The sequence below is a fragment of the Rhipicephalus microplus genome, chromosome 1 (genome assembly GCF_043290135.1).
Source record: "Rhipicephalus microplus isolate Deutch F79 chromosome 1, USDA_Rmic, whole genome shotgun sequence".
In the NCBI taxonomy this organism is placed as follows: domain Eukaryota; kingdom Metazoa; phylum Arthropoda; class Arachnida; order Ixodida; family Ixodidae; genus Rhipicephalus; species Rhipicephalus microplus.
Window position 1 is genome coordinate 235,029,221 of NC_134700.1, and position 114,810 is coordinate 235,144,030.

The window sequence follows — 114,810 nt, forward strand, 5'->3', positions numbered from 1 at the left end:
CAAGGGCATGTTGTTATGGATGCCTGTTATGAATCATTAATCACTCATTACTCGTGGACGTTTGTCGTCAGGGTGGAGAGGTATCGTTAGGCGTAAACGTGGATGCATTTACGAAAAATGGTGCTGACACCTAGCTGCCCAACACCAACAGCCATTGTATAAGCTCACCTATGTCAATGTACATTGTCGTCCTTTATGCAACCCCGCCACGGTGGTCTAGTGGCTAAGGTACTTGGCTGCTGACCCGCAGGTCTCGGGATCAAATACCGGCTGTGGCGGCTGCATTTCCGATGGAGGCGGAAATGTTGTAGGCCCGTGTACTCAGATTTGGGTGCACGTTAAAGAACCACAGGGGGTCAAAATTTCCGGAGCCTTCCACTACGGCGTCTCTCATAATCAGAATGGTGGTTTTGGGACGTGAAACCCCACATATCAATCAATCGTCCTTTATGTAAGGGAACACGCGAACGTGTGGCCTGCGCTCTGCGGCGGCTGCCTACAGCACCATCAACCGACAAGTGAAGAAAGCACGTTCACTTTTTGCGTCATCTATGGCCAAGTGAGATAACGAGTTATGGCCGGTAGACAAGCGCTGCTAGATTACGTTCCCTGCGAGCGGTATCGGGCGATTACTGCAGCTTGCACCGTGGTCGCGAACAACGTTTGATATGTTGGCAGTGGACTACGCACTGCAGGCGTGAGCATAGAGAGTGCAATCTAGCAGCGCTTGTCTACCGGCCATAACTCATTATTTTGTTCGCCAACAGATGACGCTGAAAGCGAACGTGTTTCCTTTTGCTGTCGGTTGATGGTGCTGTAGGAAGCCGCTGCGCAGGCCAAGCGTCCGCGTATTCTCTTTCATGAAGGACGACAGTGTAGTACAGTAAGCACTATACTGTAAGAAGACGTTTTACTTTCCTGTTATACTGATTCCGAAGACGGAGGAATCAACCACGATTTTTTCATCGTCAGTGTTTCGTGTCTTAACGTTGCGCCGTGTCGTAATCTATTACTATACTACTACACACTATACGTGCACATTGATTTTTACGAACAGCATCGACTGCTGTCACTATAGGCCGTATATGGGCCGCCTAATGACTTCGATTTGTATCGAACTTCCCTTCTAATGATAACTTCTGTGAGATTGTGCAGCATGGCTATCGGCAGGGGGGGGGGTGCAAAATGGGCCCTTGCTCCCCTCAAGCTACACCAGTGCTTTTGCTACCCCCCCCCCCCCCGACGCGATGCAACACTAATTTTCACAGCCCAAAAGGAAAACTTGCCGACGACCATGATGTACAGTACATTCAGGTTTTGCGGAATATCTATTGTTCGTCAGCTGACGGTCTTCCTTGAGCTGAGATTTTATCGTTGCATTTGAGAGCGAATTTCTCTCTTTTTTGATCGAGGGTACAGCACGCGCGATGAAGGTTGAATGGAACGTATGCAGTTGCTTATTCCGAGTTCACCCAGCGGCAGTTTCTCCGAAAGCAATTATACAAGTGTATGAACGTGCGTACAGAGCGCGTGCGTGCAAGTCGGGCCCCGTACATCCCGAGCATCGGCCTCCGTCGTGTCGGCATAAGTTGATCGCTCAATGAACTCATCGAATACGTATGCGCGTCTGTAGTATACGCAGGACAGAAGGAGGGTGTCAAAACAGCTGTTTCCGCAGAAGCTGCCATCGTTATTCGACCTCTTTCTGTCGCTGTTTTTGGTTCTAACTTAGCATCCAGTTTAACATCAGTGAGAACCAAAACGCTTTTTCTTTCTTTCTTTGCCCCGCTGCGCTCGAGAACAAGTGCCCTTGGAATAATTAGGATGTCATTTACTGAACTGTATCCAGTGCTCCCCGAGAGATAAAAAATATACAAAATACGACGCATTTCCGCTTTTTTTGCTCTCCCCCCCCCCTGTATTTTTGCATGTTAAGAGTCTCGCGACCACTGCACTGCTAAAAATGATTACAAACTCTATCCGGCACGTTTCAGAAAAAAACAACAACAAAAAGTCGCTGTTCTCTTCGTCAAAGCAATCGGTGTGACAGAAAAGCGAGACGTGTCTTCACAGTATAGTCGTTGATTATTAAAGACGATAGTCTTTCTCGGGGACCTTCGACGCAAAAATTTTGGTCTGTCTGTCTGTCTGTCTGTCTGTCTGTCTCTCTGTCTCTCTGTCTCTCTCTGTCTGTCTGTCTGTCTGTCTGTCTGTCTGTCTGTCTGTCTGTCTGTCTTTCTGTCTGTCTGTCTGTCTGTCTGTCTGTCTGTCTGTCTGTCTGTCCATTTGTCTGTTTATTCACTCTTAACGGCATCGGGTACTTGAAACGGCCGACTCTATCCACAGCTCCCACGTATGTTGCTCAAGGTTGAGCGTTCATGCTTGAGCGATTGCCAATTAAAAAGCAATTATTGCGCATGTCTGGGGCACCATGACACGTATATATTCTGCATGTTCGTCTCTTACTAGAAAAGGCATGCATAAGTAATTTTAAGGACCATGGCGCTTATCACGCTGCGCTGACCATGCAACGCTTGCTCGGAAAGATGAGTGTTTCGAACGCTTTGCTAAAACGAAACGGTGGTGGCACCTACCCGTTGTCTTGCATTCTACACGTTATCACCTCTGAGATGGGCACGCACACCCGTCTCAGAGCCACGCGTTTTGTTTTCCAAGATATCTGCCAGATAGCTCTCATGTCTCACGTGTGATGTGGCTTGATGCGCTCGTTCGCCTCCGCTGCACGCTCGAGGTACTCTAACGCAGCGCCTCCAGAATACCATTCACCGATTTTCTTGCGCTTAACACCTAATAAATGTCTTGTTCACTCTCTCCACACGCAAGACTTTCATCTTTCGACGACATTTGCAGATTACATGCAGATACGGGGCCAATTTTTTTATTGCGTAATATAATATATGATAGCTTGTACAACGAGAGCTTGTACAACGTCTCTTGGTGTTTGGCATCTACGGCTCCGTTTGTCATTCACGGTGCATCTACATCCAGCGGACGTGGTAGTGCAGAGGTCAAATGCCCGCTTCCCGCTCGAAAAGCCCGAGTTCAAATCGAAGCTGTAGATGCTGAGTTCTTATGTTCTGGTTTATCTTCATATAGCCATATTCTTTTATTTGTTTCTTAAATCTAGCTTTAACTGTTACGTATTGTTGCAAAAATTAACTTAAAATGAAGTAAGAAAGAAGAATTAGACAGTGACTGTAAATTTAGAGTGTAATTATTTGTTTTTAAAACATAAAGTATATACGGCTCCCAGATCTTTGCGAACACAAGAAATCTCAGAGGCGATTTACTTCTTCCATTCAGTGTCCCTTTAATGTTAAAATAAAACATCAGCATTTGCAGAACTTCACACGTGCTCAGTATTATCTGTAAAAGATCTGCATGGCGTAGTAAAGTCAGCTTAAAAAGTTTATGACAGTAATGACAGTAACCCCTCAAGACCGTAACATTTCGGATGAAGTTCGAGACAGCCAAGCGCCTGGCCAGGCCTTCCTTCGTCTGAATATGTTCGCGCTTAGCTTTGGTGGCGAACCACAAGGCTGCTCCAATAAAATTTAAGCCAGAAATTTGCCCGGTCTTGAGAGAGCGATGGTATCGGTTGGCACGTGTCGTACGTTTTTCACAAGCGACGGCGAACGACGGATCGCCCGGATGCGGCGAGCGTTGGGCCACATTGTCGTATATCAATGAAGCGCTTGCCTCCCCGAATCTCCCTGCAGCCGTTCATCAAAGTCTCTGTATAGGTCTGTATGGCACCGCATACTAGACGTAAATGCGTGCACACATAAATAAGAGCAATCCAATTTCCCGTAGAGGCAGCTCATAAAAAGATTTATGACATCACTCACCGTCGTTATCCGATAGAGTTCAGTCTATATGAGGGCCGGTGCCAAACAGGTCGCCATTTGACGGAGCCAAGGATAATGGTCTCGTAACAAGTGATTGTCGCATGGCTATACAAACCCAGGAAACTCGTGAGCGAATTTAACATATAATGGGTGGCTGTGTTATAGTGGAACTTGGTAATTAGGCGATACGCAAGGATACAAAAAATGGCAGATCTCAATTATCTGAGAATCGACGTTATGCGAAGCATGTGGAGGGACGATGACCATGTTGTAATTTTTTATTGAGCGACACGTCATGAAATGACGCTGAATGTATGTACAAATGTTGCATACACAGAAGAGTTGAAAATGTTGAAGAGTTGCAAATGTTGATATAACGACCTATTTGAACTTGCGCAATGATGCCAACTGGAACATTCGTATTACCAACACCAGAGGCTGATACGAAGCGCTGATGCTCGCGAAGTTGCTGGTCCTGGACACTGCTACATAAGTGAACTTTAATGCTTGGTACTTATCCACAATTCGAGTTAATCCGACATGATGGCTGTATCATAGAAATACATATGTAATGCTTATAAAATTGGGTAGTCAGCACTGCAATCACTATTGACGTTTCACGAAGATTAGCGTCTATTTGAAAAGTATACAGTTTCGAGAAGTGGCGTATAGTTCTGTAATAGAATGTTTCATTGCCACGCAGAATTCTTTGCTTTGATTCCAGCTGGAACCCTGACATTTATTCTATGCCTTCTTTGGGCCGACGCTACCGATGTCGGGTATTGCTTAACGCTCACGTGTTAAAATTGCCCACATGTGTTCTCGTCGTTCCCGAGTAGATACCAAGTGTCAATCATCTGTGCCACATACCCGCTTATCAGCCCGTGGATATGTGCTAATGTCTTGAGGGAAGTGTTTGACGACGTAGAGGACGGGATTGTGACATTATTCATGTCTTGACCTGCGCGTCATATTCATCAAACCATCTTGTTCTCCCATGCTAATTTTAGTTCACGCCAAGTTAAGGGGGTGATCACGAGAGCTTCCAAACGCAAGCGGCTGTATAGATAGATAGATAGATAGATAGATAGATAGATAGATAGATAGATAGATAGATAGAATGATAGATAGATAGATAGATAGATAGATAAATAGATAGATAGATAGGTACTAATAGTGCCTGCAGTACACAAGGAAGTGCTTCGCATTTTTAAATAACCATCGCGCGTTCACGCAAGCGAGCAGTCGAACCGTTATAAGTGGGTCAAGACTCACAAGCTACCTAAAAAAACAAAAAGAAAACACGATCAAAACATTTCGTGCCAGTGCTCCTTTAAGTCAGCTATGGCGGTTAAGGTATTCTTTCAGAGCTCTATTATCATGGATTTCTTGTTAGTTGCACGATCATTGGTTATTTATAAGATGTGAGAACGAAGGTAAGCGGGCATTTTTTTTGTCGTGTCAAAACTTTGTCACGCGAGCTTCAGCGTGACGTCGCGCTATTCGAAGTCTTTGCGCGTATTTTGGTGACATTGATTGATTGAAAATTTCTGAAACCAGCTATACTTCAAACCTTTGGATCCGTCGGAACCCGATGAGAACAGTTTTATGCAATACTCAAGCCCTCGCAGACGCTGCGAAAATCCATAGCGTCAAAGCAAGCTGGCACGTGAGCAGCGTGAACTTCAAGTCGACGGCGTTATACTTGTCTCCGTATTTCGCAGTTTCTCGTTGACCAAGCGTCCTCATGCGGTAACAGCGGTGCTTGAAGTGTAAAACTATAGTTTAATATTACGAGAAAATTTTTTTTCTAAACCCAAGTATATACAGGGGCTACCAAGATGTTTGCCGCCATTGAAAATGCAGTCACTTTGTTCATGCAGGACCTTTGTTCATCTACAAGCGGGCTCCTGACTGTAGGACTATTCAAGTAATTTCATAAAAGCATACTAAAACTATGAATTGGTCTAGACAGATGAATTGTACTCTACAACTTTCATGTCGTCGATTTCATCATCATCATAGGTCTATCAATAAAGCATTGATTTGATTGATATGTGGGGTTTCACGTCCCACAACCACCATATGATTATGAGAGACGCCGTAGTGGAGGGCTCCGGAAATTTCGACCACCTGGGGCTATCAATAAAGAAGAAAATCAAGTTCCAAGTTTTCATTTTAACTTTTGCGATGAAACAGCCACGCGTGACGTCACAAGTTTCACAGTGTATTTATCGCATTTTGGCGCCATTAGCTCTACGATTTTTTTTCAAACTGACTCAATGGCCCCCTAAAAGGATAAAGGGCTTCATATTTACCGATTAGGAGCTACGTTGGCCTAATAGACGCTGTAAAAACATGTGACGTCACGGTGAATGGTGCGGATACTATAAAAGGTGGCACAGCCCTCCGGCAGTTATTTTGGGCGTTTTTTTTATTTATCATGAGTTTTATTTCCGGAAGTGTGATGTTTTCAGTATCGCGAAAGAGAACTTCATTAGTACGAGAAAAAAATGTCTTGCTCATTAGTATCCCTTAAAATCGTAGGGTTGTAGCTAGGCACGTTTTTTGATGATGATAGCAGTCAAGGGCACTTGATGTTGCATTCGAAGAACTGCTCATTTTCTTTAGCCCTGAAAGCCGGAGACTGATGGCAAGCAGTTGCGAGAAGAACGTTATCACTTCACTTTCATGTATTTTTTTGTTTTCCAGTCATTGAGGAGCTTGCTTTGTTCAACACTTGACGAAAGAGAGGACGGAGGTGAGGGATGAGTCGTTGCGATGAAATTTGGCCGCCACTGAGCCAAGTAAAAATGAAAAGATAATGACGGAAAAGGTCTTAATTTCATTTCAATTTATAGCAGAAATTGAGAGCTCACTAAGTTAGCGCCCACATTTTCGAATATATTTTCTTTTTGAGAGACAATTTTCATTCCGTTGCCCCGCCGCGGTGGTCTAGTGGCGAAGATACTCGTCTGCTGATCCGCAGGTCGCGGGATCAAATCCCGGCTGCGGCGGCTGCATTTCTGATGGAGGCGGAGATGTTGTAGGCCCGTGTGCTCAGATTTGGGCGCACGTTAAAGAACCCCAGGTGGTCTAAATTTCCGGAGCCCTCCACTACGGTGTCTCTCATAATCATATGGTGGTTTTGGGACGTTGAACCCCACATATCACTCAATAAAGTTTCATTTCGTTGCATACCATCGTACCTCTTGCGTCGGTCAACTAACAGATCATTTGAACAAGTTTACCGGCTGTTCAGGCTGTTCAGCTAGAAAAAGGAGTGATGGTTCGCACACTATGCGATAGGCGTCGGACAAGTGATTTCATTTTGAAGTTTTTGCGCAGACACAAGGGCACAAAGATGTGAAACACAAATGGGCGCCTGTTTGATTTTCTCATCATTCCTCCCCATGTTCCTACCCCAAAACGTCAACATGATTCAGTTATAAATAGACCGAATTGCAGTTTTGCCTCAACTTATTTCAGCCGCTTCTTTGGTTATTCAAATCTTATAGGTGTTGTATATTATATATTGTGTATCACGTGGTATGTAACTGTGCACCATTCAATTGAGCGACTGCGAAATAGTTTAGAGTTAGGCCTTTTGACATCATTAAATGAGTTCATTTATCCCGTCAAGTAGCTTTGAATACCTGCAATCCCACGATACCGAAGGAACATAACTTGAGAATCCTAAATATCAGCTCGTGAAGCATTGCAATATAAAAAAAAAATCTATTGAAGCCACACTACTCAAATACAACCCGCACATTACTGAACCAATCGAAACGTGGTTATGAACTAGAACACATGATAATTTATTTTTCCCCGCGAGATACAATGTATTATCGTAAGGACCACACAAAAAAGTGTGGAAGTGTTGCTACCCTTGTCAAGCCTCAAATACGAGCGATAGTTTTAGCGGAAGTCACTGATCGTGAGCGTTTGTGCATCAAGATAACCTATTACAGTCAAAACTTTGTATTAAGATCGTGCTCAGGATTACCATATGTTGTTCCTGAATATTTGCTCAAACCGCAAGAACATATGACACACTTCCAGAGTAAAAAAAAAATGATATCTTAGATTTTAACTCAGCGAATGTTCGTTGGGAACTACTTCAGGCAAGGCACGAGTTGAACAAAAATGTTAACGTGATCTTTGACAGCATGCTTATTCACGATTTAGTTCAAGTGTATATTCAGGATACTGAATACTAGGTGCCGATGCTGCAACCGCGCATTCTTGACCTCACCAAAGGTAGGGGCTGTGCGATCTCACGCGTAAAAGTTCTGTCGCGTAATCATTAAACGCAGATTCTCGAAACCACGCAGCTTTCGCCTGCGACAGGCTGATACAGATTTTAGTAGAGTCATCTCAACAACGTACTTTCTTGAAAACGCAGGTGAAGCGCCCTCCAGTGTCTCGCCGCTTGCCAAATTCCACGAAGGAATAGGCTCATTCGGAGAAGTAAAAGTGCGGCTTGAGAAAACCGACATCGACTTCGCATATACCTCCGAAGAAACCCCTGCAGTGGCTGGCTGCAGCATGTAAGCCGGATTACTTTGGTATTATTCTTCGCCTGTAACTTGGAAGACAAAGCGCTAGCGCTGCATGGACTCAATGTCATCCCAAGCGGCACTTATGCTGCGCGAGCAAAAGCGTCGCAGGAAATTGTAGGCCATAACTTGAACGAAAATGTTGTGATGATGATCATGACATTGGTGGTCTTTCCGTTTTAGATGCGGAGCTTTTTAATGAAGACCACTGTTATTTAAACTGTGGACTCGGCGCTGTTTTCTCCGACCATTAACCAACTAGTCCGGTCATCTGCTCATGCAGCACTTTGCCTATAATAGCCAACAGCTGGAAAGTAAGAAGTTTATGCAGATAAACACAGTACGCTTCACACAGCATGCTTCGGATGCACTCGTATGTATTTAGTTACGTAGTGCACCTTTTCATGTCACTTATTTTTTTCATAAGACACTTTTTATAATCTTCCTGTTGTAATACATTAGTGGCAGGAATACAGATGGTGAAAACAGGCGTTGTGTTGCGACTGGGATTCGCAGCAGGAAACAAGCAAAACAACACTGTTCTCGAATGTTATGACGGTCGTCGTTACGATCTTTATCCGTAGCATTGAACTTATGCGGGAAAAAGGGAAATGGAACGAGCTATTAGCATCGTGCGTTCAAAACAACGCCCTGGAAAAGCAGGCAAATGATGTCTGGAAGCAGGTGTACGCTGACAGTGAACAAATGCGGCGAGAACAGTTGCTGAAGTCCCGAACTACGAATTCGCCATCGGTAACCCATACTTTGGTGTCGCTGCCTAGTCATACAGGGGAAATATTGATGGAACGGTGCGTGCCTACGGAGCCAAACAGAGACACGTGTGTGCATTGCTTCGCAGTGATTTGTTGTTATCGAGTGCGTCATCTATTTCCGTTCCGCCAACTAGCCCGTCACAAATCAACGCCACGCTGCCGGCACTTTCCGTGACACCGTCACGGATGCTCCACCTATTACTCGATTAGCACGCTCTTGATTTTTCCTTCGAGTGATCCTGTAGTGGGGACCTGCTGCCTCGCTCACTGTGTGCATGAAGCTTGAAAGGTCTAGAGAAGGCAGGTGGGCCGTTTTTATATTAACCATCGTAAAGTTGTAGCATCCAGTACAGTCGGTCGTGTACTAAAGACCGAGTTAGATTTTTGTGGTCGTATTGTCAAGTTGAATTGAACTTTATTTTTATTTGCACTGAGTACGCAAACGCCGTGCGGACCTGTAAGTATAGGCTATTTTGTGTCCATTATGTAAGATTTTAATAATGACACTTGGAAAAGCATAACTAAAAAGTTATATATTGCCAAATCTCGAATATGGAACCGGTAAATAAACAATACAGCGTTTGAAATAACCACACAAAAGAAAAAAAAGGGTTATAACGAAGAGAAAAAACTTAAAAAAGTTACCCAAATAACCCCAGGTGGTCGAAATTTCCGGAGCCCTCCACTACGGTGTGCCCCGCCGTGGTGGTCTAGTGGCTAAGGTACTCGGCTGCTAAACCGCAGGTTGCGGGATCGAATCCCGGCTGCCGCGGCTGCATTTCCGATGGAGGCGGAAATGTTGTAGGCCCGTGTGCTCAGATTTGGGTGTGCGTTAAGGAGCCCCAGGTGATCGAAATTTCCGGAGCCCTCCACTACGGCGTCTCTCATAATCATATGGTGGTTTTGGGACGTTAAACCCCACAAATCAGTCAATCAATCCACTACGGTGTTTCTGATACACATTTGGTGGTTTTGGGGACGTTAAACCTACACGTCAATCAATAAATCAAGAAAAATTACCAATGTACTATCAGCGTCAAATGAAACATGAACAGCGACAAGCCTTCGTAATGGTATACTGTGTGCCGTCCACTTATCAAGATGGACAGGCAGGCATTTATGCGCAGAGCTACCGAACAGGATGCGCGTGCATGTCAATCGTGATGACTGGATGGTGCGCATGCCCTATATCATCACGAAAGGCTTGCCGCTGTTCGTGTTTCATTTGACGCTGATAGTACCTACTGAAAATGCCAATTAGTCTTTGGGCTAATCATGACATTACATTCAGAGACTCATTAATACATAATGGTGTTTTGGTAGTCCTTTAGTGAAATCGGAATACATTTTTATGTCTACATAAATAGCATTTCAGGGGTGGAAAACACTCTTCTCTTTCGTAAGTGCGTTTTCCCATTAGTCAATCGGCTTGGCCAATGATGTGTCCCGCATTGTGATTGACTGATATATTCTCTTGAATGAATAAACTTTTTTCGAAGTCTGGCAGTTTACTTCGGGCGAGGTAGGGGAAGAGGGGATTAACTCCTGTCACTTCCCATTCTACGTCTCTTAAAAAAAAATAGGTGTCAGATGTTCTTGTGAATACGAGCCACAAGGGGGGGGGGGGAGATCTTACTAGTGAAGTGTTCTAGTAATTATTTTAGTGATTATTACTAGTGAAATGTTCTAGAGATTAGGGTGTTCGACTGCTGACCCGAAGGTCGAAGGATCGAATCCCGGCCGTGGCCACCTCATTTTTGATTGTGGTGGAAATGATAGAGACCCATGTGCTTCGATTTAGGTGCACGTTAAAGAACCCCACGTGGTTGAAATTTCTGGAGCACTCCACTACGGCATCTCTCATCATCATATAATAACTTCGAGGCGTTAAACCCTAATAAAAATTATTGTTATTTAATTGCAACAGGCGTTTTCCATACTCGCCGTTAGTCTTTAAAATATTCGAATGACAAAAAGTTTGTTCTTAATGAATAAAGGTGCGCGAAACAATGACTCATTAAATGGGTAGTTGTAATTGACAATAATGTAAAAAAAATATTTGGCTATTTTCACTGCATGTCAACGGACTCAACAGTGTTAAGGAAAAAAAAAGGTTTCCCAGGATCATTGTACTTGGAGTGAGTAATGATTCTCACAGCACGTTTCTGAAGTCGTCTAACTTGGAACAGAATATCAATAAGATATTCGTTAGGTAGTAATACGGAAGTGTTTACGCATGCGTAAGCACGGGACTTCTCGAGAATAATTTGGAGCACGCATTTTGTATCTGCATTAGCACGTGTAACTTAATTATTATCTGTTATGAATCGAAGATATTTAGTTGTATTTACTTTGTTAACACTGTAGCGAAGTTATCCGAACTCGCGCGCGGCACTCCACTCACCACCCCTTGTTTAAGAGGCGAAGCACTTTAGTGTCTGGTATGTCTGTTGTCCATCGTCCGGCACAGCACATGCAAGTTATCCCCTGTACGCCATGAAGATGACGCTGACGATGATGACGCTGAAAAACAAGCGCGTTCCAGACCGCACATTTTCTTCTTGCCACGGATGAAAAACGACCGTGAAAACGCTCTCACACGCGAAAGGCAAAGCGGCAACGCCGACTTGAGGGCGCGGAAGTGGCGGCAAAACGGCAAAAACACATTGTATATACTGTACAAACGCGTCGCTACTTATTTACATGCACTAGCGGGCCTAGAGCTTTACCCTCTCGTCATGATTCAATTTGTAGAAATGCGTAGATTTCTTGGTGTTGAGTAAAGGGAGTAATAAAAAAGTCGAAGTAAATATTAGTTGGTCGACTGAAAAGCGATGGTTGTTACAGCAGTTGGCTTTCCCGCTCAAAGATCCTTACTGTGAATGAGCCCGCTTTGACGCAGCCTTAGCTTTTTAGCTATCTTTGTAATGCACGCATGACGGCTAACTAGGTCATTAAGATCAATAATGTAATTATGCGATGAAATAATATTGCTTTCTGACCTTCACTTGCTCGTATAAGAGGGAACTGGCCGGCAATTTATTTGCTAGACTGAAACAGAATTCAGGAAATGTCATAGCCGCCAACGGCCAACATTAGCCAATATTTTGCCAACTAGGCAGCACTGGCCGGATGTTGACCAACATTTTTCGAGCCGGATTTCCGATCACATTTTACAAAGAAGTTCACATAGTTTCTATCGGTTGGCATAATATGGCCGAGCGCCCTTTCTTACGCCAAAATACGTCAATTGCTTGCACATCAAATCACCGTGTGATTTCGAAGGGCCTCCATAAAAAAATAAACATTCATAATTTCGTCGCAAAGACGAAGCAATAAATGCAATAGGTACCAATCGAAATGTCACAGGAATAACGGCAGGCGGCTTGGAACTTAGAGAGCGCTGCTCAGGCACAAAGAACGCACAAAAGGAAAGCTCACAGGATGAACGCAAACTAATAGTCACCGCTCGACAGTTGCAGCACGCTGCTCATTACGAAGAAGGACCTACGAAAAGAACGCAGAGATATACGACGGGAGAGCGCGAATCAACAGCAGTCACAGTTCCTTTTATGTGTTGGAGCAGCGCACTGCAACTGTAGACTATGCAACCAACTATAGTCCCTATTTTGGCTCTTCTAGTTAGTAGCTCGCTCCTTTCCCAAACGCGGCTGCTACAGTGTAGCGATCGAAGTGGCAGTGCGGTATAGCTTCAACTCAAACTTTGGGGTGAAAACAGTAGACTTACAACCCTACTACCCTTCACCACGCCCTGTAGGTCTAAATACAGAGAGGCGTGACCCACTCTGGCGAGACACGGTCGGGGTGAAAGCGCTTCTGAACTCTGCGGAGGTACTTCAGCGTGTTCACTATCACCCGCGATCTATCTATCTATCTATCTATCTATCTATCTATCTATCTATCTATCTATCTATCTATCTATCTATCTATCTATCTATCTATCTATCTATCTATCCTTAATGACAACAAAGTTTTACGAAGTATGCCTTTGCCTCGTCTTCACTGCATAAGTGCGTTGAGTGATATGTGGGGTTTAACTTCCCCAAACCACCATATGATAATGAGAGACGCCGTAGTGGAGGGCTCCGGAAATTTGGATCACCTGGGGTTCCTTAACGCACACCTAAATCTGAGCACATGGGCCTACAGCTTTTTTGGCCCCATCGAAAATACAGCCGTTGCAGCCGGGATTTGATCCCACGACATGTGGGCCAACAGCGCAGTGCCTTAGCCACTAGACCACCACGGCGGGGCCTGCATAAGCACGTCAGCGTAGGATTCCTGCGGGTGATTTTTCGCAGCAAATATTGCATGTCATTCGATCGCTCGCCACTTATTTAGCATTACAACATCATACAATGTCAAAAAAGGCAATAGTGTTTAAAAAGTTACAGCTTTGCCGCAAAGGCGAGGCAATGAACACAATAGCAACAAAGGTAATGCACAGAATGGCAAGCTGATCGAAACGTGCTCAGCGTTTCTCACGCACAAATGACGCACAAAACGCGCTCGCAGGTACAGATGAACGCAAATAAGCGGCTCAGTTGTTACTACGGTGTGTCTGAAAAGCACGCCCTTTTCGCAAACGGAGACTGTGCTATGATTGCAGTGACCTTTGTGTGTCCGGTAACTACAACAGAATTGTTCCGGCGAAAACCCGAAGGCAGCCATGACGTATGATTTTCCCCACCGCGAAATAAGCGCACGTGTTAGCGTCCACCCTGCTTCTTCTCCGCGGGGCAAAGTACGCGTGGGAGATGGGAGCGCGCTCCGCCGCATCGTGACGATGTGGCAACGCGCGCAGAATGCGCCATATTGATGACAATGCTGAAAACACGATAGTTTTCCCCGAGATGCCCGTCACCCGCAGTAAGTGGTAAATATAAATGGCTTGCCGTTTGAACATTAGAGGAGGTGCTCCTTCGTGACACAGTGATTAACGCCTCGCACTCATGCTTCAGAGGTCTCACGTTCGACTGCGCGCCCCGGAGTCTTTTTCTGGATTATCTTTCTTTCTTGAGTTGTCATATATATATATATATATATATATATATATATATATATATATATATATATATATATATTGTTACGACGGGAGTTTGCTGGCACTGGAGGTCCGGAATAAAGTTGTCGAGGCAGGAGGAAGAGGGACTTGAAGAGGGTTTATTCACATTATATTGCCACGTTCTATTTCTCAAGTTTTGTTATCGCCCCAAAACACTACACAATTTTCAGCGCGAACCGTGCCTGCAGTTTTCGAGAAGCTTCCGGACTTTAGTTTAGTAGATAATTTCGATAAGATCACGCCCACTCTGCGAACTGTACAGATTATTCTGGAACCTACGCCACCGCCAGCGATAACGCTAGAACATTCGATGGCAAGAGTATAAATGCCGACGCCCTTCGCCGATTGTGAGCAGTTGATCGACGGTTGATGCTCCGTTCGCCGCTATCAGTCCAAGACTGCTACTGTAATCGGACTTTCCGTTTACCGGGCACAGGTTCGCCCAAATAAACAGTTAAATTTCAACGCAACGTCTCCTGTCTTCGGCCACCTCACGACCCTGTGACATCTGGTGGAGGTGCTGCTTCTTTGATGTTCCGGACGCCCCCTTCAAGCCGCGACCCCAGCCCAAGCGGCAACGAAGACACGGACGCTAACCCTGAACAGCGACCAAGCGCCGGCAGAGGGGACTACAACCAGAGTACGGGCCCCTTCCTGAAGCAGCCAGGCAGACCCAGATCCCGACATCAACTACTGCAACCATGACCGCCCCCGTGAAACCTGCACCACTCCTGCTCCGACAACCCAAAGAGCCGCCAACTTTCCGTGGTTCGCCACCGGAAGACCCGGAAAGCTGGATCGAAAGGTTCGACCGCGCCGCCACCTTCAATGACTGGCCAGACGATGACAAGCTCCGGCATGTGTATTTCGCCTTAGAAGATGCTGCTCGGACCTGGTTCGAGAATCGAGAGCGAAGCCTTACAACGTGGGACGTCTTTCGCGCCAGGTTCCTCACCACTTTCGCAAGTGTGGTGCGCAAGGAGAATGCCGCAGCTCTTCTCGAAACCCACATGCAGATGCCAAACGAAAACGTGGCGCTATTCATGGAAGACATGATAAAACTTTTCCGCCACGCTGACTCCGACATGCCCGAGGAGAAGAAGGTCCGCCTGCTCATGCGAGCAGTAAAGCAGGAACTCTTCACCGGGCTGATCAGAAACCCACCAAAGACGGTCACCGCATTCATTTCAGAAGCATCTACGATAGAGAAGACGCTCGAGATGCGCACGCGGCAATATAACCGTAGCTTCTCGTCTACAAGCTACGCCGGCATTCAAGGGCTTGGAACCACTGACTTGCGTGAGATGATCCGAGCGATCGTGCAAGAAGAGCTGCGAGAATTACTTCCGTCAGCACAGCCTCACGTGGAGTCCTCCACCGCGGACGTCGTACGCCAAGAGATACAGCAATCGCTGGGCGTTCCTCAGTCTCAAGAGCCTCAGCTGCAAGTCATGAGCTATGCTGCTGCAGCGCGCCACCACGCCCCTCCTCCACGCGCACGCCAAAACGCTGCCCCATCGCACTTCTGTCGCCAGATGTAAGTGCGATGTGCGACGAACTACCAAAGATCCTCCTCCGACAACGACGACGCGACGGAGCTTTCCGAACACAACGCCAACCTGGCAAAGCCCTCACGGCAAAAGCTCACTTACTGAAGGTGGCCTGACGACGCAACATGGAAGCAGCGGAACAGGCCGACGCAGCCGTGACCCGACGCCATGCCCTAACTGTAATGCGACACGGCGAACTAGCGACCCCGACGTTCTTATCGACGGCTACAGTGTGACCACTCTCGTCGATACTGGAGCCGACTATTCCGTCATCAGTGGGTCATTCGCCACGAAGTTAAAGAAAGTTAGGACAGCTTGGGAAGGCCCTGAAACCCACACAGTCGGAGGTCATCTCGTAACACCTACAGGAATCTGCACAGCGAGAGTCACCATTAACGGCCGTATTTATCCTACAGACTTCGTAGTCTTACAGCGTTGCTCGAGAGATGTCATCCTTGGTATGGACTTCTTATGCCTCCGTGGGGCTGTCATCAACCCAAGAAGAAAGTTGATAACGTTATCCACAGAAGAAACACTACCGCCGCGCACGACGTCAGGAAACCATGCCTTGAATGTTCTGGAAGAACAAGTCACCATTCCGCCTCGCTCCAGCGTCATTATTTCAGTCGGCGCTCCTAAATCACCTGACTTGGAAGGCGTCGTTGAAGGCAGTCAGCATCTGTTGGTCACCCGAAATATTTGCGTCGCAAGAGGAATCGCAGAGCTGCGGGGAAGCAAAGCAACGGTTATGCTCATGAATTTCAGCAATGAGTACAAACATGTGAACAAAGCAACAACGGTCGCATACATCGAAGAAATTGTGGACGCCACCAGTGCTTTCGCCTTCACCGATTCTGCGGAACCTGCTCAGAGGAACCAAGCCCCTCCCACAGCTTTCGACGTCAATCCCAGACTTCCGAACCATAAACAAGAACAGCTCAAGGACCTGCTCCTTCAATACGAAGATTGATTTTCATCGTCATCAAAAATTCGGCAGACCCCGATCACGAAACATCGCACCACAACCGAAGAAAATGCCAGACCACTCCGTCAGAGTCCGTACAGGGTTTCGACGCGAGAACGTGAGGCCATGAAGAGACAAGTTGATGAGATGCTGCGGGACGACATCATCCAGCCGTCCAACAATGGAATTCTTTACCCCAACATGTTATCAATAGTACCGATGTGCAAACTTTTGACAGAGAAATTGATGCTTATTTTGGTAATGGTTGAAGTACTGCCCATTCTGTTTTCCTGTGTTTATTGCTTAGTGGTGTTCTGTTTGTACTCATATTGTACTCCCTCCCTGTTATGACCCTCAAGCGAGGGTTGACAGTATTATTAAATAAATAATAAATAAAGAATCCATGGGCGTTCCCCATGGTGTTAGTGAAGTAAAAGGATGGGACCCTACGTTTCTGCGTCGATTATCACCGCCTGAACAAAATCACAAGAGAGGACGTGTCTCCTCTCCCACGAATAGACGACGCACTTGATCGGCTCCATAACGCCAAATACTTTTCATCAATAAACCTCAAGACTGGCTATTGGCAAATCGAAGTCGACGAAAGAGGCCGAAAGAAGACGCCGTTTATAACACCGGACGGCCTCTTCGAGTTTAAGGTGATGCCCTTCGGTCTTTGCTCAGCGCCTGCAACTTTTCAACGCGTTATGCATACAGTACTGGCATGATTGAAGTCGCAGACTTGCCTTGTGGGCTTGGACGACGTCGTCGTGTTTACCTCGAGTTTCGACGAGCATCTTCGGTGCCTTGAAGCTGTACTTAAAGCCATCAAGACGCCGGACTCACACTGAAGCCAGAAAAGTGCAGATTTGCGTACGAGGAAGTCTTGTTTCTGGGGCACGTTATTAGCAAGTCTGGAGTTCGTCCGGATCCACGGAAAACAGCCGCCATCGCCGACTTCGCGCCCCCCACTTACATGAAGGCGGTGCGCCGATTTCTGGGCCCGTGCGCCTATTATAGGTGGTTCGTGAAAAACTTCGCCCGCATCGCCGATCCTCTCATTGACCTTACCAAGGCCGACGTGGAGTTCAAGTGGGAAACGCCGCAGGAACATGCTTTCCAGGAGCTCAAACATCGTCTCCAGACGCCTCCGTTACTTGCCCATTTCGACGAATTCACCGAGACAGAAATACACACTGACGCAAGCAGCGTAGGTCATGGCGCCGTTCTTGTGCAGAGGGGTGACGGACTTGAAAGGGTTATTAGTTACGCCAGCCGATCGCTACCCAAAGTATAAGCCAATTATTCCACAACAGAAAATGAGTGCCTCGCCATCATCTGGGCTACGTCGAAATTTCGCCCCTACCTCTACGGCAGGCCGTTCAAAGTTGTGAGCGACCACCACGCCTTGTGTTGGCTAGCCACCTTGAAGGACCCTTCAGGACGCCTCGCACGATAGAGCCTGAGACTTCAAGAATATGACATTACCGTCGTTTACAACTCCGGCAAGAAACACTCCGACACCAACTGTCTCTCTCGTGCGCCTGTCGACCAACCACCACCAGCCGACCCGGATGACGACTAGTTCTTGGGAACAATAACTACCGACGACTTCGCTGAACGACAGCGGGCCGACCCGGAACCTAATGCCCTACTAGAGTACCTCGAAGGCAGTACCACCGAAGTCCCTAAGGTATTCAAGCGCGCACTTGCGTCGTTCTTCCTGCGAAATGGTCTTCTCCAAAAGAAAAACTGTTCACCGCTTCGAGCCAAGTACCTCCTTGTGGTGACTTCAGCTCTGTGACCAGAACTCCTGCAGGCCCTGCACGACGATCCGACAGCAGGGCACCTCGGTGTTTCTCGCACGCTCGCGAGGATACAAGAAAGGTACTATTGGCCACGTCTTCCCACCGACGTCACTCGTTATATGAGGACATGCTGGGACTTTCAGTGACGCAAGACACAACTGACGAGGCCAGCGGGACTTTTGCAGCCAATTGAACCACCTCGCCGACCTTTCCAGCAGATTGGTATGGACCTACTGAAGCCGTTCCCGACGTCAGGTTTCGGAAACAAATGAATCGTGGTAGCTACCGACTACCTCACCCGCTACGCCGAGACAAAAGCCCTGCCAAAAGGCAGTGCATCCAAGGTAGCTAAGTTCTTCGTCGAAAATATCTTCCTACGTAGGCGCCCCGGTGGTCCTTATCACCGACAGAGTAACGGCATTTACTGCCGACTTAACTCAAGCGATCTTGGCATACAGCCACACAAACCACCGCCGGAAGACAGCGTACCACCCACAGACCAACGGCCTCACCGAGTGGCTAAACAAGACGATCGCCGACATGCTGGCAATGTACGTCGATGTCGAACACAAGACGTGGGACGCCATTCTTCCGTACGTGACCTTCGCATACAACACGGCGGTGCAGGAGACGACGCAGATATCTCCGTACAGATTGGTCTACGGAAGGAGCCTGTCAACGACGCTGGATGCCATGTTACCCAACGTCACCAACGAACAAAAGCTCGATGTGAACGATTACTTTGAACGCGCCGAAGAAGCCCGACAACTCGCGCGGCTCCGTATCAAGAATCAACAGACGACCGACAGCCGCCGTTACAATCTTCAACGACGCTTCGTGGAATACCAGCCCGGTGAACGTGTTTGGGTGTGGACGGCGATACGCCGACGTAGGCTAAGTGAAAAGCTTCTGCGACGGTACTTCGAACCGTACAGGGTTGTTCGACGTCTCGGCCCACTTTATTACGAGGTTGTTCCCGACGGCATTGTAGCGAAACGTCGGGGTTGTTCAAGTTAGGCGCATCGGACGACCAGGGAGACGAATAAGTGTGGGTGAATCTCCGCGGAGGCAATCGATGAGAAGTCAACACGATGATTTCGGGGAGCACTCATTGGGGGTTTATTTAGCTAACACAACTTCAATTTACAAAATGCACTGGGTCACAAAGACAAAACATAGAAAATGGTGGCATACCCCTCGGCCTGCATAGCTGGTCTCCGGTGGTGAGATCCGCTGTTGACCCCGACTCCGCTCTCTTTTCGAATTCAAACATCCTCTTTTTAACCCTTGGTCTAACAAAGAGTCTTCACAAAAACCAATCACATGTTGGGACTCGCAGCATCACAACCAATCACAGAAACACTTTCATAAAAGGCACTACATTTGTAAAAACTTCGTCCCCAAAATGAAACACGCAAAGGGATAGGTCCTCCGCACGTGACACTCTCTCCCATGCCAGGCCGTGCTGCCCAACATTGCTCGTGCTGCCTCCTTCGGCCGACTACCGTCGGCGGCCGTTCCCACGCTCGGGCCCCGTCAGTTCTTTCATTAACTGTTGCTTCCTAGAAGCGTCCTTAAGAGCGATGGGTACACCATTGGGCTCCGTGCGCTTACCAGGTGTACATGCGACAGCGAGGCGCCCCGACATCCTAACAACAGCGCGGGAGAATATGGTCGTTTACCTGCCGCCACTATGTCTCGGTCAGGCTAAGTGGTCGCGTCCCCATGTCATTCTCAATGACACGCGTGCCTGTTAACAATGGCTTAAACTCAGACGGTGGCGCCGGACCTGCCTCTTGCTAGACGCTTTTCCGAGTAAGCTTTCCCCTTTTAATCCCGAACGGGGCGACCTTGACTGCTCCGCTTGTGAGCCGTAAAAGAACAGGGTTCTCCGCGAAACCTTGCTCTCACGACACCTCCCCCCTGCGGAAAAGAGTGTCCCACTCGTTTTATCTGCAAAACACGACAAGAAATAAACTAATTATACAAAAAGGTTTTGCATTCAACAAGGGTGTGAGATGCTTATTTAAAGACACTTATGCATGTGTATAAAAGGTGAGAGGCTTTAAAAAAATACATAAAAAACAACTGATGAAAAAACAAAACAAAATCATTGGGCACAGAAATATATAGGTTCACTCATCGGTACTGCAATACAACTCAGTGTCCGTTTCGTAAGCACTGACATTCTGTTGTGCGTTGTTATTACTTGAAAATGTCTTCCAGTCCGAGTAAAGTTCAGTGTCCGTGTCGTAGCTTTCGCACTGCTGTACTGGAACACTGGTCTGTGTCCCGCGCACGCAATGTTGCAAACGGGGTTCCTGACCCACTCGCGAACCGCACTCGCGCACATCACCATTGGAGCCGCACTCGCGCACAACACTTCGATGCAATCAGTGGTCATCTCTCCTTGCACTGCACTCGCGCACAACACTTTGATGCAATCCGTGGTCATCTCTCCTGGCACTGCCCTCGCGCACATCACCACCGAGATCGCGCACCTCATGATTATCATCAGACTCATCGTCCGCGTCGTCGGCATCGGAGCCCAATCGAACGTGGCAGGGCTTTAAACGCACCACATTCACAACGTCACGTTTTTTCCCAGTTTGGTCTACCTCCTCCCAGTTGTTCTTGGCTACCCGGCGCACAAGACGGAAAGGTCCGTGATATTTGTGAAGAAGCTTCGTCGTCTTCCCTTTCGCCCGGGAGGGATTCCACAAGTACACCAAGTCGCCCTGATGATAAACAACACTTCGTCGCCTAGCATCATAGCTGCGCTTGTTCTTCTCCTGCTGACGCTTCTCCCGTTCATTTACTATTTTTCGAGCCTGCCGTAGCCCTCGGGCCACTTTCATTGCATCCAGGGTGTAGTCGAATCCGCGTTGCGCGCCCGACCCTACATCCACCGGTAGTGACGGTTCATGTCCGTGAAAAAGAAAGAAGGGAGTCAATCCAGTCATCTCGTGGGTGGAAGAATTGTATGCAAAAAGAACGTACGGTAGGAATTCATCCCAGTCGCAGTGGTGTGAGGAAACGTACATGCTGAGCATGTCAGCCAACGTGCGGTTAAAACGCTCGCACAAGCCGTTGGCCTGTGGGTGGTATGCTGTTGTGGTGGCATGCTCGCTACCCACGAGCCGGAATATTTCTTCGGTCAAGTTGGCGATAAAGTGCTGCCCACGATCGCTTATTACTCTCTCCGGGGCACCATGACGTAGGACGATTTGTTCGACGAAAGCTCTTGCTGCTTCTGCAGCAGTGGCCGCTGGACACGCGACAGCCTCGACCCATTTCGTATGGTAGTCGGTAATCACGACGATGTAGCGGTTCCCTGCTTTGGATTTAGTGAAAGGCCCAATGAAGTCCATGCCCACCTGCTGAAAAGGTCGACCTGCAGGTGGGATCGGTTGGAGGAAACCGACCGGCCTCCCCGGTGGTTGCTTTCGTGTCTGGCAGTCGGGGCAGGAGAGAACGTACTTTGATTACGTATGAGAACATCTTCGGCCAGAAATATCGGCAACGAACTTTCTCGCATGTGCGCCTGACACTGTTGCGAACGACGGGCCGATCCCGCCGAAGCCACCACTGTTGCGAAGCCACCTCCGAAATCCCACCGCTGACCTCCACTGTTGCGAAAGACGGCGACGCCAACCCGGTCCCACAGGCGCCACTGCTTTCTACTCCGCCGGCAAGGTCACCAGCCGTTTGGTAGCGTATGTTTCTCAGCTCGCGACTGCTTCTGCGCAGAGCTGATAAGACGAGCGGACGAGACGACGGTGAGTTAAACAAGGTTTATGTACAGCATATGTACAGAAGCGTTACAATTACGAAGAGCCGAGCTCTCCTCTCTAACACATAGGTCAGCTTTTCGCCTAAAACCGCCGACTCACACACATGTCGGCTCTCCGACACGGGGACTCCTCTCCATAGGACCGCCGATCGCGACGCGCCGCAGGGCTTCTTTTATTTACACCCGGTCCAACCAAAATGTCCAATCAGAAGCGCCGCTGGTCGTCAGGGCAGATTCCTCCAATGGGGTCGCCGCGCAATGCGTCAGACCCCCAGACACGAGGACGCCGGCTCGCTGTCACGTGCTCTGCTGATTCACTGCACGTGGGCCAGAGAGGCGTCGCGCGTGTTTACGCCGTTGAGTTGTTCGCGTCCGGCGAACTGCGGGCTGGCCTTGACCCAGATTGCCTTTTTCAGAGGCACGGACGTTTGACGAGGACTCGCTGGCATAACAGCACCCCCGCCGCCAGACAATGCACCGGAAAGACGAGCTGCTTCCACGGGGCTCGGATGTCAGGTGCGCTCGTTCGCCAGGTCCCTCCAGGTTCGCCTCCAGGGCCATGGGGAGAATACAGCTCCAGACCGTTTCGGGAACACATCCCATTCTTGACGACGGATTCCAGCTCCACTGGTTTTTCACCACAACTTGTCGACCAGCTTCACTCGTCTCTTCTGACCATCTTCGGTTTCAGCACTTGTCGATGGTTCTGCAACTTGCTAAGAACGGTTCGACAACAAACAACACACGACACAAGCAAGTGCCCTCGGTCACCCGACAGAACACCAGACAAAGTATAGTACAACATATACCTATCTACGTGTCTATCGGAATTTTGTTCCCTCTACATCAAGAGGCACATGTGGGACAAAAGACCCTTAAAATGACAACTCAATTTTTTTCCCACGTACAACAACGTAACGAATTAGAATACCACATAAAGTTGGCCCCTTGAGATCACACTGAACGAGAGCGCTCAGCCCAGGTCGTGATGAGGTCAAAATTTTGCCCCGAATCGCCAGCCAGAAACCGAAAGGTTGAGAAGGTACTAGCTAGAACGCACTGCTCAATGCACCTGCATTAGCGTTTAGCTTTCCTTTTTTTTGATAGCGAACGTCAAAGTTGCGCTGTGGAGCAATATGCTCCACTTCAGTAACCGGCCACTTTTAGGCGACGATACCTATGCGGCACCAAGAGCGGCTCACACTTTCGACGTTGCACAGGGGAACAACGATACGGCTTGCTACGAATTGACTCCTCACCGCTTAGCTTGATATCGTGTTCGATCACCCTCGTGTTTCCGGGGCGGTCCGAAAACACGTCTTCAAACTCGGAACCAATCTTTCTCAGGTCCTCCTTCACATAAGCTAGGCTCTAGGTTCAACTGTTCCCAGATTACTTCCGATTTCCTTTCGATTATCTCACTAGAACTAAAAATTTCTGCTTCCTCTTCCTCTGAAGCACTTAAAAGTAAATTTACGACTGCTTTCAAGTTACTGTGATAAATTTTGTTCGGCCGCCTTTCTAGTTTAAATTCACAATTGGTATCAGAAAGCTTCGATACTACTTTTGAGGGCCCTTCCCAATCAACCTCAAGCTTGTTCCTTTTGGACGGCTGCAGCAGCATTACCTGATTATCAACTTCAAAAGCACGCTTCTTCACCGATTCCTCGTAGTGCTCCTTCGACAGCACTTGTGCCGCGTTTTTCTGGCTTTCCACTAGCGCTTCAATTTGGCTTTCCACTAGCGCTTCAATCGAGAGATCCTCACGCTGCTCTCGAATGAGCGTCTCTCGATCAACTCTCGGCAGCTCGCTCCAACTTTCCGCTACAGGCGAGAGCGTTGCAACCCTCTCGCTCTGACTCAATGGCGCCATGTCGTCTCCCCTTTCTACGGAAACCGCGCCGGCCGGTTCGGCAACGGGCCGCTCGCGTGACTGCTCACATGACTCATGCGGAAACTTTCCCTTCTGGGGTTCCGTCGACCCGCCGACAAGGTCAGTTGAGAGTTCACCGCATTGAACCAGATCAAGCTGCCGCGATAGCTTCCGCGCTTGCGATCGCGTGAGAGCCATGCACGCTAAGTTGGGGAAGAACGATTTGCCCTGCTCTTTGAGAAGCTGCTCCGAGTTGTTGGAGAAAAGATAAGGAAAACGATCGGGAAGCGCGGCAGACACAGCCGCTTCGGTGCTAAGCTTACCGAACGGGCCTTCAATGACAACGGTGGCGATTGGTAAGCGAACACTCTGCTCCTCGGCGACTTGCCTGATCCATGCGCATTCTCCTGTTAAGTCATCCGGAGACACCAATGAAGGATGGACAACGTCCATGGTTGCCGCTGAGTCTCTGAGTGCTCGGCACCTTTTCTCATTCACCCTAATTTCTTGGAGATACGGCTCCAACAACCGCATGTTTTTTTCTGATTCTCGGATTGTTGCGAAGGCAAACTTTTCCTGACAGTTTCTCGCGATGTGCCCTTCCTTTTTACAGTTGTAGCAGATTAGCGGCTTCCGTTTGTTTTCCGATTCAAATGCCTGTGTGGTAGAAACCTCACTCGATTTCTCCGCTTCTGTTTGCCCTTCCCCTACACTGTCCTTCGTAAGAGACGGGTCCTTCTTGAAATTACGGTACGGAACGGGTTTCCGTTGATCAGGTTTCTTTGAAAAGCCCTCTTTTTTCTCATCCTTTTCAACGCGCACTGCCCTGCTGTGCAACTTTCGGCGAGTATAATACTCCTCAGCTAACTCGGCTGCCTTGTTTAGCTGTACTTCACCAAGCCTGTCCTGCAGCCAAAGTCTGACATTATCCTCGATGCAGCGGTAGAATTGCTCCAATGCAACGCATTCCACCACTTTATCGCGGTCGTCATAAACACCTTCGCCCTTGAGCCATTCAATTAAATCGGCTTTAAGACGAAACGCGAAGTCAACGTGTGACTCATTCCCCTTTTCAGCATACCGGAACCTTTGCCTGAAAGCCTCGGGTGATAACTTATAACGTCTCAAGAGCACTTCCTTAACCTCGTCATAGCTCTCAAACGCTTCCCTCGACAAGCAAGTTATCGCGTCGGACACTTCGCCGGGAAGAAGAGCTAGCAGGTTCCGCGCCCAAAGAGGCCGCTCCAAAGCGTTTCGCTCACAGACGTGTTCAAACTTGACGAGATACTTCGCCATGTCCTCGCCTACTACGAACGGTGGCAGTTGGTCCCGAATTCTAAAACCGCTGACCTGAATCGTCGGAGAAGCTACGCTAGGCGCCTGCGAACACTGTAGGATGGCCAATTCTAGTCGTTTCAACTCTAGGCGCTCCTGTCTCTCGGCCTCCTCGCGGCGTTCTCGCCTTTCAGCCTCCTCACGAGCTTCTCGCCTTTCAGCCTCCTCACGAGCTTCTCGCCTTTCAGGCTCCTCACGGCGTGCTTTGATATCCGCCCAGGCCTCATCGACTTCCTCAGCCGACACTTCCTCATCCTTCATGATCTCAAGGATCGCTTGCTTTCGTTTCGCACGGCCCAAAGTAATGCCGAGTTCCTCACAAATTTCGACGAGTTCCTTCACTTTAAGGTTCTCCATCGTTCACACTAGCCTCTTGCTGTTTGCCCCTGTTAACAATTTACTTGCCGTACCCACTATAAGTCAACTAGCAAGACGCGCAAGCAATTTTTCACACTCCCGTGTTTACCCCCTCCGCATTAACTTTGGTTTCAAAGCACTTCGACTTTGCTTGAAACGATCAAAGCTCACTACAATGCTTCACACAGCCCTTCTCTAAACTACTACAACCTGAGCTAGAGTAGTCTGGTGAACTGAGGGGAAAACATCAGGCACTCACCGCATCGATGTCGCTGACGCCGGCCGATCCCGCAGCTGCCAACCACTGTTGCGAACGACGGGCCGATCCCGCCGAAGCCACCACTGTTGCGAAGCCACCTCCGAAATCCCACCGCTGACCTCCACTGTTGCGAAAGACGGCGACGCCAACCCGGTCCCACAGGCGCCACTGCTTTCTACTCCGCCGGGAAGGTCACCAGCCGTTTGGTAGCGTATGTTTCTCAGCTCGCGACTGCTTCTGCGCAGAGCTGATAAGACGAGCGGACGAGACGACTGTGAGTTAAACAAGGTTTATGTACAGCATATATACAGAAGCGTTACAATTTCGGCACTGGGGCCGACAGAGACTCGAAGAGCCGAGCTCTCCTCTCTAACACATAGGTCAGCTTTTCGCCTAAAACCGCCGACTCACACACATGTCGGCTCTCCGACACGGGGACTCCTCTCCATAGGACCGCCGATCGCGACGCGCCGCAGGGCTTCTTTTATTTACACCCGGTCCAACCAAAATGTCCAATCAGAAGCGCCGCTGGTCGTCAGGGCAGATTCCTCCAATGGGGTCGCCGCGCAATGCGTCAGACCCCCAGACACGAGGACGCCGGCTCGCTGTCACGTGCTCTGCTGATTCACTGCACGTGGGCCAGAGAGGCGTCGCGCGTGTTTACGCCGTTGAGTTGTTCGCGTCCGGCGAACTGCGGGCTGGCCTTGACCCAGATTGCCTTTTTCAGAGGCACGGACGTTTGACGAGGACTCGCTGGCATAACAGCACCCCCGCCGCCAGACAATGCACCGGAAAGACGAGCTGCTTCCACGGGGCTCGGATGTCAGGTGCGCTCGTTCGCCAGGTCCCTCCAGGTTCGCCTCCAGGGCCATGGGGAGAATACAGCTCCAGACCGTTTCGGGAACACATCCCATTCTTGACGACGGATTCCAGCTCCACTGGTTTTTCACCACAACTTGTCGACCAGCTTCACTCGTCTCTTCTGACCATCTTCGGTTTCAGCACTTGTCGATGGTTCTGCAACTTGCTAAGAACGGTTCGACAACAAACAACACACGACACAAGCAAGTGCCCTCGGTCACCCGACAGAACACCAGACAAAGTATAGTACAACATATACCTATCTACGTGTCTATCGGAATTTTGTTCCCTCTACATCAAGAGGCACATGTGGGACAAAAGACCCTTAAAATGACAACTCAATTTTTTTCCCACGTACAACAACGTAACGAATTAGAATACCACATAAAGTTGGCCCCTTGAGATCACACTGAACGAGAGCGCTCAGCCCAGGTCGTGATGAGGTCAAAATTTTGCCCCGAATCGCCAGCCAGAAACCGAAAGGTTGAGAAGGTACTAGCTAGAACGCACTGCTCAATGCACCTGCATTAGCGTTTAGCTTTCCTTTTTTTTTGATAGCGAACGTCAAAGTTGCGCTGTGGAGCAATATGCTCCACTTCAGTAACCGGCCACTTTTAGGCGACGATACCTATGCGGCACCAAGAGCGGCTCACACTTTCGACGTTGCACAGGGGAACAACGATACGGCTTGCTACGAATTGACTCCTCACCGCTTAGCTTGATATCGTGTTCGATCACCCTCGTGTTTCCGGGGCGGTCCGAAAACACGTCTTCAAACTCGGAACCAATCTTTCTCAGGTCCTCCTTCACATAAGCTAGGCTCTAGGTTCAACTGTTCCCAGATTACTTCCGATTTCCTTTCGATTATCTCACTAGAACTAAAAATTTCTGCTTCCTCTTCCTCTGAAGCACTTAAAAGTAAATTTACGACTGCTTTCAAGTTACTGTGATAAATTTTGTTCGGCCGCCTTTCTAGTTTAAATTCACAATTGGTATCAGAAAGCTTCGATACTACTTTTGAGGGCCCTTCCCAATCAACCTCAAGCTTGTTCCTTTTGGACGGCTGCAGCAGCATTACCTGATTATCAACTTCAAAAGCACGCTTCTTCACCGATTCCTCGTAGTGCTCCTTCGACAGCACTTGTGCCGCGTTTTTCTGGCTTTCCACTAGCGCTTCAATTTGGCTTTCCACTAGCGCTTCAATCGAGAGATCCTCACGCTGCTCTCGAATGAGCGTCTCTCGATCAACTCTCGGCAGCTCGCTCCAACTTTCCGCTACAGGCGAGAGCGTTGCAACCCTCTCGCTCTGACTCAATGGCGCCATGTCGTCTCCCCTTTCTACGGAAACCGCGCCGGCCGGTTCGGCAACGGGCCGCTCGCGTGACTGCTCACATGACTCATGCGGAAACTTTCCCTTCTGGGGTTCCGTCGACCCGCCGACAAGGTCAGTTGAGAGTTCACCGCATTGAACCAGATCAAGCTGCCGCGATAGCTTCCGCGCTTGCGATCGCGTGAGAGCCATGCACGCTAAGTTGGGGAAGAACGATTTGCCCTGCTCTTTGAGAAGCTGCTCCGAGTTGTTGGAGAAAAGATAAGGAAAACGATCGGGAAGCGCGGCAGACACAGCCGCTTCGGTGCTAAGCTTACCGAACGGGCCTTCAATGACAACGGTGGCGATTGGTAAGCGAACACTCTGCTCCTCGGCGACTTGCCTGATCCATGCGCATTCTCCTGTTAAGTCATCCGGAGACACCAATGAAGGATGGACAACGTCCATGGTTGCCGCTGAGTCTCTGAGTGCTCGGCACCTTTTCTCATTCACCCTAATTTCTTGGAGATACGGCTCCAACAACCGCATGTTTTTTTCTGATTCTCGGATTGTTGCGAAGGCAAACTTTTCCTGACAGTTTCTCGCGATGTGCCCTTCCTTTTTACAGTTGTAGCAGATTAGCGGCTTCCGTTTGTTTTCCGATTCAAATGCCTGTGTGGTAGAAACCTCACTCGATTTCTCCGCTTCTGTTTGCCCTTCCCCTACACTGTCCTTCGTAAGAGACGGGTCCTTCTTGAAATTACGGTACGGAACGGGTTTCCGTTGATCAGGTTTCTTTGAAAAGCCCTCTTTTTTCTCATCCTTTTCAACGCGCACTGCCCTGCTGTGCAACTTTCGGCGAGTATAATACTCCTCAGCTAACTCGGCTGCCTTGTTTAGCTGTACTTCACCAAGCCTGTCCTGCAGCCAAAGTCTGACATTATCCTCGATGCAGCGGTAGAATTGCTCCAATGCAACGCATTCCACCACTTTATCGCGGTCGTCATAAACACCTTCGCCCTTGAGCCATTCAATTAAATCGGCTTTAAGACGAAACGCGAAGTCAACGTGTGACTCATTCCCCTTTTCAGCATACCGGAACCTTTGCCTGAAAGCCTCGGGTGATAACTTATAACGTCTCAAGAGCACTTCCTTAACCTCGTCATAGCTCTCAAACGCTTCCCTCGACAAGCAAGTTATCGCGTCGGACACTTCGCCGGGAAGAAGAGCTAGCAGGTTCCGCGCCCAAAGAGGCCGCTCCAAAGCGTTTCGCTCACAGACGTGTTCAAACTTGACGAGATACTTCGCCATGTCCTCGCCTACTACGAACGGTGGCAGTTGGTCCCGAATTCTAAAACCGCTGACCTGAATCGTCGGAGAAGCTACGCTAGGCGCCTGCGAACACTGTAGGATGGCCAATTCTAGTCGTTTCAACTCTAGGCGCTCCTGTCTCTCGGCCTCCTCGCGGCGTTCTCGCCTTTCAGCCTCCTCACGAGCTTCTCGCCTTTCAGCCTCCTCACGAGCTTCTCGCCTTTCAGGCTCCTCACGGCGTGCTTTGATATCCGCCCAGGCCTCATCGACTTCCTCAGCCGACACTTCCTCATCCTTCATGATCTCAAGGATCGCTTGCTTTCGTTTCGCACGGCCCAAAGTAATGCCGAGTTCCTCACAAATTTCGACGAGTTCCTTCACTTTAAGGTTCTCCATCGTTCACACTAGCCTCTTGCTGTTTGCCCCTGTTAACAATTTACTTGCCGTACCCACTATAAGTCAACTAGCAAGACGCGCAAGCAATTTTTCACACTCCCGTGTTTACCCCCTCCGCATTAACTTTGGTTTCAAAGCACTTCGACTTTGCTTGAAACGATCAAAGCTCACTACAATGCTTCACACAGCCCTTCTCTAAACTACTACAACCTGAGCTAGAGTAGTCTGGTGAACTGAGGGGAAAACATCAGGCACTCACCGCATCGATGTCGCTGACGCCGGCCGATCCCGCAGCTGCCAACCACTGTTGCGAACGACGGGCCGATCCCGCCGAAGCCACCACTGTTGCGAAGCCACCTCCGAAATCCCACCGCTGACCTCCACTGTTGCGAAAGACGGCGACGCCAACCCGGTCCCACAGGCGCCACTGCTTTCTACTCCGCCGGGAAGGTCACCAGCCGTTTGGTAGCGTATGTTTCTCAGCTCGCGACTGCTTCTGCGCAGAGCTGATAAGACGAGCGGACGAGACGACTGTGAGTTAAACAAGGTTTATGTACAGCATATATACAGAAGCGTTACAATTTCGGCACTGGGGCCGACAGAGACTCGAAGAGCCGAGCTCTCCTCTCTAACACATAGGTCAGCTTTTCGCCTAAAACCGCCGACTCACACACATGTCGGCTCTCCGACACGGGGACTCCTCTCCATAGGACCGCCGATCGCGACGCGCCGCAGGGCTTCTTTTATTTACACCCGGTCCAACCAAAATGTCCAATCAGAAGCGCCGCTGGTCGTCAGGGCAGATTCCTCCAATGGGGTCGCCGCGCAATGCGTCAGACCCCCAGACACGAGGACGCCGGCTCGCTGTCACGTGCTCTGCTGATTCACTGCACGTGGGCCAGAGAGGCGTCGCGCGTGTTTACGCCGTTGAGTTGTTCGCGTCCGGCGAACTGCGGGCTGGCCTTGACCCAGATTGCCTTTTTCAGAGGCACGGACGTTTGACGAGGACTCGCTGGCATAACAACACCTAAGTGGCCTGCCGTGGTGGCGTCATGGCAGTACCTTAAAATCTCAGATCTCAAGCATTTGGGGACAACGAGCGCAGCACGATCCTCCTGAAACCCTTTCATCCTTTGATACAGTACACCGTCGATCAACCGAAAGCTCCGTGCCGTTCTTTTAGTTTTCCTGACAACGGGCGCATCCGGGTGCTCGAGGTGCTGCATAATTTCTTTCACCCATGGGTCTGCCCTCTGCTTTTTTCCAACATCCACCTGATCCAGAACCAGCAGCGGTAAGGGGTTTTCTTCGCTTACAGGCGCGGGATCATGAGGAAGGCGGGAAAGCGTGTCGGCATTTCCATTCTTGAGGCCAGGGCGGTGTCGCAACGTTATGTCGAATTCCTGAAGCAACAGAGACCATCGCATAAGACGACCGTTCGGATTCCTTACTTTCATTAGCCAAGCCAGGCTGGCTTGGTCGGTCACGACCGTGAACTTAGAACCAAAGACGTATGGCCGAAACTGTCCGCAGGCGTACACAACGGCGAGGCATTCTTTCTCAGTTGTACTGTAGTTCATCTCAGCCTTGTTAATGTGGCGGCTGGCATAGGTGACGACTCTCTCTTGAGTTCCAATTTTCTGTACAAGCACGGCGCCGATGCCGTAATAACAGGCATCAGTGTGCACCTCTATTGGCCTTCCCGGCTCAAAGTGACGCAGAATTGGGGCTGTGATTTGCTTCTCTTTGAGGGATTGCATGGCCACTTCGCATGCCGCATCCCAGACGAAAGGAACATCCTTTTTGGTTAAGTTGGTCAGAGGTCGAGAAATGCGAGAGAAATCTTTGATGAATCGCCAATAGTAGTTACAGATTCCGAGAAAGCTCTGCACACCTTTCTTGTTTCGCCGCTTTGGGAATTTTTCGATCGCTGCTACTTTGTCTGGGTCCGGCCAGATGCTTTCACCTGTGAGAATCTGTCCAAGATATTTGATCTCCTGGCGGGCGAAGCTGCATTTTTCGGACTTCAGTCGTAAGTTTGCCGCGCGTCCAAAGCCGAAAACACACTTTCCAAATCTTGCAAATGAGTTGCCATAGTCTTCGCAAAATAACGATGTCGTCCAAGTAGGCCAAACAAACTCTCCAGAGAAGACCACTGAGGACTTTGTTAATCATTCTCTGGAATGTGGCAGGGGCGTTGCACAGGCCGAAAGGGACAACATTGAATTCGTACAGGCCGGGTCCACAGGCAAATGCGGTCTTTTGCTTATCTTCCTCCTTGATGCCCACTTGCCAGTAGCCTGATGTTAGATCAAGTGTGGTGAAATATTTTGACCCCTGTAGCACGTCGAGAATGTCATCAATTCGTGGCAGTGGGTGCACATCTTTTTTAGTGACCTCATTGACTCTGCGGAAATCGACGCAGAAACGCCAAGTCCCATTTGGCTTCTTCACGAGGACGACAGGTGATGACCAAGGACTGTGAGACTCTCTAATTATCCCATCACGCAGCATGTCTTCTACTTGTTGCTCAATCTGTTGTCTTTCAAAAGGGGAATGACGATATGGGTGCTGATGAATTGGTCGAGAATCACCTGTGTCGATCACATGTTCAGCGACATGAGTCTGCCGGATGGGGTTGTCACTGCTCGTAAATAGATGGCGGTATTTCTCAATGAGCGACAGCAGTTCATCCCGTTCAGATGGCTCTAGGTGATCCCCAGTCTTTATGTCAAACTCTTGAGGCACTTGATCGTTATGGGGGCCGTGATTGCCAGCTGTGCGTCATAAATAGATGAAGCCCATCCAAGCTTTGTTCCGCTGACCAGGTTTACTGGCGACTTGGTAGGATTAGCTATGCGAATAAGGCCTCTCCCATGCACGATCCTCGTTATTGTGCGTGCAACCTGAAGTCCGTTTCTGAGCGTGCTGTTCGGTTCGATGAGGTGAATTCCGTCCCTTGCGGCCTTTACTTATATAGCGACTTCTGTGCGAGGTTCAATGCGAATTTGCTCGTGGCACCGCACTTAAGTACATCATTATGTTTGGGGGCACTTGAGTCTATACGTAGCCGGAAAATTTCACCGTTTAGCTGCAGCTCTTTTTTGGAGAAATCAATGAGAAGCCGGGTTGCTCGACAAAAAGGAAGACCACCGAGTAGCTCGTACGGGCAATCCTTGACCACTAAAAACGTCTCGTGAACTTTGGTGGTGCCAAATTTAAGTTTTATTTCAGCTTCACCATTGGGGGTGAGCAAGCCTCCGCCAATTCCTCGGATGAATATGTCTTTTCTCGATTTGAATGAAGCTCATATTTTGTTAGCTAATTCTTCTGAGACGACATTTACGGCCGAGCCGGTGTCAATTACAAGTTTTGTTTCTGTACCGTTGGCTCGTGTGGGGACTGTGAGAAGCTGACCTTCCGACAATGTGCCGATGGGGCGGCCGGGCTGGCCCCCTAGGCCCGGCCGTTCTCGTTTCCCGAAGGATTAGGCTGTACATTCTGATTACCTTGGAGCTCCGCCTGATCGTTCCTGCCATCTCGAAACCGCTGCCAGCACTGTTGTGCTATGTGACCTATGCGGCGGCAAATCTGGCATCGGGGACGCCCGTCGTTGGCACGGGAAGTTCTCTGAGGCCAAGGCATTGGGGGGCGACGCACCTCGTCTTCGATGCTTTTTAGCCGGTCAGACAGCAAGGCGATCGAGTCCGCAATCGCTTTTAGGTCTCTTTCGCTGTCAGCAGCCTCCCGTGGGCAACGCAATTCGGCCGCGGCGCAAGTGGCGACATACGTAGGAGGAGGGTGCCCTGTCGCTGCGGCGGGTGTGAACCCTACGGGATGCGCGATGTTTTGCGTCCACGACTGCGATCCGGTAGAATACTGGATGCCAATCGGTTGTAGCCCCGACACACGGCTCATCAAAGCTGCCAGATTTATGCGTTGTAAAATTTGAAGGAATGCAGTGCAGCTCTCCGGGTTTGCGATTATCATCTTCTCCAGAATATCCGGACGCAAACCGCGCATAAGGTGCCGCAGCCGATCATCTTCCGTCATGGACGGGTTCACTCTGGCACACAGCTGTACGACGTCATAGTAGTACTGCTCGGGGGTTTCGGACGGCAATTGGGTGCGGTTTTGTAGCCGCAAATGGGCGATCTCGACTGAGTGGCGACTCGTAAAGGACGTTTCTAGTAGCGTCGCCCATTCTTCCCATGTATTAGGGGCACCGGTTAGAATTTGAGTAGTGTGCCACTTTTTCGCATCTCCGTCTAAAGCCAGATATAGAAATTTCACCTTCGTGGCTTGGTCCCAATTCTTAAGCGACGCTACATGTTCGTAGCAAAGTAGCCACTCGGAAATAGATTCCTCCGGCGCGCCTCTAAAGACTGGTGGTCCGACGAATGGTTTAGCTTGGGGGGTAGACATAGCAGAGAAGAAGGTAGGGGGTTCCGTCATAGTAGAGCAGCCAGAGGTAGATTCCTGATATTTGTTGTTGACTCGGGGCATAATTTCAGAGCGGGACTATCGTTACCGAGCAACCTCCACCACTTTGTAGCGAAACGTCGGTGTTGTTCAAGTTAGGCGCATCGGACGACCAGGGAGACGAATAAGTGTGGGTGAATCTCCGCGGAGGCAATCGATGAGAACTCAGCACGATGATTTCGGGGATCACTCATTGGGGGATTATTTATATAATATAACTTAACTTTACAAAATGCACTGAGTCACAAATACAAGATATGGAAAAAGGTGGCATACCCATCAGCTTGCATAGCTGGTCTCCGGTGGTGAGATCCGCTGTTGACCCTGACTCCGCCCTCTTTTCGAATTCAAACATCCTCTTTTTAACCCTTGGTCGAACAAAGAGTCTTCACAAAAACCAATCACATGTTGGGACTCGCAGCATCACAACCAATCACAGAAACACTTTCATAAAAGGCACTACATTTGTAAAAACCTCGTCCCCAAAATGAAACACGCAAAGGGATAGGTCCTCCGCACGTGACACTCTCTCCCATGCCAGGCCGTGCTGCCCAACATTACTCGTGCTGCCTCCTTCGGCTGACTACCGTCGGCGGCCGTTCCCACGCTCGGGCCCCGTCAGTTCTTTCATTAACTGTTGCTTCCTAGAAGCGTCCTTAAGAGCGATGGGTACACCATTGGGCTCCGTGCGCTTACCAGGTGTACATGCGACAGCGAGGCGCCCCGACAACAGCGCGGGAGAATATGGTCGTTTACCTGCCACCACTATGTCTCGGTCAGGCTAAGTGGTCGCGTCCCCATGTCATTCTCAATGACACGCGTGCCTGTTAACAATGGCTTAAACTCAGACGGTGACGCCGGACCTGCCTCTTGCTAGACGCTTTTCCGAGTAAGCTTTCCCCTTCTAATCCCGAACGGGGCGACCTTGACTGCTCCGCTTGTGAGCCGTAAAAGAACAGGGTTCTCCGCGAAACCTTGCTCTCGCGGCAGCATCACGAACTCTCAACGACGCCGATCGTGACCTGAAGTCGTTCATGTCGCGCGCCTCAAGCCGTTTCATGCGCGTTAACAAACTGAAACAGTGTTTTTTGTACTATTATTGTATCGTAATTTATTCATTGTACTTTCTTGCATTATTGTTGTACCTTCTTCTTAGTTAAAGCATCGGGACGATGCCTTTTTCAGAGGGGGCAATGCCACGTTATATTTCTCAAGTTTTGTTATCGCCCCAAAACTTTACACAATTCTCAGCGCAAACCGCGCCTGCAGTTTTCGAGAAGCTTCCGGACTTTAGTAGATCATTTCGATAAGATCACGCCCACTCTGCGAACTGTACACATTATTCTGGAACCTACGCTCCCGCCAGCGATAACGCTAGAACATTCGATGGCAAGAGTATAAATGCCGACGCACTTCGCCGCTTGTGAGTAGTTGATCGACGGCCGACGCTCCGTTCGCCGCTATCTCTGCTACTGTAATCGGACTTTCCGTTTACCGGGCACAGGTTCGCTCAAATAAACAGTTAAATTCCAACACAAAGTCTCCTGTCTTCGGCCACGTCACGACCCAGTGACAATATACAAGGTGAGCTCTCGTACATGACGAGCTCTTTCTTACATAGCGAGCTTTCGAATCTGGCGTTCCTCTACATGGTGCTCCTTCGAATGAGCAGGGTGGCTAATTATAAAGGGTATGTTCTCCCCAGATCCCTAGATCAGAGAATACGTGCAGAGGTTTACTATCCAATCACAGATCACACACAACTGGCGTGGGAACGAGCATGCACGGCCCACGTGAACGTCCAATATTGAGGCGTGATCACTGTACTCCAAAGTGGCACCAGTGAGGCTCTTCCTCGTCGTGTGCGTGCCGCTGGTCGAGCGGTCGCAAGCTCACGACAGCATACATCAAAGGGTCCGCCGATCTGTTCGCTTAATCAGCGGGGCGATTTGCTCCTGCCGCCACAGCATGTTTCAATGAAGCTGCCGCACTTGTCGTCTCCCAAACCGCTTACGGCGTCGTGGCGACACGACGCCTCACCCTCTGTCTAGGAGGGACAATAACTGGCGGGCATAGGCTGCCGACCAGTCGGCTACTTGATTGAGGATCCAAAGAGCGCCGCTTCGTCATCATCTCTGGCGCCAGTCACAACAATATGCTGTGAGTGACGCTGACGCAGGCGGCAAAATCCAGTCAAGAGTTTTCATATAATTGCTGTCACAATAAAATATGGAACGGTATTTTTCCTCTTGGGCCATCAGAGGGCAGGTAATATTCAAACGTCGCATATTCCAGAGGGGCAAAATAATACTGTTGTCGCGAAGGCAATGTCTCGCGGAAAGCTTTTTCCTTCGCAGCTACAGCTGGAGTTCGTTCTTTGCCAGATGCTCTTGTTAGGGGCGCTATTTAATGACTTGTCTCGGGGAGGGCGCCTCGAGGAAGAATGAAAGTCTGAACGGAAATGGCTGCATCCGGTCGGTCACTGTGCGCTTCACGCCAAACCGCGCTGCAGAAATTAGGTGGCTTTATACTTCAGCTAACCACTACCACCACCGCCCCAAACGAGCGAGGCACCGCTTGGGTCCTCCGGGGCAAAAGGGGACCGAAGTTTGAGCACTTGTTAGCGCGGCCGTTTTAGAGAATGGGCCCGTTTCCAGAAGCTGCCACCATTTTGTTGGAAAGCAGGTTTCACGCGACCATGAAAACTCGTGTTGCATTGGTTATCCTCGGCTTGCTTCATTGGTCCGCGCACCCGTGGATGCTGGAAAACCCTACTTAAGTAGCGACTCGGGCCCATTTTGGGGTGAGCGGACTCGGGGTCAATAGCGCATCTGACCACTGGAGACCAGTCATGCAAGCCGATGGGTATGCCACCTTTCTCCATATCTTGTAGTTGTGACTCAGTGCATTTTGTAAAGTTAAGTTATATTATATAAATAAACCCCCGATGAGTGCTCCCCGAAATCAACGTGTCGACTTGTCATCGCTTGCCTGTGCGGAATCGCTCCCTCACTTATTCGTCCGGATGGTCATCAGATGTGTCTAGCTTAACCCCCCCCCCCCCCCCGAATTTCACTACAAAGTGGTGCAGGTTCTGGGTAGTGATATTAGCACTCTAAAATTATGCCCCGTGTCAATAACAAGTATATGCAAACAACCTCGGACTTTTCTACTATGACGGAACCCCCTACCTTCCTCTCCGCTATGTCTACCCCCCAAGCAAAAGCTTTCGTCGGACCCCCAGTGTTCAGAGGCGTGCCGGAGGAATATATTTCCGAGTGGCTACATCGCTACGAGCATGCAGCGTCATTGAACAATTGGGACCAATCCACAAAGGTTAATTTTTTTAATTTGGCACTAGATAAGAATGTAAACAAGTGGCACATGACGCAAATTTTAACGGGCGCCCCGAATTCATGGGAAGAGTGGGCGACGCTCTTGATGTTCTACCAGCCTGCAGTCATGGACGCAAGACATCGCGCGTCCGGTTGGTTTTGCACCCGCCGCAGCAACAATACTGCCCCTTCCGGGTGTCGCCAGCTGCGCCGCGGCTGAGTTGCGTTGCCCGCGGGAGGCTCCCCACTGCGAAAGAGACCTAAAGGCAATTGCCGACTCCATCGCGTCGCTTTCTGACCGGCTCAAAAGCATCGAGGACGACATGTACCGCCCCCAAATGCCTTGGCCACCTAGAACTTCTCACGCCAACGACGGGCGTCCCCGATGCCAGATTTGCTCCCGCATTGTCCACATAGCGCTGGAATGCTGGCTCCGGCTCGAAGGCTGCAGAATCAACCATAAAGAGCCCGTTGAGAACCAGATTGAACAGCATAACCCTTCGGCAAACGTGAATGGCCGGGCCTAGGGGGCCAGCCCGGTCGACCCATCGCCACACTGTCAAAAAGTCAGCTGATCACAGCCCCAGTTATGCGACAGATTGAGCGGGCTAATGTCGCCACGCTTTCCCGCCTTCCTCATGATCCCGCGCCGGTAAGCGAAGAAACCCCTTACCACTGCTGGTTCTGGATCAGGGGAGTATTGTAAAAAAGGAGAGAAAGGACTCGTGGATGAGAGACATCATGCAACGCCTGGAACAGCCAGGCGCTCCTGTTGTCAGAAAAACTAAAAGAACAGCACGGAGCTTTCGGCTGGTCGACGGTGTATTGCATCGAAGGGCGCAGGGATTTCGGGATCTCATGGCACTCGTTGTCCCGCACAGCTTGAAAACCAAGGTTACAAGACATTGTCATGAAGACGTGACGGGAGGTCACTTCAGATTCCGGCGAACATGGGAGAAAGTGAGGAGGCGCTACTTTTGGCCGGATATGTTTGCGCATGTACGCAATTACGTATTGTCCTGCCCGGAGTGCCAGGCGACAAAACCAGAACCAGGCGTCCCTCCGTTTTCTTCTTTGAACGGCAGCAAACCGTTTTTGTCCATTGACGCGAGTCGCCACTCTCAATGCGGGGACGAAAAAGTGCCGCACCGGCTCAACAAACCGCGAAAGGATAAACGAAAAAGAAAACAGCGAGCAAAAAAGAAATAAGAAGGCCTACGGGGCCAAACGATGCAGTGAGGTCCATCGCGAGGGAGACTTGTACGTGTGGACTTCCCCACGCACATGGAGAAAGACAACAAAGCTTTATGGCAGCGACAGCAGACCTTGCCGTCTTCTGCGCCACGTAGGCGAAAACATCTGGGAAATTTTACCCCAAGATGAACAAGAACGCCACGTTGTTAATGTTAAGCGTCCAAAGCCCTACCTCGTTAGATCCTCTTCTGATGCCGACGACGCCGACGATGAATCCGGTGATAATGAGAGGTGCGCGATCGAAGTGGTGATGTGCGCGAGTGCAGTGCGAGGAGTAATATCCGCGAACAACATCGAGGTGTTCACGTGCGCGAGTGCAGTGTGGACAGTGATGAACAGGAAATTCGTCCAAGTAATGTGCGAGTGGGGTTCACGAGTGGGTCAAGAACTCCACTTGCGACATAGTGTGCGCGGGACAGAGACCAGTGTTCCAGTACAGCAGTGCGAAGGCTCTGACACTGACACTGAACTTTACTCCGACTGGAAGACATTTCCAAGTGGTAACAATGCACAAAAAACGTCGGTGCTTACGACACGGACACTGAGTTGTATTACAGTGCTGACGAGTGAACTCCATTGATTTCTGTTTTGCGATGCTTCTTGTTTTTCACCTGTGGTGTTACATATGTAATTCTTTTAAACTTTTTACCTTTTAGACCCATGAATAAGCATCTTTAAATAACCACCTCAAACACTTGTTGAATGCAAAACTTTTTTGTGTTTTTACTCTGTTTGTTTTCGCGTTTTGCAGATAAAACAAGTGGGACACTCCTTTTTTTTAGGGGGGGGGGTGTCGCGAAGGCTCACGGAAAGCTTTTTCTTTTGCAGCTACAGGTGGGGTTCGTTCTTTGCCAGATGCTCTTGTTAGGGGGTGCTATTTAATGACTTGTCTCGGGGAGGGCGCCTCGAAGAAGAATGAGAGTCTGAACAGAAAGGGGTGTATCCGGTCGGTCACTGTGCGCTTCACGCCAAACCAGGCACCGTGCCGTGCTTTTGACCGGGCTGCAATTAGGTGCCTTTCTCCTTCTAACCACTACCACAACCGCTTCAAACGAGCGAGATGCCGCTTGGCGTGCTGGTGGTAGTGGTCCCCTTTTACCTCTGGGGCAAATTTCGGTCCCCTTTTGCCCCGGATGCAAAAGGGGACCGAAATTTGAGCACTTGTTAGCGCGTGAAGGCTGTTTTAGAGAATGTGGCCGTTTCCAGAAGCTGCCACCGTTTTGTTGCGAGGCAGGCTTCACACGACCATGAATACTCGCGTTGGATTGGTTATCATTGGCTTGCCTGATTGGTCCGCGCACCCGTGGATGCTGGAAAACCCTATTTAAGTAGCGACTTGGGCACTTTTTGGGGTGAGCGTACTCGGGGTCAACAGCGCATCTCACCACTGGAGACCAGTCATGCAAGCCGATGGGTATGTCACCTTTTTCCATGTCTTGTATTTGTGACTCAGTGCACTTTGTAAAGTTAAGTTATGTTATACAAATAAACCCCCAATGAGTGCTCCCCGAAATTAACGTGTCGACTTGTCATCGCTTGCCTGTGCGGAATCGCTCCCTCACTTATTCGTCCGGATGGTCATCAGATGTGTCTAGATTAACCCACCCCCCCCGTAGTTTCGCTACACCGTAGTCAATGGCCCGCAGGGGAACATTAGGGTGTCGTGCTTGGCTTCTGAAAATGAAGATACGTGGTTATATGGTCTTACGTAATCATGAACTATATATATATATATATATATATATATATATATATATATATATATATATATATATATATATATATATATATATATATATATATATATATATATATATATGAGAGATGGTATTTAAGAAAACTTCATTTTATTAAGCGTGGAAACTTGCGCAAGTTGACAGACAGGACATAACTGAATATACGAACAACGCAACTTCGAAGTAATCACACTGTAACTACTTCTAAGTGGCGTTGTTCGTATATTCAAAACTTCATTTATTTTTCGACGTGTTTCGGTCAGAGCCTAACCTTTATATATAAAGATATTTTACACATACGGAACATGGCGGCAACGGCAAATGCCCGCTCAGAGTGTACATACAGTTGGCAGTAGAAAAGAATATGACATGGCTCGTTTTAGTCCGTACTATATATGTCTATTACTTTCCCAAAGAAAGGTAGCCTGGTTGGAAAAGTGCCTTTCAGCGGGCGGTTACATTGGCCTCAATTGCACTTAGAAGAAACTTTGTCGCTTCTTGAGTAAAATGATCGTTAAACGCATTCGATTCTGTTTCAGGGCAGCAGTAGCCAGTGTTGCCTACCTGGCACTTTTGTTTTGCGCAACGCCGATGGCACGCTGCGAGAAATTGAGACCGCACATAATTTTCTTCCTTGCAGATGATGTGGTAAGCTCATGGTCACGAGGTACTTCTCGATGCACCATACAATTTTCTTTTCCTTTCTTTAGCCTGGTCGTAAATTCTTAACTGGTACGGCTCCTCAGTATAATATGACTTTTGTGGCATCTATAAAAAAAATGCCTGTTTTTAGCTAGAGCGTTTTGCACAGTTTTTTACCCTTGTTGCTTTGCACGTTTCGGTTGTTCTTGCGTCGCCCACGTGTACACCTTACAAATACGCATGAAATGGTTCAGTTTAATCGTCTTATATGTTTACAAATGTTAACGAATTAAGCACAAAACATTGTTGCGGAGAATGTTGGGTGATGTATCCCTCATATGTGTTTTTGGTGAATCTGCACAGATGTCTGTTCGTGCACTAAAGCGAGGCGATAATATTTAGCGATATTAATGGCGCAATTCAAGATATTTTACAAGACTTAGCACGATGAGGAATGCTGGAATGAATACATACAACTCCGTCGCACGCACATGCTTGAATTCCTAAAATATTTAATTGATTATAACTTAGCTATCTCCGATGAACACCTAAATATTTATCTACAATACCCTCTCTTTTTCACACGTTTGTCCTTCGAATCTGCGTCGATCGAACATTTTTAAAAAGTAAGAAGCACTCAAGAGGATGCATGGCGCCGACGATTTATATGATGAAGAGTTTTGTATCCCATGTGCTTATACCCTGTAAAGGAAGAATGATGTGCACATAAAATCAGGAGTCGAAAACACCCGTGCGCACTCAGGTACGCGCGCTGAGTGCGGGAGTAATTAGTGCGAGCATTGGCAATAATTCACTCTCACGAATAGTGCTGACGTAAGATCTTTTTGGTGAATACGGGCCTTCACTTCTTTCACGCGCTTTTACGCCATCCGCCATTGCAGGGATGGGACGACGTCAGCTTTCACGGCTCGTCCCAAATCCCGACGCCTAACTTGGACACCCTGGCCGCGGACGGAGTCATACTGAACAACTACTACGTCACGCCGTACTGCACTCCATCGAGGGCTGCCCTCATGACGGGACTCTACCCAATACGCACAGGTAAGCTCGAATTGAGGCGAACACAACGCCTGATTGCGAGAACAAGTCACTTCAACTATGTTCACTTATAAAGACATACTGCGCTAGTGTTCGTGCATGATGATTTGATAAGCTATACTTGAAGGACACACTCTTGTAATTTGTACGGATACCTGCCTAAACCGCATTAAAACATTGGTACAATGACGAAGAGAACGAAATAAACTAAAGAACTGAAAGATAATTGTAGAAGAGAGAAAAGAGACAATGCCTGTAAGCTAGGCCGGCTGGTCTTATTCATTCTAACTTTAATCTCCTTTGCACTAGCTCGCGGCAGTGCTGACCTTGTTTTCGTAATATATATATATATATATATATATATATATATATATATATATATATGTCTGTGTGTGTGTGGCTTTGTTTTAGTTCAAGTTCGTACACCTAGTTACCACACAGAAACGAAAGAGAAATATAACCCACATTTCGGTACATGTAATTTTTCACGAGAGTCTTGTAATGCCATTACTTTATACCAGGTATGCAGGGCATGCCGATAGATGTCGCTGAGCCGTGGGGGCTGCCGAGCGACGTGCGTATTTTGCCTCAGTACCTTAAAGAGTTCGGCTACGAGACACACCTGGTTGGTAAGGTATGCGCACCCACTTTCTGAATAAACCTTGTTTTTATTGAAGTTCATGCTCAAGCATCACTTGATGACAATTACGTGATGACGACAACTTTTTTTGTTTGTCCGCGCTCATACGAAGGAAGAGCCATGGCTCTGGATTAAGGAGGGCTCTTTTGCCAGTGGTATAAATTGCATGTGCTCTCCGAGTCATCGGTAATAACTGTTGACTGTTGAGAGCAAGCGCTTAACAACTCGCACGGCATGACAAGCTCTTGACTTGAGTCCAGGGGCGTAGGCAGACATTGTTTTCAGGAGGAGAGGGGAAAGGACTGAATCTGAAGTAGGGGCTCGCAGGCAGATGTGGTGTAGTGTCATTTTTCGCTTTGTATGCCATGGCGAAAATAATTTTCGTGGCGGGGGGACATGGAATCGGTGTGGTACCTCCTGCCTACGCCACTGCTTGAGTCCTGAGGAACTGAGATCCAGAGAAACGGAACCACTCCCCACCCTCTTGATTTAAATCCGTGGCTTTGCCCACGACTAGACCGGAAGACGAAGTCCCGCCGCGATGTCATGCATCCTCTGGACGGCCTGGACTTGAGTGTGAAAATTGCTGCTCTTAAGGAATTCCCCTCGTTATTCGTTCATGATAGTGGAAAGGCCCGAAGGGGCCGGACACAGCCAAAGCACTTGATGAAAAGAGCATGAGTCATGGTCATATTTAAAACACAAATGTGAGGGTTCTGGGCCTATCTTATGAAGAGACCGATGACTGCGATACGAGTGGATATGCATAAGGTTGAGTGTGCTAGCACCAAGTTTGTGGAATTTTGCGTGTGGATTGAAACTGTAATTTTGGTCACAAGTCCAAGCGCTTATTGTAAGTGGTGCGCACACCGCCGATACATTTCGAACTGCTCCTTCATGAGAACCTAATCGATCTGTTGCTCGCACTCACAAGCCACACTGATAAGATTTTTTCCCGTATTATTTTTTTGGATCAAATTGTCTTTTTTCAAGTTGCGTAGCGATATTTCGGCGCTTTTCATTCATGTTAGATTGTCTTGAAGCCATTTATGCTTCCTGGTGGTGCGAGCCACCGACTTTATATTTTAAGGTATTTTTTTCTTATATAGAGGGACAAAAAAGAACACACACACACACACACACACACACACACACACACGCACACACACACACACACACGCACGCACACGCACACACACGCACGCACACGCACACACACGCACGCACAAACACAAACACAAACACGCACATGCACGCGCGCGCGCGCGCGCGGACAGACGGATAGAGCAGATAAAGAGCTGAAACTCGGTTCACGGAAGTGATGAGGGTCGACGCTCAAAATATTTTCCTAGGTAGGCAACTTCGTAAAATTGATAAAAGGAATTTTTCAGTCTTTATAATCTAGTTGTATCATAGCGGCACTCGGAAGCTAGAGATATATTAGCAAAAAGAAATGTGAGCTGAACCTGCAGAAGTATCAGAAAAAAAAACACTCTCCCATCTACAAACTAAGCCATTCGTTAACTAACGCTGGGGCCAGTAGATTGGCTTTCATCAGAATGAATTCACATTCGTTCGGACGAAGGCTGTTCCAACGTCCCCAGCGTTAGTTAACGATGTTTCTGAGTGTATCTGAGCATCATGGGAGGGCTAACGTTGTGTTTCCTATAAATGTCTCGAAAGGAGTGCCTTGTTTTTCCACGCATGTGTGTTTCCCAACTTTCGACTTCTATATGCAGTGGCATCTGGGCTCTTACAAGGAGAGTCTTACGCCGACGTGCCGTGGCTTCGACAGCTTCTACGGCTTCTACTACGGAGAGGGGGACTATTACTCGCACACAATCAACGACGTACGTGAGCTGTCAAGGGCCTTCTTTTCAACATGAGGGTGTTTTATGCTGGTGTCCCGAAATACTTCACTGACGTATTTTAGTTACGGAAATACACGAGTGAAGTACAGAAGAAAAAAAACACAGTAGAAAGAGTTAGTTGACTAACCTGTTGGTTTAGGAGCTCTACACTCCACGCTATCGATGCTCATGCATGCGGCTTCACAAATGCACCTTTTGTGTCCCTGCCTCCCCTACACAGTGAGCTTGTTCGGTGTCGCCGTCTCGGACTAGTGAAGTGAAGTACTTCGTTATAACAATAACAAGAATAAACACTTTTATTATTTACATAAAATCAAGTTATTTTATCTCAGTATACAGAAAGTAGGCAAGCACTCTCAAATCGTGACTGGTAGATTGTCACTATCCCTCAAGAGGAAGGTATGTAACAGCTGCATCTTGCCGGTACTTAGCTACGGAGAAGAAACCCGGAGACTCACAAAGAGGGTTTAGCTTAAATTGAGAACCACGAAGTGAGCAGTGGAAAGTAAAATGGTGGGTGTAACCTTAAGAGGCAAGAAGAGAGCAGGGTGGATTAGGAAACAAACCAGGGTTAAATATATCCTAGTTGAAATCAAGAAGAGGAAATGGACATGGGCCAGGCATGTAGCACGTGGACAGGATAAACGCTGGCCATTAAGGGTAATTGACTGGTTTTCCAGAGAAGGCAAGTGGGTTAGACGGAGACAGAAAGTTAGGTGGGCAGATGAGATTAGGAAGTTTGCGGGTGTAAAGTGGTAGCAGCAAGCACAGGACTGTGTTGGCAGGCGGAACATGGGAGAGGCCTTGGTCCAGCAGTGGACGTAGTCAGGCTGATGATGATGATGATGATGATGATGATGATGATGCAGAAAGAGGTTTCGGATTCGGAGACTGAATTGGGAGCTCATGGCAGCGAAATGAAAAATGACTTCCCATATTTTCGACACAAACTACGAACTCTGCTTCTAGCGTTCTAGAAAGGCTATGTGGCATGCGCATGAGCACGGGCGTACGTACCCCAATTACTGGGGAGCACTCACCTTGGTGTTTCTCTGCTCATACGATGACGCTTTGAACGAGTGCACGTCGAGTACCAGTGTTATGTGCTTCCTGATGTAATTTTGCGTGAGACTCAGCGTATGCTGCATCCAAAATGAACTACTTCAGCAATCAGAAGAGTTAAATCGTGATCATATGTGTTAGTTGTCGAGATGATGGTGCGCCATCAGACATTAACGTCAAACGTTAACGTTAACGTCAAATGCTGCTATAGCTGTCAAACACCAACAAACATTGTGGAAGATCTGATGCATCAGCGTACAACAAATAACCAATTGTACTCCTGTGATGACATAGTTGACATTCGTGAGGGATCAACCAGGTTCTTTCTTTGTCATCTTCGGTGCAGTATATATTTTCCATACAGCAGCCGTATCGTAATCGAATCAAAGGTTACGTCATAAAAACGTTGCCAGCCACTCTTTTGGGAGCTGTTACTCTCGTAATATGTTCTGGGTCAGACGTTCAAGGAAGACACTTTTAAAGTTGTGCGACGCAACTCAGTGGCAGAAAAGTATATGAATGCGTTCTGAAGATGTGGCAGTGCACAAAAATTGAAAAGAAGAAAAAAAATGTGAGCAAACATTCACACCCACACCCGAAAACACTCATGGTGCTTTTCCTAGCACTTTCGTTAAGGGGAAACGATATTTACTTCCCAATGTACCAGCCATTGATTTTTGTTCTTTTTTCTGTTGTGTCATTAAAAATAAACGTCCCTGTTTTGTATGTTATGCGTACCATTTTATGTATACTAGTGGAGTAATTTTTTTTCTAAAAGGTGCATGAATCACTTCTTTAAGTTATCATCAAAAGACCTCGGTATTCGCATTTGCTGCCTCGCCAATCGATTACTGCAAGAATTTCTCGAATCCGCCAGGAAAGAGTAGATAAATTTCAAAAGTTTTAGAATACATCAAGAAATCTTGCCGAATGCTGTGAGCGACAAAATTTTTTCTCCCGTTTCTTCTCCCGTATGGCGACGAGCACGCTGGAATCATTTTGGCAAAACTCGCATGGGAACAATGATTTACGTTTCTTTTGTACTGTGATGATCTACCTTTCTAAATTTGAAATAAGTGTTAATTGAACTTATCCGGCTTTGGTCCTCAATTATACAGTCACGAAAGTCGATTTCTATCAAATCTGGGGCACCAATCTTGATTTGCTTTTTTTCCCCTCATCAGAAAAATCACGTAGGTCTCGACTTCTGGTTGAACAAGGAACCCGTGTGGTCTGCTAACGGGACCTACTCTACGTCGCTGTACACGAAGAGGGTACAGTACATCATTGAAAACAGGACCAAGTCTAAGGTACATAATACCTCTGAATTGCAGATTTTGCGACGCGCTGTCCTTGCACTGGTGACATATACGCATTTAGTATGCAACGAATATCTAGAATGAAGCCGCATGAAATAGATGACCTTACCGCATGTAACTTCCGGGACAGCCTTCAGTGATACCTCCTCAACAACGCGTCCATCTGCGCAAAAATACAAAGAAAAGTTGTGGCAGCCCCACCTACCTTTGTGACCCGCGCATGTTACTGAATAACAAGAATTGCGAGCTTTGAGGAAGTTATATTAGATAAGTCTCACTGGCGTTGGCGTGCACTCAGCGTAACTACGGCTGTCGTTAACAGAAACTTCGCGTTGCCCAACAAAAGCAATACAGCAGCAGGTTTGCAACAAAAAGTGCGGCCGGGAAAGCGGTGCTGTGACATATCGACACGATACGGCACAAACAGCACGAAATCATTGATCTTTATTTCGGTTTCGGTGGTTTCAGAAGTATGAAGATGAAATGCACAAACGGCCGCCTCCCTTAGCAGTACAATACTTGTGGACTCTTGGGGTAGTAATAGATCGTCACATACGTTACAACTCTGCTAATAAGTGCAGTTAGTAAAGGCAAGGGTGGCAACAGTTACTACCTTTGCAGTTATAACAGCATTCAGTAACTGTTACTACTCTAGACGTAACTAACCGTAGGTAGTGACTTATAAACTATTTTCCGTAAGACGTCTTGGCGCCGCCATCTTGGGTGGTAAACGCATATTCTGTTGTTTTTGGATATGGCGACGTTAGTTTACGCGTCCATGAAACATTGCATGCGCATGCGTCTACGATAACACTGTTCGTTAGAAATGCAAAAAAAAACAATGGTTAATAGCCCAGCATGGTGGCACTAGAACACGTTCCTATAGTAAGTCAATAAAGGTTTTATTAATAAAGTAGTAACCGATACTACCGTGTTAATTTCGCCACATAATTTCTTCACTGTTAATACTAGTAAAGTTATTGTCTGATTACTTCAAAGCTTCGGGTAATCTAGCGTGGTGTGTCAAGAATTCGAAGAATACATAAACGTAACAAGTTCACTACGCTACAGTACTAAATTAGTGATTCTCGGAGTATTTATAGCCCCTATAAACTTTAAAGACGCATGTCTGGTACATCTGAACACCCGTGTTCCAGAATAAATTATATAAAGAACCAAGAGCACTATACCCTACGACCTGATTACGTGTGTTAGGGGAGGTAGCAGAAATTCTAACCAGCTGTATTTAAAAAATCATACGTAATATCCATTTGTTATAAAAGTGCCACAAAAAAGCATTGTGTACAGCAGCTTAAACGTGGTACCGAACTCACCAACACAGTCTCAGCGATTCAAATGGCTCCCTGTGCTAATACATCGGCAATTTATTTATTTATTTTATTTATTTCAAAGTACCTTACAGGCCCCATGGGGGGCATTGAGTAAGGGGGGCTATACATATATACAAATAAACTGGGAAAAAATATACAAGACCGACAATTGAGTAAGGGGGGAATACATATAGACACCTCAAAATGAAAAAAAAAGTACAAAAGAAACAATTGGGTAAGGGGCGCAATACTTATATACATCTCTAACTAAAACAAATACAAAAGAAACAATTGGAAAATATTAAGTCAAACAAAAAAGCACCAACATGTACAAAAGTTCAACATGTACAAAAGATACACGCATAGTAACTGTGGGGGAAACACTGTATTTCCTGCGCATGCAGCGGCCACAAGGCAGAATCCTCGCGCACATGAATGTGACAATGACAAAAATGAACCAATACGGACCAATGAATTATGATACGGCATCTACTTGCTGAGGCTTGTGAAGTGGCTTGATAAGATATGACGGAATGTGTCAAAGTTTGTCTGGGATGCAATGTCGTCAGGCAAACTGTTCCACAGACGGATAGCACGTGGAAGTGCGGATTGATTGAACGCGTTTGTTGAGCCGTATACACGGGAATAGCTAAGATGATTGTGTAGTCTACGTGAAGTGAGATATGGTTTTTGCAGACCAGTAACGGTGATTCGGGAAGAATGGGTAATTTTATGAAAGAATGACAGCAGGTCAATGTCGCGACGAATGTTCAAGAGTGGGAGTGAAAGTTCCTGTTTGATTTGTGATATACTAGAATGCGGACTGTAGTTATTGGCAATGAAGCGGCTTGCTCTATTCTGGATTCTTTCCAATGCGTCAATTAAGTATTTTTGATGGGGAGACCAAATCGAACAGGCATATTCTAGTTGAGGGCGAACCAGTGTCAAGTAAGATAATTTGCGAATGCCTGATGGTGCAGCTTTCAAGTTACGTCTCAAGAAACCTAGTGATTTCGAGGCGCTGGCAGAGATTGCCGTAATGTGGTCGGACCAGGATAGATTAGGTGTCAGTATTACGCCCAAGTACCGATATTGTGTTGCAGTCGATAGAATGGAATGATTAATACTGTAAGAGAATTCGGATATGCTAGGTTTACGTGTGAACGACATTACTTTGCATTTTGAGACATTTAGTGTCATCAGCCATGCACTACACCAACCATTAATTACGTCGAGGTCGTTTTGGAGTGACAGGTGATCTTCACTGTTCTTGATTGGACGGTAAATAATGCAGTCGTCAGCGAACACCCTGATGCAAGAAGAGACATGTTGCGGAAGATCATTGATGAATATGAGGAAAAGTAATGGCGCCAGTACACTGCCCTGTGGTACACCTGAAGAAACGTCAGATAGGGAAGAAGACAAATTGTTAACTGTTGTGTATTGCTGACGATTCGACAGGAAATTGCGAAGGCATGATAATGTACGGGAGTCTAATTTCAGGGCGGAAAGTTTCGATATCAGGCGACAGTGTGCAACCCTGTCAAACGCCTTCGAATAGTCGAGGAACACGCAATCAGTTTGATAATTATTGTCCATATTTGCATGAAGATCTGTGGTAAATTCAAACAACTGAGTCTCACACGAAAAGCCCTTTCTGAAACCATGCTGATTTTTGAAAAAGAAATGATTGGATTCCAGATGCCTATAAATATGTGAAGCGATGATGTGTTCTAAAAACGGTAATAGTCGTTTCTGGGGTTCTACGTGCCAAAACCACGATATTAATACGAGACACGCTGTAGTGAGGGCCTCCGGATCAATTTTTGTCACCTAGTTAGTTACGATCTGTATGTCATGTTAGTTTGTAGTAATTTACTATATACTAAGTTCGCTTCAATTGTCGACTAAAACGCGTGCACCACTCGCTTATGGTTAATTTACTTGTACTCCACTTAGACGATAACAGAATGACGCTTAAATATTTCGGTTGCGTAATTTAAAACAAGTTTTTTTTATCCATGAATATCTTTTGTGCCAATTTTATGAATGGAGATGATATGTCGAAGCGATTTCACCTATAAATTAAAATAGTAGGTATTACCCACCAATTCCAGTTAGACAGTTAACGGCTGGGTAGCAAAAAGGTAATAACCGGGAAAAAAATAAGTAGTGGCTGCAGTTACCTATCTGAATCTAGTTACTAACTCTGTACTAACGCACGTAGTAAACAGGTTACAAAACAGTTAGTAACGGTTGCAACTAGTAACTGTTTACGAACGTAGGTAGTAAAAAGGTTGCAAAAGGTTAGTAATGGTCCAAGAAAGGTAGTAAGCGTTGCAGTTGATACCTCTTTATTCACTTTTCTTTGTTTCCTAAATGTTGCTGCATTGTGAACGTGTTTTGTAGTAACGTATCACTCGACTAACACAGACTTCCACAGCTGAAGCTTCTGCGTTTACACACGCTTCGGATTTAAGTCGCCAGAAAGAGAGGTGTGCGCTGTACAGCACATTTATTAAAATAGAACTGTACCGATGTTTTAAAATTATGGTTGGGTAGCCCTATAGGAGAGCTCGAGCAGCTCTGCAGTTTAGCTGCGCGTGCATTTTGTCATTCTTCGCAGCCACTGTTGCTCGTGGTAAGCCACCAGGCTGCTCACGCCGCACTAGAGATGCAACTGCTGCAGGCGCCACAGGAAAACATCGCCAAGTTTCCCTACATAGGAGAGAAGAACAGAACGATCTACGCAGGTGAGAGGGAATTTTTCGAATTGTGGGTAACCTTCTTTCGTGTGTTTCGTTATATCATGGTTCAGATGTTTTAACATAGGCTCAAAGAAGACTCAAGCGCTTCGATCATATGCCATTTCGCGTTTCATTTTACGAAAGAGGTCGCATTGAAGTCTCTATATTCAGCATCCAGAGGTGGTCTAATTTTCGCAGCGAAAACAATAACTGCACAGGCTTTCTGTACAGGTAACCTTATAACGTTGGATGTAGTATTGTTGGCCGCCTCGGCGGTGTAGTGGTTACAGGGCTCAGCCGCTCACCTGAAGGTCTCGGGTTTGATCCCGGCTGTGGTGTCGTAGGCGAAATACTGGGGGCCTGTGTAGCCGTCCACTACGGCCTTCCTCGTGATAAAATCGTGATTTCGGGATGGTAGAGCCTACATATCGGTATTAAGATTATGTAGTATTGCATTTTACAAGCCGAGATGCACATTTCAAGTCAAGCAGTGCTTAACGCTTACTTAAACAGACAAAAAAGACGCTTTTAGTAATACTTGTACTCAGTGCCGTATTTCTACACATCATTCTAGCTGCAGGAACCACCGTATATTAGGTCACTCGCTTGTGAAATGGTTGAATGTACATTTCAAATAAAATACAGAAAATGAACCTCGAACGGCAATTTTATTAGTTTGGCCACATGACTTATAGCACCAGAAAGAGGTGGTCTAGTGGCCAAGGCACTCGTCTGCTGACCCGAAGGTCGCGGCACCGAATACCGGCTGCGGCGCCGGGTCATTTTCGATGAAGGCGGATATGCCTGAGGCCCGTGAGCTTACATTTAGGTGTACGTTAAAGAACCTCAGGGAGTCAAAATTTCCGGAGCCCTCCCGTAGGGCGTCTACGATAACAACTTGGTAGTTCTGGGACGTTAAATCCCAACAATTATTATTACAGCTCCGAAAATGGTTCGTCGATTCGTACCCAAATTGTTGCAGCTCATTGTTTGTGACACGTGTGTAAATATCCTCTCGTAAATGTATACTTTCAACATTACAACAATATTTACGAGAAATGTTACGACCATGGAATTCAGGATGGAAATGAAGGCTGTTCCGCTGTTCCGCTGTTCCGCTCTGGAATGTGGACAACCAGCGAAGTTGCTCTGTACCCGACGCAGACGTGAAGTGAATTTTATCCAATCACGCACCCAGTAACCAAGTCACATATGTCTATCCAGATCTTGAATTCAGCACATGTCACTTTATCAAGTTTCTCACCTGAGTGGTGTGCGTTTCAGCCGCAGTGTTTTTTTTTTTCTGGGTGGGGGGGGGGCGTACACCAAAGTAAAAACTTTGGTGTACGCCGGCGGGCGTCGCTGTTAATTATAAGGGCAGTTTGTCACTATAGCGGGGCTACAAGACAGAAGAGACAGCCGAGCTGGGCAGCCTTTCTCTTGGATGGATGGATATGGCTGTACCCTATAGATCGGGCGGTGGCTAGCGCCACCAAGCCGTAATACTTAATGAACCAAAAAGTAGATTTATTTTTTCTCTTTAAATAGCAAGGTTGAGGATTCGTACTTTGCAGTGAAGGGTTTAATTTTAACTCGCGCCTTGACTTTCGCCACCAATTAGATAACCTCCTTCTAGTTAATTCTACCCACTTAAAGTCTATTTTGCCCTCCCTGTCCCTAAACACCAGTGCTTTGAAAAACTCTGCGCCATCATCCTGAACTATAGGGTGAAGCCCTTTACAGAACATTATCAAATGTTCGGCACTTTTTTCTTCCTCTCCACGCGCACTGCAGACCGTGTCTACCCCGTCGTATTTGGCCCGATATGTCTTGGTTCGCAATATTTCCGTCCTGGCCTCAAACAGTAGAGAACTACCCCGAGTATTATCATAGATCCTTTCCTTGGTAATTTCCTGCTTAACAGTTCAATAGATCTCTAGTGCGGACTTCTTAATCATGCCAATTCTCCACATATCGGTCTCAGCTTCCTTCACCTTCTTCTTAACCGATAATTCTTTTTGGTTTGGCTCCCTGCTGTATTCTAAGTATTAACCAGTCAATTTTCTGGTTCGCTTCCTCCATTTTGTATCGGCATTCTTCATGTACAAGTAGCTGAATACCTTCCTAGGCCAACGCTCCTCCCCCATTTCTCTCAATCGCTTCTCAAATTTTATCTTGCTCCTAGCTTCCCTGCCCTCAAGTGATGTCCATCCCACATCACCTTGTACTCCTGGTTTGGTGTATTCCCGTGATCTCCTAAGGCAAAGCTACCTATTCCACGTTGCTTAATTTCTAATCTTGCTTGAATTTCTGATCTCATGCACAAGACCGCATTGCCGAACGTCAAACCAGGAACCATGACTCCTTTCCTAATTCCTCTCACAACATCATACCTATTGTAATCCCACAGTGTCCTGTTTTCATCACCGCTGCATTCCTGTTACCTTTAGTCGTCATGTATATTTCGTGTTCCCTTAAGTACTCGGCCCCATTGCTAATCCATACGCCCAGATATTTGTATTTATCTGTTATCTATAGCATGACCTCCTGTATTCTAAGCTCGCTACCTTCATTGTCATTAAAACTCACGACTGCTGATTTTTCCTTACCGAATCTGAAATCTAACCTATCTCCCTCATTACCGCAGATGTCCACCAATCTCTGCAAATCTTCCTTGTTGTCGGCGATTAGCACTATATCATCTGCGTACATCAATGCTGGTGGTGCCTGTTCAAGGAGTGTTCCTTGTTTGACGAAAGAGAGGTTGAATCCCAGTCCACTGCCCTCTAATTTGGCCTCTAATCCTTGTAGGTACATCATAAATAATAAGGGCGACATAGGACACCCCTGCCTGAGCTCCCGTTTTACCTCTGCAGGCTTGGATACCCGTTTTCTTCACTTTATAACTACTTTGTCACATTTATAGATATCCTTTAAAAGATTAGTGACTCCATCTTCCACGCCTTGTGTGTCCAGTATTCCCCACAATTCCTCTTGAACCACGCTATCGTACGCTCCCTTGCTATCCAAAAATGCTAGCCACAGGGGCCTGTGTTCCTTTTCTGCTCTTTCGATGCACTGCGTCAGTGAGAACAGATTGTCTTCCAACCTCCTGTGTTTCCGAAACGCATTCTGCAGTTCCCCCAGCACCCCCTCATCCTCTATCCATGCGTGCAGTCTTTCCTTTTTATCTGCATTGCCAGCCTGTAGACCACTGATGTCACTGTTACAGGACGGTAGTTGTTCATGTCAGCTTTGTCCCCTTTTCCTTTACAGATCACGCTAATCCTGCTAAGTTTCCATCCGTCGGGGACTTCGCCATCTATTATTATTTTGCTCACTGCTTCTCTCAATGCCTGCTTAGACTTTGGACCTAATGTGTTTATCAGCATAATTGGAATGCCATCTGGGCCTGTTGATGTACTACTAGGAACCCTTTCCTCAGCCCTTACCCACTCTAGTTGGGAAAATGAGGCCATTACGCCACTTGATTCATCCTTCTCTATTGTAGTGCATAAAGCACTTCTTTGTTGAAAGTTTTCTGTCACCCTTCGATTGGCAAGCAGGCGCCACCATACGGCGAACGTAGACTGAGTTCTTTCGTCACGTTATTTTTCTTTCATCCTGCTTTCTGTGGTCCCATCTTTCTTTACGCCCCTCACCCTTGTATCACGCCTCCTCATCTACCACTTCCCTCCCCTCCTATGCTACACCATTAATGACTATGCAGTTATATTGTCACGTGGTTTTGACGGCGTAAAAGGCCGCAGGAAAATGCGAAAATACGGAGCTCTTTATTTGGGCAAACTTGCGCCCGCGAAATGAAAACTCAAAAAGTAAGCGAACAGCCGTCGGCCGTCGAGTAATAAGTGCGATCAGCAGTAAAAAGCGTCGGCATGTTATAAAAGTGCTATCTTTGATGACCGGTTTTGTTCTACCAAATAAACTCCACTGTTTGCGTAGCGTAGCGTGCTGAAGCTTATCGGAAGATTCTGAAGTATTGTGGAAGGTTCTCAGACATTCGGTCACGGTTTGCGCAAGATAGTGGTTATACGTCTAACACCTTTTTTTTTTCATAAAAAAGAAACAGATATAAGCGCGCCATATTAAACACCAATCCACTCATACGCCCACTCTCTCTCATTTCCTTACTCTTACGTTTGTTTCTTACGGTACCTTCAAAAACGTATCAGCAGGGTTCTACTGTATGCGAATTCAAAGCGCCCGTGAGAAAAGAAATACGGGCGAGAAGTCGGCTTGCCTCAGTGTGCCGGTCAATGGTTCCCTTTACGGATCGCAGGAATGGTGGACGCGTTGGATCAGTCCGTCGGCCAGGTGGTCAAAGCCTTAAGCGACGCAGGAATGCTGGAGAACACCGTCATCGCCTTCAGCAGCGACAACGGCGGTGCCCCATGGGGCAAGCACAATTCCCGCGGTTTCAACTGGCCGCTGCGGGGAGCGAAAGGAACTGTCTGGGAAGGTGGGACCAGGGCGGCCGCTTTCGTCTGGAGTCCGCTGCTCGCTCGGAGACGCAGGGTGTCTAACGAACTCATGCACATCACGGACTGGTTGCCCACGTTTTACTCGCTAGCAGGTTGGTCCGATACTTCAGTCTTGTTTATATAGCATATCTGTTATGGTCCAAGTTATTCGTGCGTAACAGATAGAAAGTTATCATCTACATTAACCGCTACACTCTATCTATACTTCTCGTCTTTATTGCCTTCGTCTTTCTCTTCTGCTTCGCTCAGAGGCAGACACAGAACAAAAAATAAAATTAAAAATGAGAGAAAACATAGCCATGATTATTAGTACAGTAATAGTACAGCAAAAGAAATAAAGAAGTTAGAGGGTAAAAGCCTAGCCAAGCCAGTGCGCGTACAGTCTCTGCTGTGACCCAGCCTGTGATGACTTAGTGCAAGGTTTATTTTTTTTTTAAATTTTAGTGGGCTCCTAGCTTCACAGCGAACAATCGTGCTTTGGTCTGTAGACTTTAAGGAATCCGTCGGTCGCTAAACGATTTCCAGTTAAAGTGAGGCCTCGCCTTTATCTTTCGAGTGCACGACCCATACTTGAGTGTGCCCGTACATTTTGGGATACCTGGATACAAATGAACGTAGATGTGTAAGTTAGAAAGAATACAGAATAGAACAGTGCGGGTTGTGTTTCGCAATGATTCAAAGCGATTCGGTGTATCTGAGGCAAAAAAAAATAATTGGATGCGACAGCCTGCAAGAAAAGACGCTTTGTTCAGAAAGTGAAGCTCTTCCACGATACCATACCACTCATGAGCAGCGATTGATCACATGAAATGTTTGCATAGCCCTGATTAGGTGTTAGCGAGAGTCGATCATGATCTAAAAGTGAAAAAATTAAGTAGCCTGCAAAAGTGGCACGTGCAAAAATTCTTTTTTCTCCAGTACAATTAGAGCCGGGAGTTGGTTACTTACTGACGTTGTTTAATTAAGTTCAAATGCTGCGATAGCGCAGGTGCTCCATGATATAGTATAGGTAGGACCATGTTGTGATATATTACTACAGTCATGATCGTGTTGGGCTGTTTTCTTCATGTAACCTGTAACTTGTAATATGTTATTTATGTGATTCCCCCCTCCTCCTTTAATGAAATGATTATGAAGTCACAGTGGGTATTCAACAAACAAACAAACAAACAAACAAACAAACAAACAAACAAACAAACAAACAAACAAACAAACAAACAAACAAACAAACAAACAAACAAACAAACAAACAAACAAACAAACAAACAAACAAACAAACAAACAAACAAACAAACAAACAAACAAATAAATAAAAAAGCTCATACTTGAAGAATTCTAAGAAAACGCCAGGCCTGCGCGGAAGGCGCAGCACAGTCACAGCGAAAGCTAGAGCGGCCTTTCAGAGCCATTTCTAAACACGCATTGAGTAACTGCTGCAAGCACACTTGCTTAGTTCCCACTACGGCATTAAAAATAAAAATTGTAGGGTAGTAGGCCCGCATCAGTTATGCTATTTTTCGTCATTCTTCAGAGAAACGTGGTATCCGCTAAACTATTGCGAGGAATTTTGTGCCAACTGTTCATGCAGTGGCTGACGACGACGAGCAATTACGCCTGAAGTGGGTATGCGCCACAAATAATAGCTGAACACAAACAAGCTTTTGTATTGGGTTGGATCATTGGAAGACCCACTCGTTACGCAATGCGCATTATGCGATGACTGCTTGTTCTTTCGTGGTTTTAAAACGCTTTATAAATCGTATTAACGTGATTGTCTTTCCCGACATCAAGCCTGCCTAAGCAAGTTTGCCAACAAGTCTGAAGCACAGGCGTTGCGCAGTAGTAGAATTCTGGGCGGGCACCCAGTGGACCCTGGTTCGAGCCACGCTGTGTCATAATTGGTACTATTTTTTTTTTTAATTTCGTGCGACGTGATTACAAACACCGGCGGCGGCAGCGGACAACTACGGCGCTGCGCGAGACCCAAGTTTTGATATTATAACAGCTTTCGCTGTAAAATCCTTGCGGCAGTCGCAGTCGATTCGTGCGGCAAGAATCAAAGCTCGTGCAAATATCTGGATTCTTGAAGTTGCCAGTGCCACCACCCCCACCAGTGGTTCAGAGATATCTTGATATTTTTTTTAGAGATTAGAGTTGTAATGCAACTACCATTGCTTAAACATTTCAATCCTCAAATTTAGCGCCGAACTTGTCGGTGGCATGCGTGGTGTTGAGCGAGAACTTAGCTTCCGCATTCACTCAGTATTTATCATTGTTCAGTGTTTGTCACCCCCATTAACCGCTTTCTTTTTTCAGGAGGTGACGCTGCGAAGATGGTGGGATTGGATGGGCACAACATGTGGCGGCATTTGTCCCATGGTCTGCCTTCGCCTCGCATCGAGTTACTTTACAACTACGACTACAAGTACACCAAATCAGCGGCGCTGCGGCACTCTCGGTACAAATTGTTGCTAGACGGCACTGGCACGTTCTCTGATCGCTACAGCGTACCGGGGGGAAGCCGTCCGCGCAACGACCTCGACTCCTTGGTCGCCCAGTCGACGGTGGCCGGCGTTCTCAAGGAGTTTTACAAAACGCACGACCTCAATTTTCCTAAGAGTTGGAGACAAAAGGCGACGCTTACATGTGGCAAGCAAGGAACGATAAAATTTTCGTCGTCTACATCGATCTACCTGTTCGATCTGGTTGCCGACCCCTGTGAGATGAACAACTTGGCCAGCAAGCTTCCAAGTGTAAGCGGTTCTTATTACTATACGTTCATCTGTTAACAAACGCAAAGTGGTAAAGTAAGTTCAGCATTCACAGACAGTAGAATGTATGTATGTATGTATGTATGTATGTATGTATGTATGTATGTATGTATGTATGTATGTATGTATGTATGTATGTATGTATGTATGTATGTATGTATGTATGTATGTATGTATGTATGTATGTATGTATGTATGTATGTATGTATGTATGTATGTATGTATGTATGTATGTATGTATGTATGTATGTATGTATGTGTATGTGTGTGTGTGTGCGTGTGTATGTATGTATGTATGTATGTATGTATGTATGTATGTATGTATGTATGTATGTATGTATGTATGTATGTATGTATGTATGTATGTATGTATGTATGTATGTATGTACGCATGTATACCCTGTCACACACAATGAAAAGGCATAGCAAACATCAAGGTGCTCGGCAACATTTCTATATGCTTGGAATATGAGTAGTGAGTGTATAGTCAGGTTACTTAGTGACGTATTAGGTCCGAATTGCGCGTTGCAGAACTCGAAGCTTTGCATGCGTGCAACGTCTGAATAATGGCTCACTGTCGATTTGCATGAGGTTGGTCACTTCGAAGGAACTTCGTAAAACAAACAAGTACGGGTGGTTGTGGTAGAAACATTTTATTACAGAAAATGTACCAGAGAGTTGCCGCATATTGCATGATTGAGTGGCAAGACCCTATTCCGAATGCCAATGGAGTTGGCCGCTGCTCGAGTGCGCCTCACCAAGGAGCGCTGAGCATCCAAGGTCGAGCAGCCGAGCAGGTACTCCTCCCAAGCCTCTCTAGTTGGGATGGGGAAAGAGGGTGAAAAAGAAAGGAGGCTAGTAGGGAACGAAGCGACGACGTGGTAGGTGTCTGCCAGGACCTGGCAAGTCGAGCAGGTGCCACTGATTTCCGGCAAGAGATGCCTGGCGACCGCCGGACTGAGATAGGTATTAGTCTGGAGGCGGCGTAGTATTCGCTCGTCCGCTTTCTCCAGACCACTTGCCGGGTTCGGGTACAGGTGGCGTGAAGCCCGGTAATAGGCAAGAATTTCGCTAAAGTGCGTTATATTCGTATTGCCAGATTCCGACTCGGGACATGGAGGGGCAACGGCCCGGATGCCATGGAGGGGCAGCGGCGTTCGCCGCCTCGTTGCCGGGCAGGCCCGAGTGGCCTTGGGTCCATACTATACGAATGGGACGAGGGTTAAAGCACCAAGAGGCTGCCCGATACTGGTGAGCTGCCAGCGGGGCGATGGAACCCTGAGGGTAATGGGAACAGGCTGAGCGTGAGTTCGTTAGGATGATTCGTGAGGTGGGATGCCAGGCGGCCGAAGCAATGGCAACCTCCTCAGCTTGCATCACAATGTTGGCGCTAAAGGAGAGGCCATCAACGTGTTTTCCCTCTGTGATCACGGCGGCCGTGAGGTGACCTGAGGGGGACGGGCCCGAGACGTCTACGTAGAAAACGCCAGGGCGGTCGGAGTTTCGCGCCTGAAGGGCAGCAGAACGTACTGGTCTACGGCCGGGATGTAGCTGTGGGTTCATGTTGCGGGGGAGTGGTTATACTCATAGTTTTTGCCACTAAAGTTCCGGTATGGACGTCGGAGTGTTTTGATCGGAGATGAGATCGCATTGAGGCCGAGCTTATGTAGTAGACGTCACCCTGAGGGCGTCTGTGACAGACGATTAACCTGGCTAACACGATGAGCTTCCCGCAGCTCTGCAAAGTAGTTATGTACCCCCAGTGCCGCGAATCGGCTGTTGGAGGTGGCAATGGGAAAGTTGAGTGCACGTTTTTATACTGGACGAAGGAGGACGTCCAGCTGGTGCTCGGGGGGACGACGCAGGCGAAGGTAAGGTGAAGCGTACAGGACGCGACTGGTCACAAACGCATGGGCCAACCGCATGGACTGGGTCCGATGGAGACTGCCACGCTTGGTAGATGCCCGCCGTATCATACGGCTCACCTGTTCGCTGGTGCGTCGGAGGCTTGCTATTGTGTCCTTGGGATCCAAAGTTGAAGTGATGTGGAGCCCAAGAACTCGGATTTTCTCGACTGATGAAACGGGACCAGACGGAAGCAAAACCTGGTGTGGAGGTAAGTCGGATACTGAGAGAATAGCCGATTTAGCTGGAGAGCACTCTAGGGCACACGAAGCAGCGTCGGCGTTCACCAGAAGGGAAGCCTTTTGTAGGCGCTCTCCGATTTGTGCTGAGGAGCCGGTGTTGGTCCAAAATATAATATCGTTGGCATATAGTGCGTGGTGTATTCCCTCGACCTCGCGCAGGAGGAAGGGGAAGTTCTTTATGGCCAGGTTAAAGAGTAGGGGTGACAGGACTGCACCTTGGGGTGTACCCCGTGTGCTTAACAGGTACGGGCCATGTTCGATAGAATCGAGGCGCATGAAAGCGGTGTGATGAGATAGAAAGGATCGAATGTAAATGAAAGTCGAATGTAAATGAAAGTCTTCTGGCCACAGTTTGTGGTAGAGAGGCTAGAAAGAATACTACTGTGTTTGACGTTTTCAAAAGCTCCTCTAAGATCGAGTGCGAGCACGGCTTTATTGTTACAGCGCACAGTGGTCGGTTCTATGATGTCCTGTTGACGCTGGAACAGGATGCCCTGCGCCGACAGATGTGGGCGAAAGCCAAACATCGTGTCAGCAAAGGTCCCCCTGGCCTCCAGGTAGACAGAAAGGCGTTCGTGGACCATGGTTTCCATGAGCTTTCTAGCGCAGGAGGTTAGCGAGATTGGTCTCAGTGCCTCGATGCTGACCGGTTTGCCCGATTTGGGTATGCATGTGACGAGTGATGTCGTCCATTCCGATGGGAGCGGGGAGCCATCTCATATCAAATTTATCAGGTGGAGTAGCGAGTGGTGTGCCTCGTAGGGAAGGTTGACACTGTGATGCCATCCCGCCCAGAGGCCGTGCCCCGTCGCATTTTCGCCAGTGCAGCCCATAAATCTGAAAGCGCGTATGGCGCATCCAGCTCGGTGTTAGGGGTGCCGGAATACGTATATTCTGGGCCCATGGGGTCAGTTGTACAACAGATGTATCGGTCGCACAATTTTCGTGCGAGTTCATCTGTAGTGCCCTGATAGGCATGCAGAGCACGGCGGAGCTGTCGTTGCGTTTCTGACCGAGTGCTGGAGGGATCCAGAAAGCTACGAAATAGCCGCCAGATGCCCCTAGGGCTCATCTCGTTCGCCGCCTTCATGCAGGTGTCAGCCCAATTTGAATCGGCAAGCTGCGCACAGTATGCCGCAGCCTCTGTGAGCACCTCAATGAGAGCGTGAAGTTTTCGATTCAGTTTGTTACGTTTCCAGCGCTTTATAAGCCTGTGGCGAGCGTTCAGATATGTAAAAGGTGTGGGCTGATTGTAGGAGTCAAATTAGAGGTTTTGAGGGTGCGAGTGTTTGCCCGCTGCTTATGAAGGACGCTGGACGCCCACGCTGCGTGTTCGCCCGAGCTGGGGATTATAGGAAATGACTGCATTCTAAATCTAGTCCAGTCTGCGAGACGGGTCAGGCCCCAGTCATGGCACTATTTCTGCCACGGTGTGAAGTAAATGCGAAGCAAAAAGTGGTCACTTCCCAAAGTCTCGCCCAAGTTTTCCCAAATAGCATCGCGAATGTTATGAGCCAGGGAGATTGATTGATTGATTTGTGGGGTTTAACGTCCCAAAACCACCATTTGATTATGAGAGACGCCGTAGTGGAGGGCTCCGGAAATTTTGACCACCTGGGTTTCTTTAACGTGCACCCAAATCTGAGTACACGGGCCTACAACATTTCCGCCTCCATCGGAAATGCAGCCGCCGCAGCCGGGAATCAAACCCGCGACCTGAGGGTCAGCAGCCGAGAGCCAGGGAGAGGTCAGGGCATGTGTCACATGCGACCGAATTGCCGGAACGCGTGGGCTGTGCCGGATCGGTAAGCAGCGTGAGGCTAAGCGAAGAGATGAGCTCCTTGAGTTCTCTTGCTCGGGCCTTATCATAGTAACCCCAGTGAGGGCTGGGGGTGTTGCAGTCCCCGACAATCACCAGGGGTTGATGGTCTGCCGTGCGCAGCGCCCTATGAAACAGATTCGTAAAGAAGGCTCTCGGAAGACGAGGGGGCAATAAAGGTTTAATATGTGAAATAATGGTTGGCCTCTCCGTTGAGACAGCACTGAAATCATACAATTAATAGTCGTATGGGAGATCCAGATCGAGGTCGACCTGTATCGCCGTGTACGCCTTATGCACAAGAAGGCATGCAGTGGTGCTTCTCACACAGGAGCAGTATCCAGAAAGAGTTGGTGTCGCGCCAGATTCTTGAAGTGCCAACATGGCCGGCTGAAAGCCAAGTGAGTGGAAAAAGAAGGAAAGGTGTGACTGCTTTCGCCTGTTCCCAAACCCTCTAGAGTTCCACTGTATGATCTCGAATGTCGATCACAAACTTGAAAGAGATGTATGGTTGGTAGCCATCATGAATATCCTAGGTTTTATACTTCACCCTCCATGTCTTTCTCAGAGCCTTCAGAGGCAGGGAAGGGTACGGAGGCCGTATTGTATGACGGCGAGGTGGGGGTAGCCACCTTGCGACGACATCGGGGAGCTGAACCTGTATGTACTGCAAACCGAAGAGGAGCGCGAATGTGATTCTTTGGGTTGAAACTGAGTGATTGTCCAGGTTTGAATGGCCTGAGTGACCTCTACTGCTATGAGTTGGACGGAGAAGTTATCAGTGAGGTGACCGGTCGACGATTCGACGCGTGTAAGGCAATCCTCCATGCGAGTGACACGTTCTTCACTGGGATGAATTGGGTTAGTAGGCAAGGTATCCTGAGGTGCTGCAGTAGCTACCGGAGCTTCCGGAGTAGGTGCGTCAGCTACTGGAGCCGGAGGGTTATTCGGAGTGCGCGTAGCGTGAGGGCTAGGCTTGGAGGTTGCCGGCGTAGCCACCTGGGCAGGGGTGGTGGCAGTACCGAGGGGCTCTGCAGAGCCTTGTTGTTGGGGAGCAAGTTGCTCGGTTAAGAGTGCGAGCTGTTTTGTTAGGAATTCATTTTGCTTTTCAAGCTGCACAACCTGCTGGCGAAGGGTCACAAGTTCAGGTAAAGGAGGATAGTCAGGTTACTTAGTGGCGTATTAGGTCCGAACTGCGCGTTGCAGTAATCAAAACTTTGCATGCGTACAAAGTCTGAATAATGGCTCACTGTCAATTTGCGTGAGGCTGGTCACTTCGAAGACACTTCGTAAAACGAACAAATAAACAAACAAATACAGAAAAGAGTCAGGATAAAGTGCTTCCTTTCTTCGTGCTAGCCTATTACGCTACTGGTTCATTGAGAACCAAGTGTATAGCTTTTCAAGAGGGTCTTATATTGCTTACCTGGTTTATCGCTAGGCTTGCTGCTGCAGGTGTCGGGTCGAGTTACGATATGTACAGTGACCACATATGCACTATATAATACGTCACCGTAGCGACGCGCAACACAAAAGCGCATTGGCGTTTTATGAAGTTCCCAAATGAACGAAACATAATTTATAACTTTTTCGTGTTCGCACGCATCTATGAGTCTATATAAACATGTCGTACGAAAATTAGAGTACGGTGTTACATTTTCATACTGTTCTTTGCAAACGTCTTCCATCTTCTAAACAGGTGGTTGCATTGCTTAAGAAGCGGTTAGACGTGTTCGGCGAAGCGGCCCTTCCAGTGCGGAACAACAATACCCACGATCCCAGGAGCTTTCCTGAAAACCATGGAGGAACTTGGGCGCCCTGGGTGCCATCAGACTGTCCGTCTTCGTACAGATGATGAAGGTAGATCTTATCAACGAGTGCTAACGTAGTGTGTGGCTTGGGAATGCATGAAAGTGTTCGTTGTGTGCGCCTGGGCTACCAAGCTGAGCTCGCTCTTGCTTGGGAATGTGTGTCAAGTTCAACAGAAAACGTTCCGCGACGTACATTGGAGCACAGAAGTATGGACATGGACGTGCGCGAGTGATATTTTGTTTCAGTCATCTCATTCAATGTGCAATCGATTCGCCAGTGCTAGGTTGCTGAGAAGGGTAGTGCAATAAAATTACGACTTTTGACATGAGAACTGAATCCTGTCTCGTTTCGTGAAGGCTTGTCATTGTCGGGACTCGTGAGGAGGGAACGTTAGAACTTCCATATTTAATAATAATTTCTACTGTTATACCATATTGCGTTGTTATTGCCATTGCTTGCCTTTCTTTATTTTTAGGGGTGAAGCTCCTTAGGGTGTGGGTCTGTCCATCCTTCGTTGGTGTATGTAGCCACCCGTGACACATACCCGTTTTAGAGCGGGTATGTGCCACAGGGGATGTGAGACGGGAGATGGCGGTACTTTGAGTGTTCATTAGACGGATGCATGGACGAACGCATGGACGGACAGACAGACAGACTAGCAGACGGACGGATGGATGAACGGACGGATGGATGGATGCACGGAGTGGATATCTGCCACAGGGGATGCGAGATGCGAGATGGCGGTACTTGGAGTGTTCACTAGATGGACGCACGGACGGACGGACAGACAGACTAGAAGGTGGACATACAGATGAATGAACGCGTGGACGGATGGACGCACGAACAGACGGACAGATGGATGGACGCATGGATGGACGCACGGATGGTCTCGCGGATGGACGGAAGCAAGAACGAACGGACGGACGGATGGACGGAAGCAGAGACAGGCTGACGGACGCTTCGCCCCACTCCTCATCATTCACTCCGTGGATAGGCTGTGTTTTTTTTTTGCCGACAGTTTTACGGCATATCTTATATACGTAATTGCAGCTGATACACGTATCAGCAGTTTCTATTTTAAGCTCTTTAATGATGCTCCAAATTCATGTTTTTTGTAGCTTTTTTATTATTACTTTATTGTGCTTTCGCTGACCTGTCTCCCTGTCATATATCAAAGAAGGGAGAGTTATGAAGGCTGCGCCGTTTTGCTCACACTTCTGCATCGCTAAAACTAGCGCAAGAAGCAGCAAGTAACAAGTGCAGACAAAAAGAAATGAATGTTTAGGTGGCCAAGAAATTTATGTTCGTTACGTTCAGCAACCAGGTTGTCGGGAATGTCGTTCCGCAAGTCGATTGCACGTAAAATGATGCATTAAAATTGTCTCTTCAGTATTTCCTTTTTACTCATTTCTGTATGCGTGTCTGTAATAAAGACTCGGTCTTTATTGACTCACACACACGCCAATGCAATCTTCGTCTGTTGCACACTTAGACAGTTAGTGGCGATGACCTTTGCCCCGGTACGTATTAATGAAGCAACAACAAAAGTGCTTCATCATGCAGGCTATTGTTTACATGCATCCTGCTATACATCAGTGCCGGCCACGGTGATCGTGTTTCGACAAAGTATAAAATAAAAAGAAGAAAAGGTAAGAAAGGAAGTAAGGAAGGAAGGTAGGAAACATCACATATATATTTAGAAACAGCAGACCCGAATGACAAAAGTTAATTTGTAGTCACCTGTTTATGACATGCCTTATAACCACATGGCGATTTTTTCAGGTAAAAACTCCGTAATTTTATTATTGGTCTCTTGCTGATCTATATAGTGTAGGTTTACTGCTTGCGGTGCAGATACTTCAAGATTATGCAAAAAAAAAAAAAAAATCTGACCGGTGTGATGGCCAATAACGACACCGGAGCTTGGGCGCCCGGCCTGTGAGAGTGAAGCAGAAGGTGACGAGGGGAGAATAAGAGCTGGCGTTAGGAAATATGTCAAGTCCTGTGAAAATTCAACGTCGAATGGCACGATATATTGAACTGACCCTAGCTTTTATGCGAGTTCGATATATGAAGGTTTGACTGTATTTTCACTTGATCTTAGAAACCTGAAAATGCTTCCTGCTATTGTGTGCTGTACCATCGGGAACTTACCAATTAACGCGTCCGTTTAACAGGCTACTCATGCGATCTGTAGCGTTGCCTAGCAAGTAGTCTCTATGACCCGCTGATTATTGCGAAATGAACTTTTTGCGGCATCGGATTGCGGCATTTTCGACGGCCCAGTGCGTCATTTCCGACGGCCGCTTACTTCCTACAAGCGTCTTCATCTCCTATATGCGATGAATTCGTGGTCTGAGCGCCAGTTCTTCCGCTTTAAGCACACTTGAGCCTGCCGCAGTGAGGCAAAGCATGACCCTTAGTCGCATGGTTTCACCTCATTTGTCGCGAGGGTTTTTCAAACGCAGGAAGAAAAATCAGCATGTTAGATGCACGTTGTGACAAAAAAAATGGATTAGTAACATTCTAACGTCATCTACGTTCTTAAGGACCTAATAAAGTTCACCCAGAAGGAAACGGGAAATTCAAGCAGCCGAGCCCTTACCCACATGCCCAACTTCTTCCAACCCCTCCCCCCCCCCTTTAGAATTTTTAGGATGCTTTGCTGCATGACTTTGTTATACTGCGGCAAAGCAAACTTTAAAAATTAGTGTCGGTGTGGGAGTGGCGTTTATTTTTGGTAATGCGTTCCGGGAATGCACCATAAATCAAAAGATGAGAGTTCGGTGAATTTCAGCGTTTGAACCTACAGATGCTCTCATACGTGGACTCTATGGGGTTTGTGGTGGTCCCATGAAGGCATTAGAACTTTCAAGCATGTTCGAAAAATCGGTCGTTTTGTCATCTTTATCAGTGACGTTTGTTGGCGTATGCCATTCGATATTATTCGATATAAATTCGATATAAATCTAAACTGGCTGCGCAAGCACAAAAGAAAAGAAAGAAAGTAAGTAAGTAAGTAATTAGACAATTAGGTAATTAATTAAGTAAGTAATTAAGTAAGTAAGTCCGTATGTAATTAAGTAAGTAAATAATTAAGTAAGAAAGAAAGAAAGAAAGGAAGGAAAAAAGAAGTAAAGAAGAATAGAGTGTAACGTCCTGCCTGCTTTCTACGCTCTATTCTGTTTCTTTTTGTTCTGTCTTCTGCGCAGCAAGTCTTGAACCAAGTGGTGTGCAAAAAAGTATTGCTCAAATATTATAGTTTTCTTCGCATAAGCCTGCAGTATCCTTATTTTGAATTTTTCGTGGAATTCATTTACAGCAAATATTGGTTATAACGCTGAAATTTCTGCGTCGATTGAGTACTATTATAAGGGGGTTCGACTGTATTCACACTTGGCTGTTCACGTCATGAAAGTTTCTAGATGTGACAGGCATCGTTACAATTTTTCAGCTGCCTCAAATGACTAAGAATTCCAGCCTTCTTCACTCACGTGAAAATGAAATTCCGGGAAACTCAATCAGCTCCGTAAACTTATTCTGGATGTGGTTCAAGACTAGCTGCCCATTTGCGAATAAAGAGGCGAAGCGAAATACAGTGTGTGGCAATGACATAACTGTGATCCAGTTTCTAATTGCGGGACATATCTTCGACTGCGAAGTGATGCCTTGGCAGACGGGTGTTTTCGAGTACCGTGATAGGGCAGGTAATCTACGAACTGCAGACCAATTTCAAAACGAACACGTGTCCAATCAACCACCCCTGTTTAACCGATCACCCCTGTCCACTACGGCTGGGTAAGACCCAGCCATATTGATTATGGTTCACCCAAAGCCATATTACCTTCTGCTGGGGCGAGCCACCCACTTTTCATTTGAAATTATTTTTTTCTTATATAGGGGGACAAAAAAGAACACACACACACACACACACACACACACACACACACACACACACACACACACACACACACACACACATATATATATATATATATATATATATATATATATATATATATATATATATAGATGCAATAGATGATCAGAGTTTCTTCCGGCTACCGTAATAAAAGTTATAAACTTCGAGAATAGTGCAGTATAGGAAACAAAACAATAAAATATTTATTTAATCCTAACAGTTCCGGCTGGTGGACCAGCCTTCTTCCACATTACGAAAAACCCTATGAGAAATACCTTTACGTGGTGTTGGTATGGACTTATCTCTGCCTGTCATTTTGTGTTTTGGAGCTTCCATGTCTGGTTTCTCTGATGCGACAGTATGCGCGGCTGTCCGGGACTATATTGATGAAACTAATAAACTTATAGGTTGACTAACTAACCAGTTTCATTATCTTAACACGTCTACATAATTATATACGTATAAAATCAGATTAATGCTCTATTCGAAGAATAAATTCGTTTATGTAAATAGTTCTATGCATTACATTAAGCACCACACTTTTCAAGGCTATCGGTAATCTTTCTGTTATACCTCCATCATTCCAAATTTGAACAGTGAATTTTAAAACCACTCGATTCTTGGCCAATCCCCCATAGTGGGTATGCGCCACTAACAACAACAACAACAACAACAACAACAATAATAATAACAACAACAACAACAACAACAACAACAACGACAACCAAAACGTTGCCTTACAAGTGGTGGAGAGAGCTTTCCGGTCCCCTGGTACTCTCCCTGCAGCGCTTTGTCGACTAACTACCAACCCTGGAGCTCCGGTCGGGTCGCCGTCTGCGCAGTCAGCCCACGGTCATGTCGCAAGACAAGCACAACAACACGGCTCCATCCACCCCGCCTACACCCTTGGGCATGCCTTCATGGACTGTCACCACCCCTCAAAAAGATCCCCGATGTTCGCCGGCCTTCGCGGTGAAGACGTTGAAGACTGGTTAGACGAGTACAACCGTGTGAGCGTGCTTAACTATTGGCATGACTCTGTGAAGCTGTCCCGCGTACCGTTCTATCTGACGGGGGTCGCTAAGACATGGTTTCTCAACCATCAACTGGATTTCCCGGACTGGCCTACCTTCAAGCAGCAGTTCCCTCAGATATTTGCCAACTTTTCTGACCATGCAGACATAGCCAAACGGAAGCTTGCTGAACGTGTTCAGCACTCCGGCGAGTCTTATACCTCGTACATTGAAGATGTCCTCGCCCTATGCCGTCGCGTCGACAGCTCGATGGTGGAACATGACCACGTTCGCCACCTGCTCAAGGGCGTTAAATGCGACGGCGCCAATGCGCCGTCGCATTTAACGCTCGCGGATATCATCAGAACATGTCAGCGACTCGACGACCTACAACTTATACGTTTACAACCTGACACAGGATATCTCAGGCCAACGCATGACAATGAGCTCCGTGCGTTGATACGGTCCATGATCCGCGAGGAGCTGCAACTCCAGGCCACCTCGTCGTTTTATTAGCTCCGTATAACGCCTTCTGCAGGCAGCATCCGCAACATCGTCAGGGAGGAACTGGCATCCATGACGTGTGAGCAAGTCCCGAGCTCACATACCACTCCAAAGCCGACATACGCTCAGGTGGTTGCAGCGTCACCTTCTGAGCAATCACCGCAGTATGTGTCGACTACGCAGCGCTCACGGAATGTCCTCGCCCCAAGGGCATCGCCTACTTCTTTCCGTGCCTGGCGTCCATCTCGACGGATTTGCTATTATTGCGGAATACGTGGCCACATCTCATGGTTCTGTCGCCGACGTCAACAAGACGAAAGGCGGGGCTATGGTGACTTCGAGAGGGATGAGTTTGCCCCTGCTCCACAACATCGCCACCCATACCAACTGTACCAATGCCGCTCACCATCTCCACAGCACTTCGATGCAGCCAGTACCTTCCGCTCCTCGCGCCGTCGTTCCTTGTCACCTATGCGCCGTTCCTCGTCACCACTTCGTCCGGCTACCATGGCGCCTGATCATCGCCCGGAAAACTAAACAGTGCAGCTTCAGGCAGGAAAACTGCATTTGACGGGCTGCATCGAACTCCTCCGGAACGCCCTTCAAATGTTGTTTCAGTGTGTGTTGAGGGTATATGAACTGAAGCCTTGGTGAACACAGGTGCATCGCTCTCAGTTATTAGTGTGGATTTGTGTTCCCGTTTGCGCAAAGTGAAGACACCGTATGATGGCCCTCCCCTTCGCTGTGCTAATGCGGTTTTTGTTCAGCCTTCTGGTGTTTGCACAGCACGAGTTTTTATTGAGGGAATCTTCACCATATACAGTTCCTCGTTCTGTCATCGTGTAATAATGCGCTCATTTTAGGGTGGAACTTTCTCTCCTCAGCTTCAGCCGTGATATCTTGCCGTCAGAGGGTGATTCGCATATCAGATACTGCGCTTTTGTCCGATAAAGATGCTCATAACCAGCGCTTCGTCACCGCTGATGACTGTTTTATTCCTCCAGGTAATGGGCATATTCTGACCCTGACACCAGATAAGATCAGTACTGGTGATGTGTTCATAGCACCGTGTGGACGCTACATCTCTGGTGGGCTTACCATCGCACATAGCCAGGTGCGCTGTCATGATGGCAGGGCATTAGTTACGGCAGTTGACCTATACTTCTTCGCCTGTTGCACTGTCCCAGGGCACCAGTGTGGTTTGCTTCACAGATACCAAACCACTTTCTCTGGTGCCCCTTCACGCAGACGCGCCATCTTTCTCTACGAGTACTGATGACGATGCTACAACGGCTGCTTTAGCAGCCACACTAAATCCCGATCTCACGTCAGCGCAAAAGCAAGAACTTTTGGGTATCCTTCAAAAACACAGTGCTTCATTTGATGTCAATTGCAAGCTTTTGGGTCGCACTTCCGTTACCGTACATCGAATTGAAACGGAAGGCAATACAATTGTACGCCACCGCTCATATCAAGTGTCATCCGCAGAGCGGAAAATCATCGAGAACAACGTTGCTGATATGCTCAAACGAGATGTTATCCGGTCTTCGTCCAGCTCGTGGTCATCACCTGTAGTGCTAGTCCGAAAGAAGGATGGTTCGGTGCGATTCTGCGTCGATTATCGAGCACTAAATAAGATCGCGCGCAAAGACGTTTACCCGATTTTACGAGTCAACGACGCACTTGACTCTCTGCAAGGTGCTGAATTTTTCTCCAGCCTCGCTTTACGGTCTGGTTATTGGCAAATACCTATGCACGAAGCGGACAAAGAAAAAAACTGCCTTTGCAACACCAGACAGACTGTATGAATTCAACGTGATGCCATTCGATTTATGTAATGCTCCTGCCACATTTGAGCGCATGATTGACACAGTTCTACGTGGCCAAACATGTCTCCGTTATCTAGATGACACCGTCCTTTTTACTCTTCTTTTCGTCAGCATCTTGATCGTTAAGACGAAGATTTGACGTGTATTTCTCATGGTGGACTTCAGCTAAACACAAAAAATTTCATTTCTCCAACAAGAGCATCAAGGTGTTGGGCAACCTTGTCAGCAAAGATGGCTTTCGCACGGATCCTGACAAGGTGTCTGCCGTCATACGCTTGCTTCGGCCAGAAAAACATAAACACCTACGAAGTTTCCTGGGCCTGGCGTCCTACTTCCGCCGCTTCATCAGCCATTTTGCTGCCATCGCGTCGCCACTGCATAAGCTGCTGACATCCGGATCAACTTTCGCTTGGAACGACGACTGCGAGCGTGCCTTTCAAGCCCTTAAGCATGCTTTAACATCCGACCCTGTTCTGTGCCATTTCGGCGAGAACGCACCTACATGTCTCCATACCAACGCGAGTGGTCATGACATTGGTGCAATTCTTCTACAGCGGGATGCCACTTAACGGGAAAGAGTTATTGCGTATGCTAGTCGTGCTCTTATGGCTGCTGAACAGAACTACTCCATAACTGAGCAGGAGTGCCTTGCTGTCGTTTGGACCGTACAAAAATTTCGACTGTATCTTTACGGACGCCACTTCACAGTCATTACAGACCATCACGCCTTGTGCTGGCTATCGTCACTGAAAAACTTGTCTGGTCGCATCGGTCGTTGGATGCTCCGCCAACAAGAGTACGACTTTGACGTCATCTATAAGTCTGGCAAAAGACACCAAGATGGAGATGCTCTCTCTCGCTGCCGCCTTCCACGGTCATCATCGAGTACGTCATGTGATTGCTCGTCTGGTGGGCAAAACACTGCGTCATCCCTCACATTATTACAACTTACGGTTAGTGACACGCCGGCTTCAAATCGCTACACCGAGTTCGCCACACGCCAGCGTGATGATCCATATTGCAATAGCATTAGTCAACGCCTAAATGGTATATCACCTACTCCTAATGCTAGATTGCGCCGACAACTACAGCAATTTAAGCTCGATAACAATATGCACCATCGTTACGTTTACACTAATGATGGACACCGCTGGGTACCAGTACTTCCGCGTTCTCTACGTCACCAAGTCCTCGAAGCCTTTCCCGACGACCCATGTGCAGACCACTTGGGATTTCACAAAACACAAAGCCGCATCAGGAAACGTTTCTTCTGGCCTGGCATCTCTACTTTTGTGGCCAAGTACGTTGCCTCTTGCCATCTGTGTCAACGACGCAAGCGACCAACCTCGTCTCCTGCTGGCCTTCTGCAACCCATCTCGTGTCCCGAGACTCCTTTCGCCATCGTTGGCATAGACCTACTAGGACCTCTCCCCATCACGCCAGCAGGTAATCGTTGGATTGTGACTGCTGTCGATCACCTGACACGGTACGCAGAGACTGCTGCACTACGCACAAGTTCTGCTTCAGACGTCGCAGACTTCTTTCTCAACGCCATTGTATTGCGTCACGGTGCACCTCACGTCCTCCTGAGTGATCGTGGCAAGACGTTCCTGTCCACCATAATCGAAACCCTGCTCACAACCTGTGGTACAGTACATAAGACGACGTCAGCCTACCACCCCAAACTAATTGGCTGACAGAGAGATGTCATCGGACACTAACAGACATGCTATCGATGTACATCGCACCAAACCACGACAACTGGGATACGATTTTGCCTTTTGTGACGTTTGCCTATAACACCGCTGTTCAAAGAACTACTGGCTACTCGCCTTTCTACGTCGCGTACGGCCGTTCACCGACATTCAACATCGACGTCTCTTTCCTAAATGTTCCAACTGACGCCTCGGCAGCCGTATCAGAGCAGTTAATCACAAGGCTCGAGGAATGTCGGCAACGGGCTCGCCTTAATACAGAAGCCAATCAGCAAGATCGCAAGCAACGCTACGAATGCTCTCATCGCGACGCCTCCTTCAGTCCGGGGGATGAAGTGTTGCTTTGGACGCCCATTCGTACTCCAGGATTGTGCGATAAATTTCAGTCACGCTTCATTGGACCCTATACAATCCATGAACAAACGTCCCCAGTGAACTACCGTGTCACTCCCAGTGACCTTTCTTCGGATCGTCGCTGTCGTGGTTCGGAGATTGTCCACGTATCGCGTCTGAAGTTATTCGTTCGACGTTCCGTTTCCGTCTAAGACGCGTCTTGGCTGGCCGCTCACGCGTGGGGGGGGGATAAGTGTGAGCATTATTTATGTGCGTCATCTCATCATATGTACATACTCATCATCATCAGTCTGACCTGTGTTGTCGGGCAGAGGCTCGGCAAGTAAAAGAAGTGTCTTGCAGCCAAAACGTTCGTTGCTTTACAAATTAGATAGATAGATAGATAGATAGATAGATAGATTGATAGATAGATAGATAGATTGATATACATACATACATACATACATACATACATACATACATACATACATACATACATACATACATACATACAGACAGACAGACAGACAGACAGACACCTTAAGTGCCTGCTATACAGGAATAAATGTTTCGTATTTAACAAACGAACGCGAGGCACCTGGACGCGTACGACGGTCGTGTACTGCGCAACAAGAAGAGCACATTTGACGGGCGGAAAATAACGTTATGTGGGGCATTCGCTCAAACCCCATTGCCGGAGCCCGCAGGTTACGTCGCCTATTCTTGTCCAATGAAATGTAGGTGTGCGTATTTAAAATGCAGCGGCGACTCCACGGCACCTCGTGATCTCGCTAACCAGTTACAGACGCTTGCACGCTAAAAGCGTCCCTTTTCGATGTTTTGTGTGGCTGTTATGATTGGCCTTCGAATGTGTCATCACAGATGCATCAAGGTGTGCTCCTTACGGTAAAACGTTCTTCCCAAGATAGCTGCCCTTCATGGACGCAAGTCTCCCAATTTCCTAATACGCCCACGTGCGTGCGGCGGGGTCAGTATTCATGAACAAAAAAAACAGCTGAGGAGCCGCGAACAGACCTTTCTTGCTCGGTGCTACTTGCGTGGGACAGAGCTGATTGATAGACACCTTCTTAGCGAAGAGACATGTCTCTGCTCTTGGAAGGAGCCATTAGAAACTACAGGTGTGGTCGGCAGCCGCAGCCACCTCTTCCAAGGTCATCGATTTGGCACCACTACGGCTCCCCTTCGCACTATTCCTCCTCGCCGGCAATTCTGCATTTGAGTCGTCGGGACGTGGTGCGTGGGACGCTACGAACTTTGAGCCTTCACTAGGCGTATAGAACTGCAGGGTGAATTTTTTTCAAGGTGCAGCCGAGGTGTTACAGCTTTTTGCCAAGCAAGGTACCAAGCTTAAAATGGTTATGTATATGAAAAGAACAGTCTCAGTGCACTCGTCACAACTGAGTTCAAGAGCTTAAAAGGATTATGATAGGACAGTGTAGCATACATAGCAGAATATTTCACGAGAAGTGTACACAGCAAATCATATCATGGGTGCAGATTGGTTCGATCGAGTCGGGCGAAATTTGTGCAGTAAAAACGAAATGGAAGTGAAATGTAGTACTACACATTCACAGCTGCATTACCTTGTATAAACATCCGATTTACCAGTAGTTTAACCTGTCGTTTCCGATCATACGCAGCTGTGCTCGCCTCCCTGTCACTGCGTTTACCGACACAAAAAGTTAAGAGCGGGAAAAAAGGTAGTTGGGGGTGAGCTTCACTGCTATTGATCTACATGAAAAAATAAAAGAGATATAGATTTAAGAAGAAGATAATAAAATTCTAGTTGTCTGTGTGTGGAACGGAAGCACCGCCGAATTAAGTCTCCAGGTGTTCGCCACTTTTAAACCTTTTTTTTTTGCACCAGGCATATATTACGGCACAAAAAGAAGGTCAACGGAAGCTAGAGTGCGTTGACATGCCGCATATGTGTAGTTGTTTACGCTATAATGTCTCTCCACTGCCGCCGTCAAAGCTTCGCCTTTATTGAGTATGGTTGAGCACTCGCCGTCTTAAAACTTGCAGCGCGGGCTTTTTCGGGCCACTCCATACAAGCACGAGGGATCAAACTTTAGGAAATGTGGGTTGGGTTAAGTTAGGTCAGGTTGGGTGGGGTTGCGTTGGGTTGGGTTATGACCACGATATGATTAGGAGAGGCGCTGAAGTGGAGGGCTTCGGAAATGTCAACCATCTGATGGTGTTGTTTAACGTGCAATTAACTTTTAAGAAAGAACGCGCTCATAACGCGGGCGAAGCAGCAAGCAGTGAGACCGAGTAATCAAACGTCGCGTAAAGCTCACCACATTCGCAGCACTTCGCTCTAGCTTCTATAGATTGCGTAAAGTTGACATTCTAGACTGATCAATGGACCAAGCAGCAAATAACATAGCTAAAAGCTTTCGTGCAGCGCCCCTACCGTCATGTATTAACAGTGGAATAATGCATTGTTTCCAACTTTCGCGAGCACCTTCCAGTAATTAACCCAATGGTCACTCTCTAATTGTGACAGCACGACTTGAAACAAGCGGAAATGCAGTTAAAAGGAAATGTAATGACAGAAGAAGAGAGATAAAAAGTAGAAATGAACAGACCAAGAAAAGGTAAAAAAAAATCAGAGAAGAGAAAAAAAATAGAGTTAAAATTAAAGAGAAACAAAGAGGGGTACCCAGCTCCGCACTTCCGTAAGAATTATTGGCACGATGGCATATCATACCGCCTATTATGCAATCTCGGTGATCGAGCACGAAGTGCTTTGCTGGAAGTATTCAATGAGTCTTGGAGGGATGGAACGGTCCCCAGAGAATGGAAAACAAGCCGGTTGGTTGCACTTCTCAAACCTGGAAAATCGCCTCTAGAGCTGACATCATACCGCCCAATAGCGCTGGCTAGTTGCGTAGGGAAGCTGATGGAGCGAATGATCCTCGCCAGACTCGAGTGGTTCCTAGAACGCCATAGAATATATCCAGACGCCATGGCCGGTTTTCGTCGTCTTCGGAGCTCCATTGACAATGTCATTGACCTGGTGACCTACGTACAACACCAGAAAATGAGCAGACGGTTATCTGTCGCACTATTTTTAGATGTCAAAGGAGCATATGACAATGTTTCTCACGAAGCCATACTTGACGCCCTCGAGTCAGTTGGTTTGGGTGGGCGAGTGTACCGCTGGATCCAATGCTACCTACATATGAGATCATTGTTTATGCAAACTGATGATGGGCCGACTTCTGAACATTATACACACCGTGGTGTTCCTCAAGGTGGTGTATTGAGCCCCACACTGTTCAACCTGGTTCTGATCGGTCTCGTGGAACACATACCAGATTCTGTGCAGATATCTCTCTATGCAGATGATATTTGTGCCTGGACGTCAGGTGTAACACGTCCTCAGGTACGTGCGAGACTCCAGAAAGCAGCGAATTCAATATCGGCGTACCTTAGAGAACAAGGCCTCGAGATTTCTCCTGAGAAATCGGCGCTGGTCGCGTTCACGCGGAAGGCAATGACGTCATATCCCATCGCCATCGATGGACACAGTGTCTGCTACGCCAGGACCCACAGGTTTTTGGGGGTCCCGATCGATCGAAATCTCTGCTGGAGTCCCCATGTGGCCACTCTAAAGAAGCGCCTAACGGCCATCGCACAACTTTTCAAGTTCCTCGGAGGCAAAACGTGGGGCACATCAGTGCACGCGATGTTGCATTTGTACAAAACGCTGTTTCTGGGGTACCTGCGGTATAGCTTGCCGGTTCTGACGAACGCTTGCAAAAGCAGTATACGCACAATAGAAAACGCCCAGGGCCAGGCACTCAGAGTTTGTCTTGGATTACCACGCTGTACATCAACAGCGGAAACCATCGCAATCGCCAAAGATCATCCGACCACAGTGCACATTACTTTGGAGGTGCTTAGAGCTCATATTAGACACCTTGCTCGCGCCCCTGCCCACCACCTAGCTTCGCTTCCAGAAGATCGACCGAGTGCCTCCTTCTGTAAGAGAGTATTGACTTTCCGTGAGTGCCTTCCAACAGTCTACACGCCTCCGGAACGGATACTAACACCTCCTTGGTGCTTGGACCGACCAAAACTACGCTTGACAGTGCCGGGGATTCGCAAGAAGGCGGAGCTCTCGGCGCCAGCTTTAAAGCAGATGATTCTACTCATGCTACACGAAGAATACAAAGATCATGTCAAACTTTACACGGATGGCTCGACAACTGTTGGAGGATCTGCAGGAGCTGTGATCTTCCCAGCAAGAGCCGAAACCATCCAGTTCAGAACGTCACACAAGACGACATCGACAGCCGTGGAGCTCGCGGCACTCCGCAGCGCACTCCGCAGGATTGATCGAGAGACACCACAAAAATGGAGCATTTTTACTGATTCGAAACCAGCTCTCCAATGTCTACACAATGCTCTACGTCGTGGGCCTCAAGACCAATTGGCGCTCGAAATACGACAACTGTACCATCACCTAATAGACGAAGGACATGACATATCTTTTCAGTGGTTACCAGGCCATTGCGGCATCATCGGTAACGAGCATGCCGACGATGCAGCTAAGAATGCTCACGAAAATGGAGTGATGGAACCTATTCCACTATCAAGAAGCGACGCAGCAGCAAAGATTAATACGCTTGCGCAGGATGTCGCAAGGTCTATGCGGAATACGCCCGGTTTTCTCCACACCCGCCTTCACCGCCTGGACCCATGCCTACGACTTACTATTCCATCTGGCCTACCCCGATCCGAGACGACCCTTCTCTGCCGCATGTGGCTTGGGGTGTCTTTCACGAACGCCTTTGCCTGCCGCATCGGAATGAGAGACAGCGCTGCATGCGACCATTGCGACAATGACGAAACAATTGAACATATTTTATGTCAGTGCCCCCAGTACAGCTCTCAGCGACAGTCCCTCTCAGCAGTGTTTGCTCGCCTCGACGACCAGCCACTTTCTGAGCAGTCAATCTTGGAATGTCGGAAAGATCGAGCTTCACGCCAGAAAGCAACGAAGGCGCTGATGAAGTTTCTGCGAGCGACCCGCCTCGTTGAACGATTGTGACACTACTGTGTGCGCGTGTGTGTGTGTGTGTTTGTGCTTCTCTTCCTCCCTTTCCCATTTCTTTTTCTTACTTTTCTGTCTCCCCTTACCCCTTCCCCAGTGCAGGGTAGCAAACCGGATATGTTTTCTGGTTAACCTCCCTGCCTTTCCGCATTAAATTTTCTCTCTCTCTCTCTCTTTAGTACAAAACTGTCTTATTTTTTTTTCAAACATCTCTAGTAAAAGCATAATTACCTTAGGCTACACTTATGTGATGCGCAATTCTGGCTATGAAAAAAAACGCAGTTTCAAAACATAATACACGTTCTTTGTTTTAAATAACAATTAAAAGAAAGCAACGAATTGATTGATTGATTGATATGTGGAGTTTAACGTCCCAAAATCACCATATGATTATGAGAGACGCCGCAGTGGAGGGCTCCGGAAATTTCGACCACCTGGGGTTCTTTAACGTGCACCCAAATCGGAGCACACGGGCCTACAACATTTCCGCCTCCATCGGAAATGCAGCCGCCGCAGCCGGGATTCGAACCCACGACCGGCGGGTCAGCAGCCGGGCACCTTAGCCACTAGACCACCGCGACGGGGCAACGAAGCCAAGTTTTTCTAAATTCCACCTTTGTATTTACTCCCTTCCCAATAACTGCGAAGCGTCCCATGTTTGTGGACGAGGATGGCACGAATATTTACAAAGTGACACGACATCTCACTGAGGGTGAATGCCTCACTCTCACACGTGACGTGTTTACAACGACGAGTGAAAGACATGGCGCTCATCTCTCCTCCTTCCTTTCCCGTTTTCGTGTTCTAAGCTTTGCGCCACAAATAACGTGCTTAGTAAAGGTACAGTTCTCTTTTCCGACAACCTTAAAGGCGGTAAGCGGATACCAAAATAAATAACGTCAGTGGTGGTGTAAAGAAAGGCGCATTCGCGCCGTCCGACGTATTCTCCAAGCCCTCACCTTGCTGTCACCCCGCCGCGGTGGTCTAGTAGCTAAGGTACTTGGCTGCTGACCCGCAGGTCGTGGAATCGAATCCCGGCTGCAGCGGCTGCATTTCCGATGGAGGCGGAAATGTAGGCCCGTGTGCTCAGATTTGGGTGCACGTTAAAGAACCACAGGTGGTCGAAATTTCCGGAGCCCTCCACTACGGCGTCTCTCATAATCACATGGTGGTTTTGGGACGTTAAACCCCACATGTCACTCAATCAAATCACCTTGCTGTCGCCATGAGCAGGCCAAGGAAGGTTCCAACTTCCGTAGAAAAAACTTCATACCAGGAACATCGTCGCCTGGCTGTACAAAAGTATGGTGTGTCGACTGAAGCAATCAATCGGCAGCGTTTGTATACACCTTTTGTTTCTTCCTGAGTCTACGTCCTAATTTCTTGAGATAAATTTACTAGCAAATACGTTAACCAACTGTTCCTACCGGCATTGATTCATTTATAGATGTGACAGGCATTGTTGCACTTTTTCAGCTGCCTCTAATGGTCACAAATTCCAGCGTCCTTCACTTACATAAGAATTAAATTCGGGGAAACTCAATCAGCTCTGTAAACTTATTCTCAATGTGGTTAAAGACTAGCTGCCCGTTTGCGAATAAAGAGGCGAAGTAAAATGAAGTGTGTGGGAATGACATAACTGTCATTCAGTTTTCTAATGACGGGACATATCTTCGACTGCGAAGTGATGCCTTGGCAGACGTGTGTTCTCAAGTACCGTAAAAATTTGCCACGCCAGGATGCTTATGAAAGCAACCCCTTCAAGCACTAATGCTCTTTATTTTTTTAACGGACGTCTCTCAGAACTACAAACATAGAAGTGAACGAACTGGGATAAGTGGACAGAACTTGGAGAAACGTATGCAGAACTGCAGTTACGCAGAATAGTGCTTGTTGGGCTAAATCGAATTCGTACGAAGTGGTCTAAGCTCGGACAGTAAAGCGAATAGGTAGTGAAATGTACTATTGCGCATTCACAGTTATACCCACGCACAGACATCCACTCAGCCGGCAAACATAAGCGATCGTTTGCGATAATATACAGCTGTGCTTGCCAAGTTATCACTGCGTGTGTAGTCAAACAAATACTGGATAAACACTTACGAAATGATGGGTTGCACTGTATTGCTGCCTTTGTGAAATCGATGTTTCTAGAATAAAAGAAACACAAGATATAAAAAAATAGGAGAACGATTTCGAGTTGGTGTTTAAAGTTACCCTTGTATAGATCTGCAGTACAGACGTCCGAAGACAATATGTGACCGCAGCTTTCATGAAAAACTGGACTCTATAAAGCACGTGCTTCCAGCTTCCTATAAAAAGTGAAAGCCCGACGGAAGCAGGAGTGCAGTTGCGTGACGCTTACGGACTGTTCAAGTTATTGCTCGCTGCCTTTATCTCATGACTCGTTGTCCTCTCCGAAGTTTGCAGTCCATACCCTTCCAGCGTGGGTCGCTTGACACACACACACACACACACACACACACACACACACACACACACACACACACACACACACACACACACACACACACACACACACACACACACACACACACACACACACACACACACACACACACACACACACACACACACACACACACACACACACACACACACACACACACACACACACACACACACTCACACACACACACACACACACACACACACACACACACACACCCTCTCTCGCTACAATTAAGGTGTACATACAACGTAACCCTTCTCTGAGCCTACAACCGGATCCTTAATCGATAATGTCAATAAAATGAAGCGATATAGAGAACAGAGAACGTGATCATAGAAAAAAAACCCAATAAAAAGAAACGAGTCAACACTCATAAAATATAAAGTAAATGTTACATGTACAGCAAGAGCTATTTAGACAATTCAACATTATTGCAAGATTAATCAAAGGTATATATGCTTCGGAGGCAAAAATTCTGTAGGCCCATGCGCTCAGATTTGTGTGCACGCTAAGAAACCCAGGTAGTTGAAATTTCCGGAGTCGGTGTCTCTCATAATCATATGGTGATTTAGGGGCGTTAAATCTATCACATCATTAAATAAATATATAGCTAAATAAATAAACAAATAAATAAATAAATCGATCAATCCCTCAATGAGTCAATATAAGATATTTATACTTTTCTGTCTCAAGAATTTCTGTTGCAGGGATTCACAATGGAACAATGGTACCCGAAGGGAGAACAAGCACGCAAGAATTATGGCACAGTACACTACCTGCACAGCGCAGGGAACTAACGTGCCTTCTTTCCATTTTTACTACCACGAAGTGTTATTGCCTGCAGTTGCAGACACGAGCTGCCTTCAGTAATTTCCGGAATACAGTGTTCTGACGTTCGACACAGCTGACGTTGGACACAGGAAGGAAATAGTTCACTTATAGATTTATAGTGTCATACTACAGCGTCATTAACAATAAAAAGTCGCACGGCGTGTGTGCCGTCTTTTCAGCAACGTCGCTCTTGGACATACATCTGAAGGTGCGTGTTTAGATGAGAGTGAGAAATGCATGATTCGCTTGGAATGCATAGTGTGTTCAATCGTAGCATCAGTTCTGTTCTTTCATGTGGATACTACGAGCACATGAGTTGAGATAAGTCTTAACATATGCTAGTACGTACCGAACACATACTAGTGCATATTATTTTACTGCGTATACATATACTAGTACGTCATGTGAATTCAATGGGAAAGAAATTGACCTCAATCGGGACAGTAATGAGTTTTAGGAAGGGATGAGTAAAGAGAAGGAGGATAACGAGGACATTCTTGCAAGTCAGGGTCGCCAGATTTGGATACATTGCACTAGTTGGGCTATTTTTAGATGCCGGTGGCGTCAGAATAAAACGTCTTGATTATTTGGATACTCTTTGCCTACTTTCTTCTCCCATTGATTTGAGTCAAATTATCAATAACTGGTGACGTCGTAGTTACTGGTGTTTGAGCCCGTGGTATTGAAACATGACGGTCAAAACTTGTTTACAGCTGCCAAAATATAGTTGAGCACATTACGTACAGAAGGAACTTGAATTATAAATGAATGGCTCAACTGCCTAAGCAGGGGTAATCGTCAATGATTGGGATGATAAAAAAAAGTCAAAACTTTACCACCTAGCCAAAGCAATCAATGATATCGCATTGATTGCTTTGGCTTGGCATTGACTACCAAAGTGACATCAATGCGCTTGGAATTGACTACCAAAGCAATCAATCTTATCGCATTGATTGCTTTGGTAGTCAATGCCAAACACATTGACTGGCAAAGAAAGACAAGCAGATCAAAAGGTGCGCCGCGTCGCTCACACACGACAGACGCACGAAACGTGCTCACAGGTATAGATAAACGGGAATAAATGCCCCAGTTGTTACTTTCTTGTGTTTGAAAAGAGCGCCCTTTTCGCTAACGGAGACTGTGTAGCGAGTGCAGTGACCTTTGTGGCCCAGATAACTACGTCTGGGCATCTGGCGTGACAAGACCTCAGGTACGCGCAAGACTTCAGAAAGCTGTGACGTTGGTATCAGTGTGCCTCCAGGAACAGGGTCTGAAAATCTCGCAAGCGAAATGCGCGTTGATTGCTTTTAGTCGAAAGCCAATGAGACCATACGCTATATCTATCGACAGCCAAGTCATACCATATGTCAAGACGCACTGATTTCTAAGCGTATTCATTGATAGAGACCTCTGCTGGGGCCCACATGTGGCCCACTTGAAGAAGAGGCTGACAGAAATTGCTAACTTATTCAAGTATCTTGAAGGAAAACCTGGGAGACTTCAGTACATGCAATGATGCAATTGTACAAGACGCTTTTTCTTGGCTATTTTCGCTACAGTTTGCTTGTGTTGACCAATACCTGGAGAACTAGCATTCGGACTTTCGAAAGCATCCAGGCTATGGCTCTGCGAGTTTGTCTGGGGCTACCGCGATGTTCATCAACAGCTGAGACAATCGAGGTCGCTAATGACTACCCGCTCAAGACGCATATCATGATGGAAGTGCTCAGAGCACACGTGAGGCATCTTACTCGCGCCCCTGCCCATCGTCTAGCTTCATTGCGAGAAGATCGACCTCATGCCTCTTTTTGCCAGACAGTCTTGACATATCGCACACACATTCCTACGGGATATACAACTCCATCCAGAATTTCAACTCCCCCATGGAGTATGACTTATGCACATGTTGAACTCCCGGTTCCAGGCATAGGGTCAAAAGCCCGGCTCTCGTCTCCAGCGCTAAAGCAGCTTTCTCTTCTCTTGTTATATGAGAAGCACAGTGAGCATACTCATCTATATACTGACGCTTCAACTGAAGTGGATGGATCTGCAGGGTCAGTGATCTCTCCTGCAACAGCGACAATGGTGAAGTTTCGGTTATCCCACCAGACATCATCGACGGCTGCGGAACTTGCTGCTCTACGTAGCGCAGTTAAAATCATTAAACACCAAGACGCCAAGAAATGGAGCATGTTCACGGACACTAAGACAGCACTACAGTGTTTGATATTCGCCTTACGCCGGGGACCTCATGAACAGTGCTGGAAATTAGAGAGCTGCTTCACCACCTCTTCGACGAAGGACACAGAATCACGTTTCAGTGACTTCCAAGTCACTGCGGCATATTGGGCAACGAACATGCCGATGCAGCTGCTAGATCAGCACACGAAGATGGTGAAGAAGAATCTATACCATTTTTAACGACTGATGCTGCAATGACCATCAGAAAAATTGCTAATGCAGAATTAAACATTTGGAACGCCGAGTGCTTACGGCACACGTGACTGCAGAGACTGGACACGTCTCGTCGACTCCGACCTCCGTCTGGACTCTCTCGACTCGAGACAACGGTACTTGGCCGACTATGGCTTGGTGTCGCCTTCACCAAAGCGTTCACCTTCCGAATCGGCATGGAAGACAGTGCTGCTTGCGGTCATCGCAGCAGCGATGAAACTATAGAGCAGGTTCTCTGTCACTGCCCTCGTTACAGCGTGCAAAGATGGCAACTAGCTGCTGCGTTAGCTCGCCTAGACGACAGACCTTTGTCTGAACAATCAGTGCTTGAAAGGCGACATGATTTCTGTGCTCACAGAAAATCAGTGAAGGCCTTACTGAACTTTTTGCGTGGCAGTGGCCTATTGTATAGACTATAGCACCCCAGCCCCCCCCCCTCCTCCTTATTTTGCGCGCGTCTATTTCCCTCTTCACTTCCTTTTCCATCTTTCTTCTCTATTCCCCCTTTCCTTATTGCAAGGTAGCAAACCGCTTGCTCCATTTCCTGGTTAACCTCCCGGCCTTTCCCTCATTTTATTCTCTCCATCTATCTACAGCAGTATAGTTCCGGTGAAAATCAAGGCGCACAATTCTGCCCACCGCGGAATTCTTTTTTTCCTTAAAAGAAAAAAAAATATGATAAGATTTGCCATATAAAAAGAACTGTTCATCTGCTCTCAATTTAAGTATAAAGGCGATATTTATTTGAACCACCACATGGTGCAAATAGCGTCTCAGTATTACCGGAATGGCAAATGTGCGAAATTTGTGAATTATTTTCTTAATGTTTAGCAGCTAAAGCGGCCTAAAGTATTTTTTCCGTAATATATACCTTATATGAAGTAAGCATTCGCTACTCATATATCAATGCGAAGTGCAATATTGGCACTTCGCAATAGAAGAAATACAAACAACACATTCGGGCAAAATTCTTGGAGGCGTAAGTGCTAGTAAAATTCCACTAATAATAATGAGCTTCAAACAACTTACACAAGCACCTTTACTTAACATGTACACCAAATTTTGTATAGAAAAAAGAATGGTACTTTTAAAATGACTTTTTTTTCACAAACAACACCAAAACGACCTTTCAGGAAGTTCAAAAGGCAGCCACGTGGCCAAAAATTTTTGTCTCGTCGAAGTATTCTAGCAGTTCACTGTTTTTAATACAGTAAATTTGCACAATTTCTTTTTTTCAAATACATTTGAGATGGTTGTCAAAATCGCTGGGACGTTTGGCGTGGGATGGCCCGTTTGCGAGGTAATATTATTACAGTTTTCATTGCAAAACTCCTTAGTTCGCTTTTCCATAAAAGGACGCGCACGGCTGTTTGGGCACTAAGACCGGAAGTCAGCAAAAACACAGAAGAGCGATAGCATAGCACTGTATACCTGAGCGGTGCCGTATACCAGCACGTGTGTCATTTAAATTTTTCATCCCCACATACTGTTATTGCCTCCAGTGGGAGACATGTATTATTCTAATAAGTTCTCCGAAGCGATATAAACGTCGTGACGGGTGCCATAACTGAATGAGTCCTGAACCGGAAGTAGCTCCCGTAATGATATACAGGGCCCTATAGTACGGTGTCACCCGCGAATGAAAACTGTAGGAGCACTGTGCAGTCACTTCAACAACGCATCTCGCGGGACAAAATACATCTGAAGGTATGTAACTAGGTGACAGTAGGGCGTTCCAAATTTCGCAGTTCACAGATACCCCATAGGGGCATATAATGTATGTTGTCAATGTGAATATTGTGGACATTTGGCTGAAGCATGTTGGCAGGCAGGTAGTACAACGAAAAAACTACTTGGCAACTACTTCACTGCACTGTACATGGATTCATTGGCGTAGCAAGAAGATGGCACTCCAGGCTCATGCCCCCCTTCCCCTGATAATTTTTTCCCCATGCATATATAGCGGAGAATGACCATTTGCCTGCATGCTCTGTCGTTTTATTTATTTTTGTTTGCTTCTCCACAGCATGTGGATCTTTCTTCTTTACTGGAACTCCCTTTATATCTAAGCGTTCTAAATCAACCAGACTTCCTCTCAAACGCCAAGGCACTTCCCCTTGAATTATCGTGAAATACGTCTCTCGCCGTTTTGTTTTCCCCTTCATAGTTACTCAGAGCCATTTTTTTTTTCATCGCAGTTGTTTTGGAAATTGTTGCGTTCATCAAGTTTCCTAGAGACAAAGTGCCTTTCTGAAGTGAGTGATACGCAAGTGATTTTGCCACGTGTATAAAGGACAGTCGCAGTTCCTAAAGTAACCTAGCTAAAGCTTAGCAATTGCCCTGAAACAACCTAGAAAATCTTTGCATTGCCTTGTTAAGGCATAAAAACATACTAAAAGCGACCAAACCAGTCTTTGCGATCGCCCAGTCTCATTATTTTACGGCCATCTTCACTTCCCATCTCCTCTCGAAGCTCCATATAGCGGCACCCGTTCGTCCCTCGTAGTGGTAGTAGTAGTCGTAGTGTGTATAACCAGTCTTACATTTTGACCTCCAAGGTGGTGCCGGTGAGAGATTTTTTCTGTGCGTTGCTGAACAATAAAAAATTCACTGCGTGCGCGTTAACTAAAAGCCGAATTCTCCTGTCTCTCACTCCCCCTTAGCAGCCATTGGAATGTACATTGAGCACTATTTGACAAGAAAGGGTTGCTACGTTATACTTGCTGGGCATAACCTCCTTGGTTTTAGAAAGGTTTAGCGAGCGTTGGGCCGCAGTGCCATGAAAACAGTGAACTAGTATATACCATGAACTCGAGTTGGTTAAAGGTGGGAAGTAGACACGAAGCGCAAGCCATAAGAAAGTGTGCGTGTGCCACCTCTCGTTTAGTCCTTGGAATGTCCGCTGGATGGCGGTGCATATGCGGAATACACGATGAAAAGATGCGAGATGGTGGTACTTGGAGTGTTGAATAGATGAACGAACGTACACACAGACAGATGCATGGACGGAATCACGGATGGCTGCACCGACGGATGGACGCATGGACGGACGCACGGGCGGATGCATGGACGAACGCAGGGACGGATGCACAGATGGACGTGCTGACGCACGAACAGACGCACGCACGGATGGGCGAATGGACGCGCGGACTATCACACAGACGGATGTATGAATGGACGGAAGCAAGAACGAATGGACGGACGGATGCTTCGCCCCACTCTCCATCATTTACTCCGTGGATATGCTGCCATTTTTTCATATTCCTCAGTCTCTCTTCGAACTTCATTTTGCTCAGAGCTTCCCACACCTCAAAACGTGTCCATCCCATATCCCGCTTCACAGCCTCTCCTGTCGTCTTCCCGAGAGCGCCCAACACGAGGCGTCCCACAGCTCTTTCACACTTATTGCTAATTGCACCTCTGACCTCATGAAGACCATGTAAGCCTCGAACCCATTGCACTTTTCGACAGACCATAAAACACCTTGTACCAATCGTGTTCTCATAACGCTCCATGATTCGTCGTCGCAGCTTTAGATGCGAAGCAGCTTTTCCTGGGAAATGTGTCCGTCCTTCCCTTACGCATCCGCTCCCCCACTGCGCATGCGCCGTTTGTCGTCCCTCCTCCTCTTCCGGAGCACGTGGCGTGATCGCTGCCTCCGCTTCGTTTCTCCCGTGTCTATCTCTCCGCCACAGCTGTGGCGGAGAGATAGACACGGGAGAATATAATGCGGCGCTCGCTCGCTCCCGTTGCACTCTCCTTCGCAACAGCGCTATGGACGTCAACGTTGGCGCCAGTTGTAGCGGCATCGGTAACGTAAGCTGTGACAGCAACGCAAGCTGTGAAAGCACTAAAGGGAACCATGTGGTGATGCGAAGCAGCACTGGGAGTTCACTTTTTGGTGCTATAATGAAGGAATGATGAACACAACAGAGAACAATAAGCATCATCGCAGAGTAAGGCACCACGAGATTGGCGCTCGAGCTCCACCATCTTCATCGTCCTGTCGCTATCTCGAATCTTCCACATGCCCGTTAGGTTCGCCCAATAAACCTCTTTACATTTGGTGGATCGTGCTGGGTAACCACATCGCCTACACCCTGGAACTCCGACCCCGCACCCTGCCGTCGACCATTTAAGTTGACGCTGCTCAACAAACGCGGCCGCTACTTGCCCCAACCCAGTTCACCAGCGAGACCCCCCGATCTTTGCGGGCACTGAAGACCAGGGTGTCGCGGACTGGCTGCCGTCATATGGGAAAGTCAGTGGACCAAACAGGTGGGATGACGCTGCTAAGTTGGGCACTGTCAATTTTTATCTCACCAACGTGGCCAAGCTGTGGTATACGAACCACGAAACTGAGTTCGCGAACTAGTCTGCTTTCAAGAAGGCGATATGTGCCATTTTTGGTCACCCTACCTTACGGAAGCTACGCGCCGAACAACGTCTGCGCACACGGGCACAGCAGCCAGGTGAAACTTTCACCTCATATATAAAAAAACGTGATCGTTCTCTGCTGGTGCGTCGATCTTTCCGTGAGCGAGAGTGCAAAGACACAGAACATTATGAAGGGCGTCAACGATGACGTTTTCCAGATGCTTCTCGTGAAGCCTCCTAGCACTGTGGCTGAAGTAGTGACTTTGTGTGAGAGCTATGATGAATTGCGGAGGCAACGAGCTCAGACGCGACGCTCATTCCAGACAATCCAAACAGTGACCGCACTGGACGTCATGGCTGACCAGACAAACCTTCTCGCACAAATGAAAGACTTCGTGCGAGAGGAAGTGGCTCGGCAGCTTTCTCTACTGCCTTTTGCTCAACGCCAGTAGCTCTCGCAAAGAGCAACTGCGACACCCACCACCATTGGCTCCCATGCTCGACATGTAGTCCAGAAGCAGATTTCCGAGGCTATGCCAGTGCCCTTGCAGTAGCCCCCCGTCACCGCGCCTCTTACTTACGCTGAGGCACTAAAGCGACAGCAGCTACACCAGCCCCCGCCGTTCCACAGACTGCCGCATACCTCAGCCCCGACTGAGCCGTCCACCGCCTAGGTTCCTCCCATTGCTAACACAGCCTCAACTCATCCGTCCGCCACATGGGCTGCTACCCTCGTCGCCAATACTTGGAGAACGCGCGATAACCAGCCCCTCTGTTTTGCGTGAGGCGGTCCTGGCCATATTGCCCGATACTGCCGTCGTCGCGTGCCGGGATACACAGACGCCCGGACACAGAACAGCTTCATGGACCTTCCTCCATCTCGTCAAGAAAATTCGCATCCTCAGTCAAGCTCGTCTTCACGGGAATATCTGCGTACTATGTCTGGTCGCTAACCTTCACCCCGTCGTCGCTCCCTGTGCCCCATGAGTCGTTTCCCTCCTGAACACGAGGGAAACTAACCACCGCAGTTCAGGAGGCAAGAACTGCGCTGTCGAAATGCTCAAGTCGTCGGACATTGCCGTCGAATATTGTCGAAGCTTTTGTAGAAGGTACTCGAGCATAGGCTCTAGTGGATACCAGTGCTGCCGTTTTCGTGATAGATGCTTAACTTTGCCGCAAGCTCCGAAAAGTGACTACGCCTCTTGATATGATGTCCTTGCAAACAGCGAAAGGGGACTCGGTTCAGCCTGTAGCCACCTGTACTGTCCGACTGATCATCGCGAAGGAACGCCACACTCTTGGGTTTATTGTCATTTCGTCATGCTCACACGACATCTTACTTGGATGGGATTTTTCATCGCGTAACCACGCCGTTATTGATTGTGCAAGATCGAAACTTGAACTCTTCCCGTTTTACGACCAACCAACAAACCGCATTAAGCCCACCGTACACAAACTCGTCGTCAAAGAAGGCATTGAAATTCCTCCGACAACAGCTGCGTTGCTCCCTGTGTTCTGTGACGGCATTAGAGACAAAGCTGCATTCTTTTAACCATCAAGCATCTTCCTTAGTCGAAGATCACTTCTTCTGCCTTATTCAACCCTCTCCATTTCTGAAGGAAGCAGTGCTCTTTGCCTCACCAATCCCCTTGCGTAGCCCGTTGAACTGATTCAAGGTGAATCTCTTGGACACGTGCATGCCATTGATGAAGAAAAAAAATTTACCATGCCTCCAGATTGTTCCGGTGACGACGACGCCATCAGTGCCCTCAACACTTCCATTGTACCACCTTCCGAGCTTTTCGATTCATTGATCGCCGACGGACTATCGCCATCTGAACGCTCTGAGTTTCTTCAGCTGCTCTACCAGTTCCGTGAATTCTTTGACGTTTCTCAACCTACCCTCGGCCGAACTCTCAGTTTTTTCACTGCATCTACACAGGTTCCAACGCGCCAGTACGACAGCGACCATACCGTGTTTACACCGCGTAACGTCAGGTTATCACCGAACAGGTTGACGATATGCTCAAGCGCGACGTTATCCGACCTTCCCAAAGTCCATGGGCATCACACGTCGTTCTTGTTAAGAAGAAGGATGGCACTATTCGCTTCTGCGTTGATTACAGGTGCTTAAATAAGATCACTCGCAAAGATGTATACCCTTTGCCCACGATTGATGACGCCTTTGATTGCTTAGAAGGTGCCGAGTTTTTTTTCGTCATTATATTTGCGTTTGGGGTATTGGCAGGTGCCCTTAGCAGATGCCGATCGTCCAAAAAACAGCCTTCATGACACCGGACGGGCTATATGAGTTTAATGTCAAGTCCTTCAACCTCCGCAATGCGTTGGCCACATTCGAGCGCATGATACCGTCATGTTGCACCCGATTTTGCAACACTTCTTGTACGCATGAAACATGTCCTCACGTGTCTGAAGAATGCGCAGGTCCAACTGAAGCTCAAGAAATGCCACTTCGCCGCTCGGAAGCTCACCATTCTCGGTCACGTCGTATTGAATGATGGCGTTCTTCCCGACCCGGCTAAACTACGCACTGTCGCTGAATTCCACAAACCAACGACTGTAAAACAGTTACGCAGCTTCGTAGGATTGTGCTCCTACTTTCGTTGGTTTGTGCGCAACTTTGCCTCCGTAATTGCCCCTTTGACCCAACTTTTAAGCACTGCCAACGACATCTCGTCATGGTCTTCCGAGTGTGATCACGCATTTACCACTCTTCACCGTCTCCTGACATCACCACCTATATTGCTCCAATATGATCCCACGGCTGCAACTGAGATCCATACAGACGCCAGTGGTGTCGGTCTTGGTGCAGTTCTCGCTCAACGCAAGCTTGGATCTTCTGCGTATGTCGTCGCCTACGCCAGCAAAACGCTCAACAAGGCTGAGGTAAACTACAGTGTTACCGAAAAGAGTGCTTAGCCATGCTTTGGGCGATTGTCAAGTTTCGCCCATACTTACATGGCCGCATGTTTGCTGTAGTTGCAGACCATCAAGCCTTATGTTGGTTGTCGTCGCTGAAGGACCCATGAGGTCGCCTTGCTCGTTGGGTTCTGCGACTTCAAGAGTATGACATCAGCGTCGATTACCGTTCCGGCCGCCAACATGCCGATGCTGATGCGCTCTCGCGATCACCACTGTCCACTGAGGCTGCCTTTATGTCTTCTATAGAACACGCGCTGTCAGCTCTTGACATCAACACCATGTCCTCTGCACAGCGCGACGATCCATGGATAACTTCGCTTCTGGACATTTTATCTGGGGTACCGACACTTCCAACCACTCGAGCAATGCGACGCCAGGCTTCGCACTTCACCATTTGAGGTGGCCTCTTGTACTGCCGCAATTACTCACCAGACGGCAGAAAGTAGCTGCTCGTCATTCCCCGAAATCCGCGCTCTACAATCTGCATCATTTCACTCCGACCCGCAATGTGCTCACGCCGGTGTCTTCAAGACCTACGAACGTTTAAGGAAGTGGTACTACTGGCGTGGGATGTTTACTTTTGTTCTGCAGTTTACTCGCGGCTGCCATGAGTGCCAGTGGCGGAAACAGCCACCGAATCCAGGAGCAGCTCCCCTACAGCCGCTTGCGTGCCCCAACCACCCATTCGATCGCGTCGGAATTGACCTTTATGGGCCACTGCCATTGACCACAGCAGGTAACCGGTGGGCTATCGTTGCTGTAGTTCACCTGACACGGTACGCCGAAACCGCTGCTCTTCCTACGGCTACCGCTCAGGGTGTCGCATCTTTCATCCTCTATCGGTTTGTGTTGCGTCACGGCCCTCCTCGCGAGCTCCTCAGTGACTGGGGCCGTGTATTTCTATCCGACGTAATCCAAGCACTTCTCCGTCAGTGCTATATAGTACAGCGGATGAGTACTGCTTACCACCCTCAGACGAATGGCCTGACTGAGCGGTTTAATCGGACCCTGGGTGACATGCTCGCGACGCATGTGGCATCTGACCAAACGAACTGGGACCTGGTTCTTCCGTTTGCGACCTACGCGTACAACATCGCTACCCAAGTCACCATCAGCTTTTCTCCATTCTTCTTTCTATACGGACGTCAACTATCGCACACAATTGGCACTTTGTTGCCATACGCACCAGATGCATCTGAGTGCACGACCGTGTCCGAAGCCACCCGTCACGCCGAAGAATGCCGCCAACTAGCGACGCAGTTTACTACGGCTTACCAGCAACGCCAGAAAAAGGCCCGCGATGACTACCACCCTGCTGCCACAAAGTTCGCACCTGGAACCCTTGTATGGCTGTATGTACCACCCTGTGCACCTGATTGTCTACCAAGCTACTTTCAAATTACCATGGTTCATACCGCGTGGTAGAGCGCACATCACCCGACAATTACGCCATTGAACCGCTTACGCCGCTCGGTGACCATCGTCGGCGTGGACACGATATTGTTCACGTGGACCGCTTGAAGCCGTACTGCGACTCGCTCGTTCCCACCTGTTAGATCACCAGGATGGCTTCATCTTTCTCGACGGGGGCAAATATAATGAAGGAATGATGACAACACCAGTGAACAACAAGCATCATCGCAGAGTAAGGCACCACGAAATCGGCGCTCGAGCTACACCATCTTCCTCGTCCGGTCGCTATCTCGAATCTCCCACCTGCCCGTTAGGTTCGTCCAATAAACCTCTTTACAGTGCGATAAATACACACAAGGTAATACACACAATGGAGGGGGATAACATAAGCCGTACACAACATACACATAACTCCACACACAAATGAAATATACATGAAAACATACCAATCAAACAACAAAGGAATTAAATGGAAACAATAGAAACACAATAGAAACACACCATTTGGGCCTATACCCACATGATGCATGCCCTTTCGTAGCAGATGGTGCAATTTCTTTTTTTACTGTCGATGAGTATACTTGTATTCGCTTAGCCTATGTATTTCTTTGGACGGTTTTGACACCACCTGACCATTAGCATCATCTAATGAGGCTTCAATACACATTTTGTCACGTTCGATTGTAGTCGAAAAGCTTAATCCTTCCTTCTGCATATATCCGCCGGCCGCTGTACAGTATCTCGGCTGTTCACAAATCAGACGATGTCGTATGACGAAAACAAAACATCAAGCTGCTCTGGAAACATCACGCCATCCTGTTTGTGTGACAGATTAAAACCAATGTTGCTGCCTTTCAGAGCCTTTTACATTCTCACCATGTACAGCATGAATAACAGTGGGGACTAAGGGCATCCCTGCCTCAGCCCTTTGCTAATATCAACGTCCTCTGTTCTACCTATTTCTTTGCATTCTAAGTAAACTGTATTTTCTCAATGTATCTTCCTCAAAAGCTGCTTAGAGTCACCACCTATGCCCGCCGTTTTTTTTTTCAATTTCTGATACGAAATTACCTCATTCACATGGTGATATGCTCCAGTGATGTCTATCAAAGTGACGTCGGAGGGTCCGTTTCCTACTTCAGATATTTATATACACTGAGTCAGAACACACCGGCTCTGGCCTAAACACCTGGCGCTTCGAAATTCACTCTGAAGTTCTCCGAAAATATCGCGCAACGGTACGAGAACACAGTTCTGGTGCTAACTGTTCTGATCTTATTTTTGTTGTCGCGTTACGGTTTTTTCGTACAAGGTCATCTACCAACTCGCCCAACGAGGCGCTTTACTGGTCAGACTTTTTTACCACCACGAGGCCGCACAGGTTAAAGGAACACTGAAGGCAACTATTAGGTCGACGTTGATTGATGAAATAGCGGTCCAGAAACCTCGTAGTGTCATTTTTGTGCCAAGAAAGGGCCTATTTTGAAATAAAATTGCGTTTTAGTGGTCCGCATTGGGTTAGTGCACTTCAAATTACCCGCCACAAGAAGGTCACTTTTGCCGTGCACAACGTTACCCAGCTTTACTGCACCAGTAGCAGAAGACCGAAAGCAATGTGAGTCGGCACAGTAGCAACAACGGCCATTGATCAATTTCCCGCCATTGGTCTCGAGATTGCAGACATTTTTTGGTTCAACTGCGCCCCGCCTGTCCCGTGTAATCACGCAAAAATTGAATATTTGAACCACTCGTGTTATTCCCCATAGTAACGTCCAGCGGTTATATTTTTCATGAACCAAACAGAAGCAAAAAAAGAAGCATTTTATTGCGTCTCTTGATGCACGTAAGCTTCTTTATTTAGTGAGCTAGATCGATTACTAGTGATTAATTGTTGGCGGTATGTCTGACGTCATCGGGATCATTTCGAAAATGTCCCACCGCGCCTCTTGTGTTCTCATGTATTTACCCTAATTTCTCGGTAAGTAGGGCACTGTTGTTGATAATATTGTAATTTTAGATGTGATACAGTGAGCTTTCACTCTGACGTAAATTGTTATTTGACGTTAGTGTCCCTTAAACGCGCTCGGGTTAAACAGACTCAAGACCATTTTTTACGCATTTTGGTCGATAAAAATTCAAACATGTTAGTGCATTTATACATGTACACTGAGTAACATGAATAACTTCTAATGTATAGCGCGTAAGACACAGATACATAAGATTGAGACGTACACAGCACAAGCGCTAATTTGTATCCAGGTCTTATGCGCTACCCATACAAAGTTATGCGTTTTTATCAACCCGTCCAACTTGCCGCATTACCAGAGAAATATGTTAGAGCTATCCACAATCTGCATTTTAAAACTTATAATACTACCGTAAATTTACGCTAGCATACCCACGAGCACACTCACGAACCCCCGAAAGTCGGTGCGCACACGCACTAGCCTAGAGTGACCTTTCAGGTGACAAACTCCGCACTGAAAGGTAATCAAAGCTACATGCACATAATTCGTTGACACTTTGTTATGGAAGTATTTTGTTATAAATGCCAATGTTTTTCATGCAGATGAAAGGCCGTAATGTACAGGTGCTTGTTAAGATGACGATGGCTGGTTTGCAGAAAAATTATATTTTTCTTAAACATTTACAGCTCCGAAATGTTGTTCTTTGGACTTCTATTACTTCAGCCATTGGCGCAGTGTAGTAAAACCCCACCCGACATCATATTCATCCTAGCAGATGACTTGGTAAGTAACGACGTGGAATAATTATACCACTTTATGCAGTTGTATACATATACAACTTGTATACATATGCTTGTATACATATGCTACTACAAAGTTTTTTGCGACAGCCGTGCTCGCGCTGGTGAAAATTCTCGGCATACTTTAATTACATCACAAAAGAAAGTAAGCGGGCAAATACGGACACACAAGCCTTGCTGTCGTGACACCCTGTGTTCCTGTTTTCACGTATAGCTAATTTTACCATAAATACTTACCAACTGGGTCAACTTTCAGTCATTCTTATCTTTTAGTTACGTTTTGTTGCGGACGTCTACGTCTGCCTCAAACGTCCTCGTATTTGTTTTTTCGTAGTGAGTAAGGTCATCTGGCAGGGCAGGTCATCGGGAAAAGAATTGAGTGCGGAATTTAAGCTTAATACCCGTCTAAGCTGCGTGCGGGAAGTTGTCGAGGCATGGGTATCCTACCTGCCGAGAAGGGTACGTGAAAAGTGAAAAAAAGTCAAAGATGATAGCCCGAGTACGAACAGAGCGAATGATTACCTTGCAGGGGTGGGACGACGTGAGCTTTCATGGATCCTCTCAGATACCCACTCCCAACTTGGACGCCCTCGCTGCTGACGGCATCATACTGAACAACTACTACGCACAGCCAGCATGCACGCCGTCAAGGTCTGCTCTCATGACTGGCCTATACCCAGCCCGCATAGGTGATGCCTCGTTTGCGTATACGTTCATTGTTACTTGATTGTAACTTCGTCTATCGCTTGACTTATTATGGCGTCTACAAAATATGGTGCGCTATTTGTGGTTCGGCGTAACTTTTACCGACTCTTGAACTTTCCACAGTGCCATATATACAGGCGAGAGCCTCACGTATATGACACATGCAACTGCGAGGAGACACTCACACGCCATCTGTACACCTGCGTGCATGCTCCATTCGGCCGGCACACACGCTTTGGACGTTCTGGTTGGCAGAACAGTGGATGATTTGTCATAAAAAGCATAGCTTTATAATTGTCGACGCTCCTTAACAGGACTAGCAACACTTTTTCAAGTAGCCTTGGAATGTACTTGATAAAAGAACTCATTGCTTAACGAGTTCACCACCGCAAAGTTTTAAAGAGTTCGTCCAGTACGAGAAAAGTTTCTAATATTTGTCGCACGTTACAATTACATTCTCCATTCTCCCATCCTGAAGAAAGAACTAGAAGCTAAGCAAGGAGGGACGGCATAGGCAAAGAAAATACGTCATGTGCGCTTCGTGACCTTGCGCACTCTCTCTCTCTTTTTTCTTCGAACACGCGGCTTTTCAGTGCGATCACCGCCGAACGCGTGAACAAGTCATGGCCTATCATGGCGGCCCAAGTAACGACCAAGCGTGCCTTAGCCGTGACGAGTGATTTCCGAGCTTGTATCGTGAATTGTCGAGAGAAGCGAAAGCAATCTTTAGCTGATTTTGAGCACTTCTTGTGAATTCGAAGCCGCGCGTTGTGCTGCAATATTTGCTCGCATTTTCTCGGGATCCTCGACTACCGAATCGGCATTGTTCTGTGACCACGCTGAAAAGGTGTTGCAGGGCCCCTTTAATATACGCGAGCCGAGCATTGTAGCTAAGTACGAGGCCTAGAATTTACAATTAATTCTCAAGGTGAGCAAAAGACCATTGAATATTTTTTCAAGACCTGATGTCATATGCCATATTACCGCGCCATATACCCATATACACGGCCACCTGCTAATTCCAGCGTAGTTAGTTAGCGGAATAAATACTGCTGTCACCGGGGAGCGACCCCCACGTGCCCACGCACACGCTCAGAATCGTACTAAAGAGGCACCACGCATTCGAAGAAAAAAAAAATGGTTGATGTTATCACGCGTGCTGGACGTAACCTTTTTTCCCGGCGAAATTCCTTGCGGCTCAGATCGAGCGCACTCGTCGGGACGAGAGAAGAAGAAAAGCAGTGACAGCATGCGACAGATCTCCGCTCGTACTCGACGAATTTTGAAAGTTTTTGCCCCTGTTGATTAGTTAGGCGACAAACTCATTTGATGAAGTAATTCAACGGCTACTTGAAACAGTGTCGCAGGGCTTCTTTAAGTACTGCTTGCTGGCTCCCTTGTAATCGACTGTAGATGCAAGCGTGAAATGGCTACCAGCAAAGTATACAATGGTCGGAGCTTTGCCTAGCGTATGCGGCCACGACGCGATGTATGCAGGCCTGAAAGCTTACTGAACTGGAGTGAACCTCCTTTGAAATAAACTTCATCCTTGTCTAGGCTCACCGAAATTCAATACGCGTGGCGTAGTCATAGCGTGGCACCATATTTCGGAGGCAGAGCAAATCACTCGATCCGTCCTCCGAACACTGATATCATGTTTTCAGCGCGAAAAGATGAAAATCAAGTTTATGTTGCCGTTTACGTTTGAAGCGTAGTTACTATCAGCCATTGGAACGCCGCTATAGAAAATCGCAGATAAAAAGTCAGAGTATGGAACGTTGCGACGGCAGTGACACTGTAAACAAACATGAAGAACTTGGAAGCAATAATTGTCTTGTTTGAGTATTAGGGTGCACTTCATTGTCAATCAAGATGTCTCGTTTGAACTGCCCGAATTGGGTCACCAGCATTTCGACTCAGGGCTACTTGAAGGCCACCGAAAATGGGGGCTCCTAAAGCTGTTGTGCTGCATTTGCGCCCGAGACTACAACAAGCACTCAGCCACGAGGATTTTTCGGAACAGTGCCATGATAGCAAATTGGTCAGCGTTTGGTGATCCAGAAGAGGCCCTCGCTCGTTTTGATCTTTCCTTCGATATGCGCCGTTCATCGGCTTGCCTTTTTCCACCTGTTCGAGCTGCTTAAGCCGAACCATCAGTGTGAGTTTTTTTCAGTGTGAGTTTTTTCTTTTTTTTGTAGGCATGGGAGGCCTCGCAATCGACGTTGCCGAAGCGTGGGCGCTTCCATCAAATTTGCGGATTCTGCCTCAGTACCTAAAGGACCTGGGCTACGAGACTCATCTTATTGGAAAGGTGAATGATAGACGCAACATTAAAATATGGGAGTAGAGAAAAATCGGTCACACGCCCAAGAGGAGTAGCCGATATTCTAGTTGTCATTCAGAAAAGAAAAGATGGTAGAGGAGAAAACAAAACTCTGCTAGCCACATAATGAGCATGAGAGGCAAACAGTTGGTGGTTAGAGCAAAAAAGTGAATATCTAGGAATGAAAAAAGCCGGCGAGGATGTTGAGAAATTTGGTGCTTAGACGAAATAATGACATAAAAACTGGCATAAAAAACGAATCCGCTCACGCAGGAGCTAGTGAATCGGAGATTATTCATCTGTCCTGCAGCGGGGAGGGAATAGGCTGAAGGCAGGAACGAAAACTTTAACTTCACCCGCCTCGTACGAAGGTGAGAGCTTTATACAGGTAAAAACCTTAGATACCTCATGAATTGCGAAAGTTGATTGTCGTCGTCGTGCATCGGTGGCATCAACACGAGTGATGCAAAAAATTATCACGCAATGAGGTCACTATATAACGTGATAACGACGCTACAGGTCGATAAAATTTGTCCATCACATAATATCATCGCTTGGTCAAAGATGGGCCTATCACAGAGGCAACGCAAAACCAGGTGCAAAAAGCTCGCGATGTCTACAATCCTAGAGGCAAACTTTGGATGCAGAGATTTCTCAGATGGGAGTGGTGGAGGATCTGCACATTGATTGAGAAGAAAAACTGAGAAGAAAATGATAACTCTGACTTTCGATTCATCTTAGAAGAACGCGCAGGAGACCCTCGTGAGTTTTTGAGTAGGCAATGCGAGATCTCTCACACACACACACACACACACACACACACACACACACACACACACACACACACACACACACACACACACACACACACACACACACACACACACACACACACACGCACACGCACGCACACACACACACACACACACACAAACACACACACACACACACACACACACACAAGAGGCGGGGGGCACAGGGAACATTATTTTTTGTTTATATTGTATATTGGTTGGTCAAGGAGTCTGTAACGATAAGGAAGAAATAAAGTGAAGTTGCCTACGTTTATCATGTTCAAACTTTAGAAAGCGACGGTTTCTCACTAAAGCTTCCCTAATGTTCAGTAATGATGAGTGAAGGAAAGACAGCGTTCCTAAATCAAAACGCCTAAAAGGAGACTAGCGTATAATTCAGGAATTCGAGGAACCTCATATTGAAGAGCTGCCCGCGACAGCAAAAAAAAAAAGCAGGAAAAGAGAGGAAGGAAGAAAGTAAGAAAGAAAGGAAGAAAGAAAGAAAGAAATAAATAAAGAAAGAAAGAAAGAAAGAAAGGGAGACGTACACCTCAAAGGCATTGTTTCAGTCCACAGTTATTTCCTCGTAGCCATACTGTTGTGACAAACACTGCCTCAAAATATTAACAGGATGGTTAGCGTAGAAAATGCCACAAACTTGTGCGACACCGGAAACGCCAGTAAGATGCTGAGGCGTGACTTTCCCTGGAAACCTTTGGGCGCTGCACACTGTGGGTCTTCCGTGGAGACCCACAGAACCGCTAACATGTTCATGACTGCGGTTGCACGAAGTGTAACAAGACGTCGACACTGTCGTTACAGTAACCTTGTATTTTTCACTTTTTGCATATACCAGATTACTGCACACAATAAAAAAGTGTCCTGATGACTATGTATGTTTAATTTAACATTTTGAATCATAAAAAGACTTAAACAATACTTACGCGACAAGACGCTACGGCTCGGCGAGCGCGTGTGAACTTCGTGCGGCTTGCGTTTGCGTGCGTGCCACCGTGGCGCCAACTAAAAGGCATTCCGGTTGGGTATGGGTTGGGCACGCAACGCCGCGCGCTCCCAAGCCAGCTACGCCCCAAGAGAATGCGTACCCAGCACTAAAACTCCCTCATGCTTCGCTGAAGAAGATAAACTGGAGAAGTAAAGTGCTTGCAATCACATGAAATCCGTGTACGTGAGTGCTATTAATTGCAGGCATACCTCTGACACCACTGTTGATCGATCAGTCACCTAAGTGTTTCCAATTAGCCACTAGGGAGTTTTAGTGCTGGGTACGCATTCTCTTGGGGCCTTGCGGGCTTGGGAGCGCGCGGCGTTGCGTGCCCAACCCATACCCAACTGGAATGCCTTTTAGTTGGCGCCACGGTGGCACGCACGCAAACGCAAGCCGCACGAAGGTCACACGTGCTCGCAGAGCCGTAGCGTCTTGTCGCGTAAGTATTAGTTAAGTCTCTTTATGATTTAAAATGTTAAATTAAATATACATAGTGATCAGGACACTTTTTTTATTGGGTACAGTAATCTGGTATACGCAAAAAAGTGAAATACAAGGTTAATGTAACGATAGTGTCGACATCTTGTGACACTTCGTGCAACCGCAGTCATGAACATGTTAGCTTACACGAAATGTTTTTGAGGTGAAAATGAATAAAAAGGTTACTCATTTGTAGTATTGTCGCTGCGCAGTTTTTGCATCAGTTGTACAATGCACAATGTTTCTGCAATAACAAAGTTGTGGTTGACTGTTTCACTTTGGCCGCACTAGATGGCGCCACCTATTCAGCTGGTCGGGGGCTGGCATATGCTTTTTAGTTTCTATGTTCCAGGCCATTCTAGCTTTGGAAATCTGGCTGAAACCGTGTAATCGCTATAAGTGCTCGCACTTAGGCTTATTTTAACTCGACGGCTAGAGTATCCGCAGTGCGGATACCGTGAGTTCTTGCGAAGGTGGACCGCGCGAACGCATGGCCCCATCGCCCCAGCGATCTTGCGACGCATCTGTTCGGGGTTTCGCGCATGCGCAATACCGCCGTCCCAACGTCCTGCGTACGCAAGCCGCTTGGGTACCCAGCACTAAAACTCTCTACTGTCACCGTTCGCACTTTCGCGACTTGCGCGATATAGTGCTATACATTGTTGCGAGCAACAAGCGTTCGTAGAGAGCACCATCGGCTGTTCAACTATCTGCACTCTTTATATTTATTGTTGTTCAATGCAAAGCGCACTGAGCATTTTCGTATATAGCTGGAGTTCGGTGTTTCAATGGAGTATTGGTGCGTTGCTGTTTACGATTTGGAGACATTTATGACTGATTTTACACGCAGTGGAACCTCGGGTATTATACGGATAGCCTCACTCCCACGTACCGAGGTTTCGACAGCTTTTACGGATATTACAACGGCGAGGAGGACTACTATACTCACAGCATCACATATGTAAGTAGCGAACAGATGGTAAAAGAAACCGGCCTGATCGCAAACGTAATGATCGTAGGATAATGACATTCGCAGTGACGATTTTCTTTTATCAAAAGAAACACCCGTTTTATGAAAAATGTAAGTACTCCCCGTAGAACATACTGTTACATTTATGGAATAATGCAAGCATGGGCGAAATGAAATATCGCGAAAGAAATACATAGGTCTTACAAATTACTCTGCACAAGTGTCCTTTACGAAATTGTACAGAGTGTGACGAGAAGCCCTCTCACAGGGAAACAACCTAATGAAGAGTCACCAAACCTCGCAATTGCCTAAAAATGAAGTAAAAATTTATTGCGTGTTGGCTTCTGATACGGGGGCCATTAATTTTTTTTCCTGTGGTTGCTGTGCAACATCGCGATTCTCCAGTTTATTCCGCTATAGGCTGCAGGTACTTCTCTCGGTTGACTTCTACTATTGAGGAAGAAAACGTCTTGGAGATGTGCATTGCGCCGTAAACCGAGACTAGATCCATGATTAAAAGACAAAATTATATAAGCAATGGTGAGAATACTAAAGACTACGTGAAAATAAAAAAATACAAATTCGTACCTTCCGTGTTTCGCCTTTTTATGGTGCCGCAATAGTACCGACGATACGTATTAGTCGGTTTATTTATCGTTAGTCAATTGAAGTTGCGGGACGTTGATATCAAGGAAAAATAATCTGCGTCAGCCTTAGACCGTACTGGTTAAGTTACTGTCATTGGCGGATCATGGGAAAGGCCTTTCTCCTGTAGTGGGCGTAGTCAGGCTGATGATGATGATGATTATGATGATGATGATGATGTTAACTCTCCTAAACAGTGCATCATTTCCGAAGGATATCAGACTGGGGGAGTTGGTTGAAATGCATAGTGCTACAGCAATACCGCATTGGTTTTGGGCATGGTGTCTTCGTGGCAACGCTCTAGCGTAGAAGGGGTCATGTGATCAGAGAAGGTGGTAGTCGGTTCATAACCTCATGTACATCGTTGCACATTGTTGGACACCGTTATGTAAAAATGCTCCACGGCTCAATATTGGGCTGGTTATAAAGATTTTAGTCTCGAAAGGGGGTCTGCATGGATGCGTAAGTGTTAATTTTTTTATGACATTGCATTGCAAAAAGAAATGATTATATGGGCGCACTTGTATTATAGGAAAACCACACAGGCCTCGACTTTTGGCTGAACACCAATCCGGTGTGGTCTGTAAATGGGACATATTCCACCACTCTGTACACGGAAAGGGCTCGACATATCATAGCCAACAGAAACAAGACAAAGGTAAGATGCAGAAATGTACTTTCAGTGCAGGTAAGCAGGTTCAAACATGTCACAATAATTTGCGTCGATGCCACTAAGCCCAACAAGTGCTGTCTAGTGGGCAATTTTCAGATGTTCATGGACATTATTGTTTTTCCACATGCAGCCGCTGTTCCTTATGCTGTCCTACCAGGCAGTGCATGGTGCAGACATCGAAGGCCTCCCACAAGCGCCACAAGAAAACGTCGACAAGTTTCCCTACATTGGGGAACAGAAAAGAACTATATTTGCAGGTAAGATAGGCCTTTACTCGGGAAAGGCGCTCCTGCCTGGCCTTTTGTCAGCATAATCTACTGATTACGTAAGCATTTTAAGTGTATCTCGCATTAAATAATTTTTGTAATCTCGAAGCAGCAAAAAAATATGTATGCGACTAATTAGGCGTAAACGTGCACAAACTATGTCTCACAATGAATCACAGTCAGCTAGTCAGCGAATGGAGTGATAACCTCAGCATTACAGTTAAGAAAAGTCGTTCAACAAACATTTGTGACTATTCTTCGGTGGTGTTGTTTTAGTAATCAACAGCGTTAACTTCTACGCCTTATCGGACCACAGGGATGGTGGACGCGATGGACCAGTCCGTAGGCGAGGTGTTCGCGGCTCTAAATTCCGCCGGGATGCTGCAGAACTCAGTCATCGCCTTTAGCAGCGACAACGGCGGTGCCCCGTTCGGCGCACACGCAAGCCGCAGTTTCAACTGGCCGCTGCGTGGCGCTAAAGGCACCCTTTGGGAAGGCGGCACCAGGTCGGCGGCATTCGTTTGGAGTCCCCTGCTTCACAAGAGGCATAAAGTGTCCCATCAACTTATGCACATCACGGACTGGCTGCCGACACTCTACTCAATTGGTGGTAAGTACGCCCCTTAGTCAAAGCAAATTAAGAAAGATGCTGGTGTTGTTGATGATGGTAAGGTAGGTAAGAAATTACCTTTATATAAGTTCCTGGATGACGCTGCTGCAACTCCAAAGGCATGCGTTTATCCATGTAATTTGTTATTGTTCAACAGTCATTATCGTAACAACGGTGGCGCTGTTGTCATTAGGCCAAAAACCTACATGCAATCACGACAGATAGCGGTATCTTATCAATGAATGCGCCAAGAAAACAGATATTATGGATCAGGGTCGGCTCGAGTAGGGGCAATAAATGCTTTGTTTTACTCAAAATAATAACATGCACTGAACGTTGGCAATGAAAGCCCCTGTACACTCATCCTGGTCCTCATAAGCACCAATCGGTATTTACTACTAAGTGGTTCTAAGAAAGAAAGGAAGAGAAATAAGCCCCGTAACTGTCTGCTTCAGGGAGCGACACCTCAACAGTAGCTCACAAGGGATGGGGTTGAGGAGAGATGAAAAGAATAGGATTAAATGTATAGAGAGAGAAAGATGCGCTAGGCCAGTGAGCGAGGACAAATCGAGGGGATAGGAGAGATAGGAAAGATGGAAACACGGTCACAGGAGTCCGAGGACGGGGCACCATTTGCGAGAGCTCGTGTCGGCGTCAGGAGATGGCGTAGGGCAAGTCCGGTAGGTCAGAGCTGCACTGTCGTCGAAGGTCGGCGTCAGGAGATGACGTAGGGCCAGTCCAGTCGGCCAGAGCTACGCTGACGTCGGAGATCGCGAGGGCACAACCAGTCGGCACGGAATCCAGCGAGCGAAGTCCCGGTATTTAATTTGAATGTGCGACACGCTCACCCTACAGGAAGTATTAAGACAGTACTTGCACCCAAAGTAATTTTCGCGTGGTTGCCGCTTTATAGCTTTCGACGTCATTTGTTTGCTGCATATACCAATACTTAATTATGTATCCCCTCTCCATAGATCTTCTTTTTTTTTCAGGGGGAAACGTAACGAGCCTCGGAAAATTGGACGGATTTGGCATGTGGCAATACCTCTCTCAGGGATCGAAGTCACCTCGCGTAGAGATGCTATACAATTACGACAAGTGGATTTTCAACGCACAGGGACTGCGCTTCTCTAAGTACAAGCTGGTGCTCGACGATAGCGGAATGTTCAACCAGCGCTACCCTACGGCCGGAGGCAAGCGTCCGTGGAATGACCTCGACAAGCTGCTCGCTCGGTCCCAGGCGGCGAAAGTGCTGAGGAACTTCTACCACAGGAACCAATTGGAATTTCCCCGGCACTGGAGGGACAGGGCGACACTGAAATGTGATCGACGGGTACCGGAAAACTTTTCTGACAACGACACCGTCTTCTTGTTCGACATCGTTGCGGACCCCTGCGAGCGGAACAATTTGGCCGACTCACTTCCGGTGGTCAGTAGTTACATGTCAATACAGTGCGCCATTGCTTCGTGCGTGTTTCACGAGCGCATTTAAGATACGTTGTGTACTTGGCATGCAGTCCCACCGCGGTGGTTTAGGGGCTATAGGGTACTCGGCTGCTGACGCGCAGGTCGTGGGACAGAACCCCGGCTGATGCAGCCGGAGATGTTGTAAGCCCGTGTGCTCAGATTTGGATGCACATTAAAAAAAACTAGGTGGTCGAAATTTCCGAAGCCCTCCACTACGGCGTCTCTCATATTCTTACGGTAGGCGGAAATGTTGTAGGCCGTGTGCTCAGTTTTGGGTGCACGTTAAAGAACCCCAGGTGGTCTAAATTTCCGGAGCCCTCCACTACGGCGCCTCTCATATTCATACGGTAGGCGGAAATGTTGTAGGCCGTGTGCTCAGTTTTGGGTGCACGTTAAAGAACCCCAGGTGGTCTAAATTTCCGAAGCCCTCCACTACGGCGTCTCTCATATTCATACGGTAGGCGGAAATGTTGTAGGCCGTGTGCTCAGATTTGGGTGCACGTTAAAGAACCCCAGGTGGTCTAAATTTCCGGAGCCCTCCACTTCGGTGCCTCTCATATTCATACGGTAGGCGGAAATGTTGTAGGCCGTGTGCTCAGTTTTGGGTGCACGTTAAAGAACCCCAGGTGGTCTAAATTTCCGAAGCCCTCCACTACGGCGTCTCTCATATTCATACGGTAGGCGGAAATGTTGTAGGCCGTGTGCTCAGTTTTGGGTGCACGTTAAAGAACCCCAGGTGGTCTAAATTTCCGAAGCCCTCCACTACGGCGTCTCTCATATTCATACGGTAGGCGGAAATGTTGTAGGCCGTGTGCTCAGTTTTGGGTGCACGTTAAAGAACCCCAGGTGGTCTAAATTTCCGGAGCCCTCCACTACGGTGCCTCTCATATTCATACGGTAGGCGGAAATGTTGTAGGCCGTGTGCTCAGTTTTGGGTGCACGTTAAAGAACCCCAGGTGGTCTAAATTTCCGAAGCCCTCCACTACGGCGTCTCTCATATTCATACGGTAAGCGGAAATGTTGTAGGCCGTGTGCTCAGTTTTGGGTGCACGTTAAAGAACCCCAGGTGGTCTAAATTTCCGGAGCCCTCCACTACGGTGCCTCTCATATTCATACGGTAGGCGGAAATGTTGTAGGCTGTGTGCTCAGTTTTGGGTGCACGTTAAAGAACCCCAGGTGGTCTAAATTTCCGAAGCCCTCCACTACGGCGTCTCTCATATTCATACGGTAGGCGGAAATGTTGTAGGCCGTGTGCTCAGTTTTGGGTGCACGTTAAAGAACCCCAGGTGGTCTAAATTTCCGAAGCCCTCCACTACGGCGTCTCTCATATTCATACGGTAGGCGGAAATGTTGTAGGCCGTGTGCTCAGATTTGGGTGCACGTTAAAGAACCCCAGGTGGTCTAAATTTCCGGAGCCCTCCACTACGGTGCCTCTCATATTCATACGGTAGGCGGAAATGTTGTAGGCCGTGTGCTCAGTTTTGGGTGCACGTTAAAGAACCCCAGGTGGTCTAAATTTCCGAAGCCCTCCACTACGGCGTCTCTCATATTCATACGGTAGGCGGAAATGTTGTAGGCCGTGTGCTCAGTTTTGGGTGCACGTTAAAGAACCCCAGGTGGCCTAAATTTCCAAAGCCCTCCACTACGGCGTCTCTCATATTCATACGGTAGGCGGAAATGTTGTAGGCCGTGTGCTCAGTTTTGGGTGCACGTTAAAGAACCCCAGGTGGTCTAAATTTCCGAAGCCCTCCACTACGGCGTCTCTCATATTCATACGGTAGGCGGAAATGTTGTAGGCCGTGTGCTCAGTTTTGGGTGCACGTTAAAGAACCCCAGGTGGTCTAAATTTCCGAAGCCCTCCACTACGGCGTCTCTCATATTCATACGGTAGGCGGAAATGTTGTAGGCCGTGTGCTCAGATTTGGGTGCACGTTAAAGAACCCCAGGTGGTCTAAATTTCCGGAGCGCTCCACTACGGTGCCTCTCATATTCATACGGTAGGCGGAAATGTTGTAGGCCGTGTGCTCAGTTTTGGGTGCACGTTAAAGAACCCCAGGTGGTCTAAATTTCCGAAGCCCTCCACTACGGCGTCTCTCATATTCATACGGTAGGCGGAAATGTTGTAGGCCGTGTGCTCAGTTTTGGGTGCACGTTAAAGAACCCCAGGTGGTCTAAATTTCCGAAGCCCTCCACTACGGCGTCTCTCATATTCATACGGTAGGCGGAAATGTTGTAGGCCGTGTGCTCAGTTTTGGGTGCACGTTAAAGAACCCCAGGTGGTCTAAATTTCCGGAGCCCTCCACTACGGCGTCTCTCATAATCATATGGTGGTTTTTTGACGTTAAACTTCACAAATCAATCACTCATATTCATACGGTGGTTTTGGGACGTTAAACCCCCATATCAATTATACTTGGCATGCATCTAAAATATGTATTTAAAAGTATGCAAGCAACAGCGTCCTCGCTTTATATAAATAATTATTTTGTATAATAGCGAAGCCAACAATGTCCAGATAGCCCAATGAGAGGGGTATTCCTGTTTATGAAACGAAGCACGCGAGCACGTGGCAGATAGCGGCGAAGCCCACCTGTGTGCACGGTGCCACGGCGGCATGTGAAACGAAAGGGGAAGAGCGATATCGTTCTTTCTACTGCTATGACCCCATGTCGCGAAATTAGTTGTGATCTTTGTTTTTGCAAAGGCTACTGAAGTTACCATAACGATACTTACCAAAAACGACCATTGTGTGCTGAAATGTCGCAACAAAAGATGTATGTGCAGAAATAATCGGCACGAAAGATTACATAGGGACAGAAGTGTAAGAATGAACGGCTTCGTGTTTTTTTTTCTCTCTCTGATTTTTACATGTGGGCATGCCGCACCACATGTGTCTGTCGAGGCTATCTGCCAAGTTCCATCTTGCTAGGAAGCGCAGCCACTATTACAAAGAACACAGAACACAAGCGCTTATGTTGTGTGTTCTTTGTAATAGTGGCTGCGCTTCCTAACAAGATGGATCCTTAACAACTGGTCCGATACAATTGTTAATTGTTTATCTGCCAAGCGCTCGCGTGTTCCCTTTCATAAAGATGACGATTGCACATTAGGCGCGTTTACTTATCCACTGAACGGGAAATTCAATATGAGAGAATAAGTGTTTGTTCGATCATTGTACAATTATATTCATAACCATTTTCGTTCATTCAATTTGCAGGTCGTGGAGTTCCTAAGGAAACGAATCAAGGTGTACGCCGCCATTGCAGTTCCACCATTGAACGCACCTAAAGACCCCGCCGGATTTCCAGAGTTACACAACGGAACGTGGGCACCCTGGTTGGATTCAGTGCTATGATGATTCAATGCAACTGGGTTGAGTAATGGTGCTACGTTATAGTGATACCGATACACAATGGGAGCTGTGTGCCTTGCCCGTATGTAGCTTTGAAAACTTCAGGAGAAGTGAGCACAATGAAAAAGCTACAGGCTCCGAAGTGATCCACCACGTTACTGCCGTTAACGTATTATAGGGACCGACAACTGACCCAAAACGTGTGATTCTATCTATAATAGAAATGAAAAGACCATAAATAATAGTGACAGGTCCCAGCATTTTTCTCGCCTCGTGACTAGGATTTATGTAATTAAATGGTACTTAACAGTAACAAAAACCATTATTTTGTGCAACGTAGCAGAACGGCCTTGAGGCCTTGGATTGCGGAATATGGGGTCGGTCACTTTGCAGTACGTATAGTCGCGCAGTCTCGAGTATGTATATTATTATCAATTATTATCAAGTATTATTATCCGCTTAGTCCTTTGCTGTGCGCGAATGAAAGAAATTGCATGGTGAGAATTGGCGCCACCGTCGCGGCTTCCAGTGGACGAAGTCGAGTCCCGGCGCATGCGCGCGGGGTGAATGCACGCGCAGTAAACCACCGCGCTCCAACACGAAGCGCTCTCGCACTCACTCTGTGAAACATGTCAGTATACGATCTCATACTCGCTGCAGATTCCAAATGGTTCGTGGCGTTCTGCCCTTTGTCGTTCCGCGATTAGACGTGGAATAAAATAAAAAATAAATAAATAAATAAACGGATAAAAATTAAACAAATAAATAGACACCATAAATGTTCGTTGATTGTCCCTTTAAAGGAATGGCAACACAAAATTTATGAACCTGCGTTTTAAATGCCAAGCATTTCATATCGAACAGCAGGTAATTTCAGCGTTTATATACGTATCCACCTATCTATATTGCTGCCTATGTCTGTGTGTTCTCGTGACCGCCTCCTTAACTTGTGGTAGACCAAAGTTAGCATTAAAGGGTAAGAGGGTTTAACGAATATATCTGGCCGGTCATGACATGAATAACGCGAAAATTCAGTCGAGTATACGTTGTCAAACCCTTTTATCTAAGCATGTGTGTCACATACGCGTATACCACTAGCGGGTTTGTGCCACAGGTGATTGACACTGTATATCTACCCAAGAAAGGTGGCTACGAACATCGGTGTGAGAGCGCTAAAAAAAACTGGCAACTGCAGCTTTGATCCAACGAATGCAAATTATATAGAAGTGTTGATTCCGGCGGAAATCGTGCCCTAGCGTTCTGCGTGACAATCTAGTCTTCTACCACAGAACCACGCAAGGTCGAGAAACGTCTTTGGCAAAAGACCCTTTGCAGGCGTAATGTTAGAAAACGCCGATTGTGGTTACAGTGTTGCCTACCTGATTTTAAGAACATTCCGTATATGTACTCCTAAGATACAGGCGTCACGTCGGGTCAACGCCAGTTTTATACTTAAGCGCCATCCACTGAAGGTGGTCTACGTAGCACTAACCAGGGCTACCATCCTCGCAAGCACCAGCGATACGTATAATATAAGCTGATGGTGTTGGTAATACCTACGTTGCTGTTGGATCATTACGTAACTGTAAACAACCTGTTATTTAAAACAAATGTGACTCTTCAACATATGTGTGTGCGTACAACATTTGTACATATAATTGGTGTCATTCTGTAATGTTTCGCTGAATAAAAAAAAAACACTCAGTCACCTTCCCTTCGCATACTTCACATAACACCGATTCTCATGGTACGTGGGATCTGCCTTTTTCGCTATTTATTTGTTGCTAAAGGCAGTTAATAACGACAGTGAAACGCATTTGACCCAGTGCGATACGAATATTTAATTATATATGGTCGTATGCTTTGAGTAGATGTAGTTTCGTTTTCAAAGCACACTCGAGAGGCCAGTGACGTAGTCGGCCAGTTCGTTAGTCAGGTGACCTCGAATACCAGTTTCGTAATTTTCCATCTTCTGCCATGTCGTCAGCGCTGTGGTTTCATTAGCTATGCTGAGCGCTAAGAATGCTTGTTTCGATTGTTGTGAAAATACGTCGCTTATTAAGCGGGTGTGTATTGATTGGCGAAGCCTTAGAGACACCGAAGTATTAGAGGTGCCGAAACATCTGTGCTCCGAACATTTGTAATGTGGTGGGCTGAGAATGGACGTCGGATGCATGCAGTGAAATCTTAACACTGCTCCTGTAGCAAACTCTCAAACAACATACTTTTCGGCAAGTTGGTTTGTTATGTTTAATGATGCCACAGAGCCTGAGATGAAGCCAGAGAGACTGGACAGCAAGAGAAGGTAAGCGGGTGAAGGGGGGACAGACAGTTAGGTGGGAAGATAAGATTAGGAATTTTGCGGGTATAAAGCGGAAGTAGCATGCATGCAAATGACCTAGTTTACAGTCGGAACATGGGAGATGACTTTCTCCTGCAATAGGCGTAGTCAGGTTGATCATAATGATGATACAAAAAAAAACCCATCGACATAACAGCCCAAGAAGGTGGCGTGCAAATGTTCTAGGTAAAATAGTCTATAGGGTAGTTACATCTTCTTAATTTCAGTAATAGCACACACCACTGAAGTAAATGAGTAACCATCACGATACTTATAACGCACAGCGCATTAACTGTGTCCTCTTCACTAACACTAACAGGCGGACGCTTTCAAAGAGGACCTATCATGATTCGTTCAGAGGATAAAAGAGAACTGTCACGTTCGACACCATGTCTATTATGATTTGATTGTCACTAGTGAACACACTCGTACATAAATAAATAAATAAATAAATAAATAAATATATATATATATATATATATATATATATATGTGTGTGTGTGTGTGTGTGTGTGTGTGTGTGTGTGTGTGTGTGTGTGTGTGTGTGTGTGTGTGTGTGTGTGTGTGTGCGTGCACAGAGTCATGGTCGTCGCCCCAAAGCTCAGCTAATAGAGAATCACACGCAAGGTCGTGCGTTCGAAGCCCATCTGTGGCAAGTTGTTCTCGTTTACCCTATTTGAATTCGCCCCGCCGCGGTGGTTATAGTGGCTAAGGTTGATTCGTCTGCTGACCCGCAGGTCACGGGATCGAATCCCGGCTGCGGCGACTACATTTACGATGGAGGCGGAAATGCTGTAGGCCCGTGTGTTCAGATTTGTGTGCACGTTAAAGAATCCCAGGTGGTTGAAATTTCCGGAGCCATCCACTATACTGCGTCTCTCATAATCATATGGTAGTTTTGGGTCGTTAAACCCCACATATAAATCAACCCTACTTGAATTTAGAAAGCGTCAAAGCTAACGCATTCAAGCTAAAAACTTCAGATCACGCCTACCCTTGCTTTCCTTGCTGCTTCATCTCTTACCTGAAAAAAGAAACGCGCGGAACGTAGGAAATAGCAGAACAGAACTACATATTCGCTTGGTCACTGACTACAGCGCACAATCTCCATGGGGCGACGCCAAACGTTTTATCTATGAATGATACCACAGACATGCGCACCGCGGGGAGGGGGGGTGCCCTTCCCTGTCACCTGAAAAAGACCGGGATGGGGAGGGGGGTGCGATGTCTGCCCCGCACATTGACCTATCAGAGAGGGGGTTGCTGCGACAAACGTTCACACCCTCCCCTCCTGAAGCGGAACCCTGCACACCCCCCATGAATAATACACAATCACGTTTTGACCTGATGCAGTACGCAAACTAAAGCTGTACGCCGTGGTTTATTCCCAGGCTTCTGTCGAAGAAACGTGCAGAAGAAACGACGCCCAGCGACGTGGCATGAAACTGCAGTAACAAGTTCATTACCTTTAGAAGGAGCATGACAAAGCGTGCACCGCAAGAATGGCTTTCATCACGCTGAAAGGCCATGCGGGAAAACAAGGGCAGAGCGGAATATTCGTGGTTGCACGGAAGCGATGACAACCGCGCGTTACGAGGAGGCTGCACGACATCCAGGCTAAATGGAGCACACGTGCGTCCGCCTCTCGGTCCTTTTGAAGCTACCGCTGCAGCCGTCGCGATTTCTCGTCTCTTCCGAAGTAAACAAAGCGGTACAATTATGAACGTTTTTGTTCCTGTATTTGCCGGTACAGCTCCAACTACAGCTGACGCTGTTTTGAACATACCATGAAAACATTCTATACGGCACAAATCTGCTTTCTCTCTATCTGTGATACCGCAGACATGGAACGACGGGAAATGCTGTATCGGTGTAGTCAACGACCAACCCTCACACCCGTTTCTTTTTAACAAATACAGTCGAGCAGAGTGACAAACACTGCACAAAAACTAGCCGACGTGACGCCGCATCTCTTCAAGCCTGTACTTATAAAGTGAACGGCTGTCTGAGGCCAATATATATGCGCCGAGTCACGCTGCTTTAGGAAAAGAAAATGAAGTTTCTTTTCGAACTTATTCTTATTATCTTATCATATTCCGTCTTAATAGCTGCTAGTCTTATGTTTAAAAAGTCACATATGTCTTCCAGTTACTGATAACAATTTGAACGATGAAGTGAACTAACTGGTGCGTTCACACCCCAAGCTGATGTATATAACCAACTGTCGTAATAGAGGTATTCTTTCAAAATGTGCACGTGAAAACCAGAGGCCACCACGAGAAGTACAAACATCAACGCGCATTTTTATTCAAAAGTTCTTTCCTAGTATTAAGGAATCAAAACCCACCTCAGAAAATTGCACGTGCGATAGAAATCAAGGTAACGCAAGCACTGTCGTAAGCATTTTGGATTTCATGCGCTGACCACAGAGCTGTCGCTGGACTTCTTTCCTGCTTTCCTGTTGGTGCAGTGCCAGTTTGCAACCGCGCGAAATCTGCCATTACGTACATTGCAGATAATAATAATAATAATAATAATAATAATAATAATAATAATAATAATAATAATAATAATAATAATAATAATAATAATAATAATAATAATAATAATATGATGATGATGATGATAGCTGGGGTTTAACGTCCCAAAACCACTACATGATTATGAGAGACGCCGTAGTGGAGGGCTCCGGAAATTTAGACCACCTGGGGTTCTTTAACGTGCACCCAAATCTGAGCACACGGGCCTACAACATTTCCGCCTCCATCGGAAATGCAGCCGCCGCAGCCGGGATTCAAACCCGCGCCCTGCGGGTCAGCAGCCGAGTACCTTAGCCACTAGACCACCGCGGCGGGGCAATAATAATAATAATAATAATAA

At 47.3% G+C, this 114,810-nt stretch overlaps 2 protein-coding genes across 2 annotated transcripts; both read left to right on the forward strand.

Moving 5' to 3' along the window:
- Positions 1–8,313: 8,313 nt before the first annotated feature.
- Positions 8,314–64,849, forward strand: LOC119160159 (arylsulfatase J). The gene is made up of 10 exons (XM_037412864.2): positions 8,314–8,422; positions 41,453–41,561; positions 42,458–42,617; positions 43,136–43,248; positions 44,994–45,104; positions 47,372–47,497; positions 51,464–51,590; positions 55,885–56,178; positions 58,403–58,839; positions 64,523–64,849. Coding segments are annotated over exons 1-10 (1,635 nt in total). The 5' UTR covers positions 8,314–8,420; the 3' UTR covers positions 64,679–64,849.
- Positions 64,850–86,463: 21,614 nt separating this feature from the next.
- Positions 86,464–111,258, forward strand: LOC119166316 (arylsulfatase B). Its single transcript, XM_037417936.2, has 10 exons — positions 86,464–86,502; positions 96,182–96,278; positions 96,825–96,984; positions 99,199–99,311; positions 102,457–102,567; positions 103,754–103,879; positions 104,025–104,151; positions 104,477–104,770; positions 105,763–106,199; positions 109,455–111,258. Exons 2-10 carry the CDS (start codon positions 96,189–96,191, stop codon positions 109,590–109,592), a joined length of 1,596 nt encoding a protein of 531 aa, XP_037273833.2. The 5' UTR covers positions 86,464–86,502; positions 96,182–96,188; the 3' UTR covers positions 109,593–111,258.
- Positions 111,259–114,810: the final 3,552 nt, after the last annotated feature.

What these genes read in the sequence shown, in the direction of transcription:
- LOC119160159 (XM_037412864.2), top strand. An exon ending in AAAACAGGACCAAGTCTAAG is followed by an intron (nt 47,498 to 51,463) that starts GTACATAATACC and finishes CATTCTTCGCAG; the next exon opens with CCACTGTTGCTCGTGGTAAG. An exon ending in CACGTTTTACTCGCTAGCAG is followed by an intron (nt 56,179 to 58,402) that starts GTTGGTCCGATA and finishes TTCTTTTTTCAG; the next exon opens with GAGGTGACGCTGCGAAGATG.
- LOC119166316 (XM_037417936.2), top strand. Translation starts at nt 96,189, where the DNA reads ATGTTGTTCTTTGGACTTCTATTACTTCAGCCATTGGCGCAGTGTAGT. An exon ending in CCAACAGAAACAAGACAAAG is followed by an intron (nt 103,880 to 104,024) that starts GTAAGATGCAGA and finishes TTCCACATGCAG; the next exon opens with CCGCTGTTCCTTATGCTGTC. An exon ending in GAAAAGAACTATATTTGCAG is followed by an intron (nt 104,152 to 104,476) that starts GTAAGATAGGCC and finishes ATCGGACCACAG; the next exon opens with GGATGGTGGACGCGATGGAC.